The sequence below is a fragment of the Dipodomys merriami genome, unplaced genomic scaffold (genome assembly GCF_024711535.1).
Source record: "Dipodomys merriami isolate MVZ:Mamm:240054 unplaced genomic scaffold, mDipMer1.0.p SCAF_6, whole genome shotgun sequence".
Classification (NCBI taxonomy): Eukaryota; Metazoa; Chordata; class Mammalia; order Rodentia; family Heteromyidae; genus Dipodomys; species Dipodomys merriami.
Genome location: NW_027206179.1, coordinates 9,115,856 through 9,221,620, shown reverse-complemented (window position 1 = coordinate 9,221,620; position 105,765 = coordinate 9,115,856). Strand labels below are relative to the sequence as shown.

Sequence of the window (105,765 nt, the reverse complement as noted above, 5' to 3'; positions counted from 1 at the left end):
AATGAGGCCCAAGAGACAGTTATCTTGGATGTATTTGGTCCATGGTCTGTGTCAAGAAACTATTTTCATGAAAGCCATATGATGCAACTGGACTCCCTCAGAGGATTCCATGTCCTGTGCATGGTGAAGTGTCCACACAAAGTCTATGCCTGTGAGATGTCAATGAAAGTTATAAGGGCATCACACTCAGAGGATTGATTCACACACACACACACACACACACACACACACACACACACACAAACACACACACACTATACACATACATATATATATATGGAGAGACAGAGAGAGAGAGAGACAGAGAGAGAGAGAAAGAGAGAGAGAGAGAGAGAGAGAGAGAGAGAGAGAGAGAGAGAGAGAGAGAGAGAGAGAGAGAGAGAGAGAGAGAGAGAGAGAGAGAGATATGTAGATATATAGATATATGCCAGCCACAGAACATTGGTGGCATTGGTGGTTGATAACAGGGAGGTTTCAATAAGAATTCCATGTGCAGAGACCTCTAGAAATGCTGTTGCCCAAGGAATCAGTGATGCTGCTGAAAAAAGCAATGACAAGTGAATAACTCAAGGTCAATGGTGAAATTGAATTACACTTTTGCATTCTCAACTTTTACCTTCAAACAGGTAACTAATATGTATGTTGCTAACAGATCAAGACATTTTCAAGATGCAGTGGTCTGAGAACATATGATAATAGAGGAAATTATTTTCTGTCAGAAACCTAAATCAATATCAAAAGCAACTCTGTGTTTTCTACTTGTCAACATATGTTAGACCCAAATTCCATTCAGAGACTTCAGTGGCCCTGGAGAACAGAGCTACTTGAGGGCGGTGGACATACTCTACACAAGGCTGTAGTTTTGGATGCATATTTTGGTACACTTGTTCACAATCATGCATTAGGGTATCAGACAATATACATCACATATGTACTTTAAAATGTGGGAGGAAAAGAAAAAAATGTTTCTAATGAAATTGCCACTGGTCTTTTAAAGTTGTATAATCATTACATTTTAAAGGATCTGATCAGTTACTTTAAAAATTCTTAGTAGCATATGTTAGATGGATAAAGGATTAACTTTGTTGTGTACATGTATGCATGCAATGGGCCTCAGCCTCACAAGGTGGTGGCACTGGTTCATATCATAAATCTATTGTTTCTTGAGGATCCTACATATTGATTTCTATAGTGGTTGCATGAAATTACATTCCCATGTATAATATGTAAGTATCCCCTTTCACTATATTCTTACGAAAATTCCTCAGTTGTATTTTTGATGATAGACTGTGTCACTGAAGTGACATAAAATTTAGTGTTGTTTGGCTTTGCTTTTCCTTTATTAACCATTTATGCTTCTGGTTTTGAGAAGTGTGCTTAAGTTTGTTTGGCAATTTGTTAGTTGGATTTTTGATTCTTTAGGAGTTTAACTTTCTGAGTTTCCTTTATATTCTGTTATGAATCACTTGCCAGATGTTCAGTTGGCAAATTCTACAGGCCATCTATTTAGTCTTGTGACTGTTAACTTTGTTTAACCAAAGGCATTTAGTTTGATATACTCACATTTGTAAATTCTTGTTCTTATTTACTGAGTTATTTGAAATTTTAATTAGGAAGTGACTGCCTATACTAAATATTTTGTTGTTTTTGTTATCTGTTCCATACTGGGTTAAGTTTTAGTTTCTGAATTCATGGAGGGTAGGAAAATAAGGATCATTCATAAATTAGGTCATCCTGAGCTACCTGGCCCCAGGGTCCTGGAGAAGATGGCGGCAAGGTGGCATAGAGATAGAAGGTCTGTTTGTGGAAACATGTAATCAGCACACGTACTGCCATTGTGTGTATGCAAGTTGGACTTTTGCAACCATAGACAACCTCCCTGGATCGTAGATGAGAAGTCTTCCTGCATCCACAAGTTGCTTCCAAGATGCTGAGAAAGGAATCTTGTATGGTGAAGCATTTATCCATTTGGTATTTTTAAGAATTACACTGTTACATAGAACTAATGTTTCCAAATTTTCCCACTACTGTGTTAGGAAACCTAATGTATTTCTACTCATAACAAGGAATATATGAAGCATTTTACCTTTTACTTACTCAAGTAACAAGTGCAGCTTCTCTATTTCCCTAGAATGATTGTGTGTAGGGTTTGTCATTCCTGGTGCCACTTGTGTGCAAAACATTGGCGTTGTGACCTAGGTGCAGGTGAGTTTTTACAAGGTGTTTTAGACTTCACTTGTCAGAGTTTCTGAATTCTTCAAAATGTTCCACCCAGCATTTAAAAATATTCCATAGAATTTAGGTGGGGAATCCCCATCTAACAAAGCAGAGGATGTGGTCACTTTCTGGTCAGAACTGAGGAACCACTATGTGTGACTGCTGCCCAAAGGAACCAAATGTCTGAGCCCATTTCACTCACAGCGTCAGGAATCTTAAATGGGTCGAGGAGTCTGTTAAGTTACAATCTTCTAGGATGTATTCGGAAGAAAAATACCTTGGTACAAAAGCTAGAACAAGCCTTTGGAAGTGCAAGAATAGCATGACCCCAGAAAATACTAAGAATGGCTTGTTTTTCTGGAGACAAGTGTCTGTATGTGACTTGTGTTCAATGAACTGAAGATTTGGATCTTGAGAAATATTGAATAATGTACATGAATTTAATGATAATTGACGTGTAAGAGTATGTTTCCTGGTCACTGACAATTGAGCCACCGCATGAATTGTGACCTTAGTGTACACAAGGACTTCCTTATTTCTTTCTTTGTAGTTTTTTTTTACATTTTTATATGTTTCTATTGTAAAAATACTGTGCATACGGGTTACAGTAACATGAGCAAGATAATGAGGACATTTACTATCAAGCATTGTTTACTCCATCCTTTTTTCCCCACCATAATTTCCCTCCCACAACTAAACTCCCCTCCTCCTCCGCCTAAATAGTAAAGTTCATTTTATAACATGTTGTATTTTACATCTCATTGTTAACAATAAGTCAACTTGTATCCCTATTTAAGCATTTTTCCCTTCCACTCCCCAAATTAGAGAAGTGTATATACAAGATGCAGGGCACCGACATCCAATAGAGTGAAAAAAGGAGTTATACCAAGGGGGAGGAACACACAAAGAAAAAAATCATATGGTACATTATAAATGTTAGAAACAATAGTAAGAAAGAAAAAAAGCCACTTGTGTCCCTATCTTGGGGTTCACTTCACTTAACATCATCAATTCTGGTCAAATGTACGTAACTTTTGACCTTTTCTGCTTATCCTAACATATACTAGTTATTGCCAATAACAGAAACCATGGGACCTATGTTTTTTGGGTTGGCTTACTTCACTTAATATAATTTTTCCAAGTCTTTCTATTTCCTAACAAATGGGGTGGATCATTCTTTCTGGTGGACGGATAGAAATTTTGTATATGTATATATACCTCATTTTCTTGATCCATTCATCTACCAAGGGGCATCTGGGTTGTTTTTATATCTTAGCTAAGGTAAAGAATGTTGCAATAAATATAGTTGTGCTGATAGCTTTAGTATAGTCTTGTTTATGATCATTTGGGTAAATGCCCAAAAGTGGGCATTTTTTTTTCCGAAGTGGTTGAACAAGTAAAACTCTCTCCATTTTTGCAGATGACATGATCTTGTGTTTAAAGAATCCCATGGACTCCACTCCCAAATTACTCGAGCTGATTTGAAACTTTGGCAAAATAGCAGGGTATAAAAGTAACCCTCAAAAGTCTTTAGTTTCTTTTATTTTAAAGATTTAAATTTTTTTAGTACAAATAGACAAAAGAGATATTAATTTTCCAACTCTAAGTAGATTGATTTTCTTTTGTTGGTTTTGGGGCTTGAACTCTGGCCTGGATGCTGTCCCTGAGCTCTCCAGCTCAAGGGAAGCACCCTACCACTTGAGCCACAGCACTTCTTCTAGTTTTCTGGTGGTTAATTGGAGCTAAGAGTCAAATAGAGTTTCCTGCTTGGACTGGCTTTGAACTGCGATCCTCAGAACTAAGCCTCCTGAGTAGCTAGGATTGAAGGCGTGAGCCACCAACATCAAGCTAATGTATATAGTAAATATCGGTTTCATTATGATCATTTTATATGGACACAAGAGTTCTTTTCTCCAAATGTGCTTTTATATCTATTACTTTTTATTTCCTCTAAAAATTGAAATTACCTTAATGGCTTCCATTCCGTCATTTTCAATGATGAATTGAATCTGTAGTGCTTGATAGAATATATCTAAACCTTTTGAAAGCAACAAAAATCATATAAAATATGACATATGATCCCAATACCATACACACACACACACACACACACACACACACACACACACACACACACACAAGATAGGCAAATCATGATTCATGGGCCACCTCCAGCCTTCTTTTTATGAGTAAAGTTTTATTTTAACACAAACGAAAAAAGTTTATATGGCTACATTTTCCTTGTTCGTTTCTCCTTACGACTCTCCTATTTTTCCATGAACTATTCCTTTACAGTCCATTAACTTTTTCCTTGTCTTCCATCCATCCAATCTTAATTCAACACATCAAATCCATCATGTGTTCCTTTTGTTTCTTCATTTAAGAGAAAAAGTGTTTTGTAAGTTTACTGAAATTTTAAGAAAAATTAGCAAAGTCTATAAAATATTATGCAAAATCACTAAAATCATATGTTCTCACAACAATTTCACATTGTGTAATCCCTATTGTCACTGTATTTGATTCCAGTGTCCTGCATTTTGTATATACATTTTTCTAATTTGGGGAGGGGAAAGGAAGAAACAAAATGCTGAAATAAGGATATAGGATGACCCATTGTAACAAGGAGATGTACAAAAGGAACTTTACAATGTCAGGTGGGGAAGAGAAGCGTTAGGTGGGAAGGGAAGGATTGTAGGGGAAAAGCAAAGGAGGAGGTAACAGTGTTCAATAGGAAATGTACTCATTAACCTACTCATGTAACTGTAACCCATTTGTATGGTATTTTACAATAAAAATATATAAAAATGTGAAAAAAGAAAAGTTAGCAAGGACTACAAAATATTGTACAAAATCACTGAAATCACATGTTCTCTGAACAATTTCAAATCACACAATGAAGATTCAGTATTTTTTTAAATGTGAAAAAAGCGTACAGATGGCTTTCAATTACATGGGCAAGATAATGAGTACATTTCTTTATTTTTTTTATTTTAAATTTTATTTTATTTTATTTGAGAACATACTGTACAAAGGGGTTACAATTAAATTGGCCGGATAATGCATACATTTCTTACCAAGCATTGCAGCCTCCTCCTTTGTTTACCCTTCACCTCCCTTCCCAGCCTCCCCCCTCCCCCCCACCCAATCATACCCCCCTCCCCCCCCCCACACCGACATTGTAAAGCTTGCTTTGACATGACATTTTGTAATTCTCGTTGTTGCAACAGGTCCACCTGAATCCTTAAAGGACTTGTTTGTCCCCGTCTCCTCCACATGTTATACTGACATCAAATAAAGTGAAAGCGGGGTTACACTGTGGGGGAGGGAGATACAAAGCAACAAAGAAATAATCTTATAAATGCGTTAGAAACACATGCATGAAAGAAACGAAAACATTAAAATACATATTTAAGGGTTCGTTTTACTAACATCACATTATCTGACCTTTTCCGCTTGACTCATACCTATACTACATATTGCAAATAAGGGAAACCATGGGACCTATGTTTCTTTGGGCCTGGCTTACTTCACTTAATATAATTTTTTCCAAGCCTTTCCATTTCCTAACAAATGGGGAAATGTCATTCTTTCTGATAGAGGCATAGAATTCCATTGTGTATATATACCACATTTTCTTGATCCATTCATCTACTGAGGGGCTTTTGGGTTGGTTCCATATCTTAGCCATGGTAAATAATGCTGCACTAAACATAGTGGTGCTGGTAGCTTTAGTGTGGTCTTGTTTGTATACATTTGGGTAAATGCCCAAAAGTGGGATTGCTGGATCATAGGGGAGATCTATGTGAAGTCTTTTGAGGAACCTCCATACTGCTTTCCAAAGTGGTTGAACAAGTTTACATTCCCACCAACAATGAAGTAAGGTTCCTTTCTGTCCACATCCCCTCCAGCATCTGTTGCTGTTAGAGTTCTTGATTATTGCTGTTCTAACTGGAGTGAGGTGATATCTCAATGTTGTTTTGATTTGCATTTCTTTTTTTTTTTCCATTTTTTTATTGTAAAGATACTATACAGAGGGTTACAGTTACATGAGTGAGGTAATGAGTACACTTCCACTTCCTCTTGAACATTGTTACCCCCTCCATTGTTTTCCCCCTACCATCCCCTCCCTCCCTCCCTTACCCAAGGTTCTTTTTTTTTTTTTTTGATTGTGATTAAGTGATTACTTAATTTCCGGAAATTCACAGTATTGTGGAATAATGATGCTCATTTAAAGTCACAAGTTCATTCTAACTTTCCTGGAGCAAATTGTCTATCACAGTCTGTAATATATAACGGTGCTCATATGTTATATACCATATATGTGATCAGCAGCATGGGGATATTTAGTAGTGGTTCAACCAGATGAGTGGGAGTTCTTTGTTTCTTAAGTCCTGTTAGTTTTGTCATATCACCTAACATTTTGGATTCATCATCCACTTATCAGGGAGACCATGTACTGTTTGTCTCTTCGTTCTTGGCTTACCTCGCTCAACATGATTCCTTCTAGCTCCATCCATTTCCCTGCAAATGCCATTATTTTGTCATTTCTAATGGCTGCATAATATTCCATTGTGTATAGATACCACAATTTTTGGATCCATTCATCTGTGGTGGGGCATCTAGGTTGTTTCCATATCCTAGCTATTGTGAACAGTGCTGCAATAAACATGGAGGTGCACGTGTCCTTGTATATTGGTTCCTGTTGTTCAGGGTAGATGCCTAGAAGTGGTATGACTGGGTAGTAAGGGAGGTCAATCTTTAGCTTTCTAAGGACCCTCCAGACTGCTTTCCAAAGTGGTTGTATGAGTGTACATTCCCACCAGCAGTGTAATAGCGTTCCTCGTTCTCCACATCCCCTCCAGCATTTGTCGTTGGCTGATTTGTGGATGTGGGACATTCTGACTGGGGTAAGGTGGTATCTCAGGGTTGTCTTTATTTGCATTTCCTTCACCACCAGGGATGATGAACATTTCCTCATGTGTTTCTTTGCCATTTTTATTTCTTCATTTGAGAAGTCCCTCTTTAGTTCCCTTGCCCATTTAGTAATTGGTTTGTTGGGTTTGGGAGGGATTAGTTTCTTGAGTTCCCTGTATATACAGGATGTTAACCCCTTGTCTGATATATTGCTGGTAAATATTTTTTCCCAATTAGTTGGTTGTCTTTCTAGCTTGGTTGCGATAGCTTTATCTGTGCAGAAGCTTTTTATTTTAAGGTAGTCCCATTTGTCGAGTCTCTCTCCAATTTGTTGTGACCCTGGGACTCTGTTCAGGAAGTTCCTTCCTGTGCCTATTAGTTCAAGTGTCTCTCCTACTCTGTCCTGCAGTAGTTTCAGAGATTCAGGTTTAATGTTAAGGTCTTTAATCCATTTTGAGTTGATGTTGGTGCATGGTGATAGGCTGGGGTCCACTTTTAGTTTTCTGCATATGGCTGCCCAGTTTTCCCAGCACCAGCGGTTGAAGAGGCTGTGTTTCTTCCATTGTATGTCTTTGGCTCCTTTGTCGAATATCAGCTGGCTGTAGGCCTGTGGATTTATTTCTGGATCTTCTATTCTGTTCCATTGGTCTTCGGGTCTGTTTTTGTGCCAGTACCATGCTGTCTTTGTTATTATAGCTCTGTAGTAGAGTTTGAAGTTCGGCATGGATAGCCCTCCCATATTGTCTTTATCCCCTAGAATTGTTTTGGCTATTCTAGGTCTTTTGTTGTTCCATATGAATTTTTGGACTGTTTTCTGTATTTCAGTGATGTACGTCATTGGGATTTTAATAGGAATTGCGTTGAATTTGTATATTAGTTTTGGAAGTATTACCATCTTTACTATATTAAGTCGGCCTATCCAGGAGCATGGGAGGTCTTTCCATTTCCTAGTGTCTTCTGCAATTTCTTTCTTTAACTTTTTATAGTTCTCATTAAATAGTTCTTTTACATCTTTGGTTAGGTTAATTCCTAAATATTTTATTGTTCGGGAGGTTATTGTGAATGGGGTTGCTCCCTTTATTTCCCTCTCTTCCTGTACATTATCAGTGTATAGGAAGGCAACTGATTTTTGTGGGTTTATTTTGTATCCTGCTATTTTGCCGAAGTGATTTATGATTTCTAAGAGTTTGGGGATGGAGTTTTTGGGATCGTGGAGGTATAGTATCATGTCGTCTGCAAAAAGGGATAGTTTAACTTCTTCTTTCCCTATGCGGATCCCTTTAATGTCTTTTTCTTGCCTTATTGCCCTGGCTAAGGGTTCTAGGACTATATTGAAGAGGAGTGGAGACAGTGGGCATCCTTGCCTTGTTCCTGATTTTAGGAGAATTGGTTGCAGCTTTTTCCCATTAAGTATAATATTGGCTATTGGTCTGTCATAAATGGCTTTTATTGTTTTTAGAAATGTTCCTTCTATTCCTATTTTCTCCAGAGCTTTTAGCATGAATGAATGTTGAATTTTGTCAAAGGCCTTTTCTGCATCTGTAGCGATAATCATGTGATTCTTGACCTTGGCTCTGTTGATATGTTGGATTACATTTATTGACTTACGTATGTTAAACCATCCCTGTGTCTCTGGGATGAAGCCTACCTGGTCATAATGAATTATTTTTTTTATGTGTTTCTGGATTCTGTTAGCTAGAATCTTGTTAAGGATCTTTGCATCTGTGTTCATCAAGGAGATTGGCCTGTAATTCTCCTTTTTGGTTGGGTCTTTGCCTGGTTTGGGGATGAGTGTGATATTGGCTTCGTAGAATGAGTTTGGGATAGCTCCTTCCTTCTCTGTTTCTCTGAAGAGCTTGAGGAGTATGGGTATTAGTTCTTGTTTAAAGGTCTTATAGAATTCTGCTGTGAATCCATCTGGTCCTGGGCTTTTTTTTGTTGGAAGACTTTTGATAGCTTCCTGTATCTCATTATAGGATATTGGCTTATTTAATTGGTTAACTTCTTCTTTGCTCAGTTTGGGCAACTTGTATTTCTCTAAAAATGCATCCATTTCTGCCCGATTTTCTTCCTTTAGAGAGTATAGCTTTTGAAAGTAGTCTGTTAGAATTGTTTGGATATCTTGGGTACGTGTGGTGATGTTTCCCGTGGCATCCCTAATCCTATTAATATGGGTTTCCTCTCTTCTTTTTTTAATTAATCTAGCCAATGGGCCATCAATTTTGTTTATTTTTTCAAAGAACCAGCTTTTTGTTTGGTTTATTTTGGTTATGGTTTTCTGATTTTCTAATTGGTTAATCTCTGCTTTTAATTTGGTTATCTGGCTTCTTCTAGTAGCTTTAGGTCCCATTTTTTCCTGTTTTTCTAGCTGTTTTAATTGCAACATGAGATTATTTACTTGGTCTGTCTCCATTCTCTTGATGTGGGCACTGAGGGCAATAAATTTGCCCCTCAGGACTGCTTTTGCTGTGTCCCACAAGTTTCTTTGTGAGGTGTTTTCATTTTCATTGAGTTGTAGGAAATGCTTTATTTCTTCTCTGATCTCTTCTGTTATCCAGGCATTGTTAAGGAGTGTGCTGTTCAATTTCCATGTATTGGAGAAATTTCTGCGGTATGCTTTGTTATTGAGAGCTAGCTTGATTCCACTGTGGTCAGATAGGATACAGGGGATTATGTCGATCCCTTTGTATTTGCTTAAGTTCCTTGCATGAACTATGATATGGTCTATTTTGGAGAAAGTTCCATGAGCTGCTGAGAAGAATGTGTACTGTGTTGTTTTAGGGTGAAATACTCGGTAGATGTCAGTTAATTCCGCTTGCAGTATGGCCTCTCTTAATTCGGTAGCTTCTTTGCCAATCCTCTGGTTGGTAGACCTGTCCTTTGGTGAGAGTGGTGTGTTAAAGTCTCCTAGTATTATCGTATTGGGATCTATTTTATTCTGTAAGTTTGAGAGCATTTGTTTGACATATCTGGGTGCACCAATATTTGGGGCATATAAGTTGATGATGGTTATATCCTGATTTGCATTTCTTTTATGGCTAGGGATGTTGAACATTTCTTCATGTTTCTATTGGCCATCCTTCTTTCTTCTTCAGAGAAGCTTCTCTTTAAGTCTTTCGCCCACTTATTTATGGGGCAGTTGTTTCTTTGAGGATTTGTTGTTGGGGGAGTTAATTTTTTGAGTTCCAAGTATATTTTAGATATGAGACCCTTGTCCGTTGTATGGCTAGTAAAGATCTTCTCCCAATCAGTGGGCTTTCTATTGATCTTGGTAGCTATGTCATTTGCCCTGCAGAATCTCTGCAACCATATGCAATCCCATTTGTCCAACCTTTCTTTGATTTGTTTTGCTTCCGGGTCTCTATTCAGAAAATTTCGGCTTGAGCCAAGGAGATCTAGGGTTTCTCCTATTCCATCCTGTAATGTTTTCAGAGTGTCTGCTTTGAGTTCAAGGTCTTTGATCCATTTGGAGTTGATTCTGGTGCAGGGTGATATATAAGGATCTAGCTTTAGTTTTCTACATGTAGTTAACCAATTTTGCCAGCACCATTTACTGAAGAGGCTGTCTTTCTTCTATTCTATTGTTTTAGCTTCCTTATCGAAGATTAGATGGCTATAGGTCTCTAGGTTCATTTCTGGGTTTTCAATTCTATTCCATTGGTCCTGAGGTCTGTTCTTGTGCCAATACCAAGCTGTTTTGATTACTATAGCTTCATAGTAGAGTTTGAAATTTGGTATTGATATTCCTCCAGCAGTGTTCTTTCCGTTGAGCAGTGTTTTTACTATTCGGGGTCCTTTATTGTTCCATATGAATTTTTGGATTGCCTCTTCTATTTCCTTGAACAATGAGGGTGGAATTTTGATAGGTATCGCGTTGAATTTGTAGATAGCCTTGGGAAGTATTGCCATTTTCACGATGTTAATCTTTCCAATCCAGGAGCATGGGAGGTTTTGCCATTTTTTAAGTTCTGTGTTGATTTCCTTTTTTAAGATTTTAAAGTTTTCATCATTGAGGTCCTTCACGTCTTTAGTTAAGTTAATTCCTAGGTATTTTATTTTTTTGTGGGGCTATTACAAATGGAGTTGCTTTCCTAATTTCAGCCACACTTTTCTCATTGTTGGCATACAGAAAAGCCATTGATTTTGGGGGGTTAATTTTATAACCTGCTACTTTGCCAAAGTTTTGAATCAGCTTGAGTAATTTGGGAGTGGAGTCTATGGGATTCTTTAAATACAAGATCATGTCATCTGCAAAGAGGGAGAGTTTTATTTCTTCTTTCCCTTTTTGGATCCCCTTTATGTCTGCATCTTGTCTTATTGCTGTAGCTAGGCATTCTAATACTAGATTGAAGAGAAGTGGAGAGAGTGGGCATCCTTGTCTTGTTCCTGAGTTAAGAGGAAATGGCTTTAGTGTTTCACCATTGAGTATAATGCTGGCTGTAGGTTTGTCATATACAGCCTTTATTGTATTGAGGAATGTTCCATGGATTCCTAATTTTTCCAAAACCTTCATCATGAAGGGGTGTTGGATCTTGTCGAATGCTTTTTCTGCATCTATTGAGATAACCATGTGGTTATTATCCTTGCTCCTGTTGATGTAATGAATAATCTTAATTGATTTGCGTATATTGAACCAGCTTTGCATCCCTGAAATGAATCCTGTTTCATCGTGGTGTATGATTTTTTGGATGAATTGTTGAAGTCAATTGGCCAAAATTTTGTGGAGAAGTTTTGCATCAATATTCATCAAAGAAATGGGTCTATAGTTCTCTTTCTTTGATGAGTCCCTGCCTGGTTTTGGGATGAGGGTTATGATGGCTTCATAGAATGTGTTCGGTAGTGAGCTTTCTCTTTCAATTTCATTGAAGAGTTGGAGGAGAATTGGTGTGAGCTCTGCTTTAAAGGCCTTGTAAAATTCTGCTGTAAAACCATCTGGTCCTGGACTTTTCTTAGCTTGGAGGTCTCTTATTGCTGTTTCTATTTCAATGCTTGATATGGGCCTGTTAAGATAGTTTAACTCATCTTGGTTTGGTTTTGGCATGTCAATATTTGCTAGGAAAAGGTCCATTTCTGTCAAGTTCTCAAACTTATTAGCATAAAGTTTTGAGAAGTATTCCCTTATAATGTTCTGAATCTTGGTTGTTTCCGTGGTGATGTTTCCATTCTCATCTCTGAGTTTATTAATTTGGGTGTGTTCTCTTCTTTTTCTGAGAAGATTTGCTAAGGGTCTGTCAATTTTGTTAAGTTTTTCAAAGAACCAACTCTTTGTTTTGTTGATTCTTTCTATAGTTTTTTTGGATTCTAATTCATTTAATTCTGATTTAATTCTGATTATTTCTTTCTGTCTAATGGATTGGGGTTTATCTTGCTGCTCTTTTTCAAGGAGGTTTAGATGTGTCATTAAATTGCTAGTTTCAGATCTCTCCAATTTGTTGATGTAGGAGCTCAGAGCTATAAACTTGCCTCTGAGTACTGCTTTTGCTGTGTCCCAGAGGAGCTGGTAATTTGTGTGTTCATTTTTGTTGAATAGCATGAACATTTTAATTTCCTTTCTAATCTCTTCCATGATCCACTCTTGATTCAGCAGTGTGTTGTTTAGCCTTCATGTGATACCGGACTTTCTTTGGTGGCTTTTGGTGTTGAGTTCTAATTTTATTCCCTTGTGGTCAGAGAGAATGCAGGGTATAAGTTCAATGTTTCTGAATTTAGACAAGTTTGCTTTGTGCCCTAGAATGTGGTCTATTTTAGAAAACGTTCCATGTGCTGCTGAGAAGAACGTGTATTCTGATGCTGCTGGGTGAAATGTCGGTAAATGTCTGTTAAGTCTAGTTGATCTATGCAGCTGTTTAGATCTGCGGTTTCTCTGTTGAGTTTTTGCTGAATTGATCTGTCTAGTGGGGAGAGTGGTGTGTTAAGATCCCCAACAATTAATGTCTTTGGATCTATATGGGATTTGAGGGAAAGTAGTGTTTCTTTGATAAATTTGGGTGCTCCACTGTTTGGCGAATAGATATTTAGAATTGTAATATCCTCCTGAAGGAGAGATCCTTTAATTAGTGTGTAGCGACCTTCTTTATCTCTTCTCAGGATTTTTAATTTGAAGTCTATTTTATCTGATATTAGGATTGCAACTCCCGCCTGTTTATGAGGGCCGCTTGCTTGGTAGATTTTGTTGCAGCCTTTAACATTGAAAATGTGTTTGTTTTTACGGGCAAGATGTGACTCCTGCAGGCAGTAGATAGAAGGGTCTTGTTTTTTAATCCAACTAGACAGTGTGTGTCGCTTAATTGGAGAGTTCAGTCCGTTAACGTTAAGAGATAGGACTGAGAGGTATTTGGGAGTTCCTGCCATGTTATCTACCTTCTTGGGGGCTGCGAAAACTGGGTTCTTCCTATGGTTCTTGGATTCTCAGTTTGGGTGCAGTTTGTGGGCCTTTATTGTGGTCTTGTTGGTTTTCTATGTGTAGGACATCTTTAAGAATTTTTTGTAGGGCTGGTTTGGTGGAGATGTATTGTTTCAATTTTTCTTTGCTATGGAAGGTTTTTATTTGGCCTTCAGTTATGAAGGAGAGTTTAGCTGGGTACAGTATTCTTGGTTGATAGTTGTTTGTTTTTAGGGCATGGCATATATCATTCCAGGCTCTTCTTGCTTTGATTGTCTCTGCTGAGAAATCTGAGGTGATTCTAATTGGTTTCCCTTTATAGGTGATTACCCTTTTCTCCCTGACAGCTTTAAGGATCTTTTCCTTGTTCTGAGTTGATCCTGTGTGGATTATAATGTGACGGTGGGATGCCTATTCTGGTCTGGTCTATTTGGGGTTCTAAAGGCTTCCTGTATCTGAATAGGCCTATCTTTTTGCATGTTTGGGAAGTTCTCTGCTAGGATCCTGTTAAACAAGTTTCCTAGACCATTAACTTCTGTTTCTAGGTGCTCCTGTACACACATTATCCTTAAGTTAGGCCTTCTGATGGTGTCTTCCAGGTGTTGGATAGATCTATCATATTTCTTGGACTTGTCTTGGATGGTTGTATGTTCTTTCTCTATAATATCTAGGCTGTCTTCAATCCCTGAGATTCGATCTTCTGCATGGTCTAACCTGCTGTCAAGACTCTACTTTGTTTTTAATCTCTTTTCCTTCTAATTGGTCAGCTTTGATGGCTTCAAGTTCTTTGTTGAAGCTCTGTTTTAGGTCTTGTATGAATCTCTTTACTTCCTTAATTTGGTGTTCAGTGTTTGTCCTCAAATCACTTAGTTGATTGGATAGGGTTTCTTTGGACTCCCATTCCTTCTGTTGGGTTCCATTCAGCATTCCCTTTGTGGTCTCCCTGACTTCCTTCAGCTCTTTGTTAATGGATTCTATGGATGCCTTTAGTGATCTTTGTGTGTTCTCTACCTGGTCTCTCAATTCCTGTATTACTCTTTGTTTAGCTTCCTCACGTTCATGGGATTCCTGCAGTTCTCTTTGAGTGTTCTCTGCCTGCTCACGCCATTCCTCCCTTTCTCTTTGAGTATTCTCATGTTGTTCACCCAAATCCTGTATCAGTTTTTGAGTAGCTTCCTCACGCTTATGATATTCCTATATAAACTTCTGGGATGCCTCCTCTCTCTCCGTATCACGCTCATAGAGAGTCCTTTGTAAGTTGTCAAACTTCTCATTTATCATGTTTGCCACCAGTGTTTGTAGAGCTATTTGGGAACTCTCCTCTGGATTATGCATTATCTGTTCTGACCCCTGATTATCAAGATTGGGAATTGAGATATCCGGATTTGTCATTTTTCTTGTGTTTTTCCGGCTTACTCTTCCCATTTGAGATGAAGATAGTACCAGTTTTGTGCTAGAACACTATCTTAAGGCAACCATCAACCAGCGTTTGCATTTATACAGTCAATAGTCTACAGATACAATCTAGTTCAACAGATACATCTATTCAACATCAAACAACTATATTTTAAAGGACTTCGAACCGCAGAAAAGAATTTGGAAAACCAGAAATTATTTGGATTAGGGAGAGATGTGGGTGAAAAATAGGAATAGATTGGTGTGGGGAGGCACAGGGAGAGTGAACTATGTCCTAATCACAATGCAGGAAATGGGTTGGATAGGATGCAAGTAGAGAGAGAGAGAAAAAGAAGAAAGGGATAGGGCAATGAAAATAGACCAGAAAAAAAATAGAAACCTAAAAATTAATGTTATTGTAGAGATTAAAAGACCATCTATTTAGAGAGGAATGTGAATATGTTGTGAGAAAGGGATGGACATAGAAGAGATATGAAAAACTTTAAGGATGGGAAAGGGAGAAGAAAAGATCAGAAGTTCAGTAGAGCTAGACAAAAAAACAAAAAGATAATTATGAAAGAAAGAAAAAGAGAAAGAAGATAAGAAAAGAAAGGAAAACGCTCATTTACATATTCCTAAAATGAAAATTATAAGAGGAGAAAAAAAAAGTTACTGGAAATCAATTATTTTTTCAGAAGAGGCAAAAATTAAAGATTAATAAAAGTTTTAAAAGAAAAAAAATTTATACATATATAAGGTAACAAAAAACAAAAAACAAACAAAAATAAGAAAAGAAGAAGAAAAAAAAGAAAAAAAAAGTCCTTTGATTTTTTTGGGGGGGGGAAAAGGGTGGGAAGAATCCTGTATCTCCCTTTTGTCTGTAACCAGCCTTTTGTTGGAATCTCTGGTCAGCTTGAGGTCCTGTGGCTTGATTGGTTTCTTAAGTCGGTTTGTTGGAAGAGGCAGAAAAATGCTCTGCTTTGCCCAAGATTTTGAGATCCCCATCCCAGGTTAATTTTCTAGGAGGTTGATCTGCTTTGAGAATCACAAAAGTGGGGATGCAGTGGTGAGGCTAGGTTCTGGGTAGATTTGAGGCCTTTCAACAATCAGTAGCTTTTTCCTGGGGCTGTTTTGTGCAAAAAAAAAAAATGTCCCAAAGCCCAGCCTGGAGCCGTTCTCAGGGATTCTGTTTTTCAATTGATTGTTGAGGCTGCTAGAGGGAGGGGCAGCCTCTGGCTCTGGTTACCCACTGAGGGAAGCCACTCCAATGGCTGGCGCCTGAGCTGGGTGACTTTTCCCTGGATGGAGCCGAGTCTGGCAGGTCACTTTGCCGTTAAGTTCTTGTGACCTGCTAAATGACTCGTTTTATTCCAAGGCCTGGGTTGGAGCTGGCAGCTCCTCCAAGCTTTGTCCGTATCCAAGATGGAGATCACCGGTGCTGGGGGGGGAGGGGTGGCCTTCCCTCCTCTGCTCCCTGAGAAGGAGTGAGGACATTGGGCCTCTACTCCCGCCCTCTTGGATCCTGGGTCGTCTCTGGTCTGCAAGCTGCAGGATGAAGATGTCCGCTCTTTGTTGGTTCTTGCTGGTGTTGAGTAGAATCCTCTCGCCCGCTGCGTCTGGCTCCTTTGTCCCGGACTCTCTGTGTGAGTGCTCAGGTATGGCCCCCGGCTGCGGTCTCCCCTGCTTGCGACCCTGCCACCGCCGCCGCGGCGGCTGCTGGCGAGCACTCAGGTGTTTCTTTTTGGCTTGGCTTCCCTCTCTTGTCTAACTCTCTGTCCTGTGGTGGCACACTTGGTGTGATTCTCTGGCTTAGGACCATTCACTGGAACTCTAAAACTGCTTTCTATGCGAGAGCTTGTTCAGATTACAGCTTCTCCTCTGCCATCTTCCCGGAACTCCTCCGAGTACATTTCTTATCAAGCATTGTTGCCTCCTCCTTTGTTTACTCAATAATATAAACTCATCCCAATTTATGAAATTCCTAACACAAAAAAGGAAGATCGAAAAAACTGAATAGAAACTGATGAGTATTATTATTTATTTATTTATTTATTTGGGGTCCGGTCGTACATGGGGCCTGAACTTTGGTCCTGGGTACTATCCCTCATCTCTTCAGCTCAAGGTTAGCGCTCTACCACTTGAGCCATCATGCCACTTCTGGTTTTTTCTTTTTGCTTATATGGTGCTGAGGAATCGAACCCAGGGTCTCAGGCATGCAAGGCAAGCACTTTACCATTGAGCCACCTTCTCAGCCCTGATGAGTATTTTTATATATCTAATTATCATACTGAAGAAGTTGGAAATTATTACATTTTCATTTGTTAAACAGTATGCCCTCAAGCAAAACGATTCACATAATTTTTCCCAAATATTGTTATATTTGCAAAAAATTAATTTATAGAAAACTAGAGTCAGTTATACAGTCATTTCTTTATGAGAAATGTAACTGTGAGAAGAGGTTGGCCATCAGTTGGAGCAGGAAAGTCTATGTGGTCAGGAATGTCAATGAGAGACCAAAAGAGCTAGAAATGGAGCTGTGGCTCAAGTGGTAATACAGACATGACTGAAAAAGGTAAGGCACAGTATAGTTCAAGCATGAAAAATTTAATTAATTTAATGAATTTAATTAATGTAAGAAGAAACTTGTAATGAACACTAGAAGAGATGAGAAATGAGTACAATTGTGTCTATATGACTTGAATATGGGATTCTGTAGAAATAGTATAGAATCTACTAAGTCAACCTATTTGAAAGAATAAGTCATGCTTTCCTTATCAAATTGAGAGTTTTGAAATGTTCATATTTCAGCCAGGCACTGCTGGCTTATGCCTGTAACCCTAACTACTCAGGAGGCTGAGATCTGAGGATTTTGGTTCAAAACAAGCCTGGGCAATAAAGTCTGTGGGACTCTTATCTCCAACTAACCACCAGAAACCTGGAAATCGTGCTGTGGTTCAATGGTAGATTGCTCATCTTGAGCTGAAGAGCTCACGGAGAGCACACAGTCCCAGAGTTCAAGCCCCACAACCAACAAGAAAATTAAAAATTATTCATCTTTCAACAGATTGTAAGAAGTGCTACATTAAAAGAAATAATCATATATATTCATTACTTAAAATTTTATGTATTAAATGAGTAAAAATTCATTAATGAACAACAAATTAAAAAGTATATCTAGACATGGAGAGCAAGCTATGATGCATTACAGAATTTAATCTTAGAAGAGTCAAAAGATCTTCTACATTATAATTTAAAGTAAAGAATATTTTTGTAGCTTATCCAAGTCATTCCTAATGCCTCATTCCTAATGAGGAAAGCAGCATGAGAGGGAGGACTGCTGAGAGAGATGGAGATGGAGAATGGCAAAAAGAAGACAGACAAAGACACATCAAGAAAGGTGCCACCAAAGAGACTCAGCATACTTGCAAAAGGTGAATGTGTGAATAGAAATACAGAAGTAGTGACCAAAACAATCTCTAAGGATGATATTTAAAGAGGAAAATTTGTCAAAAGTAAAATACTAATGAAACATATTAGAGGACTCTCTATCATGGTGGTATGCAGAGAGGAAGCTAATATATTTAAAAATTTAGAAAAGTGATTTCGAAAATCATCAGTGAAAAAGACCCTAAGAAGAGGGTATGACAGAATAATGTTTAGATTGAATAGGAGGAAGCAAAAATATAGCAGAAAAACTCCACTTTAAATGGTGAATACTTGTGACTACTACGACTAGAAAATGCACAATAGATCCTTATTATCGAAGTAAAAATTTCATAATACTAAGCATTACAAGAAGAAAAATATTACTGTAAAAAAGTTAGTAATCAAAATGTGAGTATAGTCTTAAGAATGTTTGTTTCTCCTACTAAGTTTTTTATCACTGAAACCATGCAGAGAATTTTTATTTGGCACTAACAAGATGTTGTAACACTTTGGGGCAAATATGCAGCCTAGGAGTCCTGCACCAGAGGCCAAGATGGAGAAGACCTCCACAGCCACCATGACCTTCCCCGTGGCACTGTGGTAGACAGGCAGGAAGGTGACCCACACACTGCAAAACACCAGCATGCTGAAGGTCAGGAACTTGGCTTCATTGAAGGTGTCAGGCAGGTTCCTGGCCAGAAAAGCCACAGTGAAGCTGGCCAGAGCCAGAGAACCCAGGTATCCCAGGACACAGTAGAAGGCAGTGAGGGAGCCCTTGTTGCACAGGATGATGATATGGCCATGTTCAGATTGTGCATCTGTGTCCACAAAGGGAGGATAGGTCCCCAACCAGAGTCCACAGAGGGTCACCTGGATCAGAGCGCAGATGGGAATGATGAGGTTTGGAGCCCCTGATACCAGCAGCCACCTCATCTTTCTCCCTGGGGAATTGGCCTTGAAGGCCAGGACCACAGTCACTGTTTTAGCCAGCACTGTGGAAACAGCTACAGTGAACACTACTCCAAATGTAACCTGTTGCAAGATGCAGGTGACTGTGTTGGGATGGCCCAGAAAGAGCAAGGAACAGAGGAAACAGAAGATGAGGGAGATGAGCAAGATGTAGCTGAGAGTCCGGTTATTGGCCTTGACAATGGCAGTGTCTTGGTGTTTCACAAATATCCCAAGAACAGCAACAGTTAGCATAGAGAAGCAGATAGCCATGCAGGCCAGAGCCATGCCCAAGGGATCTCCAAAAGCCAGGAAACTTGCATCTCTCAGGAGGCACTGATTTCTCTGTGTGTTGACATACTGATGAGCTGCACATTTCACACACTGGCCCATATCTGGTGGGAAGGGTAAGCTACCATTAGTTCTTGTTGTGAATGTCTTTTACTTCAAAGAATTTAGGAAATTTTTCACTTAGAAGTTATCCTAACCTGTAAGCATTTACAATAAAAGTATTTTTTTTCTTTTCTAAACCTTGACCTGTTCCCATTATCATCTAGTTCTTTATTCAGGCTTTTACAGAAAAATTTGACTTGTTCCTTCGGTGATTATCACATATATTAACATCATGACAGTTGGGGTATTCTAATATCCTGACAATTTTCTGCACTTTTCCTCACTCTTATGAACTGAACTGTGCCCTATTTTCCAATCCTACTGAAAATTGTAATTGTACATGTCACAATTTCCTGCATGACACTGTAAAACAATTTCATTCCTGTGGCACACACTTGAATTCATCTAATTATGTTCATCTTGCCTATTTATCTGTGAAACAGTTGGAACAGAGAAAACCGTCTTGGAAACTCTATAGTAATGCTCACTTCTTCAACTGAATCTGCCTTTCTGCACGCTTGTCCTGTGCCAAGAAGAGTTGTGGGCACTGAAAAATAGCAATATGCATGAATCATCTTTTCTGTGTGGACAAAAATGTAACTTAAAACAATCACTGTGGAATCTGTAGGAAGATGGCAGAGGAGAACCTGGAAGCTAATCCAGCTCTTGCATAGAAATCAGTTTTAGTGTTCTAGTGAACAGTCCTAGGCTAGAAAATCACACCAAGTGTGCCATCACACTACAGAGAGTCTGGCCAGAGACGAAAAATCCTGGTTGCTTGGTCAAGGAGCACTTGCCAATTTCCCTGGTGGTGGCCATCATATCAACAGACAGAGCCCGAGACAAAGGCACCAGACATGGTGTATGAGTGGATTCTACCCATAAGGAGCCAGAATCTTCATCCTGCTGATCACAGAACATAGATGGCCCAGAAACCAAGAGGCTGATATGAATACCTCCAAGACATCTTTACTCCTTCTGAAGGAGCAGCAGTGGAAGGTAGCCCCTCCACCAACACTGGAGAAGAACCCCATCTTTCATACTGACAAATGCCTGTCCCAAGCAACTAGCTCCAACTCAGGTCTTGGAAGAAAACAATAGGAGCCATTCAACAGGTCACAGGAACCTGATCCAACATGCGAGGCTCAGCTCCACCCAGTGGAAAGTTGCCTTTCCCAGGCTGAGGGAGCTCTGCCACCAGAAGAATGACTTTCTTCACTGGGTAAAGAGAGGCAGAGGCTGTCCCTTCCCACTGCAGCCTAGACAGGACCCAGCAGCAGGAGGGATAAAAGACAAACAATTGAAACTCAGTAAACATAAATCCTGAGAATGGCTCCAGGCTGGGCAATGTGCTTGTCTCCAGAGCTAGCCACTCAAGGAAAAGCTACTGATTGCTGACAGGCCTCAACCCTACCCAGAACTTTGCCTCATCACAGCAACTCCAAGCTAGAAGAAACAGCCATCTGACTCTTTTGTGATACTCAGCAGATGTCCCTCCGACTGAACTAGCCTGGGAGGAGGATCACAAAGTTCTGGGTAAGGTAGACTTTTTCTGCCTGCTCAAACAAAGTGACTTAAGAAAACAATCAAGAAACAGGAAAACCAAACACCACAAGCAAACCAGAGACTCCACCATGAGACTGGTTACAGACAGATTGGATATACAAATCTTCCCCCTAGTACCCAAAAAAATCAAAGAACTCTTTTTCTACATATTTTTTAATAAAAAAGTTTCTCTTTTTTTCCTTCATAATTTTTATTTTAGGGTGCGTGTAAGTGTTTGTGTGTGTTCATGTTTTAAATCTCTTTTAACCTTTTGGTCCTTTTATTTTTTTCTTTATTTTTGCCTGACTTAATTGCTGTTCTGCTCATCCACAGATATATACCCGTCGTCGATTATTAGACTTTATCCTTCATTTTCAACGTACTTAATTCAGAAATTGATTACTTAATTCACAACATCTTAGTCTTAACTTCTTTAATAGTAGTATTATTTGGTTATACCTATATAGTTTTTAAGTATTCCATTATTAAATTTTTTATTTTTTATTCCTTTCCTTTTTCCTTTTTCTTTTTCCTTCTCTCATTCTATCCTTTTCTACTATCAGTATTATTTGTTTATACTTACATAGTTTTTAAGAGTTTCATTTCTAAAATTTAAACTTCTGTTTTTTTCAATTTTTTCTGGTTTATTTCTCTCTTTATTCAATCTATTCTACCCATTTCCTCTCTGAGATTAGGATTGGGTTAAGTTCAATCTTTCCTTTTACATCTCCACTACATAGTAATGTCTCTCCTTGAGGAGGATATTGCGATCCTTAAATATCTATTCACCAAACAGCAGAGCACCCAAATGTATCCAAGAAACACTACTTCCCTTGAAATCTCACATAGATCCAAAGACATTAATTTTTGGAGACTTTAACACACCACTATCCCCACTAGACAGATCAACTCGGCAAAAACTCAACAGAGATTCTGCAGATCTAAACAACTGCATAGATCAAATAGATTTAACAGACATCTACCTAATATTTCACCCAGAAGCATCAGAATACATGTTTTTCTCAGCAGCACATGGAACATTTTCCAAAATAGACCGCATTTTAGGTCACAAAGCAAACTTTTCCAAATTCAGAAACATTGTACTTATGCCCCCCATTCTCTCAGACCACAAAGGAACAAAATTAGAAGTCAACACCAAAAGCAACCAAAGAAAGTCCTGTAACTCATGGAGATTGAAAGCATGAGAAAGGAAATTCAAATGTTCATGATATCCAACAAAAATGAACACAGAAATTACCATCTCCTCTGGGACACAGCAAAGGCAGTACTCAGAGGCAAATTTATAGCTCTTGGTTCCTATAGCAACAAACTGGAAATATCTAAAACCAACCATTTAATGAGACATCTGAATCTCTTTGAAAATGAGCAGCAAGCTAAACCCCAATCCAGTAGACAGAAAGAAATGAATAAAATAAAATGAGAATTAAATTAATTAGAATCCAAAAAAAAAACATAGAAAGAATCAACAAAAAGAAGAGACCACAACCTAATAAACAAACTCAAAGTTGAGAATGGAAACTTCATAGCAGAACCAACTAAGATTCAGAATATTATAAGCAAATACTTTTCAATCCTTTATGCTAATAAGTTTGAGAATGTAGAAGAAATGGACTATTTCCTTGCAAATATCAAGATGCTGAAACTAAAACAAGTTGAGTTAAACCAACTTAACATATCAAGCCTTGAAACACAAAAAGCAATAAGAGGCCTCCCATCTAAGAAAAGCTCAGGACCGGATGGATTTACACCTGAATTGTACAAGGGCTTAAAAGCGGAACTCACCCCAATACTCCTCCAACTCGTCAATGAAACTGAAATTGAAATTTCACTACCGAATTCTATGAAGCCATCTTAACCCTCATCCCCAAACCAGGCAAGGACTCATTAAAGAAAGAGAACTATAGACCCATTTCTTTGATGAATATTGATGCAAAACTTCTTAACAAAATTTTGGCCAGCCAACTTCAACAATTCATCCAAAAAAATCATACATCACGATCAAACAGGATTCATGTCAAGGATGCAAAACTGGTTCAATATACACAAATCTATTAATATGATTCATCAAATCAACAGAAGCAAGGATAAGAACCACATGGTTATCTCAATAGATGCAGAAAAAGCATTTGACAAGATCCAACACCCCTTTATGATGAAGGCTCTGGAAAAACTAGGAATTCATGGAACATTGCTCAATACAATAAGGGCTGTATACCACAAGCCTACAGCCAGTATTATACTTAATGGCAAAAAACTGAAGCCATTTCTTCTAAACTCACAAATGAGAAAAGGATGTCCAATTTCTTCACTTCTCTTCAATTTAGTATTAGAATGCCTAGCTATAGCAATAAGACAAGATACAAACATAAAAGGGGTCCAAACAGGAAAAGATCAAGTAAAACTCTCCCTCTTTACAGATGACATGATATTGTATTTAAAGAATCCCATAGACTCCACTCCCAAATTACTCTACCTGATGTGAAACTTTGGCAAAGTAGTGGGGTATAAAATTAACAGTCAAAAATTAATGGCTTTTCTGTATGACAACAATGAGAAGAGGGCACCTGAAATCAGGAAAGCAACTCCTTTTGTAGTAGCTCACAAAAAATAAAATACCTAAGAATTAACAACTAAAGTGAAGGACCTCTATGATGAAAACTTTAAAAACCTGAAAAAGGAAATCAAAGCAGAACTTAGGAAGAGGAAAAATCTCCCATGCTCCTGGATTGGAAGGATCAAAATCATGAAAATGGCAATAATTCCCAAGGGTATCTACAAATTCAATGTGATACCTATCAATATTCTAACCTCATTCTTCAAGGAAATAAAGAGGCAATCTAAAAATTCATATGGAACAATAAAAGACCCTGAATAGCAAAAACAACCTTTTATAGAAAGAACAATGCTGGAGGAATATCAATGGCAAATTTCAAACTCTACTACAAAGCCAGAGTAATCAAAATAGCTTGGTACTGGCACGAAAACAGACCTCAGGACCAATGGAATAGAATTGAAATTCCAGAAATGAACCCACAGACATAGAGCTAAATATTTTTCAATAACAGGACTAAAAATAGAATGGAAGAAAGACAGCCTCTTCAGTAAATGGTGGTGGCAGAATTAGTTAATCACCTGTAGAAAACTTAAGCTAGATCTTTATATTATCACCCTGAACCAGAATCAACTCCAAATGGATCAACGACCTCGGAGGCAAAGCAGACTCCATGAAAACATTAGGGGAAGGAATTGGAGAAACCCTAGTTATCCTTGGCATAGGCTGAAAGTTTTCTAATAGAGCCCCAGAAACACAACAAATCAAAAAAAGTTTGGATAAATGGGATTGCATGAAGCTGCAGAACTTCTGTATGGCAAGGCACATAGCTAACAAGACCAATAGAAAGTCCATAGCCTGGGATAAGATCTTCACTAGCTATACAATGGACAAGGGTCTCATATCTAAAATTTAGTTGGAATTCAAAAAAAGAAATCCCCCAACAACAAATCTCAAAGAAACAACTGTCCAATAAGTTGGCTAAAGACTTAAAGAGAAACTTCTCTGAGGAGGAAATAAGAATGGCCAATAGACACATGAATGGCTCAACCTATATAGCCAAAAAAGAAATGCAAATCAAAACAACATTGAGATTGCAGCTCACTCCTGTTAGAATAATCAGCGGGGCGATGGTGGCTCACGCCTGTAATCCTAGCTACTCAGGAGGCTGAGATGTGAGGATCATGGTTCAAAGCCAGCCCGGGCAGGAAAGTCCGTGAGACTCTTATCTTCAATAAACCACTAGAAAACCAAAAGTGGTGTCGTGGCTGAAGCAGTAGAGTGCTCGCCTTGAGCCAAAGAGTGCATGGACAGCGTCCAAGCCTATGGTTCAAGCACCAAGACCGACCAAAAAAAAAAAAAAAAAAAGAATGGCTATAATCAAGAACTCTAACAACTATAGATGCTGGAGGGGATGTGGCCAGACTGGAACCCTACTTCTCTGTTGGTTGGGGTGCAAACTCGTTCAATCACTCTGGAAAACAGTGTGGAGGTTCCTCAAAAGACTCCACATAGACCTCCCTGTTTCTCAGCAATCCCACTTTTTGGCATGTACCCAAATGATCACAAACAAGACCATACCAAAGCTAACAGCACAACTATGTTTATTGCAGAATTATTTACTATAGCTAAGATATGGAACCAACTCAGATGCTCCTCAATAGATGAATGGATCAAGAAAATGTGATACACACACACACACACACACACACACACACACACACACACACACACACACACACACACACACACATACACTGGAATTCTATGCCTCCATCAGAAAGAATGCCATTGCCCCATCTGTTAGAAAATGGAAAGACTTGGGAAAAATTATATTAAGTTTAGTAAATCAGGCCCAAAGAAACATGGGTCCCATGATTTACCTTATTTGCAGTAACTTATATGTCTGGGACAAGCAGAAAGATGATTATGTACATATGACCAAATAAGATCATGTTAAGTGAAATGAACCCCAAGATAGGGACACACGTGGTTTGTTTTTTCTTGCTATTGTTTCTAACCTAGTTATAACTACCATGTGATTTTTTTCTTTGTATGTTCCTCCTCCACGGTATAACCCCTCATTTCACAGTATTTGATGTTGGTGCCCTACATATTGTATATAACTTTCTCTAAATTGGGGAGAGGAGGTGAAAAACATAATGCTTAAATAGGGATTCAGGTTGACCCATTGTAACAATGAGATGTAGAAGACATTATGTTGAAAAATGAACTTCACAATTTAGGTGGCGGTGTGGGGGGCAGTGTAGTTGTGGATGTGGGTGGGTAGGATAGTAGGGTAAAAACAAAGGTGGAGGCAACTATGCTTGATAGGAAATGTAGTCATTACCTTGCTCATATAACTGTATCCCTTCTGTACAGTATTTTTACAATAAAAACAGTATCAACATAAAAAAGATCACTCTCCTTAATAAAACTTACATTTAATGTATTTCAGTTCACCTTTGTCCAATGATTCATGATAAGAGGCATTCTTGCAAATAACTTTGCCTGCAGTATATCAAAAATATTACTAATATGTAATTCAAAACAATGATGCATTATATTTCACTAGCAATACCACCATACCAGAGAAAAGACAAATCGGCTGGGAAACCCTAATATACAACTTTTGCATTGAGTTTGTTTGACTGAGGAAAACTAGAGCGAAATGAAGAATTCCTAACTATGACATGGACTTACCTGTCCCATTAGTGATCTCATTCTGTTGGCAAGGGTTACAAGAAAAGCAACAGGCAGCCTTTCCCTCCTGAGGAGATTTCCTGAATCCTGGAACACAACTCTCACTGCAGACTGAGTGAGGAGTCTGAGGAAAGTCAGAGGTGTGTCAGTAACTGTTTAGACTCATACCCCACACTCCAAAAGTCCATTGTTTTTTTTTTAAAAATCAGATTATTAAGGATTATGTTTCTATGTGGGTAAATGTAGTCAATTATTTGAATTCTGTTATAGATTCTAAATGCCATTATTCTCAAAGGCTTATGAGATGCAACCTTGATTAGTAGCCTGTTGAACTAGTGAAAAGTATGGGAAACTCATTGTGAGAAAGTAAGTCCCTGTGGAGAGCCTAATAAACTGGCTTGAGTTCATGTCATTATGTGTTGTCCCCTCCTCATGTGTAAAATGGAGAAGAGCCTGGAGAAAAACCTCCTTTTTTATAGTTTTGTGAACCCCAGAATCATCTTTCTCTTGGTTTTCTAGTGACCATGAAGTGAGACTCTTTTCCCAGGCATCTTCAATGATTCCTCTTCCCAAAGATGCCTATGTAGCAGGTCTACTTTCTATTGAATGAAAACACCGCAGAATAAACCATTCATCTAAATACAGTGATTCATCAGGTACTTTATCACCGTGTGAGAAACTTACTAAATATATATTATTTATTTTTATGAAGGTATTCAAAATCAACATTTAGGAAAACATTAAAAATTTTTTTGATGGTAGTCAGACCTGGGGCTTGAACTCAAGGTCTAAGCAGTGGCCTTGAGCATTTTTGCTCAAGTTTAGCACTCTACTACTTGAATTACAGCTCCACTTCTGGATTTTTGGTGGTTAATTGGCGATAAGAGTCTCACAGATGTTCATGTGTGGGCTAATTTTAAATTGTGATATTCAGATCTCAGCTATCTGAATAATTAAGTTACAGGTGAAAGTTGATGATAGTCAGACAGGTGTAAAGTAGAATGATGACTTTTACTTACATAGGTGTCCTTAAAATCATTATGATTTTAGTGATATGGGGGAGGGCAGGAATAGTGGGAGAAAAACTAGGGAAAGGGAAACAATGCTCGATAAGAATTTTACTCATTGCCTTAGTCATGTGACTGTAACCCCTCTATATAGCATCTTTAGAATAATATGAAATTTAAAAAATCATTATGATTAGAGCCAACCCACCTCTGTAGTTCCTATGGCCCAATCTACCATATCTTCAGATAAAGACAGTTGATTACCATGGAGAGCATATGGAGAAAATTTTCCTACTTTCACCTCCAGTTGAAGACCTTCTGGAAAATTCCAAATGTTCAGAATGTCATACTCTGGCTCCAATTTCCTTTTCTCATCCAAAGTCACTTGTTCTCCAGCAGGGTTGTAAAATTGGATGTTTTTCAGAAAAGGGTGCAGCTAAAAGAGATACATCATTTTCTGGTGAAGTATAGCCGAGTTAAGACAGAAAACCTGAAGTAAGAAAAGCTCCTGATTGCCTTCAAGCTCTCAATCCAAGCATAGCATAGCCACCTAATGAAGTATAGCAGAAGAAATTCTATGGAGGAATGAAATAATCTCTCTGAATCCTGATCTGTCAGAAAACGATCAGAAGGCTTTTTGTTTAAATAAGAGAAACCAATTCCAAACAAACAGCCAGGAATGAGATAATACTCAGTTGCTTAGCTACAGTTTTTACCAACTATCATTTTTTTAATGAATGCCTATACTTGGAGTTTGCTAAACTTTTAATATGGAAGTTGAATGAAACTAGATCACATATGAAAAATATGGATAATTCTGTTGAACAGATGATCCTTTGCTATTACTCAAGAAACTCATAGAAAGAAGCTGAATTTACAGTTTTCAAAACATTAACTATGAGCATGTTGAGGTTATTTGTAATGAAACCAACTCATAAGCCAATATCTGGTGGCTCATGCCTATAATTTTAGGTACTGAGGAGGATGAGATCTGAAGATCATGGTTGGAAACCATCCCAGGCAGAAAAGCCCATAAGACTCTTAAAAAACTACTCAATAAAAGCTGGAAGTGGTGGCATGGCTCAAGTGGCAGAGCACTAGGTATGAGTACAAAGTGATCTTGGAACAGCATCCAGTCCCTGATGTCAAGCCCTAGGAGCAGCAAAAATCAAATGAATACAAAAAACCAACAAAAGAAAAAATGCATTATAAAAATATGAATTATATTTAATTTTGTTACTGACCTCTTTATTTGTAAGAAAATTTGCACATATATCTAGAGTATCTCTAAGACATGTAAACAAAAATAATTTCCTGGTGTAGCACTGGTGGCTCATGCTTATAATCCTAGCTACTTAGGAGGCTGAGATCTGAGGATCGTGGTTCAAAGCCAGCCCAGGTGGGAAGTCTGTGTGACTCTTATCTCCAATAAACCACCAGAAAACTGAGAATTGTGCTTTGGCTCAAGTGGTAGAGAGCTAGCCTTGAGCTGAAGAGCTGAGGGACAGCGCCCAGGCCCAGAGTTCAAGCCCCATGATAGATAAAAAAGTAATTTCCTGGGTTTTGGAAAAACAATCCAAATATTTAATTTCATCCAGTACATTCTCCAGGAAGTGCTTTTGCTCATGATGTGTGCCAACCAGTAAAGAGAAAGTACCTGTACAGGGGAATGCACTGTCCCTTTTCTATTTCCCATTGTTTGAACTTCTGTTTGATGAAGAAGCATCTCATGGAGAGCCTGGGCCACAGCATACACAGCATTATATATATTGTAACTATCTCTAGACATGGTAATGTCAAAAATGTGCCTAGGCAACCAATCCAAGGAGGCATCACGAGGACAACTGTCCCATGTTACACAGTCAGAGTCAGCATCTGAGCAATTATAAGAGAGAAACCACAGCTTTGCAAGGAAAAAGTCTTCTGGGTATTTGGAAGGGTGAACTGCTTTGACAAAATCTGTGAATCCAGAAACATCTGCATGATGGTGTGAGAAAATAAGAGGTACATGGAATGAGCCTAGCATGAAATATCTCCTCGTTTTTAAATCCCACTGTGAGTTCATGATACAAACTTTGCCTTTTATTAAAAATTGCTCAACAAATAGCATTAAATCTAGCAGTGATTCATTATCACCATAAATGATGAGGACATTGGCTGAAGATTTATTTATCTCGTTATAAACGGCCATAATTCTGATTATATGTTCAGTGCCTTTGCTTGATATTGGTAGCTCATAGGCTACACAAACTCTATTCTTGGCCATTTCTTTTTTAAGCTCAGGAAGCATCCACAAGCCATTCTCATCTTGTGAAGTGAACAGTCCAACCCAGCTCCAGGTGAAGTGGAGCAGTAATGACACCATGGCAGTGGCTATTGATGTGTCCTTTGGGGCCACCTGATAGAGAGCAGGAAACTTGTGATGGTCACTCAGGGAATGATCAAAAGGCCCAAATGTAAGCTAAACGGAAAGAAAATTGGATGCTCCATGAATGAGAAGATTGCCATGCATCATAATCGCAGTCTTGAAATATGTTAAGAAGCACTTGAAGTAGGTGAAAGCTAGGGTTTTGGTTTAATTTTTGAAAGAAATATTTGAATTATTTAATAGTTGTATAACCTATCCAATTACTTATAAAATGTCTCTTAATCTTTGTCACTATTTCTATCAACTTCTCCCATCTATATCAACCCTAACCATACCTTGAGTTTTCTTTTCTATTTTCAAATATGTACATTGAATACTGTCTTGTTTTCCTTTCCAATCCATTCCCTATTCTCTACCTTTTCCCCTTAACATTTACCCTCCTCGCAGAAGATATGCTTCATCTTTCTGGAATTCCAGAAATTTTACCATGGTGTTCCACCTTTATGTATACCATACTTTAGTTGGATTGATCATGTATATATATAAATGGCTATGTATGTGTCCTATATATTTTAATATGGCATGCTCACATTTTAGATCTAACTTTTACATATGAGTTAAAACATTTCCACTTCTCATTCTGAGCCAGAATTGTCACACTCAACGTAATATCTTGTGTGTGTGTGTGTGTGTGTGTGTGTGTGTGTGTGTGTGTATGTGTGTGTGTGTGTGTGTATGTGTTTATGTGCTTGTGTTTGTGTGAATGTGAAGGCTAGTACAGGGGCACAAACTCAAGGTGTCAGACACTTGCTTGGCTTTTTATTTCAAGGCTTGCACTTCACTGTTTGAGCCACACATTCACATCTTGCTTTTTGCTGGTTAATTGGAAATGTTTCCTGAGTAGCTAAGATTTCAGGTACAAATCACCAGTACTCTGCTCATCATATCTTCACACCACAAGGAAATTATTGGTAAGACTTGAAATAATAAATAATGCATTGGTTAGTCTAATTCTTCTATTTTCCCAAACAGAAGGAATATACATATCCCACTAGCTTGGAGTACTTACTTTTGATACCATAAAACTTGATAGGCACATAAATTCAGGTTCTTCCTATCATTATCTTCTAACACCGAAAATGCCACCAATTAGACATTTTTGTATCCCTCCAACCCTCACCTGTGGAAATCTGTAGAGTTGTAGCAATGTCCCAATGAGGGCAGATGTTATTCCTAATGGTCCTGTTAGTACTGCTCTAGACCTGTTTTCTCTCTGACAAGAGTAGTTTGGAATCTTGTACTTCCCAAAAAGCCAAATGAAGGGATTCTTAAATATTCTCCAAGTTCCAAATTGGACATCATAGACATCAAATCCCAGAGTCAAGTTATGTAAGAGTTCAGGGTTTTTGTTGATCTCCTCAATAGCAAAAGCCAAGGCCAAAACAAACTGATAGTTCTTGAAGACAAACCTGCATAATGAACATAGAAATTGTGGAGCATTTCAAGACTTATGACTTTGCTGCATTGAATGCTTGCTTCTTTGATAATGAATATGTTAAAACATTATCTTCATTTGGGATGGAATAGGAATGTAGTGTTTTATGGTTGTATACAGAATCAGGTAATGACATGAAGAGAGTATGTCATGAATGTGATTCAGAAACGAATTTAAGTTGAAAAGAGCATGCTTTTTCCTCACTATCATATGCACCACAACAAAAAGCTGTTGCCTGTTAAACATGGATTAGGCTTTCGTGATCATCAAATATTCCATTTCCTTTATCATAGTAAAACTAGTTCTATCTGTGTGAAAAATAAATCTTGTTTTTAAGCACCCAATTTATGTTTTGTAGCTGGCCAGGCTAACTAACCAATGTTTACTTTAAGAGCAACTTTCAGAAGCAAAGTCTTATTTGTGAAAGTTTCTATACCAAGTTGTGTTCACAAACCCAACATATTGAACAGCTCTTCCAGCAATACCATTCAGAAGAAGAGCTCAAGTATCAGGTGAGGGAATTTCTAAAAACAACTGCCCAATAAATAAGTGGGCTAAAGACTTAAAGAGAAACTTCTCTGAAGAAGAAAGAAGGATGGCCAATAGACACATGAAGAAATGCTCAAAATCCCTAGCCATAAAAGAAATGCAAATCAAAACAACATTGAGATAGCACCTCACTCCAGTTACAATTGCAAAAATCAAGAACTCTAACAACAGATGCTGGAGGGAATGTGGACAGAAGGGAACCTTACTTCATTGTTGGTGGGAATGTAAACTTGTTCAACCACTTTGGAAAGCAGTATGAACGCTCCTCAAAAGACTTCACATAGACCTCCCCTATGACCCAGCAATCCCACTTTTGGGCATTTACCCAAATGTTTACAAATAAGACCACACTAAAGCTACCAGCACAACTATGTTTATTGCAGCATTATTAACCAAAGCTAAGAGATGGAACCAACCCAGATGCCCCTAAGTAGATGAATGGATCAAGAAAATGTGGTATATATACAAAATGTAATTCTATGCCTCCATCAGAAAGAATGACATTGCCCCATATGTTAGGAAATGGAAAGGCTTGGAAAAAATTATATTCAGTGAAGTAAGCCAGGCCCAAATAAACATAAGTCCCCTGGTTTCCCTTATTTGCAATACCTAGTATATGTATGAGTCAAGCGGAAAAGGTCAGATAATGTGATGTTAGGAAAATGAACCCTTAGATATGTATATTAATGTTTTTTCTTTCATGCACGTGTTTCTAATGCATTTATAAGATGATTTCTTTGTTGCTTTGTATGTTCCTCCCCCACAATATAACCCCTGCTTTCACTATATTTGATGTCAGTATAACTTGTGGAGGAGAGGGGGAAAAACAAGTCATTTAAGGATACAGGTGGACCTGTTGCAACAATGAGAAGTACAAGTTGTCATGTCCAAAACTAGCTTTACAACGTTGGTGGGGCTTGGGGGGGTGGGGGTGGGGAAAGGATTAGGATGGAGGGTGAGGGGAGAGGCTGGGAAGGGATGTGAAGGGTAAACAAAGGAGGAGGCTGCAATGCTTGGTAAGAAATGTATGCATTATCCTGCCCATGTAATTGTAAGCCCTCTGTACAGTATGTTCACAAATAAAATAAAATATGTATTAAAAAATGTATGCATCCAACTCCAATGAACTCATTATGGAGAGAGGAACCTCAAACATAGTGGATGAGGAGAGAATTTTAAGCAAGCTTTACATTGAAATCCCAGTACCAAAGCCAATATTGTAAAGTACAGTGATCACTACCCTCTTCCCAATATATTTAGATTGAAATAGTGAAAAGAAAAGAATAGAGAGGAATAAAGAGGATCAAAGTACTCTTTTTCCTTTCTCTGTGTCCTGTCTGTGTGTACAAGTGTGTCTTTGTGTATGTATGTACATTTTAAAGAAATTAATATCATGAAATCAACACCCATTTTTAAAAGGAAACAATATGTTTGACATATACAGTCATATGTGAAATCATCCGCATGGATGCCTATCATGTGGGTGATATCTTCTAAACAGAAGAAAATAGTTAGATTGAAGAAAAGCTGATTGATCATACACATATGGACGAGCAAACTGGAAGCAAGAGTGAAGGGTGAATAAAAGTTTCATCATTGGGCACTGGTGGCTCATGCTTGTATTCCTAAATACTCAGGAGGCTAAGATCTGAAGATTGCAGTTCAAAACCAACTTGGGCAAGAAAGTCTATGAAACTCTTGTCTCCAATAAACCAGCAGAGCTGTGTGGTTCAAATAGTAGAGTACTAGCCTTGAGCTGAAGAGCTGAGCAACAGCGCCCAGGCCCAGAGTTCAGGCCCCATGACCAGACCTCCCCCCCAGAAAATAGTGAAGGAAGAGGAGGTGTAGGAGGCGTAGGTGAGAATGTTAAAAGGGGTGACATTGATCAAGACTCAGTGTATTCATAAATTCTTATGTTAAATATTAATTCGTGTATACTAGTATCTAAAGAAAATGAGATTAAAAATTATATAAAACCTATTGGTAAGAGTGAAAATACAGGCTGGGAATGTGGCTCAGTGGTAAAGTGCTTCCCTGTATGCATGAGGCCCTGGGTTCGATTCCTCAGCACCACATAAGCAGAAAAAAAAGCTGGAAGTGGCACTGTGGCTCAAGTGGTAGAGCGCTAGCCTTGAGCTAAAGAGCTGAGGGACAGTGCCCAGGCCAAGCATTCAGGCTCATGACCGGACCCCCCCCCCAAAAAAAAAGAGTGACAAGACAACTGATCTAAGAATGTTCTAACCTAGTAAATATTCTAGACAAATTGTAAGGATAATTCTTCTGAAGAGTGAAAATTATTAATATATGTATTGATTACTATAGAACAACCTAAATTTGGATGTCTAATATTACAATTGATGGGAGGAATACAGGCAGTTACAGTTTTCATTTGTATTTCATTATTATTGTATCTTAAAATATTAAATGAAAGTTGGGTGGTGGTGGCTCATGTCTGTAATCCTAGCTACTGAGGAGGCTGAGATCAGAGGATCATAGTTCAAAGCCAGATAGGGCAGGAAAGACTGTGGGATTCTTATCTCCAATAAATGACCAGAAAACTGGACGTAATCTTATGACTCAAGAGGTAGTGTGCTAGCCTTGAACTGAATAGATGAGAGACAGCACCCAGGCGCAGAGTTCAAGCCCCATGACAGACTATGTATCTATCTATCTATCTACCATCTATCTATCTATCTATCTATCTGAAACTTTTATTACATATATAATATATAATATATAATACTATATAATATACATAATATGTAATATATTATATACATAATTTATATTATGTATATTATATGTAATATATAATATACATTATATATGTAATAATATGATAATATATATTGATAATATACATAATATATAATAAAAATCATAAAAATTTAATGAAAAATTTCATTACAACATTTCTGCACATTTACATGGATTTGATCATAACCCTCTACTATTTGTGTGTATTTTCTCTTTTTATTTCATCCTCATCATCATGGATTGTTGTCATCCTTCTAAAAGAACTTGTTGTAACCTATTTTAATACCTCTAAGTACCACAAAATCCAAAACAGACAAGTGGAAATTCCTAATCTGGAAATCCATGTTCTCTACTATTGAACGCAATAGCCATTGAAGTTTCTAAGAAGAGAGAAAGTGTAGAAGTTTTAAGAAACCTGGAGAACAAGGTACATAATGGCAGTAGTGAGATGTGATCTGTCAATAATGACTGGGATGGAAATGCAGGAAAATCTATCAATAGAATGGCTCAATGAATGAAAATTTGAGGCCAAATGATTTGTTGGTTCCAAGAAACTCAGTTCACCATCAATGTCCCTCAATGACTGGAAGAAAGAAATGTAAGCCATACCCAGGGAAAAGAATGTGCATACAGAGTGTTCACATAAATCTGCAAGTAAATAAACTAAATATAAAAACACCCCACTGAGACATGATATATTTTACAACTGCCTAGACATTCTGCACAATGACACTAAGGGAGGATAATCTTAGGAGAGAAATGCAAAGGCTCAATACCTATGTGCATCTGATCATATAAAATAATATTCATTGAAATGAACTCCAGGAAATGGAAACTAGAGGTTCTTTTTCTTTGTTGTTGTTTTGATTTATCTTGATTTGTTCATTCATATGTTTTTTTGGGATGGAATGGGGACACAGAAACAATGAGACAAAGCATGAACAAGTTCAACAGTAGTACTCACTAGACAGCATATTTAAAATGAACTATATAACTTGTGGGTGAGGATGGGCGGGAAAGACAGAGCGGGATGGAAGGAGTAATAATGGTCAGAAAGCAAAGTACTCTTTATCTGACTCATGTACATGTAACCAGGCTATACATCACCTTTATAATAACAATATACAATTCGTGAAAAAGGAATGGAATAAGGCAGTCCATGTAAATGAAAAACAAAAGAAAACTGAAGTACCCATCACATATCAGATCAAATAGACTTCAATGAAATCACCAAAATGTGACACGTTTGTAAAGAAATGATGAAGGATAAAATCAACAAGATGACTTAGCAATTCTGAATGAATATTAACAGAATATCAAAGCATTTAACTATATTTAAGCAGACTTTAAAATAATCAACACAATAAAAGCTGAAGATTTTATGGAGCGTTCATCGTGAAAATAAACAGGGAGGTACTGGAATTCAGTTTCACCCTTGACAAGATGAGCTTCACGTTCACCTATTGAACAGTTCATCCAAAGTCTGAATAAATCATCTTTCATGAACATACTAAGAATTTTCCAGGAAAGATCATGGGATAGGACACAAAACTAACCAGATTTTTAAAATATTGAGTCTATCATGCACACATACAGATCACACAAGAAAAAACAGAAAATATATGCACATAACCATAGAAATGAATTTTTTTTCAACCATGAGTAAATAATCAAATTAAATTACTCAATTTAATTAAATGATTACCACAAAATTAAATGAACTGTTTTTCAAAACAAATGTCCTTGCAAAAGAGAGAATATCAGAATCTGTAGGTACAGAACAGGGAGGGAAAAAAATGAAAGGGTAACAATCTTTGCTTAAATCAGGAGTGGAGAAACTGTTCTAAAGGCCCTAAAATGCATCTCAAGAAACTAGAAAAATAAATCCCAACTCAGTAGAAGGAATTGAAATAATCAGTAGAATAAAAAGTATCATAAAATAATAACACAATATTAATATTCAATAACGCAAAGAGGTGGTTCTACATAAATAACAGTATGATCAGACTGAAGTCAAAATCATGAACAATCAGAGGGTAAAGCAACAAAATTACACATACCAACACAAACACTCCATTATTCTGGATGTGAGAGTCAGTCTGGTGAAAATAATCATTTTTATTGAAAAATCATTGCAGATTCAGTGCAGTCTCCATCAAAATTCCCCATCACTTCCTTTATAGAAATAGAACAAGGAAGACTAAATTTTATGAAAAAGTAAATCCTCTATTAGCAAGAGCTATCTTAAGGCACAAGAACAATTCTGAATTATACTTATATCTGTTTTTCTCTTATACTGTTTTGCCATGATAGCAGAAAAAAATCAATAAAGCAGACACATGGATCAAAGAAATATAAAACCAACAAGTAGGGCTGGGAAGGTGGCTCAGTGGTAGTGTGCTTGCCTTGCATGCATGAGGCCCTGGGTTCGATTCCTCAGCACCACATAAGCATAAAGAAAAAAGCCTTAAGTGGTGCTGTGGCTCAAGTGGTAGAGCGCTAGCCTTGAGCTGAAGAGCTGAGGGACAGAGCCCAGGCCCAGAGTTCAGGCCCCACAACTGGACCAAAAAAAAAAAAAAACAAGTAATTGCAAACAACTACAGATATCTGATTCTTGGAGAAGTTGTGAAATAATACACAGCCTAAAGATGGCACTCTTATTATGGGGTGGCATTGTAAAATTGAGTTTCCACACAAAAACTAGTTTCTATTTTCACCTTGTTTTTTTTTTAACTAAAAATTGGTCAGTTCTTAATAGAGCCTGGAACTTTGAAAGTAATAGAGAAAGTGAGAGGAAATGTACATACAGAGGTAACTTAAACAGAACTCAAATAGCTCATAAAATGACAGCAATATTTAAGTTGTGGGTTGAACTTTATCTCATTCCCAAGGCACTAAATTGCACTTATACTGTGTTGTCATAATAGTAGAAAAAAATAAATAAAACAGACACATGGATCAAAGAAATATAAGACCAAGAAGTAATTGCAAACAACTACAGATATCTGATTCTTGGATAGGGAAAGAAGCTGTGGTTGTACCCAATTGAAATCTTTGGTACAATGAAAGAGATGCTAGGGCAGCCAAATGCATTGTTAAATATCTTGCTAGCTATTCATTTCATAGAAGAATAATAGCATAGTGGAAAACAGCTCCAAAACTTATATACCAGTAGGATAATTCAATAAAGGAACAGACAATTTAAAAATGGAAAAGTACAAATGGAAAACCAATGAAGAAAAAAAGGCTCAACCATTTGAGCAATTAGGAAAATACAAATCAGTGATTATGTGTTGCCTATCAACCCAGACACAGATTGCAGTTTTGGTGATGGTACATAAAGCTTAAAGACTGGTGATTTCTCAAGAAATTAAAACTACCTCCACTGGTGGTTCATGCTTGAAAACCTAGCTGAACAGGAGGCTAAGAGGCAAGGGTCTTGAGCCAAGGCCAGCAGTGGCAGAACAGTCCATGACACTCTTCATCTCCAGTTAACCAACAAGAAGCTAGAAGTGGAGGTGTAGCTCAAGTGATAGAGCATCAGCCTTGAGAGAAAAAGCCAATCAATAGTGCAAAGCAAGCCAGTCACCATGGCTCCTGCCTCTAATCCTAACTACTTTCAGGACTCTGAAAATGAGCAGAAGAAATGATAGATATGACAGAGTGAAAAAGGACGTGGGAAAAGATATAAAAATGATCATAAATATAATGAATGTCTCTACTCAATGTATGAGGCATGCATGGTGCAACTACAATATGGACCAGATAATTGGCACAAGCACCACATTGTGTAAAAATTGGGAAACATTTCTGTAACATCAGTGGGTATAGAGTTCAGTTAAATCTCTCCCCTACTGATGTCTAGTTGCCATGCTACATTTATCTTCAAGAAAGTCTTATTGAATAAATACTGCTATCTATAGCCAATACCACACATAAAATTTTACTATCCCAGACCAGACTTCATTTCATATCTATGTGTAGATAAGAATCATCAATTGGCTAAAACAATAATACTTAATGCGGTTATATTAGCACATGATAAAAAGTACTCAAAAATTTTAGGAAATTAAAAGAATGAAAATCAAGTAAACTTGGTAAAATAGTGGATAATAAAAATAAACTAAGCCAGGCACTAGTGATTCACCCCTGTATTCTTATACACTTAAGAAGCTGGGATCTGAGAACAGTGTTTTGAAGCCAGCTTGGGCAGGGATGTCTGTGAGACTCTTATCTCTATTTAACCACCAGAAAGTGCCAGAAGTGGAGATGTGGCTGAAATGCTAGAGCACTAGCCTTCAGCAAAACAGTTCAGGGCCAGTTCCCAGTACCAAAATAAAAGAAAGAAAGTTACCCACATCAGTGACATATAAGACAAGGGTATACATCTTCTATAGCAGGGAAAAGAGTAATTCCTGTCCTGTGATCTCTGCTCTCATCTTCGGGCAGCTACATTAGGTTATACTTGTCATAGAGGTACTTGAAAAGAAGTGTAAATGATGAAAACAATGACAGTAGAAACAATGCAGTAGGAATCAGATCATTTGCCAGAATTCTTTGAAGTTCTTCATGGTCATTTTCCTTTTTTCTTTATTGGCTTTTACTTAATGAGACCCTGGTACCAAATAAAAGCCAAGAATATGCATTTGCACAAGTAAAGCAGAACTCATCAGGGCATATAAAATTTTCCCAGAAGGGAAAATTTACCATTGAGCTGCCTGGTCATGCTTGGATTGTGGAGCATTTCTGACATGAAATAATGACACAAGGCTTAGTTTGCAACAGTATCTACTTGTCTTTAGTAATAAGTGTGTGTGTGTTTGTGTGTGGCAATTCCAGGGCTTGAAATCAGTGCATCAGAAACTGTCTTTGAGTTTTTTTACTGAAAGCTAGCACTCTGTCACTTGAGAAATATCTCCACTGACAGCTTTTGGCTTGTTAATTGGAGATAAAAAGTCTTGAAGATTTTTGTGCCTTGACAGGCTTCAAATCTCCATCCTCAGACATCAGCCACCTGAGTAGTTAGGATTACAGGCGTGAGTCACCCAGCCTTCAATAAGAATTTTTATCCATGTCTTCAAAATATAGGTGTTAATAAGGAAAAGTTCTCAGATTACTGGCCCAGGGGTCAGAATATGTAGCTGCATCCTTTGAGTCCCAGACTCATTCCAGGGACTCATCTTGATTGTAATAACATTCCTTCATTTTCTGTGATGGCACCTGGGATAGAGAAGTGATAAGAGTTTCTGGACTAACGTGAAGACCCTACCAACCTGGAAAGTAGAAGATACCTGGAACAAGATAGAGTCCTTTCCTACTAGCTGAAGATATAAGACTAAATTCAGAAATTGAGCTGTTCCTGGTACAATACGGACAGGAGGTCCGTGGAGAGGAGACAGAACACTGAGCTCCCTCATTACTGCCCATCCTCAGAACAAAATAGTAAGGATGAGTTACTTACGGTGTGTGGTCTTCTTTCCCGGAAGAATCGCTATTACTACGATCAGTTCCCAAAGTGTAGAGAGGGAACAATCCAGTGATCATCACATCTCCATCCATGTGTGCTCGGTGCTTCATAGTGGAGAAGCAGCTAGTGCCAGCCAAGGACCTGACAGGGAGGGGAAGCTGGAGAAGAAGGAGTGTGAAAAACAAAAGGTACATTCCTGAAGCCTCTGCCACTCTGAAATTCTGTCTAGAAGTGAGGACCCCAAGACAGATATGTTTTTATGTGCATATGTGTCCTTTTATTGGTAGGAATCTATACTATAGCTCACCTTTCATCAATGCCTCCTGTGAGTCCCCAGAAGTCATGTGTAAAAGTATTCCCTGGGGCTCTACATCTGTGGCCTTTATTCAGGAGAAAACCATGAGTTGGGAAACATGTTTGTGGAATTACCCCAGGTGCTATGATTTCATCCAAGACCACAAAATGTGAGGCCCAAGAGATGGAGTTACCCTGGGTGGTTTTTTTGGTCAACATCTGTGTCAAGTAGCTGTTTTCATGAAAGCCATTTGGGATGATGCAACTGGATTTCCTCAGAGGATGCCATTTGATGTGCATGGTGAAATGTCCACAAAAAGTCTATACCTCTGAGTTGTCAAGTAAAGCTACAAGGGTATCATACCAAGAAGGTTGATTCCCACCCACAATGTCCATAATAGCCACAGAACATTGGTGGTTGATACAGGGATGTTCTCACAAGAATTCCATATGCAGTGGCCTCTAGATATGTACCCATTTATTGTTGCCTGAGGAAGCAATGATGCTGCTGAAACTAGCAATTACATGTGAATAAATAACTCAAAGTCAGTGTTGAGATTGAGTTCCACTTCTGCATTCTGAACTTTCCCTTTCAAACAGATAATGACTACTAAATATGCTAACACACATCAAGACATTTTCAGGATGTAGTAGTCTGAGAATACACAATAATAGAGGAAAATGTTTCTATCACAAACTTAAGTCAATATCAAAAGCAATTCTATGTTTTCAAGTTGTCAACATATTTTAGATACAAATTCCATGTAGACTTCAGTGGCCCTGGAGAACAGAGATACTTCAGCATAATGAACAGTCTGTACAAGGCTGAAGTGTTGGATGCACATTGTGGGACACTTACCCATTATCATGCACTGGGTGTCAGAAAATATATCATATATGTACTTTAAAACTGTGGGAGGAAAAAACCTTTTCTAATGATATTACCAAGGGTCATTTACATTTGTTTATTTATTACATTGATAGGATTTTATCACTTACTTTTAAAATTCTTAGTTGCATATGGTAGCTGGGCAGAGGATTCATTTAGACCCAGGGGGTAGAACCTGAGATGGTCTAGATCCAGAGAGGGGCGAGATCCTGACACCCTCCTTTTGGCCCAGCCTGAAACTGTCCTCAAATTTTATGACCTGTCCATTTTTTTTTTCAGTGAGACTTTGCTGACTTTTTGTTTTATAATTCCAAGATGCCTGGCTAGCTGCAGGTTGAGCTGCAATATTCCTGGAATGCTGAGCTTGTTTTTGTTTATGTTAGAGATTTGTGGCCTTCTCTCCCTGACCCTGCTTCCCCCTGAGTGGAGCTGCCCCCCTTCCCCTGGAGTCAGACTTTTTTCTGCTAGAGAAGGGAGATGCAAGGATAACAGTGTCATTTGTCCTTTTTAAAAAATGTCACTATTTCTCCAGCAAGTGTTACTGTCCAGTTGCTCTGGAAGGCTCCATGCCACTATTAAAGATGACATTCTTCTCTGGTAGGGGGAAGAATTTCCTTATAGGTGTTGTTCTTTGGAAGGAAGGGATTATGTTCTTGGTGGGGTGTTCACATTTTCTTGTGGTGTTTCAGACCATCCACAATGCGGTGAGGTCTATCTGCATGTGTCTGTGGCCAGCTGGGTTGTGGATTTCCTTTCTTGGTCTTTGAGTTCATGGTGAAGGTAAAGTGGAAAGTCCAAGTGCATGCTGTCTCTGCTGCCATCACAGTATGTCATGGCTCCCCCAGCCACCATCTTTGCCACTGCTGACACCGGCAGGTACTTAAATATGTCTTGGTATGCAGACTGCTTATAATTTTCTTCTTTTGTATTAATCCCTGTGTAATTGCAGCTTACATCATGTAACCATCCAGACTCTAAAACTCTGCTCTTCAGAGAGAGTTCTGTTGGTCCCCTGTTACTTTTCCACCATCTTCTGGAACTCCTTCCATTCCTAGAATTTTAAAGACAATGTGGAGATAGGGAGAGATTGAACCGAATAGCCTCAAGAATATTGTAGAATGAAAATATATGAATAGACTATTGAACCAAACATACTCCATGAGCACTTTAAAATTTAGAACATTGAAGTAGCCGGGCGCTGGTGGCTCACGCCTGTAATCCTAGCTACTCACGAGGCTGAGATCTGAGGATCGCTGTTCAAAGCCAGCCCGGGCAGGAGAGACCGTGAGACTCCTATCTCCAATAAACCACCAGAAAACCGGAAGTGGCACTGCAGCTCAAGTGGTAGAGCGCTCACCTTGAGCTGAAGAGCTGAGGGACAGTGCCCAGGCCCAGAGTTCAAGCCCCACGGCCGACAAAAAAAAAAAATTAGAACATTGATAAGGGGGAAATATCTTAGAGAACTAAGCAATATAATGATAGAAGGGCAGAACTTTACATATTTAGGAAAGCAATTAGAGAAGACACAAAAAAAGGGGTAATATATTAATCAAAAAGGGTAGTATTAAATGCAGACTAAGGCTAATATTGCAGTACAAATTAAGATTTTTCTCATGGGAAGAGCAACCTGTGTCCAGAGCAGCAAGGATCAGCAATATGAAATCACAGCAACCAGATGCAGAAAACTTTCACAATATCAGGACCCCAACCAGCACACAGCGACACAGGTTAAGGTGTGACCACAGTATCCAGATGCAGAAAAAGTTCATGGTGCTAGGAATTTGACCAGCACACCCAAGGACACAGATCAAGTAGATGAGAGTCCAGCATCCAGGGGCAGGATACTTTCATGTGCAGCCGGTCAGCCCAGTACGATCATGCGGAACTGTGAATACCCACGTGAGGACCAGTCACATGAGAGGCCTGCACTGCTAATGACCCAGAGTGCTAGGCCCAGACCTCTCCCTCCCAGGACACCATACTCGAAGAGGATAAAGAGGCCAGAAACCATCTTCATCCCTCTCATTTGTCTGCTTCCAGCAAGAGACCACTGGAACTAATACTGGTTCAGAAATAAGACCAAACACCTTATGTAATCCTGGCTGCCTGTGGAAACCTGATTTGCTAAAAAGGCAGCGGAGGCAATTTCCCTCTCACCTGTTGGGAGCATGCCCCTTCCAAAGCTCACGATCACCCCTGAGGTCTGAATTTAGACTCCCTCAGACCTTACTTCAAGCCACCCAGATATCCCACCAGTCTGAGAAGAGCTTGCCAGCCTGGGGGCCAAGCACGTGCTAGTGCACCAGCATGAGTTAGCCCAGGGCTATGCACGGGCCACTTGCCAGGCTTAGGCCAGGGCGGGACTAAGCACTTACTGCCAACCAGGTGCAAGCCAGCCAGCCCAGGGCCAAGAGCCTGCCAGTCCGATGCCTCACACCCACTCTCCGAAGGAAGTAGAAACCAACCCGGGGTCAGGAAGATGTCAGCCTAGGATACAAGTGAAAACAATTTCCTGAACCAGAATGTGGGAGCCCGCACCCTACAAGACCCACATCTGTCTCAATCCAAGACTTTGTGTGGGAACAATTTCCTGTGAAAGCAAAGTCGAAACAAGTGCCCTCCCTCCTACATCTCAAATGAGATCTGAGTGCTGGAACGCTGCTACTGGCCCCTCTGGAAATAATGTGATCCATGACTAGGGCCATAATGAGTTGCCATCTCCCTCCTCCCCTTCCCAGTATGACTAGCAGGAATTTACTTATCTGAGACACAAACGGCCAAGACAGTGGTCTACTGTGTGCCACAAACCGTGAACAAGACACGGGGCTTAAATGTAGGCCAGAAATTCAGTCCTTTCGCACATTCCATCATAGGAATGATTACAGGTGTGCACTAGTATTGACACTAACATCTGTACAGGACTGCACTGGAGATCTGATTCTCTCAAGCTCCACCACTTACAGAGCTGAGAGGACAGACATCTGCTATCCACACAGCAAGAAATCCCATAAACTGTTTTTTTAATTGTCAAGGTGATATACGGAGGGAATTCAGTTACACACGTAAGGTAATGCTTCCCATTTTCTGGTTCTTATCCAGTTTCTTACTTCAAAGCTTTACTTTTCATCATAGAAGTCTATTATGTCTTTTATTAGATTTTGGATCCGAGTTTTATTTACTGTTTGTAAAGCCATCATTTGAAGTTAATATGACATCAATTGTGTGTTTGTTCAGTTTAGTTTATCTTAATGGAGTAAAAATTCAATTGGGCCAAACAGACAAAAAGAAGTTATTTTACCAACTTTAAGTAGATTGACCTTTAAATTTAGTTTGTGTATTACTTTAAATTTTCTAGTGTATATGACAAAATGGATTTCTTTATGATATGGGCACATGAAGTTTTTGATCTGATGTGCTCATATCCATTACTGTTTATTTATTTCCTTTAAAAATTTAAATTATCTTAATGCCCTACAGTGTTTTATTTTCATTCATGCATGTGAAATCCCTAATGTTTTAATAGAATATATCTAAGCCCTTGAAAGCAACAAAAATTAGATAATTTTTTTCATATAGCATTTGATTGTTAATACCACATACACACACACATACACACACACACACACACACACACACACACACACACACACACACACACACACACACACACACACCACACCACACCAAGATAGGCAAAACATAATTTAGGAGCCAAATCCAGCCTACTTTTCATTAATAAAGTTTTATTGTAACACAAAAGAAAAGTAACTTCATATTGCTACATTTTCCTTGTTCCATTCTTCATGTTTCTGTCCTTTTTTTACTCTATAAGCTTCTTTTTTATGTGCCATTAGCTTTCTCCAGTCCTGCCATCCATACACTCTTGCTTGAGCACATTAATCCATCCATGTATACATTCTCTTTAGTCCTTCATTTAAGAAGACAGAGAGGATGATGCAACTTTACTGAAATCAACTAGTAAGAAATGAGCAGGTTCAAAATATTAGGCAAAAGCACTAAAATCAAATATTCTCCCAACCATTTCATTTCACACCATGAGGATTCAGTATTTTACACATTAATATAGCCTCAATTTGCTTAACATCATCTTATGTGGACATATGTACATAGCTTTAGACCTTTTCTGCTTGTCCTAGACATATACTAGTTATTGCAAATAAGGAAAACCATGGGACCTATGTTTCTGAGGGTCTGGCTTACTTCACTTAATATAATTTTTACAAATCTTTCCATTTCCTAACAAATGGGACAATGTCATTTTTTCTTATAGAGGCATAGAATTCCATTGTGTGTGTGTGTGTATGTGTACATACATATATATGTGTGTATACATATGTCACATTTTCTTGATCCATTCATCTACTGAGGGGCATCTGGGTTGGTTCCATATCTCAGCTATGGTAAATAATGCTGTGATAAACATAGTTGTGCTGGTAGATTTAGTGTACCCTTGTTTGTGATCATCTAAGTATATCCCCAAATGTGGGATTGCTATGACCATATAAGATGATGATAAGTGAAATGAACCCCAAGATAGAGACACAAATGGTTTTTCCTTTCTTCCTATTGTTTTTAACATATTTCTAATGTACTATTTGAATTTTTTGTTTCTTTGGTATGTTCCTCCCCCATGGTATAACCCCTGTTTTCACCGTATTTGATTTTGGTGCTATGCATCTTGCATATACACTTTTCTAATTTGGGGAGGGAAAGGGATAAAACAAAATGCTTTTGTTGGGGGAGGGTGCCTGCTATCCATAGTCCCACTCTCAGGCCTGGTGAGAGGGAGTTCTGGGGGTTTCAGGTTTGTAGACTGTTAACATAGGCCTGGAGCTCTGTACCCAGTTTTCCCAGGTAGTCACAAGCTCCTTAGGAACTAAGCTTATGTCACTGTTTTGTTCTGGTACGATCCCTCCCTTTTGGAAGGGGGCTGGGGTCAGAGAGCATTGGGATCCCACAGGGATTGCCACCCAGGGAGTGGACTCAGTTGGGTTACTCATGAGGTCTGAAGCTGGTGCTTGCTGGACCGGAGAGCCTGTGCTCTGGCGGGTAGGATGGAGTTGGCAGGTTCTCAGTCAGAAGGTCTGGGTGTTGGCAGGTACAGGTGTGGGGGGGTGGCTCTGCTGATGCTGAAGGGTCTCCTCTGTGGTGGCATGGGGAGTCTTGGTGCTGAGGTCCCAGGTGGAGGTTGGTGCAGCAGGCTGATGTGGGCTGCAGGAGTACATGCTGGTTTGCAGCAGAGGCAGAGGGAGGTGGCAGGCCGGCAGCCAGGGCAGCCTTGGTGCTGTCTGCCTGCAGCTGCTAGGTGTTTCTGTGGAGATGCCTATAGAATCTTGGTGGTGCTGAGGCTGTGAGAGCCAGGGTGGCAGCAGGGAGGGAGCCGGTCCCAGCAGAGTGCCAAGTCTTCAGGGGAGTTGGCCCAAAGAGCTTAGAGCAATGGATTGATTGGCTGTGGCTATGGTTTCCTGGGAACCTTGTGTGGGGTTGGCAGGGGCCCAAGGGAATCCTGTCAGCACTACAGTCTTGGGCTGAGTTTGGGGACTTACACAGTGGTGCGAATTTCTGGCGATTGTAATGGCAGTATTGCTGAGTTCACTCCTTTCCCATAGCCGCCCCAGGGGAGGAGGTGGGTTGAGGTGGGGGATTCACTTGCTTGGAGGTCTTCAGCAGATTCCCTCTTAACTTTCTGTGGGTCTAGTGTTGAGCACTTTCTTCAGTTTTTGGGTGCTCCTCTGCTTAAAGTCTGCAGACAGTCCCAGAGCAGGTTGGAGGGGTTGGGGGTGGAGGGGGGCGGGGGTCAGGGGGAGCCTCCTGGTGCAGCTGCTCTGCAGGGGTCCCATTCACTGTTTCTCTTTTCTCTTTCCTTATTTGCCTGCCAGGATAGTCCTCTTGTAGTAGAAAAAGTGTTTAGGAGTTTAGAGTTTGATTGGCATGGATCTCTTGAGGTAAAGTGTGGCTGTGCCCCTAGATCTTCTTTTGGTCCAAGACACATAGTGGGGGCTACCTGTAAGAGCATTGTCATGATGCTGGAAGGGATGTGGTCAAAGGGAACGCTACTGCATTGTTGGTGGGAGTGTAAACTTGTTCAAACGCTCTGGAAAGCAGTATGGAGTTTCCTCAAAAGACTCCACATAGAGCTCTTTTATGACCTAGCAATCCCACTTTTGGGAATTTAACCAATTGATCAAAAACAAGGTCATATCAAAGCTACCAGCACAACCATGTTTATAGTAGCAGCATTATTTACCATTGCTAAGATATGAAACCAACCCAGTTACCTCTCAGTAAATTCATGGATCAAGAAAATGTGAAATATATATATATATACATGCATATGTACATATGTATATATATATATATATATATATATCAATAATGGAATTCTATGCCTCTGTGAGAAAAAGATGACTGCCTCTTTCGTTAGGAAATGGAAAGAGTTGGAAAAAATTATATTAACTGAAGTAAGCCAGGTGCAAAGAAACATAGGTCCCATGGTTTCCCTTGTTTGCATTGACTAGTACATGTCCAGGACAAGCAGAGAATGTCAAAGGCTATGTATATATGAGCACATGAGATAATGCTAAGCCAAGTGTACCCCAGGATAGGGACACAAGAGGTTTTTTATTATTTATTTTTCTTTCTTGCTTGCTAGTGTTTTTAATGTACTTACAATACACTATGTGATTCTTTTGTTTGTATTGTATGTTCTTCCCCCATGGTATAAGCCCTATTTTCACTGGATTTGATACTGGTGTTCTGCACCTTGCATATACATATATGTAATTTGGGGAGGGGAATGGATATTGCAGAATGCTTAATTGGGGATGCAGGCTGACCTATTGTGATAACGAGATGTACAGGACCCTATATTGAAAATGAACGTTACAATGTTGGGGTGGGGGGGTGGAGGGGACGAGTTGGGGTGTGGGGAGGGAAGTGATGGTAGGGAGAAAATAAAGGAGGAGGTAATAAAGCTCACTATGAAATGTGCTCATTACCTTACTCATGTAACTGTAACCCCCCTGTAAAGCATTTTTTATAATGAAAGAGGAAAGAAAAAAAAAACAAAAAAATGTTAAATAGGGATACAGGTTGGCCCATTGTAACAATGAGATGTACAGAACACTATGTTGAAAACAAACTTTACAACTTCAGCAGGGTGTGGGGGGAGTAGTTGGGGAGGTGGGGAAGGAAAGGATGGTAGGGGAAAAACAAAGAAGGAGGCAACAATGCTCGATAGGAAATGTTCTTATTACCTTACTCAAGTAACTGTAACCCCTCTGTACAGTATTTTTACAATAGAAATATAGAAAAATAATATAGACTTAACTCTAAAAGGAATTGTAACATCTATATGAAAAATAGATGAAAACTCAATAGAAACTGGTAAGTATTTTGATCATATCTTGATTACCATGCTGAGGAAGTTGGAAATAAAACACACATACATTTTTCAATTGTTAAAAAACATGCCCTTAAGAAGAGAGCATGCACAAAACATTTTTGTCAATATATTGTTTTATTGTCAACTAAAAATTTAATTAATAGAAATTAATAGTCACTTACATAGTCATTTCTTTGTCAGAAATATAAATGTGAGAAGAGAGTTAAAGTCATCCTGATCAGGAAAATCCATGAGACTCTTATTTCCAATTAAAGATGAAAAAGCTAGAAATGAAGCTGAGGTACAAGGTAGCCTTGAGTGAAAATGGTAAAGACAGTCTAGGCCTAGAGTTCAATCGTGTAAAAATTTACTTAATATCAGAAGAAACATGTAATGAGAATTAGAAGAGACAAAAAACAAATGTGATTGTGTTCTTATGTCTTAAATATATGATTTGGTAAAAAATAGTACAGAACCCACTAAGTCAACCTAATTGAAACAATAACTAATGCTTTCCTTATCAAATTAAGAGTTTTTGAATATGACAAAAATGTTCATGTGTCAATAGAGTGTAAGAAGTGATGCCATTATAAGAAATAATTTTCTGTATATTTAATGCAGAAATTTCTATTTACCAAATTAATAAAGGGTTATTAAACAACAATAATTAGAAAGTTATATACAGCCATGTGGAGCAAACTATGATGCATTACAGACATTAATTTTAAGACAAAATCCAAAAGGTTCTTCTACATTGTAATTTTAAATTGAAGAGTAGTTTAGTGCTTATACAAGTCATTTCTTTCACCACCTGAGGAAAGCAGAGTGAGAGGGAAGAAAAAGAGATAGAAGGATATAGAGATAGACAAAGAGAAAAAGAGAAAGATAGATATATAGATAATGGTCCCACGAAAGAGACTCGGGATTATTGTAAAAGGAAAATAAGTGAGTAGAAATTTACAAGTACTGAACTAAACAATCTCTACTGATCATATTAAAAGATGAAACTCTGTGAAGAGAAAAATACTAATGAAATGCATTAAAGGACTATGCAACATGGTAGAGTGTCGAAAAGAAGTTAATGTACTTGAAAATTTAGAAAAATGATTCAGAAGGACAAGAGTGAACATAAACTGAGAAGAGGGGATAATATGATTAAATGCAGATTAAATAGGAGGAACCAAACTATACCAGGAACATTTAAATTTAAATAAGTGAGCACCACCACTTATGGCTGCTACTAGTAGAAAAATGAGCAAAAGACCCTTATTCATTGAAATAAAAATTTCACAATACAAACTAGTATAACAATGGGAAATTACTGTAGATTTAGACCAGACATATATACTAATCAAGCATATGAGTTTAAACATAAGAAAATTAATTTTTTCTACTATATAGTCTTTTATCCCTGAAGCCATGTAGAGAATCTCTATTGAGCATTAAGAAGATATTGTAGCACCTTGGGGCAAAAATGCAGCCTAGGAGTCCTGCCCCAGATGCCAAAATGGAGAAGACCTCCACTGCCACCATGGCCTTCCCCTTGGCACTGTGGTAGACAGGCAGGAAGGTGAGCCACACACTGCAGAACACCAGCATGCTGAAGGTCAGGAACTTGGCTTCATTGAAGGTGTCAGGCAGGTTCCTGGCCAGAAAAGCCACAGTGAAACTGGCCATGGCCAGGGATCCCAGGTAACCCAGGACACAGTAGAAGGCAGTGAGGGATCCCTTGTTGCACAGGATGATGATGTGGCCATGTTCAGAGTGTGCATCTGTGTCCACAAAGGGAGGATAGGTCCCCAACCAGAGTCCACAGAGGGTCACCTGGATCAGGCTGCAGATGGGAATGATGAGGTTTGGAGCCCCTGATACCAGCAGCCACCTCATTTTTCTCCCTGGAGAAGTGGCCTTGAAGGCCAGGACCACAGTCACTGTTTTGGCCAAAACAGTGGAAACAGACACAGTGAATGCAACCCCAAATGTGATCTGTTGCAGAATGCAGGTGACTGTGTTAGGACGTCCAAGAAAGAGCAAGGAACAGAGGAAACAGAAGATGAGGGAAATGAGCAAGATGTAGCTGAGAGCCCTGTTATTGGCCTTGACAATGGCAGTATCTTGGTGTTTCACAAATATCCCAAGAACAGCAGCAGTGAGCATAGAGAAGCAGAGAGCCATGCAGGCCAGAGCCATGCCCAAGGGATCTCCAAAGGCCAGGAAACTTTCAGCTCTTAGGAGGCAGTGGTCTCTCTGTGTGTTGGCATACTGATGATCTGGACACTTCATACACTGTTCCATATCTGGTAAGAAGTTTAAGCTGCCATTATCATTAGTTCTTGTTGTGAAGCCCCTTTCTTCAAAGAAATTAGGGTATTGTTCATTTGGATATAATTCTAACATTAAGTATCATAAGCCTACTTTTATGTATTTTCTAAACCATAACGTTCTCTCATTTGCATCTTTTTTATTTTGGCTTTCGTATTCAACTTGTTTTTTCTTTTAGTGATTATCACATCTGTTGATAATGTGCCATTTGGGACATTCTAATGTACCAGTGACTTCCTACACCTTTTTTCTAATGTTTGTTAACAGAACTATACCATGTTCTGCAATCCAATTGAAAATTGTAAATAATATGGTTTACATTTTCCTACATGTCACTGTAAAACCTTAATTTTATCCTGTGGCACATCCTTGATTCATCTCATTCTATTTTTCTCTCCAACTCATCTGTGAAGTAGTAGGAACAGAGTAACCACTCCTGGACACATATTCATGCTCACTTCTTAAAATGAATCCACCTTTCTAAATACTTGCTTAATGATATGAGCAGTTCTGGGCAGAGGGAAATATATTTGCAACATCCATGTGTTCTTTGTGAACAAAATGTAAATTTTAAGATGACTGTGTTTACTTTCATATTAGAGTTTATAGTTGTGTTAACCCTAGGTGATAAGAGAGATTAATGACTTGGCCTGCAGTAGACTAGAAAATACCATTAAAATATGTAACTCAAGCTCATGACCTACCATATATCAATTAGCAATACTACCACTTGTGAAAATGAAATTATTAACAGAAAGAAGTAAAATGATGTACAACATTTGCATTGACTTCATTAAACTGAGGAAAACGGGGGAGAGATGAACAATTTTTTAGTTAGTTTCAGACATACCTGTCTCATTAGAAATCTCATTCTCTGGGCAAAGGGTACAATCAAAACAACAGTCAGCCTTTCCTTCTTGATGAGATTTCCTGAATCCAGGACAACATTTCTCACTGCAGACAGAGTGAGGAGTCTGAGAAAAATCAGGTATATGTCAGTAACTCTTCAAACTTTCTTAACTAGTTCTTCAAAAATCCATTGTTTTAAAGAATCAGATTATTAAGCATAATGTTTCTATGCAATTAAGTCCAGTCAATTAATTGAATTCGGTTATAAATTCTATATCCCATTATTCTCAAAGACTTTTATGTTCCACCAGAATTTCTAGCTTGTTGAACTATTGAACAGTATGGACTCTTTAAAAGTTGGAAACTAATGGTGAAGAAAAAGTCCTAATATACAGTGCCATGGAGCTTTTGAGAATTCATGTCATTATATTTTGTCTTCTACTCATCTGTGACATGTGGCAAACCAAGGAGAAGGAAGTAGCTTTTTTTTAAAATTTTATTTTATTTTATTTGTGAACATACTGTACAGAGGGGTTACAATTACATGGGCAGGATAATGCGTACATTTCTTACCAATCATTGCACCTTCCTCCTTTGGTTTACCCTTCACATCCCTTCCCAGCCTTCCCCCTCTCCCCCAATCCCAATCCTTCTCCTTCCCCCCACTTCCCCGGTCCCCGCACCAACGTTTTAAAGCTCGTTTTGGACATGACAACTTGTACTTCTCATTGTTGCAACAGGTCCACCTGTAAGGACGTAGATTTTATAAGGTTATGTGAACCCCAGGCCTAAATTTCTGGTGGTTCTGAAGAATAAATCTTATCACAGACACCTTCAAAGTTTCCTCTCATAAAAGCTGCCTAAGTAGCATCCACAGAAGGGAACAAACTAAAAGGTTCCACTACATAAAGTGATTCCTCAGGTATTTTATCACAAGTGTAGGGAACCTACCAAAAAGATATAATTTATATTTTATGAAAATATTCTAAATCAATATTTAAAACATTTAATTTTTTGTTGCTGATCCTGGGGTTTGAACTCAAGATCTAGGCAGTGGCCTTGAGTTTTTTTACTCAAGGTTATAACTCCACTACTTGAGTCACAGCTCTACTTCCAGATTTTTGGTGGTTAATTGGCAGTAACAGTCTCATAAACTTTCCTGCTTGGGCTGACTTCAAACCATGATATTCAAATCACAGCTATCCAAGTAGCTAGGAATAAAGAGGAAAGTGGCTGGCACTCAGTCAGGTATAAATTTAAAGGATGACATTTGCTTCTCTATTTGTCCTTAAAATCATTATGATTAGATCCAACCCACCTCTGCAGTTCCTATGGTCCACTCTACCATATCTTCTGATATGGACAGTTGATTATCATGGAGAGCATATGGAGAAAACTTTCCTAATTTCACTGTAAATTGAAGACCTTCTGGAAAATTCCAAATGTTCAGAATGTCATACTCTGGCTCCAATTTCCTTTTCTCATCCAAAATCACTTGGTCTCCCACAGGATTGTAAAACTGGATGTTTTTCAGAAAAGGGTGCAGCTAAAATAGATACATCATCTTATGGTGAAGTATATCCCAGAGTTAAGACAGAAAACCTGAACTAAGAAAAGTTCCTGATTGCCTTTAATCCCTGATTCTGAATTGAAGAATAGGAGAGATACCTAATGAAATATCACAGAATAAAACCTATGGAGGAATAAAAATAATCTTTTTGAATTCTGGTCACTTATAAAAGGAATAGAAGATCTTTTATCCCAAAGAGAAACCAAGGTGAACCATACTAAAGCTACCAGCACACAAATATGTTTATTGCAGCATTGTTTACCGTAACTAAGACATGGAACCAACTTAGATGCCCCTCAGTATATGAATGGATCAAGAAAATGTGATGCGCACACACACACACACACACACACACACACACACACACACACACACTGGAATTTTATGCCTCTATGAGAAAGAAATTATATTAAGTAAAGTAAGCCAGGCCCAAAGAAACATAGGTCCCATGGTTTCCCTTATGTGCAATTACAGAAAAGGTCAAAAGCTATGTACATATGACCAGATAAGATGATGTTAAGCAAAATGAAGCCTAAGATAGGGACACAAGTGATTTTTCTTTCTTGCTATTGTTTCTAAAGTATTTGTAATGTAACGTGTGAATTTTTTGTTTCTTTGTATGTTCCTCCACAGTATAATTCCTGTTTTCACTGTGTTTGATGTTGGTGCCCTGCATCTCGTATATACTACACTTGTCTAATTTTGGGTGAGGAAGGCAAAAAACAAAATGCTTAAATAAGGATACAGGTTGACCCATTGTAACAATGAGATGCACAAGACATTATGTTGAAAATGAACATTACAACTTTGGAGTGGGGGAGAGCAGTTGTGGAGGTGGAAAGGAAGGGGTGGTAGGGGAAAAACAAAGGAGGACTTAACAGTGCTTGATAGGAAATGTACTCATCACCTTTCTCATGTAACTGTAACCCTTCTGTACAGTATTTTTACAATAAAATTGTATTAAAAAAAGAAACCAATGTGATGTAAGTAGTTATGAATGAGACAATTCTCCATTGTGTAGGTACAGCTTAGCATAAGCACTATTTTTATGAAGGTCTAAACTTTGAGCTTGCTAAATTTTTAATACCAAAGTTGAATGAAAATGGATGATTTATGAAATATATGCAAAATTCTTTCAGTAGGTCTTCCTTTGCTATTATTGAAAAACTCATAAGGGAAAACTGCATTTACAGTTTTCACAACATTTGCTATGAGCATATTGAAGTTATCTGTAACTAAATGATTTCATAAGCCAGGTGGTTAACAACTCTACACTCAGCTATTCAGGAGGCTGAGATTTGAGGATTGCCGCTAAAATCCAGAATGGGCTGAAAGTCCATGAGACTTGTCTCCAATAAACTTCGCAGAAAAAAAGAGAAGTACTGGTATGGCTCAAGTGATAGAGTGCTAGCCTAAGGCAAAGGGACCCAGGTAAAACATTCATGCTTCTGAACCAACAAAATAAAAATAATATACAGAATCATGGAATACATTTTATTCTTGTTACTGGCCAGTTGATTTCTGAAGAGCATTTGAACATATGTCTGTAACCCCTCATTATATTTAAACAAAAGTTATTTCCTGGCTGGGTGCCAGTGGCTCATGCCTGTAATCCTAGCTACTCAGGAGGCTGAGATCTCAGGATCACGGTTCAAAGCCAGCCTGGGCAGGAAAGTCCGTGAGACTCTCATCTCCAATAAAAACCACTAGAAAACTAGAAGTGGTGCTGTGGCTCAAGTGGTAGAGTGTTCGCCTTGAGCTGAGTAGAGCCCAAGCTGAGAGTTCAAGCCCCAAAACTGACAAAAAAGTTATTTCCTGGGTTTGGGAAAACACCTGGAATATTCAATTTTATAGAATAAGACACATTCTGGGAAGTGCCTTTGTTCATGGTGTATGCCATTGAACAAAGGTGAAATTACCTGTGCAGGGGAAGGCACTGTTCCTTTTCTATTTCCCATTGTGTGATCTTCTGTTTGATGAAGAAGCATCTCATGGAGAGCCTGGGCCACAGCATAAACAGCATTGTATATATTGTAACTGTCTCCAGACATAGTCATGACAGAAATATACCCTGACAACCAATCCAAAGAGGCTTCATGAGGACAATTGTCCCATGTTACACAGTCAGAGTCAGCATCTGAGCAATTAAATGACAGAAACCACATCCTAGCAAGAAAAATGTCTTCTGGGTATTTGGAAGGGTTTACTGCCTTCACAAAATCTGTGAATCCAGAAAGATCTGTATGATGATGTGAAAAAATAAGAGGAACATGCAATGAGCCTAGAATGAAATATTTCCTTCTCATGGTTGTATCCCACTGTGAGTTCATGATACAAACTTTGCCTTTGATTAAAAGTTGCTCAATACACACCATTAAATCTAGTAGTGATTCATTATCACCATATATGATGAGGACATTTGCTGAAGATTTATTTATCTCATTATAAACTTCCATTAATTTGAATATATGAGACACACCTTTGCTTGAGATCAGTAGCTCATAGGCCACACAAACTCTGTTCTTGGTCATCTCTTCTTTCAATTCAGCAAGAACCCATGAACCATTCTCATCCTGTGAGGTCAATAGACCCACCCAGCTCCAGCTGAAGTAAAGCAGTAAGGAGACCATGGCAGTGGCTATTGATGTGTCCTTTGGGGCCAGCTGATAGAGAGCAGGAAAATTGTGATGGTCACTCAGGGCATGATCAAAAGGCCCCATGGTAAGCTAAAGAGAAAGAAAATTGGATGCTTCATGAATGAGAAGATTACCAGTAGGTAAAGTAGGTGGAAGGTAGGTTTTGTTTTAGTTTTGAAAAAAATATTTTAATTGTTTTTGAATAGTTGTAGAACATGTGAATTTATTTGTAAAATGTCTCCTGATTTGTCACTACTTTTATCAGCTTTTCCCATCAATGTCAACCCCACCCACTCCCTGCCTTTCTTAATTCCATTTTCACACATGTGTATTGAATATTACATTGTTTATTTCCACCCATCCATTCCATGTTCCTCTGCCTTTTCTGTCAACACCTACCTGACTCAGAGAAGATATTCAATCTAGTGTTTATTTTTTATTAAAAAAGTCACAGCATGGACTTTCACCCCTATGTATACCATACTTTCACCAGATTGATCATATATATACATATATAAATATATATATGTAAGAGGCTATGTGTATGTGCCATATTAATTTCATATTACATAGTTCATATTTTAGATCTAACTTTCACACATGAGAGAACACATTTCACATTTCTCAATCTGAGCCTGACTTACTTCGTTCAACATAATTTCTTGCAAGTCTCTGTGTGCAAGTGTGCAGTTGCAAACCATTAGAGGGGTAAAAACTCATGTCCTCATGCATTTCCTTGTTTTTTCCCCTCAAGACTGGTCAATCACTTGATCCACACATTTACTTTCTGCTTGTTGCTGGTTAACTGCAGATCCAAGTTTCTTGATTAGTTAGCATACAGGTGTGGGTCATCAGTACCCTGCTCAACATATATTCACACTACTAAGTCATTTTCCATTTCCTGATTGTATTAAAGAAAATTATTGATAAGGCTTGAAACAATAAATTATTTGTCTGCTCTAACTCTCCATTTCTCCTTTCTTGAACAGTGAATACACACACACACATCCCACTTCATATATAAGTTTGAATACTTACTTTTTGATGCCACAAAATTTGATAGGCTCATAAGTCTCTTCCTTCATTCTCTTCTAGTACATGAAATATTAGTCATTTTTATATCCTTCTACATCTTCCACCCTCACCTGTGGAAATCTGTAGAGTCCCAGCAACGTCCCAATTTGGTCAGATGTTATTCCTGATGGTCCTGTAAGTACTGCTATAGACCTCCTTTCTCTCATACAGGAGTAGTTTGGAATCTTGTACTTCCCAAAGAGCCAAGTGAAGGGATTCTTGAACATTGTCCAAGCTCTGAAGTGAATATTATACATATCAAATCCCAGAGAGAAGTTGTGTAAAAGATCAGAGTTTTTGTTGATCTCCTCAATAGCAAAAGCCAAGGCCAAAACAAACTGATAGTTTTTGAAGATAAGCCTGTATAATAATTATAGAAATTTAGGAGGATTTCTACAAAACTTAGGATTTTCATAGATTGAATTCTCAATTCTCTGCTTATGACTGTTAAAATATTATCCTAATTGGAATAGAATGTGAATGCAATGTCTTATGTTTGTATATAGAATAAGTTAAGTACATGAAAGGAACATGCCATGAATGAGATTCAGAAACTTAATTAAACTGAGAGACAGCTTCCTTTTCCCTCACTATTGCATGCACCACAGCAAAAAGCTGTTATCCATTGCATTAGGTTTTCATGAGGCAGAAAATATTCTGGAAATCTTGTGTTTGAGTCACCCAGTTAAGTTATGGGTTTGTATGGCAGGTCAGACTAATGAATGTTCAAATTAAGAGCAACTTTGAGAAGCAGTGTTATTTATGAAATATGATATAGCAAACTGTTGTAACAGACTCAACTTGTTGAAAAGTTCTTCCTGGAATATCAACCAGAACAAGAGCTAAAATATAAGGTGAGAGAATTTTATTTTTATTTATGCAATAAAACAAAAGGGTTGCATCCAACTCCAATGAACTAATTATGGAGAGGGGAGCATCCAATATGGAGGTTGAGAAGAGAATTGTAAGGAAGAATTACAATGCAATCCCAATTCCAAGACCACCATGGCAAAATGCTGTGCTCACTATTCTCTTCCAAATATATATAGATTGAAAAACTGAAAAGGAACAAACAGAGAGAAATAAAAAGTTTCAGAGTGGGCTGGGAAGGTGGCTCAGTGGTAGAGTGCTTGCCTTGCATACATGAGGTCTTGGTTTCGATTCCTCAGCACCACATAAGCAGAAATAAAAGCTGGAAGTTGTGCTGTGGCTCAAATGGTAGAGCGCTAGCATTGAGCTGAAGAGTTGAGGGATAGCGCCCAGGCCCAGAGTTCAGGCCCCATGACTGGACCCCCCCCCCAAAAAAAAAGTTTCAAAGTACTTTTCTTTTTTTCTGTGTTTCATGTCTGTGAGTGCCAGTGTGTGTGTATGTGTACACACACGTGCACGTGCACATGTGCACACACATGCACATGTACGCACTTGCCCACATGTGCATATGGTATGCACACTCTAAAGAAATTTATATAATGAAATCAACAGACATTCTAATCTAGAGAATGTGGCAAGAAATCTTTACAGTCATAATGCAGATAAAATATATGTAAATTATCTACAAAGAATATTGAGCCTACAAAAGATATCCTTTAGAAATGAAAAAAGGATAAAGATGTTCTCAGAAAAGCACAGTTAAGAGTATCTGAGTAAATGATGAGCTAATGACTTCAGAGAGACTTCTCAGAAGAAGAAATAAGAATGGCAAGATAATAATAATTACAACAACTTGATAAAGACACTGTTTGAGCTTGGCTCTGATGCCTGGTCAGAAGTTTCTACCTTATTTTCAAACTAGATTCTCATCTATCTGCCCCGTGCCATTAAAACAGCCTGTCCTGGAGTTCCGGGAAGATGGCGGAGGAGAAGCTGGAATCTGAACAAGCTCTCCCATAGAAAGCAGTTTTAGAGTTCCAGTGAACAGTCCTAAGCCAGTCCTGTGCCATCACAGGACAGAGAGTTAGACAAGAGAGGGGAAGCCAAGACAAGGAGACACATCTGAGCGCCTGCCAGCGGCTGCCGCGGCGGCGACAGGGTCACAGCGGCGACCGCAGCCACGGCCATACCTGAGCACTCACACAGAGAGTCCGGGACAAAGGAGCCAGACGCAGCGGGCGAGAGGATTCTACTCAACACCAGCAAGAACCGAAAAGGAGGGGACATCTTCATTCTGCAGTTTGCAGACCAGAGACGACCCAGGATCCAAGACTCATCGTGAGTAGAAGCCGGACGTCCTCACTCCTTCTCAGGGAGCAGAGGAGGGAAGGCCACCCCTCCCCCCCAGCACCGGTGATCTCCATCTTGGATACCGACAAAGCTCAGAGGAGCTGCTAGCTCCAACTCAGGCCTTGGAATAAAATGAGTCATTTAGAAGGTCACAAGAACTTAACGGCGAAGTGACCTGCCAGACTCAGCTCCATCCAGGGAAAAGTCCCCCAGCTCAGGCACCAGCCATTGGAGTGGCTTTCCTCACTGGGTAACCAGAGCCAGAGTCTGCCCCTCCCTCTAGCAGCCTCCACAATCAATTGAAAAACAGAAACCCTGAGAATGGCTCCAGGCTGGGCTCTGTGAGTTTTTCACAAAATAGCCCCAGGGAAAAGCTACTGTTTGTTGAAAGGCCTCAACTCTACCAGAACCTAGGCTCATAACCCCTCTTTTGTGATTCTCAGAGCAGATCACCCTCCCATTAAACTAACCTGGGAAGGGGATCACAAAACTTGGGTAAAGCAGAGCATTTTTCTGCCTGTTCGAACAAACTGACTTAAGAAACCAATCAAGCCACAGGACCTCAAGCTGACCAGAGACTCCAACAAGAGGCTGGTTACAGACAAAAGGGAGATACAGGATTCTTCCCACCCCTCCCTAAAAAATCAAAAAAAAAATCAAAGAACTTTTTTTTTCTTTTTCTTCTTTTCTTTTTTCTTTCTTTTTTTTTGGTACCTTATATATATATATATAAATTTTTTTCCTTTTCTAAAACTTTTATTAATCTTTAATTTTTGCCTTTTTTGAAAAAATAATTGTTTTCCAGTAACTTTTTTTTCCTCTTATAATTTTTATTTTAGGAATACATGAATGTGCGTTTTCCTTTCTTTTCTTGTCTTCTTTCTCTTTTTCTTTCTTTCTTAATTATCTTTTTGTTTTTTGTCTCGCTCTACTGAACTTCTGATGTTTTTTTTTCCCTTTCTCATCCTTTTCATCTTTTCATCTGTTTTGTTCTTCTGTATGTGACTTAACCCTTTTCCTGCACATCCTAAGATAAACCCATAGTTAACTAGTAGACCCTATCCCCCATTGTGTACACACTTAATCCACAAATTTATTTCTGAAGACAAAACCTCTGAGACTTAAATTCCTTAATAGCAGTACTACCTCTTTATACCTATATAATATTTTAAGCATTTTTTTAAGTTTTTCACATCTCCTCTATCTCCCTCCTGTTTTCTCAACATATTCACTTTCCTCTCTAAATAGATGGTCTTTCAATCTCCATAACTATATTAATTTTTACGTTTCTATTTTTTTTCTGGTCTCTTTTCATTTCCCTTTCCCTTTCTTCTTTTTCACTCTCTCTCTACTTCCATCCTACCCAACCTATTTCCTGAATTGGGATTAGGACATAGTCCACTCTCCCTGTGCCTCCCCACACCAATCTATTCCTATTTTTTACCCACATCTCTCCCTAACCCTAAAAATTTCTGGTTTTCCAAATTCTTCTCTGCGGTTCAAAGCTCATTAACATATAGTTGTTTGATGTTGAATAGATGTATCTGTTGAACTAGATTGTATCTGTAGACTATTGACTGTATAAATGCAAATGCTGGTTGATGGTTGCCTTAACATAGTGTTCTAGCACAAAACTGGTGCTATTTTCATCTCAAATGGGCAGAGTAAGCCAGAAAAACAGAAGAAAAATGGCAAATCCAGGTATCTCAATTCCCAATCTTGATAATCAGGGGTCAGATCAGATAATGAACAATCCAGAGGAGAGTTCCCAAATAGCTCTACAAACACTGGTGGCAAACATGATAAATGAGAAGTTTGACAACTTACAAAGGACTCTCTATGAGCGTGATAGGGAGAGAGAGGAGGCATCCCAAAAGTTTATACAGGAATATCATAAGCGTGAGGAAGCTACTCAAAAACTGATACAGGATTTGCGTGAACAACTTGAGAATACTCAAAGAGAAAGGGAGGAATGGCGCAAGCAGGCTGAGAAAACTCAACGAGAACTGTAGGAATCCCAAGAACGGGAGGAAAGAGAACTGCAGGAATCCCACAAATGGGAGAAATCTAATCAAAGAGTAATTCAGGAATTGAGAGACCAGGTAGAGAATACACAAAGATCACTAAAGGCATTCATCGAATCCATTAACAAAGAGCTGAAGGAAGTCAGGGAGACCACAAAGGGAATGCTGAATGGAACCCAACAGAAGGAATGGGAGTCCAAAGAAACCATAACCAATCAACTAAGTGATTTGAGAACAAACACTGAACACCAAATTAAGGAAGTAAAGAAATTCATACAAGACCTAAAACAGAGCTTCAACAAAGAACTTGAAGCCATCAAAGCTGACCAATTAGAAGGAAAAGAGATTAAAAACAAAGTAGAGAGTCTTGACAGCAGGTTAGACCATGCAGAAGATCGAATCTCAGGGATTGAAGACAGCCTAGATATTATAGAGAAAGAACATACAGACATCCAAGACAAGTCCAAGAAATATGATAGATCTATCCAACACCTGGAAGACACCAAAAGAAGGCCTAATCTAAGGATAATGTGTGTGGAGGAGCACCTAGAAACAGAAGTTAATGGTCTAGGAAATTTGTTTAACAGGATCCTAGCAGAGAACTTCCCAAACATGCAAAAAGATAGGCCTATTCAAATACAAGAAGCTTTTAGAACCCTAAATAGACCAGACAAGAATAGGACATCCCACTGTCACATTATAATCCACACAGGATCAACTCAGAACAAGGAAAAGATCCTTAAAGCTGTCAAGGAGAAAAGATTAATCACCTATAAAGGGAAACCAATTAGAATCACCTCAGATTTCTCAGCAGAGACAATCAAAGCAAGAAGAGCCTGGAATGATGTATGCCATGCCCTAAAAACAAACAACTATCAACCACGAATACTGTACCCAGCTAAACTCTCCTTCATAACTGAAGGCCAAATAAAAACCTTCCATAGCAAAGAAAAATTGAAACAATACATCTCCACCAAAACAGCCCTACAAAAGATTCTTAAAGATGTCTTACACATAGAAAACCATGAAGACCGCAATAAAGGCCAAAAAACTGCACCCAAACTGAGAATCCAAGAAACTTAGGAAGAACCCAGTTTTTGCAGCCCCCAATAAGGTGGATAACATGGCAGGAACTCCCAAATACCTCTCAGTCCTATCTCTTAACGTTAACGGACTGAACTCTCCAATTAAGCAACATAGACTCTCTAGTTGGTTTAAAAAACAAGACCATTATATCTGCTGCCTGCAGGAGTCACATCTTGCCCGTAAAAACTAAAACATTTTCAATGTTAAAGGCTGGAACAAAATCAACCAAGCAAACTGCCCCCATAAACAGGCGGGAGTCGCAATCCTAATATCAGATAAGAGAGACTTCAAATTAAAATTCGTGAGAAGGGATAAAGAAGGTCGCTACATACTAATTAAAGGATCTCTTTCAGGAGGATATTACAATTCTAAATATCTATTCGCCAAACAATGGAACATCCGAAGTTATCAAAGAAACACTACTTTCCCTCAAATCCCATATAGATCCAAAGACATTAATTGTTGGGAATCTTAACACACCACTCTCCCCACTAGATATATCAACTCGGCAAAAACTCAACAGAGAAACCGCAGATCTAAACAGCTGCATAGATCAACTAGACTTAACAGACATCTACCGAACATTTCACCCAGCAGCATCAGAATACACGTTTTTCTCAACAGCACATGGAACGTTTTGTAAAATAGACCACATTTTAGGCCACAAAGCAAACTTGTCTAAATTCAGAAACATTGAAGTTATACCTTGAATTCTCTCTGACCACAAGGGAATAAAATTAGAACTCAACACCAAAAGCCACCAAAGAAAGGCCGGTATCACATGGAGGCTGAACAACACACTGCTGAATCAAGAGTGGGTCATGGAAGAGTTTAGAAAGGAAATTCAAATGTTCATGCTATTCAACAAAAATGAACACACAAATTACCAGCTCCTCTGGGACAGAACAAAGGCAGGACTCAGAGGCAAATTTATAGCTCTGAGCTCCTACATCAACAAATTGGAGAGATCTGAAAGTAGCAATATAATGACATATCTAAACCCCCTTGAAAAAGAGCAGCAAGATAAACCCCAATCCAATAGACGGAAAGAAATAATCAAAATTAAATTAGAATTAAATGAATTAGAATCCAAAAAAACTATAGAAAGAATCAACAAAACAAAGAGTTGGTTCCTCGAAAAACTTAACAAAACTGACAGACCCTTAGCAAATCTTATCAGAAAAAGAAGAGAACACACCCAAATTAATAAACTCAGACATGAGAATGGAAATATCACCTCGGAATCACCCAAGATTCAGAACATTATAAGGGAATACTTCTCAAAACTTTATGCTAAAAAGTTTGAGAACTTGACAGAAATCGACTTTTCCTAACAAATATTGACATGCCAAAACTAAACCAAGATGAGTTAAACCATCTTAACAGGCCCATATCAATCATTGAAATAGAAACAGCAATAAGAGACCGCCCTGCTAAGAAAAGTCCAGGACCAGATGGTTTTACAGCGGAATTTTACAAGGCCTTCAAAGCAGAGCTCACACCAATACTCCTCCAATTCTTCAATGAAATTGAAAGAGAAAGCTCACTACCGAACACATTCTATGAAGCCATCATTACACTCATCCCAAAACCAGGCAGGGACTCATCAAAGAAAGAGAACTATAGACCCATTACTCTGATGAACATTGATGCAAAACTTCTCAACAAAATTTTGGCCAATCGACTTCAACAATTCATCCAAAAAATCATACACCACGATCAAACAGGATTCATTTCAGGGATGCAAAGCTGGTTCAATATATGCAAATCAATTAATATTATTCATCACATCAACAGGAGCAAGAATAAGAACCACATGGTTATCTCAATAGATGCAGAAAAAGCATTTGACAAGATCCAACACCCCTTTATGATGAAGGTTTTGGAAAAATTAGGAATCCATGGAACATTCCTCAATACAATAAAGGCTGTATATGACAAACCTACAGCCAGCATTATACTCAATGGTGAAACACTAAAGCCATTTCCTCTTAACTCAGTAACAAGACAAGGATGCCCAATCTCTCCACTTCTCTTCAATCTAGTATTAGAATGCTTAGCTACAGCAATAAGACAAGATGCAGACATAAAGGGGATCCAAATAGGGAAAGAAGAAATAAAACTCTCCCTCTTTGCAGATGACATGATCTTGTATTTAAACAATCCCATAGACTCCACTCCCAAATTACTCAAGCTGATTCAAAACTTTGGCAAAGTAGCAGGTTATAAAATTAACCCCCCAAAATCAATGGCTTTTCTGTATGCCAACAATGAGAAAAGTGTGGCTGAAATTAGGAAAGCAACTCCATTTGTAATAGCCCCATAAAAAATAAAATACCTAGGAATTAACTTAACTAAAGAAGTGAAGGACCTCTATGATGAAAACTTTAAAATCGTGAAAAAGGAAATCAACACAGATCTTAAAAAATGGCAAAACCTCCCATGCTCCTGGATTGGAAAGATTAACATCGTGAAAATGGCAATACTTCCCAAGGCTATCTACAAATTCAACGCAATACCTATCAAAATTCCACCCTCATTCTTCAAGGAAATAGAAGAGGCAATCCAATAATTCATATGGAACAATAAAGGACCCCGAATAGCGAAAATGCTCCTCAATGGAAAGAACACTGCTGGAGGAATATCAATACCAAACTTCAAACTCTACTATACAGCCATAGTAATCAAAACAGCTTGGTAATGGCATAAGAACAGACCTCAGGACCAATGGAATAGAATTGAAAACCCAGAAATGAACCTACAGACCTATAGCCATCTAATCTTCCATAAGGGAGCTAAAAAAATAGAATGGAAGAAAGACAGCCTCTTCAGTAAATGGTGCTGGCAAAATTGGTGAACTACATGTAGAAAACTAAAGCTAGATCCTTATATATCACCCTGCACCAGAATCAACTCCAAATGGATCAAAGACCTTGAACTCAAAGCAGACACTCTGAAAACATTACAGGATGGAATAGGAGAAACCCTAGGTCTCCTTGGCTCAGGCTGAAATTTTCTGAATAGAGACCCGGAAACATAACAAATCAAAGAAAGGTTGGAGAAATGGGATTGCATAAAGTTGCAGAGCTTCTGCAGGGCAAAGGACATAGCTAGCAAGATCAAAAGAAAGCCCAGGGATTGGGAGAAGATCTTTACTAGCCTTACAACGGACAAGGGTCTCATATCTAAAATATACTTGGAACTCAAAAAATTGAACCCCCCAACAACAAATCCTCAAAGAAACAACTGTCCAATAAATAAGTGTGCGAAAGACTTAAAGAGAAGCTTCTCTGAAGAAGAAAGAAGGATGGCCAATAGACACATGAAGAAATGTTCAACATCCCTAGCCATAAAAGAAATGCAAATCAAAACAACATTGACATATCACCTCACTCCAGTTAGAACGGCAAAAGTCAAGAACTCTAAGAACAATAGATGCTGGAGGGGATGTGGACAGAAAGGAACCTTACATCATTGTTGGTGGGAGTGTAAACTTGTTCAACCACTTTGGAAAGCAGTTTGGAGGTTCCTCAAAAGACTTCACATAGAACTCCCTTATGACCCAGCAATCGCACTTTTGGGCATTTACCCAAATGTTTACAAACAAGACCACACTAAAGCTACCAGCACAACTATGTTTATTGCAGCATTATTAACCATAACTAAGATATGGAACCAACCCAGATGCCCCTCAGTAGATGAATGGTCCAAGAAAATGTGGTATATATACACAATGGAATTCTATGCCTCCATCAGAAAGAATGACTTTGCCCCATTTGTTAGGAAATGGAAAAACTTGGAAAAAATTATATTAAGTGAAGTAAGCCAGGCCGAAAGAAACATAGGTCCCATGGTTTCCCTTATTTGTAATATCTAATAGATGTATGAGTCAAGTGGAAAAGGTCAGATAATGTGATGTCAGGAAAATGAACCCTTAGATATGTATTTTAATATTTTTTTCTTTTATGCATGTGTTTCTAACGCATTTATAAGATTATCTCTTTGTTGCTTTGTATGTCCCTCCCTCACAGTATAACCCCTGCTTTCACTATATTTGATGTCAGTATAACTTGTGGAGGAGATGGGGAAAAACCAGTTGTTTAAGGATACAGGTGGACCTGTTGCAACAATGAGAAGTAGAAGTTGTCATGTCCAAAACGAGCTTTACAACGTTGGTGGGGGGGGGGGAAGGAGAAGGATTGGGATTGGGATTGGGGGGGAGGGGGGAGGCTGGGAAGGGATGTGAAGGGTAAACAAAGGAGGAGGCTGCAATGCTTGGTAAGAAATGTACGCATTATCCTGCCCATGTAATTGTAACTCCCCTGTACAGTATGTTCACAAATAAAATGAATTAAATTAAAAAAAAAGAATGGCAAATATACACATTAAAAAAATGTTGAACATCTCTTTCCATAAAGAAATGCAAATGAAGACCAAACTGGGATTGTGTCTCAACTCAGAATGGCCATTATCAAGAAAACAAGAAGAAATGTTGGTAATGATGTGGCCCAAAGAGACTCTATTACACTGTTGGTGGGAATAGAAATTTGTTCAACTAGTTTGGAAAGTAGTATGCAGGGTCCGCAAACACTAAACATAAAACTACCCTAGGAGCCAACAACTCCACTTCTGAGCATATATCCAATATTGAACAAACAAAGACACATTAAAGCTATCACCACAACCATGTTTATTGCAGCTTTATTTAATATAGCCAAGGTATTGAATTAGCCCAGATACATCTATATACACAATGGAAATTCTGCTTATTCATGATAAAGAATGGCATTGAACCATTAATAAACAAATGGAAGCCAGGTGCCGGTGGCTCACACCTGTAATCCTAGATTTTCAGGAGGCTGAGATCTGAGGATCACAGTTCAAAGCCAGCCTGGGCAGGATTGTCCCTGAAACCCTTATCACCAATAAACCACCAGAAAACTGGAAGTGGCACTGTAGCTCAAATGGTAGAGTGCTCATCTTGAGCTGAAGAGCTGAGAGACAGCGCTTAGTCTCAGAGTTCAAACCCCATGGCTGACCAAAAAAAAAAAAAAAAATTAAAAAGATAAAGAAATGGAAAGATTTGGAGAGGATTATGAAATGTGAAGTAAGTCAGACCCAGAGAGAAACACAGATTGTATGATTTCTCTCTTTAATGGAAACTAGAATGTGTCTATAAATCTGAAAGTAAGCACACTGAGCGGTATCCAAGCCATTTTAAATGAATTAACTGAAGTATAATAGAATCTATGGAGACCCCAAGATAAATATTCAAATGTTTTTTTTCTTTCATGCAATTGTTTCTAACATATTTATAAGATGATTTCTATGTTGCTTTGTAGGTCCCTCCCCAAGGTATAACCCTTACTTTCACTATATTTGATGTTTGTATAATTTCTGGAGCGTAAGGGCAAAAACAAATCGTTTAACTAGGGATACAGGTAGACCCATTTGCAACAATGAGATGTACAAGTAGTTATGTCGAAAAACGAACTTTACAACTATGGGGGTGGGGGAAGGATCGAGTGGGGGAAGAAGGGAGATTATGGGAAGGGATGGGAAGGGGAAACAAAGAAGAGGCAACAATGCTTGATAAGAAATGTACTCCTTATCTTGCCCATGTAATTGTAACTCCTCTGTACAATATTTTCACAAAAAAAATTTTTTTAAAAAAGAATCTATGGAGAGCAAAAATAATGTAATTACTAAGAAAAATAAAGTCTAAGCCCAACAAAATGAGTATTAGGAATAGCTGCAGGGTGTAGGAGGTCGAATGTACAGGAATAGAAGCATGAATATGGGAGATGAGTAGAATGCAGGCAAGAAAGCATTGCATATGCCACAAAATTAGGACAAATAAGGGAAGGGTTGGGTGAAACATATTGAAGGGATGACACAGATCAAGATGCATTGTATACATGAATTGCTTTGATAAATGGCAAAAAATCAAGACCTAATCTAAAATTAAGAAAATGAAATATGGGGTTCAGGTGGGAGTGATATTGAGGCACTGAATTCATCAAGTGCTCTGTGGAATCGCAGCTCCTTTATACAACTGCATAAAGCAAATAAAATTTTAAAAATCGATTAAACTTACTAGTAAGAGTGACTATACCATTGAGCTGAGAATGTTCCAACAATGCTATCACTACAACCATGCTTATTGCAGCTTTATTTACTATAGGCAAGATATGGAAGCAGTCTAGATGTTCCTCAGTGGAGGAAAATGTAGTTTGTATACACAATGGAGTTATGTTCATCCATTACAAAGAATGACATCAAACCATTCATAAAGAAATGGAAAGACTAGGAGAGGATTGTGTTAAGTGAAGTAAACCAGACTCAGAGAAGCACAGGTTGTATGATTGTTGGGAACTAAAATGTGCTTGGGGCACACAAGCATTTATAAATGAATTAACTGAGTTGTAATGGAATCTAAGGAGAACACAAATAGTGTAATTCTTTAGAAAGATAGAGTCCAAGTCCAAAAAATGAGTGCCAGGATGGGGGTATATATACATCAGTATACATAAAGTGCACATACATTGTTTGTTAAATGGCAAAAAAACAATTCAATACATAACCTACAATTAAGAAAAGAAGGGAGTGATGTGGGAGGTGTGGGTGAGAATGTTGAAAGGGGTGACACTGATCAAGAGGCACTGTATTCATAAACTGTTCTATTGAATGGCAATTTGTTGTACTTCTACCAAAAGAGAATAAAAATCTAAAACTGTATAAAACTTACTGGTAAGAGTGACTATACAAAGTGACCTGTGAATGTTCTAACATTGTAAATGTGGTAGACAAATCTTACATATAATTCTTATGAAGAGGGAAAAATTGGTAATATATCTAGTAATTACCATAGATCAATGTAAAATTGAATATCCAATTTACAAATGATGGGAGGAATACAATGCAGTTGCAGTTTACATTTGTATGTCTTTAATATTTTATCTTAAAATATCAAATGAAAAAGTTTCACTAACAGTTAAATGAAAAGATTTCATTATAACCTTTCTGTAATTCATTTATGGATTTGATCACAGTCCTCTACTATTTGTGTGTGTATATTCTGTTTCTGTTTTATCCTCATTGTCATGGATAGTTGTCATCATTCCTAAATAGTTTGTTGTAATCTATTTTACCCCCAAAAGCACCACAGAATGAATAACTGACAAATGAAAACTCATATTCCAAAAGTCAAAAGTCACTACTATTGAACTCAATAGAAGATTCTAGATGGAGAGGAAGGGTGGAAGAAGTTGCAATAAACCTGGAGAAGAAGTCACATATTGGAAGTAGTGACAAGTGATCTGTCAATAATGACTGGGAATGGAAACACAAGAAACTACCAATAAGAGTTAGAATGTCTGAATGAATAAAACCTCCAATCCAAATGATAGTGTGATTCCAAGAAACACAATTCACTGTCAGTGGCCCTCAATAAGTGTAAGAAAGGAATGTATGGGAGACCCAGAGAAACATCGTTTGCATGGTTTTTCTGGGTGTAGTAGCTAGAATGTACTTCTAAATCTACAAATAAACAAGCCAAATGATAAAAAAACAAAACAATAAAAAAAAGACACTTGGGATGGGTGCTGGTGGTGCATGCCTGTAATCCTAGCTACTCAGAAGACTTAGATATGAGGATCATGATTCAAAGGGAGCCCAAGCAGGAAAGTCCTTGAAACTCTTAACTCCAAAGAACCACTAGAAAACCAGAAGTGGTGCTTTGTCAAGCAGTAGAGTGCTTGTCTTGAGCTGAAGAGCTCAGGGACAGCACCAGAGTTCAAGCCCCATGACCAACAACAACAACAATAAAAGTCACTTGAACAGGATAAATTGTACAGGTCTCTAGGTATTCCACACAGTGTGAATAAAGATTATATTTAGGAGAGGAACACAAAGGTGAAATAACGATGTCCATCTGATCATACAAAATTATATTTGTCGAAATGAAGTCCAGTAAATGGTCATAAGAGGTTTTTGTTTGTTTATTTGTTTATATTACTGATTTTGCTATTTTATCTACCTTTGGTTTGTTCATGCATGTGTTTTTGTGAGAGCATGGGGGCACAGAAATGGTGGAACAAAGTGTAAACAAATGAGGCAGTGCTACTCACTAGACACTATGTTGAAAATAAACTATTGAAGTTGTGGTTGAGAATGGGAAGCAAACATAGCAAGGGAAGAGGTGATGTTGTTCCAAAAGAAATGTACTCTTTCACTTATGCAACTGTAACCCCCTCTGTACATCAGCTTTATAACAGAAATAAACAATAAGTGAAAGGACAAAAAAGCAGTGGAATAAGGCGGCTCATGCACATAAAAGTCAAAAGAAAGCAGAAGCATCCATCGTATATCACAAACAGACTTTAATCAAAGCAACCAAATGTGACAAGTTTGTAATGTAATGATGGATGGATCAAATCAACAAGATGACATAACAATTGTAAATGTATATTAACACACCATCCGTTCACTTAACTCTATTTAAGCAGCCTTTGAAATAGTCCTCGATATATTAATAGTTGAAGATTTTCTGGAGAGATCATCCAGAGAAAATCAACAGGGAATTATCAGGATTAAATATCACCTTTGATTAGATGTGTCTCACATCCACTTATAGAACATTTCACCCAACGCCGGAACAAACCATTTTTCATCAACATACTGAGCATTTGATCTCCAGAAGAGATCGTATGATAACACACAGATCCAGCCAGATTTAAAAAGTATTGAAAGTATATCAAGCACACCTGCAGACCACACTGTAGTAAGACTAGAAATTAACCAGGAAAACACCGAAAATATGCCCATAACATGGAAATGAAATGAATTATTTTTCAGGTAAAAAAATAAATTTAATTTAAAATATTCAATTTCATTCAGTGATTAATGCATCATTTAATGATTTGTTTCAAGCCAAACTTCAAGAAGATAACTGCATTTCGGAACAAAAAAATGAAAACAATTATCAGAATCTACAGATACAGAAAAAGAGGAATGAAATGGCACTTTAACAACCTTTGCTGAAATCAGGAGTACAGACACTATACTAAAGAATCTATGCTGCATCTCATGGAACTAGAATAATAAACCCAAGATAAGTAGAAATAATGAAATAATCAAGTATAAGGAAAAGAATTAGAGAATAAAGAACACAATAGCAATAATCAATAAAGCAAAGAGGAGGCTTTACAAAAACAACAGGGGGATAAGACTGAAGTAAAAATCGTGCACTATCAAAGGAAAAAGCAACAAAATTACACATATCAACACATTATCCCTGCCCCTTAGTTTGGATCCCACTATTAGTATGGTGAAAATAGCGGTATTACTGAAAAACCAGCTACAGATTTAGTGGAGTCTACATCAAAATTCCTATCAGTTCCCTCACAAAAATTAAAAAGGCACAACTAAATTTTATAAAAAAGGAAATCCTCAATTAGCCTGAGCTACCTTAAGGGAGAAGAACAACATGACAGTATCTCTATATCTGTTTTTCTCTTATACTTCAGAGCTATAATAGCAGAAAAAATTCTGATTAAAACAGATACATGGATCAAGGAAATAAAAGACCAAAAAGTAATTGCAAACAATAGATATCTGATTCTTGGAGAAGGTGCCAAATAATACATGGCTTAAACCTGACACCCATAGGAAGGGATGACATTGTGAAACTGGGAATTTATGCGTGAAACACCATATATTTTTTAATGTCAAAATTGATTAGTTCTTTGCACTAAGCACTTGGGTTATTGAGAACCTCTGTTAAGAATATCATATACATATTCTAATTCTTAAAAATGAGGGAAATCATGTGACAAGCTTTTCTTTGGGTCTGGCTTATTTCACTTAATATAAATTTTTACAAGTCTTTCCATTTCCTTATGAATGGAACAAATTTATTCTTTCTGATGGAAGCCTAGAATTCCATTGTGTGTATATACCACATTTTCTTGATCCATTCATCTACTGAGGGGCATTTGGTTTGATAATGAAGCATAAGAACATGAACTACAACTTGCGGAAACAAGAGATTCTCATTAGACCCTGCATATAGGTTTTTTTTTTTTACCTTCGTCATTTTTTTTCTTTATTCATTTCTATTAGTTTTTTTGTACCTTGTGTTTTGCATAATAGACAATGCAATATGTGGAGGGGAAAGGGAATCACAGAAGCAGCAGAACAATGGATGAACCATAGCAACGTTCATATTCATTTGACACTATGTAGGATATGAACATTTCAACTTTTTGGGGGAGAGGGAAGTGTTAAGTTAGATGTAAAGAGGGATGGGGAAACAATGATTAAAAACAAATTTACTTATAGTCTTACCTATGTAATTGTAACCCCCAGCTCATCACCTTTTCAATTAAAAAATAGATTAGTTCTTAATAGAGACCTAAATTTGCAAGTAATAGAGAAAATGAGGGGACCATACACACACAGGTAACTTAAATACAATTCAAATAGCTCATAAAACAACAGCAAGAATTAATCTCTGCTTTTGACTATGTGCTAGAATCAATTGTCTCATATACAAGGCCTTAAATTCCACCTGCAGCAGTGGAAGTTAAAGCAGCTGTGTTGGTATTCAATTGAAAATATACACCATAATGAAAGAAACTTTGAAACAGATAATTGAATAGTTAAAAATCTTGCTAGCTATTCATTTCAGAGAGGACTGGAAACAATTATATTAAGTGAAGTAAGTCAGGCCCAAAGAAACATAGGTTTCATAGTTTCCCTTAATTGCAGTAACTAATATATGTCTAAGACAAGCGGAAAAGATAAAAAGCTATGTACATATGACCATATAAGATGATGCTAAGTGAATTGAACCCCAAGATAGGGATACAAAATTTGGGGAGGGGAAGGGAAAAAACAAAATGCAGGTTGATACAGGTTGACCCATGGTAACAATGAGATGTACAAGACATTATGTTGAAAACGAACTTTACAACTTTTGGGGAGGTGGGATGGAGCAGTTAGGGAGGTAGGGAGGGAAGGGATGGTAGAGGAAAAATAAAGGAGGTGGTAAGAATGCTATTGTTTCAAACATACTTATAAGATTTATATATATATATATATATATATATATATATATATATATATATATAAGTATAACCCCTGTTTTCACTATATTTGATGTTAGTAAAATTTGTGGAGGGGAAGGGAAAAATTGTTTAAATAGTGATACATGTGGACCCATTGCAACAATGAGTTGTACAAAATGTTATGTCAAAAATGAACTTTACAACTTTGACGTGGGGGGTAGAAGTGAAGGGGGAGAGAGGAGAGGACGGGGTGGGGGGGAGATGGAAATGGATGGTAAGGGGAAACAAAGGAGGAGGCAATAATGCTTGATAAGAAATGCATTCATTATCTTGCCCATCTAATTGTAATCCCTGTGTATGATATTTTCACAATAAAAAATTAGAAATAGAAAATCACATCAGAAAAAATCTTTAATCATTTGAGCAATCAGGATATACATCAGTTATATATCAATCCAGACAAAAATTGCAATTTTGGTAAAGGTATATAAGAAGTAAAGCTTGGAGATTCTTCAAGAAATTGAAGCTATCTCTAATGGTGGCTTATGTCTGCAATCCTAGCTAAACAGGAAGCAAAGGGCTAAGAATTCTGAGTCAAAGCAAGGTGGTACAGAAAAGACCACGAAACACTTTATCTCTAGTTAACTAACAAAAAGCTATAAGTGGAATTGTAGCTCAAGTGGTAGAGTATCAGTTTTGAGAGGAAAAGACAATCAAGAATGTAAAGCAAGCCAATGATCAGTGGCTCACTCCTAGCTACCTCAGAAAAATGAAAATGAGTAAAAGAAATTGGAAATATTGTAGAGAAAAAAAGAAGTGTGACACAACAAAATGGTTATAAAAGAATGCGTGAATATAATCAAAATATGTTACATGCATGGTGGAACTACAATATGAATCAGGTACTTGGCATAAGCTCTATATTTTATCAAAATTGATAAGCATCACCCCAAATCAATGGGTGTAGACCTGAGTCAAATCTGTCACCTACTCATGTCTAATTTCAGTGTGCTATTTGTCTACAAGAATGACTTAGTCAATAATTATTACTATCTGTAGTCAATAGCACATATAAAATTTTCCTAATCCAGGTAAGACTTTACTTCATATCTATGGGTAGCTAAGAAACATCATCGGCTGAAACCATACTACTCAATGTGTCTATATCAATGCCTTAACAAAAGCACTCAAATATATTTTGGGAAATTAAGAGAATAAAAATCAGCCACACGTGTGTAAATAGTGGGTAATATAAAGAATAAGTTAAGCCAGACACTAGTGTGTCGTGCCTGTAGTCTTAACTACTCATGAGGCTGAGATATGAGGATTGTGTTTTGAAGCTAGCTTAGGCAGGAATATCTGTGAGACTCTTATTTCCATTTAACCACCAAAAATGCTGGAAGTGGAGCTGTGGCTTAAGTGCTAGAGCACTAGCCTTCAGCAAAATGTTCAAGGACAGCACAGTGCCGGGCCCTGAGTTCCCAGCACTAAAAAAAGATGAATGTACTAGTGACAAATATGGGAAAATATATTCTATTGCAGGGAAGAGAGCAATTCCTATCCTGGGATCTCTGCTCTTAATTGTGGGAAGCTACCTCAGTCTATACTTGTCACACCAGTACTTGAAAAGGAGTGAAAATGATAGACACAATGACATTTTCTTTTGCAGTAGTAATCACTTTGCTAGAACTTATTGAAGTTCTGTGCAGTTATTTTCTTTTCTTTTTTACATGTTTTTATTGTTCAAAATATTGTGTATAGAAGGGTTACAGTTTCATGAGTAAGGTAATGAGTACATTTCCTATAGAGCATTGTTACCTCCTCCTTTGTTTTGCCCCTATCATCCCTTCCCTCCCCACCTCCCCAACTACTTCTTTTCTTTTTTAAGTACAGCTATTTATTGCTGAGACCTTATGTTACAGACCCAAATTTAAGAATATGAATGTGCAAAAGTAAAACAGAACTTACCGTGGCAGATAAAATTCTCCATTAAGTGATCCTTATCACACTAACCTGCCTGGTAAGGCATGGGTTGTGCATCATATTTGACATAAAATAATGATACAATGTTTAGTTTGGAAGAGCAACTACTTGTCTATAGTAAGAATATGTGTGTGGACCTGTGTGAGAGACAGAGAGCAAGACACAGAGAACAGACAGAGAAAACGGAGAGAGCCAAGGAGGAGACACAGTCCTAGAGCGTGAAATCAGTGTCTGGACACTGTCCTTGAGCTTTTTATGTTCAAGGCTAGCACACTGTCACTTGAGCCACACTTCTAGCTTTGGGTTGGTTAATTGGAGATAAAAGTCACACAGATTTTTGTGCCTGGGCCAGCTTCAAATTTCCATTCTTAATTATCTGCCCCATGAGTACTTATGACTACAGGCATGAGCCTCCAGCCTACCATACGACACTTTATCAACATTCTCAAAATATAGATGTTCCTAGAGAAAAGTTCACAAAACTACTGGCTTAGGGGGCCAGGAAATGTAGCTACAGCCCTTTAGTACAGATGTCATGCCAGTGATTCAGGTTGATTGTAATAACATCACTTCACTTTCTGCAATGACAGCTGAAGTGTAGGAGATACAGACATGCAGAAGAAAGTGAAGAATTTACTGGCCTGCAAAGGAGAAGCTGTATGGAAATAGATTCCTGTCCTAATAGCAGGCAGAAAATCACTCAACAATAGATGCAAGATAAAACAATGAAACTGAGCTGTTCCTGCTTCAATAGAGATGATAGTCAGTGTAGAAAATACAGACATTGATGTGTGTACCTAGAGTTCCCTCAGCCATCACCCATCCTCAGAACAGAACAGTACCTGGGAATAAAATATTGAATTACTTACAGTGTGTTCTCTTCTTGTCTGGAAGCATCAAAGTTACTATGAGCTTTTTCCAGAGCATAGAGAGGGAAAAACCCAGTGATCATCACATCTCCATCCATGTGTGCTCGTTGCTTCATCGTAGAAAAGCAGGTAGTGCCAGCTAACGACCTGATAAAGAGGGGAAACTGGAAAAGGAGTGTTAAAGTCATAGGCCACATCCCTGAATCATATTTCAAGCTGAAATTCTGGCTGGAAGTTAGGCCCACAGTTTCAGGTATGTATCTTCATATATCTTTATATATGTACATATGTGTCTTTATATTGACAGAGGTATACACTATAGCTCACCTTTCATCAAAGCCTCTTGTGTTTCACCAGAAGTAATTTGTAAAACTCTTCCCTGAGGCCTGGCCTCGGTGGCCTTCATCCAGGAGAAAAACATGAGTTGGAAAACATGTTTGCAGATTTACTTTCTTCACTCCAGGTGCTATGATTTCATCCAAGTCTGCAGAGAATGAGGCCTAAGAGACAGTTATCTTGGATGTATTTGTTCCATGGTCTGTGTCAAGAAACTATTTTCATGAAACCATGTGAGTCAACTGGACTCCCTCAGAGGATTCCATGTCCTGTGCATGGTGAAGTGTCCACACAAAGTCTATGCCTGTGAGATGTCAATGAAAGTTATACGGGCATCACAGTCAGAGGATTGATTCACACACACACACACACACACACACACACACACACACACACACACACACACACACACACCATATACATACATATATATACATATACATATATATATATATAGAGAGAGAGAGAGACAGAGAGAGAGAGACACACAGAGAGAGAGAGGTAGATATATAGATATATGCCAGCCACAGAACATTGGTGGCATTGGTGGTTGATAACAGGGAGGTTTCAATAAGAATTCCATGTGTAGATGCCTCTAGAAATGCTGTTGCCCAAGGAATCAGTGATGCTGCTGAAACAAGCAATGACAAGTGAATAACTGAAGGTCAATGGTGAAATTGAGTTACACTTTTGCATTCTCAACCTTTACCTTCAAACAGGTAACTATTACGTATGTTGCTAACATAGATCAAGACATTTTCAGGATGCAGTGGTCTGAGAACATGTGATAATAGAGGAAATTCTTTTCTGTCAGAAACCTAAATCAATATCAAAAGCAACTCTATGTTTTCTACTTGTCAACATGTTAGACCCAAATTCCATTCAGAGACTTCAGTGGTCCTGGAGAACAGAGCTACTTGAGGGCGGTGGACATACTCTACACAAGGCTGTAGTTTTGGATGCATATTTTGGTACACTTGTTCACAATCATGCATTAGGGTATCAGAAAATATACATCACATATGTACTTTAAAATGTGGGAGGAAAAGAAAAAAATGTTTCTAATGAAATTGCCACTGGTCTTTTAAAGTTGTATAATCATTACATTTTAAAGGATCTGATCAGTTACTTTAAAAATTCTTAGTAGCATATGTTAGATGGATAGAGGATTAACTTTGTTGTGTACATGTATGCATTCAATGGGCCTCAGCAAGGTGGTGGCACTGGTTCATATCATAAATCTATAGTTTCTCGAGGATCCTATGTATTGATTTCTATAGTGGTTGCATGAAATTATATTCCCATGTATAATATGTAAGTGTCCCCTTTCACTATATTCTTAGGAAAATTCCTCAGTTGTATTTTTGATGATAGACTGTGTCACTGAAGTGACATAAAATTTAGTGTTGTTTTACTTTGCTTTTCCTTTATTATATATTTCTGGTTTTGAGAAGTGTGCTTAAGTTTGTTTGGCAATTTGTTAGTTGGATTTTTGATTCTTTAGGAGTTTAACTTTCTGAGTTTCCTTTATATTCTGGTTATGAATCACTTGCCAGATGTTCAGTTGGCAAATTCTACAGGCCATCTATTTAGTCTTGTGACTGTTAACTTTGTTTAACCAAAGGCATTTAGTTTGATATACTCACATTTGTAAATTCTTGTTCTTATTTACTGAGTTATTTGAAATTTTAATTAGGAAGTGACTGCCTATACTAAATATTTTGTTGTTTTTGTTATCTGTTACATACTGGGTTAAGTTTTAGTTTCTGAATTCATGGAGGGTAGGAAAATAAGGATCCTTCATAAATTAGGACACCCTGAGCTACCTGGCCTCAGGGTCCTGGAGAAGATGGCGGCAAGGTGGCATAGAGATAGAAGGTCTGTTAGTGGAAACATGTAATCAGCACATGTACTGCCATTGTGTGTATGCAAGTTGGACTTTTGCAACCATAGACAACCTGCTTGGATCGTAGATGAGAAGTCTTCCTGCATCCAGAAGTTGCTTCCAAGATGCTGAGAAAGGAATCTTGTATGGTGAAGCATTTATCCATTTGGTATTTTTAAGAATTACACTGTTACATAGAACTAATGTTTCCAAATTTTCCCACTACTGTGTTAGGAAACCTAATGTATTTCTACTCATAACAAGGAATATATGAAGCATTTTACCTTTTACTTACTCAAGTAACAAGTGCAGCTTCTCTATTTCCCTAGAATGATTGTGTGTAGGGTTTGTCATTCCTGGTGCCACTTGTGTGCAAAACATTGGCGTTGTGACCTAGGTGCAGGTGAGTTTTTACAAGGTGTTTTAGACTTCACTTGTCAGAGTTTCTGAATTCTTCAAAATGTTCCACCCAGCATTTAAAAATATTCCATAGAATTTAGGTGGGGAATCCCCATCTAACAAAGCAGAGGATGTGGTCACTTTCTGGTCAGAACTGAGGAACCACTATGTGTGACTGCTGCCCAAAGGAACCAAATGTCTGAGCCCATTTCACTCACAGCGTCAGGAATCTTAAATGGGTCGAGGAGTCTGTTAAGTTACAATCTTCTAGGATGTATTCGGAAGAAAAATACCTTGGTACAAAAGCTAGAACAAGCCTTTGGAAGTGCAAGAATAGCATCACCTCAGAAAATACTGATAATGGCTTGTTTTTCTGGAGGCAAGTGTCTGTATGTGACTTGTGTTCAGTGATCTGAAGATTTGGATCTTGAGAAATATTGAATAATGTACATGAATTTAATGATAATTGACGTGTAAGAGTATGTTTTCTGGTCACTGACAATTGAGCCACCACATGAATTGTGACCTTAAGGTACACAAGGACTTCCTTGTTTCTTTCTTTGTAGTTTTATTTTACAATTTTATATATTTTTATTGTAAAATTACTGTGCATAGGTGTTATAGTTACATGAGCAAGGTAATGAGGACATTTACTATCAAGCATTGTTTACTCCATCCTTTTTTCCCCACCATAATTTCCCTCCCACAACTAAACACCCTTCCTCCTCCGCCTAAAGAGTAAAGTTCATTTTATAACCTGGTGTATTTTACATCTCATTGTTAACAATGAGTCAACTTGTATCCCTATTTAAGCATTTTTCCCTTCCACTCCCCAAATTAGAGAAGTGTATATACAGGATGCAGGGCACCGACATCCAATAGAGTGAAAAAAGGGGTTATACCATGGGGGAGGAACACACACACAAAAAAATCATATGGTACAATATAAATGTTAGAAACAATAGTAAGAAAGAAAAAAAACACTTGTGTCCCTCTCTTGGGGTTCACTTCACTTAACATCATCAAATCTGGTCGTATATAAGTAACTTTTGACCTTTTCTGCTTATCCTAACATATACTTGTTATTGCCAATAACAGAAACCATGGGACCTATGTTTTTTGGGTTGGCTTACTTCACTTAATATAATTTTTTCCAAGTCTTTCTATTTCCTAACAAATGGGGTGGATCATTCTTTCTGGTGGACGGATAGAAATTTTGTATATGTATATATACCTCATTTTTTTGGCCATTCATCTACCAAGGGGCATCTGGGTTGTTTTCATATCTTAGCTAAGGTAAAGAATGTTGCAATTAACATAGTTGTGCTGATAGCTTTAGTATAGTCTTGTTTATGATCATTTGGGTAAATGCCCAAAAGTGGGATTGCTGGGTCATAGCGGAGCTCTATGTGGAGTCTTTTGAAGAATCTGCATACTTTTTTCCGAAGTTGTTGAACAAGTAAAACTCTCTCCATTTTTGCAGATGACATGATCTTGTGTTTAAAGAATCCCATGGACTCCACTCCCAAATTACTCGAGCTGATTTGAAACTTTGGCAAAATAGCAGGGTATAAAAGTAACCCTCAAAAATCAATGGTTTCTCTGTATGCCAACAATGAGAAAAGCGTGCCTGACATCAGGAAAGCAACTCCATTCGTAATAGTCCCACAAAAAACAAAATACCTAGGAATTAACTAAAGAGGTGAATGACCACTCTGATGAAAACTTTAAAAACTTGAAAAAGGAAATCAAAGCAGAACTTAGGAAGTGGGAAACCTCCCATGCTCCTGGATTGGAAGGATCAACATCGTGAAAATGGCAATTCTTCCCAAGGCTATCTACAAATTCAATGTGATACCTATCAATATTCCAACCTCATTCTTCAATTAAATAGAAGAAGCAATCCAAAAATTCATAATGAACAATAAAAGACCCAAATAGTGAAAACAGAAAGAACTGAAGGAATATAATTACCCGAATGGTGAATGGAAAGAATAGAGCTGAAGGAATATAAATACCAAATCTCAAACTCAACTACATGGCCATAGTAATCAAAACAGCTTGGTATTGACACAAGAACAGACATAAGGACCAATAGAATAGAACTGAAAACCCAGAAATGAACCCACAGACTTGCAGCCACCTAATTTTCAATAAGGGAGTTAAACATAGAATGGAAGAATGACATCCTCTTCAGTAAATGGTGCTGGCAAAATTTGTTAATCACCTGTAGAAACTAAATTTAGATCCTTATATTTCACCCTGCACCAGAATCAACTCCAAATCGATTAAAGTCCTCCGAGTCAAATCAGACACCCTGAAAACATTACAGGATGGAATAGGAGAAACCCTAGGTCTCCTTGGCACAGGCCAAAATTTTCTCAGTAGAGACTCAGAAACACAACAAATCAAAGAAAGGTTGGACAAATGGGATTGTATGAATCTGCAGAGCTTCTGCATGGCAAATGACATAGTTAGCAAGATCAATAGAAAGCCCACAGATTGGGAGAAGATCTTCACTAGCCATACAATGGATAAGGGTCTCTTATCTAAAATATACTTGGGACACAAAAAATTAAATCCCCAACAACATATCCTCAAAGAAATAACTGCCTGATAAATAAGTGGGCTAAAGACTTAAAGAAAAACTTCTCTGAAGAGGAAAGAAGAATGGCCAATAGACACATGAAGAAAAGCTCAACCTCTCTAACCATAAAAGAAATGCAAATGAAAACCATATTGAGATTCCTTGTTTCTTAGTGCACTCTTCCTGTGTATCTGGTTGAGATTAGGGGACCCATGACAGAAAGTTTCAGTCATTCACACTGGTATTTCTGGTTAAGGTGAATTCCCTCTCCTTGTTAAATTCAGCCTTGTTATTGCTCAATAGCTTTGTAAGTGAGTAGAGAAGATGTCGGTGGAGAAGTACATATTGACAGTGAAAGCCCTCATTGAGGGTAGTTTTCTGTCCTGAAACAAAATCTCTTTCCACTAATGGGACAAGTTTCTCCTCTTGATCTGAATCTTACAGGACAGGTAAATTATTTTAAGAGATTGACCCCAAAGCCTCTAGAAGTTAGTATGCTAAGAAAGTTTTTTACATTCATGCCATTTATTCCAGGCTATATTGAATTATGTATAAAAGGATGGAAAACATTTACCTTTCCTTCTGTAGAGCAAGTTTGATATGATAAATTCAATTGAATATTCAATGTAGTGACTGAAATAGAATAGAAGGCATTATAAATGTGGAAAACAGATGATTAAATAGGACCAAAGAAACAAAGGACCTCTTCTTAATTTGTCATGTAGTTTCTAGATGATTCTATGTTCTTGACCCATATATAGATGTACACATTTGAGGGAAACTAGTAGGAGGGCCCAGATCTAGAGGCAAACAGGTGAAAAAATACATCAGAGTGGCCCATCAGCTGCTCTGCACATTGATGAAAGTGAACTAAGCAACTCAAGGGTGGCGATGGGAGGGAAAGATGACAGTGAGAAAGGAAACAGCTGACACTAAGCAAAGAGAAAGAAATGTACAAATCACCTAGTTTGGAAGAAATGCTTTTATTGTTAAAGTCTGTAGAGTTCATAAACTTTGTAGATGAAGATAATGACAAGTTGCATTGTGAAGGTTAAAATGTGTTATTGACTTTAGCTAAGTATCACTACACCACATTACTGTGAAAGTTATATAATTAATCTCAATAAAGAAGAAAAAGAAAATAGAGATGAGAAAAAGTTCAAGTTTTAAGTAAGAAAGAATTTATTTCAGTCATTAGTCCTGGTGCTAGATTGAGGAATGAGGAAAGCTCTTTGTCCTCCAGTAACTGGGGCACGGAGAAAATATTGTTTAACTCTTCGAAGTTGAAGGACCTTAAATTTTCATTTTTATATTTTCATTTATTTTTATCAGTGTGTATTTGCAAAAATTGGATTTGCAATGACATTTTATACATGTTTGTGATTTTTATAACATTCACCTCATTCCTCATTTCAAAACTGTTTCAATGAACTCCGTTATTATTTTTTCATACATTAGACCTAATGTTTTGTTAGAATTTACAGAAACCTTTGAAAAAATCAGTAAAATTTTTACATTCTTTCCTTTCTTTGCATATGTCCTTCATCCATTTAATCACAAACTTCTCTCATTGACATTAATCTTCCATGCCTCCCATCCATCCATCCATCTTTCAATACATCCATTCATCCATGCCTATACATTTCAGAGTGTAAATATTGTGTAAGTTCACTTAAAATTGCAATGAAAATCTAGAAAGGAATACTATTGAGTACATCTTTAAAATATTATGTAAGAGCTGGTGGCTGGTGGCTCATACTGTAACTCTTAGCTACTCATGTGCCTGAGATTTGAGGATCAGGATTCAATCCCAGTCTTAGCAGAAAAGTCATGATGGTACTCCCTTTTTTATTTTTTATTTTTTTTTGTTGGTCATGGGGCTTGAACTCTGGGCCTGAGCACTGTCCCTCATCTCTTCAGCTCAAGGATAGCACTCTACCACTTGAGCTACAATGCCACTTCTGGTTTTCTGGTTTATTGGAGATGAGTTTCACTGACTTTCCTGCCTGGGCTGGCTTTGAATCACGATCCTCAGATCTCAGACTCCTGAGTAGCTAGGATTGCAGGACTTTTGCCACCGGTGCCTGGCACAGTGTAAGCCTTGAATTGAAGCATGCATAAATGAATTAATAATATCAAAAGAAACATGTAATGAACACTAGAAGAGGCAAGAAATGAGTGCAGTTGTGTTGATATGTCTTAATTATATAGAAATAGTATAGAACCCACTAAGTCAGAATATTTGCAACAGAAAGTAATGTTTCCTTATCAAATATAGACTTTTGAAATGTGAAATATAAAAATGTTCAAGTTTTAACAGATTATAAATGTGATAAACTTATAAAAGATAATGTTATGTATATTTAATGCACAAACTTCTACATACCAAAATTAATTAAAGAATGATTAAACACAAATAAATTGGAAGGTATATCCAACCATAGAGGAACAAACAATGATGTATTAAGTACATTTATCTTTATATATATATATATAGGTATATATATATTATTGTAAAGATACTGTACAGAGGGGTTACAGTTACATAAACAAAGTAATGAGTCCATTTCCTATTGAGCATTGTTACCCCCTCCTGTTTTTCCCCTACTCTCCCTTACCTCCCACCTCCTCAACTCCTCCCTCCCCTCCAAAGTTGTAAAGTTCATTTTCAACAGAATGTCTTGTACATCTCATTGTTACAGTGGGTCAACCTGTAACCTTATTTCAGCATTTGGTTATTTCACTTTCCCTCCCCAAATTACAAAAATGTATATACAAGATAAAGGACACCAGAATCAAATACAGTGACAACAGGGATTATATATTTGGGAAGAACATACAAAGAAACAAAAAATCACATAGTACATTATAAGTACAATAAAAACAACAGCAGGAAAGATAAAAAAAATCTTGTGTCCTATATTAGGGTTCATTTTGCTTAGCATCAGCTTATATGGTCATATGTACATAGCTTTTGACCTCTTCATCCTGTCATAGACATAAACTTCCAGTCAGGTGGGGTAGGGTGGGGTGGGAGGAGTGTGGGAGGTGGGGAGGGAAGAGATTGTGGGACAACAACAAGGGAAGGGGTAACAATGATTGACAAGTAATGTACTCATTCCATTACTCATGTAACGGTAACACCTCTGTACAGCATCTTTACAGTAAAATATAATTTGAAAAAAAGAAAGAAGCATGAGAGGGAGGAGGAAGATAGAGAAAGAGGTGGAGAGTGGCAAAGAGAAAGAGAGACAGAGACAATGAGAAGAGTGCCACAAAAGAGACTCAGGATTATTGAAAAGGGTGAATGTGTGAGTAGAAATATACAAGTATTGAACAAAACAATTTCTAAGGACCACATTAAAAGGTGAAACTTTATGAGAAGAAAAGCTCAATAAAAAGTATTAGAGGAGCCGGTCGCCGGTGGCTCATGCCTGTAATCCTAGCTACTCAGGAGGCTGAGATCTGAGAATCGCGGTTCAAAGCCAGCCCAGGCAGGAAAGACCGTGAGACTCCTATCTCCAATAAACCACTAGAAAACCGGAAGTGGTGCTGTAGCTCAAGTGGTAGAGAGCTTGCCTTGAGCTGAAGAGCTGAGGGACAGCGCCCAGGCCCAGAGTTCAAGCCCCATGACCACCACCACCAACAAAAAAAAAGTATTAGAGGATTATTCAACATATTAGTGTGAATAAACAAAGTCAGTATACTTGAAATTTGGGAACATGATTGCAAAACACAACAGTGAAAGAAACTGAGAAGAAGGGAGAAGGAGGAATCAAATATGAGGAATAGAAGGAATCAAAACTATACAAGAAAAATTCAAATTGAAATGGTGATCGCCACCATTTGTCACTTCCAGTAGTAGAAACATGAGGAATAGATCCTCATTCATTGAAGTAAAAATTCCACAATACACATTAATAGAACAATGGAAAATTACTGTAGATTTAGACCAGACCTCCTGTATACTAATGAAACAGGAGTTTAATCATAAGAAAGCTAATGTCTCCTACTATGTATTTTATCCCTGAAACCATGCAGAGAATTTCTACTGGGCACTAACAAGATGTAACATTTGGGGGCACAAATCCAGCCTAGAACCCCTGCCCCAGAGGCCAAGATGGAAAAGACCTCCACTGCCACCATGACCTTCCCCTGGGCACTGTGGTAGACAGTCAGGAAGGTGACCCACACACTGCAGAACACCAGCATGCTGAAGGTCAGGAACTTGGCTTCATTGAAGGTATCAGGCAGGTTCCTGGCCAGAAAAGCCACAGTGAAGCTGGCCATGGCCAGGGAGCCCAGGTATCCCAGAACACAGTAGAAGGCTTTGTTGCACAGGATGATGATGTGGCCATGTTCAGAGTGTGCATCTGTGTCCACAAAGGGAGGGGAGTTTGCCAGCCAGTGTACACAGAGAGTCACCTGGACAAAGGTGCAGATGGGGATGATGAAGTTAGGAGCCCCAGATACCAGCAGCCACCTCATCCTTCTCCCTGGAGAAGTGGCCTTGAAGGCCAGAACCACAGTCACTGTTTTGGCCAACACTGTGGATACAGCCACAGTGAATACAATCCCAAATGTGACCTGCTGCAGGATGCAGGTGACTGTTGGGATGGCCAAGAAAGAGCAAGGAACAGAGGAAAACAGAAGATGAGGGAGACGAGCAAAATGTAGCTGAGAGCCCGGTTATTGGCTCTGACAATGGCAGTGTCTTGATGTTTCACAAACATCCCAAGAACAACAGCAGTTAGCATAGACAAACAGGCCAGAGCCATGCCCAAGGGATCTCCAAAGGCCAGGAAACTTACAGCTCTCAGGAGGCATTGAATCCTGTGTGTGTTGGCATACATATGTTCTGGACACTTCATACATTGTTGCATTTCTGGTGGAAAGTATAGACTCCCATTAGTTGTTTTTGTGAACTTCTTTTTCTTCAAAGAATTTAGGAAATTATTTACTTAGGTATAATCCTAAGATGTCAGTACTTACCATCATAAAAGTATTTTTCTTTAGCAAACTATAACCACCTCCTATTTCTAACTTCTTCAGGCTTTTTTATTCAACTGTTTTCCTTCTGTGACTATCAAACATATTGATAATGTAATAGTTGAGGCATTGTAAAACCTAATATATTTTCTACAGTTTTGTTCACTCTCATTAACTGTTTTTCAATCATATTTAAATTTGTAATTATACAGGTGTATATAAAAACATTAATTTTATCCTATGGCATATTTGAATTCACCTCATTACGTTTGTGTGGCCTACTCACCTCTGCAACTGTAGGAATAGAGTGACCACTCTTGGGCACTCAATAGTCATGCTCACTTCTCATACTGAATCCACCTTTCTGAGCCCTTGCCCTGTGCTAATAACAGTTCTGGGAACTGTCAAACAATGGTATGCAAGATCCATATTTTTTGTGTGGGTTAAATGTAACTTTTAAGATCAAAACAGTCCTTAATAAGACTTTTTAAAATTTCATGTTAGAGTTTACTTGCCCTAATGTTCAGTGATAAGAAGGATTCCTAGAGAAAACTTTGACTGCAATAGACTAAAAATTACTAAATAGGTAATTCAAAGTCATGATCTATCCTATTGTAATTAGCAATACCTGTATTTTTCAATATTAATTTATTAATAGAAGGAAGAGGGGCTCTGTAATCCTAATAAACAACTTTTGCATTGCTTGTTTGGGTTGAAGACAACGAGGGTGGGTTGAAAAATTTCTTCATTAGTCACAGAATTACCTGTCCCATTAGCAATCTCATTCTCTGGGCCAGGGATACAATCAAAACAACAGGCAGCCTTTCCTTCCTGAGGAGATTTCCTGAATCCAGTCCCACAATTCTCACTGCAGATAGAGTGAGGAGTCTGAGGAAAATCAGAGATGTTTAGTAACTCTTCAGACTTATAGCTAACAGTCCAAAAAGACCATTGCTTTAAATAATGGCTTATTAAGCATAATGTTTCTATGTAGATGAGTGCAGTGGAGTAATTGAATTTTGTTTCAGCTTCCATATGCCATGATTTCCAAAGCCTTATATGCTACAACCTTGGTTTCTAGCCTGTTCAGTTATTGAAATGTATGAAATCTTTAAAAGGTAGAAACTAGTGGTGAGAAAGTAATTCCTAGTGTACAGCCCTATGGGATTTACTTTAATGTTGTCTTATACATATCTTCTGTTACATGGGAAAGGGTAAGGAGGAAAACCTCCACTTTATAGGGTTATGTAAACCACAGGACTATTGTATCTTTCTGTTCCCTTTCCAGTGTCCATGATGTGAGAATCTTCTCACAGGTGCCTTCAAAGATTCCTTTCACCATAGCCTGTTAAGTAGCAGGTCAATTAACCATTGAATGAATTTCTATAGAAGGGAGCAACTCATCAGGTACTTTATTACAGTGTTAGAAATCTACTGAGAAATATATAGTTTATATCTTATGACAATATTCTAAATCAATATTTAGAAACATATTTACTTATTTCAGACCTGATCTTTGGGTTATAACTCAAGATCTGGGCACTGGAATTGGTGTTTTTACTCAAGTTTAGCACAGTACTACTTGAGTCAGAGCTTTACTTCCAGATTTTTGGTGGTTAATTGGAGATAAGTGTCTCAGAGACTTTCCTGGGTGAACTTATTTTAAACTATGATATTCAGAACTCAGCTCACTGAGTAACTAGGATTATGAGAAAACGTTGCTGACACTCAGCCAGGTATGCATTTAAAGGGTCACTTTTGCTGACTTGTGTGTCTTCAAAATTATTAGGATTAGATCCAACCCACGTCTGTAGTTCGAATGACCCACTCTATCAAATCTTCAGATAAAGACAGTCGATTGCCATGTGGAGCATATGGAGAAAACATTCCTATTTTCACTGCAAGTTCAAGACCTGATGGAAAATCCCAAATGTTCAGAATATCATACTCTGGCTCCAATTTCCTTTTCTTATCCCAAATCACTTGGTCTCCAGTAGAACTGTAAAACTGGATGTTCTTCAGAAAAGGGTGCAGCTATAAGGGAGATATTTTCTTATGGTGAGGTACACTCCCAGATTTAAGACAGAAAATGTGAAGTAAGAAAAGCTTCTGATTGCCTTTAATCTCTAAATCTGAATTCAAGAATATCACAGACACCTAATGAAATATCCCAGAAGAAAATCTATGGCAGAATAAAAATAATCTTTCTGAAAAATAACCTTATCTGTCAGAAAAGGAGTAGAAGGCCTTTTTTCAAGAGAAACCATTTTGCTACAGCTTGCCAAATCACTTTTTCATGAATGTAAATAGTTGACTTACTAAATTTTAATACCAAAAGTTGAATGAACCCAGGTCACTTATGAAAAATATGGACAATTCTGTTCAGTAGGTCATATCTTGCTATGATTGAAGAAAAGCTGAATTTACAGTTTTCAAAATATTAGCTATGAACATGTTGAAGTTATTGGAAACTAATGAAATTCATAAGCAAGGTGCCGGTGACTCATGAATGTATTCTTATCTATTCCGGAGGTCCAGATCAGGGGATCATGCTTCAAAACCAGGCTGGGAAGAAAAGTCTGTGAGAGTTTTGTTTCCAATAAACTACTCAGAAAAATCTAGAAGCAGTGCTGTGCTTAAGTGGTTGAATGCAATCCTTGAGCGCAAAGAGACTCAGCCCAGGTCCTGAGTTTAAGCCCCTGAACTTGCAAAAACATAACTTACAGAAACATGGAATATATTGTATCCCTGTTACTACCTGGTGTTTACTTAAGAGCATATGCACTTGGTCTAGAGTACCTCACAGACACTGCAACATAAAGAATTTTTGGGGCCTCAAAAGCACCTGATATATTTAATTTTTAAGCATTAATCTATGTTTACTCAATTTTGTATTTACAGTAGGTTTTGTTAATATTAAAGATAGAGCTTCACATTTGAGAAAATTACTTCATATACTGAAATATAATTCATTAATATCAGAATCCAAGGTATGTATGACCTTTGAATACAGTTATATAAATGTGTGTACATATACATATGTGTATATATACATAAACATACATGCATACATCCAGAAATATTGAAATTCATACAATAAGAAACCCCTCTAGCAAATGCCTTTGCTCATTGTGTGGGCTCTCCAACATAGAAGAAATTACCTTTCTAGGGGAAAGCACTGTTCCTTTCCTATTTCCCACTGTTTGAACTTCTGTTTGTTGAAGAAGCTTCTCATGGAGAGCCTGGGCCACAGCATACACAGCATTGTATATATTGTAACTGTGTCCAGACATAGTCATGTCAAAAATATGCCTAGGCAACCAATCCAAAGAGGCGTCATGAGGACAGTTGTCCCATGTTACACAGTCAGATTCAGACCTGAACAATTAAAAGACAGAAACCACAGCCTAGCAAGAAAAATGTCTTCTGGGTATTTGGAAGGGTTTACTGCCTTGATAAAACCTGTGAATCTAGAAACATATACATGATGCTGTGTAAAAATAAGAGGTACATTCAGTGAGCCTAGAGTGAAATATCTCGTTCTCATGGTGAAATTCCACTGTGAATTCATGACACAAACTTTGCCTTGTATTAAAATTTGCTCAAGACACACTATTAGAGTTATTAATGAATCATTGTCACCATATATGATGAGGACATTTGCTGAAGATTTGTTGATCTTGTTATAAACTGCCATGAGTTTGAATATATGTGAATTGGATTGGCTTGAGATCACTATCTCATAGTCTACACAAACTCTTTTCTTGACCTTCTCTTCTTTTAATTCAGCAAGAACCCATGCATCATTCTCATCTTGTGAGGTCAACAGTCCCACCCAATTCCAGCTGAAATGAAACAGTAAAGAGACCATGGCATTGGCTATTGATGTGTCCTTTGGAGCCATCTGATAGAGAGCAGGAAATTTGTTATGATCATTCAGGGCATGATCAAAAGGCTCAAAGGTAAACTAAAGGGAAAAAAATTGGATGCTCCATGAATGAGAAGATTGCCATCAATCACAATCTGACTCTTTTGTTTTTCCTGGCTTTTTAATTTTTAATTTTATTGTATAGAGGGGTACAACTGCATAAGTCACAATCTCACTCTTGAAGTATGTTAAGAACCAGCTGAAGTAGGTGGAAGGTAAGTTTTTATTTTTGAAATGATATTTTAATCATTTTCAAATAGTTGTACAACATGTTGATTTATTTGTAAAATGTGTCTTGCTCTTTGTCACTATTTCCAAGAATTCTTCCCATTTATATCAACTCTACCCACTCCATAGTTTTCCTAATTCCATTTTCACATATGTACATTGAATATTATGTTGTTTTCCCCACCTGTTCATTTGGTATTCATCTGCCATTTCCCCTAAATATCTACTCCAGTCAGACAAGGCATGCTTCAGCCTTCTGGTGTTCTTTTTTATACTGTGAGTAGATCAGAAAAGTTAAACAATGGAGTTCCACACCTCATTATACCATATTGATCATGTATTTATGTAAATAACTATGTGTCTTCCATATTTATTTCATATTACATATTCATATTGTAGATCTAACTTTCACATATGAGAGAACTCATTTATCCTTTCTTGTTCTGATGCTGACTTTCTTCATTTAACACATTTTCCATGTGTGTGTGTGTGTGTGTGTGTGTGTGTGTGTTTGTATGTGTGTGTGTGTGTGTGTTTGTACATACAAGTACAGGTGCATAAACTCATGGCCTTTTGCAATTCCTTGGCTTTTTCCCCAAAGACTGCTGCTCTACTATTTGAGTCACACATTCACTTTGTGTTTTTACTGGTTAATTGGAGATACTAGCTTTCTGAGCAGCCTGTATTACAAGTGTGAGCCATCAGTACACTGCTCAACATATCTTCACACTGCAAAATCATTTTCCATTTTGTAATTTATTAAAGAAAATTATTGATAAGGCTTGAATCAATAAATTATCCATTTATCTGCTTGAACTTTTCCATCTCCTTTTCCAAACAGTGGAATATATATTCTACCATCTTTAAGTACTTACTCTTCAGTACCACAACATTTGATAGGTTTATAAATCCAGTCTCTTCCTACCATTCTCTTCTTTTTTTTATTCTCTTCTAACATCTGAAATGCCACCAAATTAGACATTTTTGTATACTTCCACACCTCCTACCATCACCTGTGGAAATCTGTAGAGTCCCAGCAATGTCCCAATCTGGTCAGATGTTATTCCTGATGGTCTTGTAAGTACTGCCATAGACCTCCTGTCTCTCATTCAGGAGTAGTTTGGAATCTTGTATTTTCCAAAGAGCCAAATGAAGGGATTCTTAAGCATTGTCCAAGCTCTGAAGTGAACATCATAGATATCAAGTCCGAGAGTCAAGTTATGCAAAAGATCAGGGTTTTTGTTGATCTCAATAGCAAAAGCCACGGCCAAAACAAACTGATAGTTCTTGAAGATCCTACATAATGAGGATAGAAATTGAGAAGGAGTATTTCAAAACTTATGATTTTTCTGGATTGAATCCTTATTTCTTTGTCCATAAATATGTTAAACATTATCAATTGTGATGGAATATGAATGTATTGTCATATGCTTGTATATAGAAATAAGAAAGAACATGAAGGGAATTTGTCATGAATGAGATTCAGAAACTTATTTAAGATGAGAGAGAGAGACAGAAAAAGAAAGACCTAGGAGTCAAAGCAGACACTCTGAAAACATTACAGGATGGAATAGGAGAAACCCTAGGTCTCCTTGGCTCAGGTCGAAATTTTCTGAATAGAGACCCAGAAACACAACAAATCAAAGAAAGGTTGGACAAATGGGATTACATGAAATTGCAGAGCTTCTACATGGCAAAGGACAAAGCTAGCAAGATCAATAGAAAGCCCACGGATTGGGAGAAGATCTTCACTAGCTATACAATGGACAGGGGTCTCATATCTAAAATATACCTGGAACTCAAAAAATTAACTCCCCCAACAACAAATCCTCAAAGAAACAACTGCCCAATAAATAAGTGGGCTAAAGACATAAAGAGAAACTTCTCTGAAGAGGAAAAAAGGATGGCCAATAGACACATGAAGAAATGTTCAACCTACTTCGAGATAAAAAAAATGCAAATCAAAACAACATTGAGATACCACCTCACCCCAGTTAGAATGGCTAAAATAACGAAAGCTAACAACAATAGATGCTGGAGGGAATGTGGACAGAAGGGAACCTTACTTCATTGTTGGTGGGAGTGTAAACTTGTTCAACCACTTTGGAAAGCAGTATGGAGGTTCCTCAGAAGACTCCACATAGAGTTCCCCTATGACCCAGCAATCCCACTTTTGGGCATTTACCCAAATGTTTACAAACAAGACCATACTAAAGCTACCAGCAGGACTATGCTTATTGCAGCATTATTTACTATAGCTAAGATATGGAACCAACCCAGATGCCCCTCAGTAGATGAATGGATCAAGAAAATGTGGTATATATACACAATGGAATTCTATGCCTCCATCAGAAAGAATGACATTGCCACATTTGTTAGGAAATGGAAAGGCTTGGAAAAATTATATTAAGTGAAGTAAGCCAGGCCCAAAGAAACATAGGTCCCAGGGTTTCCCTTATTTGCAATATCTAGTATATGTCTGAGTCAAGCAGAAAAGGTCAGATAAGGTGATGTTAGGGAAATGAACCTTAAGATATGTATTCAAATGTTTTTTTTCTTTCATGCGATTGTTTCTAACACATTTATAAGAATATTTCTTTGTTGCTTTGTTTGTCCCTCCCCCATAGTATAACCCCTGCTTTCACTGTATTTGATGTCGGTATAATTTTTGGAGAGGAAGGGGAAAAACAAATCGCTTAAATAGGGATACAGTTGGACCCATTGCAACAATGAGATGTACAAGTCGTTATGTCAAAAACAAACTTTACAACTTTTGTGCGGTGGGGGGCAGGGAGGATTGGGTGTGGGGGTGGGAGGGAGGATGGGAAGAGATGGGAGGGGGAAACAAAGGAGGAGACTACAATGCTTGATAAGAAATGTACTCATTATCTTGCACATGTAATTATAACCCCTCTGTACAGTATTTTCACAATAAGAAAAAGAAAGAGAGAAAGTGAGAGAGAGAGCGATTTTCCCCACTACCACATGCACCTCAGGAAATAGCTGTTGACCATTGTTTTAGGTTTTCATCAGACAGCAAATATTCTCTTGCCTTTATCTTAAGGTAACTAAGTTCATCTGTGTAAAAAATAAGTCTACTTTAGTCACCTAGTTTATATTATGTGCTTGTGTGGCAGGCCAGTCTAACTAACAAATGTTCAATTTATGAGCAACTTTCAGAAACAAAGTGTTAATTATGAAAGATTCTACAGCAATCGCTGCTCACAGACCTAACATATTGAACATCTCTTCCTGCAATATCAACCAGAAGAAGAGCTCAAATATAAGGTGAAGCAATTTTATTTTTATTTATGTACCAAAATTAAAGAGATGCATCCAACTCCAATAAAGTCATTATGGAGAAAGGAACCACAAATACAATGGATGAGAAGAGAAATGTAAGGAACGCTTTACATTGAAATCCCAGTTCCATTTTACCATGGTAAAATATTAGTTTTTTTGGGGGGGGGGAGAGGAGTGGGAAGAATCCTGTATCTCCCTTTTGTCTGCAACCAGTCTCTTGTTGGAGTCTCTGGTCAGCTTGAGGTCCTGTGGCTTGATTGGTTTCTTAAGTCGGTTGGTTGGAAGAGGCAGAAAAATGCTCTGCTTTACCCAAGATTTTGAGATCCCCCTCCCAGGTTAGTTTTCTGGGAGGGTGGTCTGCTTTGAGAGTCACAAAAGAGGGGGATGTGGTGATGAGGCTAGGTTCTGGGTAGAGTTGAGGCCTTTCAACAAACAGTAGCTTTTCCCTGGGGCTATTTTGTGATAAAGCTCACAGCGCCCAGCCTGGAGCCATTCTCAGGGTTTCTGTTTTTCAATTGATTGTGGTGGCTGCTAGAGGGAGGGGCAGCCTCTGGCTCTGGTTACCCAGTGAGGCTAGGCTGGCGCCTGAGCTGGGTGACTTTTCCCTGGATGGAGCTGAGTCTGGCAGGTCACTTCGCCGTTAAGTTCTTGTGACCTGCTAAATGACTCATTTTATTCCAAGGCCTGAGCTGGAGCTAGCAGCAACTCCGAGCTTTGTCGGTATCCAAGATGGAGATCACCGGTGCTGGGGGGGGAGGGGTGGCCTTCCTTCCTCTGCTCCCTGAGGAGTGAGGATGTCGGGCTTGTACTCACGCCGAGTCTTGGATCCTGGGTCGTCTCTGGTGCCGAGTCTTGGATCCTGGGTCGTCTCTGGTCTGCAAGCTGCAGGGTGAAGATGTCCGCTCTTTGTTGGTTCTTGCTGGTGTTGAGTAGAATCCGCTCGCCCACTGCGTCTGGCTCCTTCGTCCCGGACTCTCTGTGTGAGCGCTCAGGTATGGCCCCCGGCTGTGGTCTCTGCTGCTTGCGACCTTGCGACCCTGCCGCCGCCGCCGCCGCCATGGCGGCGGCTGGCGACCACTCGGGTGCTTCTTTTTGCCTTGGCTTCCCCTCTCTTGTCTAACTCTCTGTCCTGTGATGGCACACTTGGTGTGATTCTCTGGCTTAGGACTGTTCACTGGAACTCTAAAGCTGCTTTCTATGCGAGAGCTTTGTTCAGATTCCAGCTTCTCCTCCGCCATCTTCCCGGAACTCCCCAATCAATTTTTCTTCATGCTCACTATTTTCTTCTGCTTAGAAGACTTCACTAAATTTGATAGGCTTTCATTGTCATTGTTTCTCATATACTTACACCATATGTTGAACAAATTAATCCTTTTATTTGTGTTTCCATCATGCCTTCATTGTTTTACTTTAAAACAATGCCTGTTTATTTCATTATATGAATTTCTTTAGAATAGGCACATGCACAAACACATCATTGCACACAGACAGGACAGAGAGAAAGAAACTAAAATACTTTGATCCTCTGTCTTCCATTGTATTGGTTTATTTTTCATATCTCAAACTAATATATATGTATATAAATTTTTTTCCCTTCTAAAACTTTTATTAATCTTTAAGTTTTGCCTCTTCTGAAAAAATAATTGTTTTCCAGTAACTTTTTTTTCTCATCTTATAATTTTTGTTTCAGAATTACGTGAATGAGAGTTTTCCTTTCTTTTCTTGTCTTCTTTCTCTTTTTCTTTCTTTCTTAATTATCTTTTAGTTTTTTATCTAGCTCTACTAAACTTCTGATCTTTTCTTCTCCCTTAAAGCTTTTCACATCTCCTCTATGTCCCTCCCCTTCTCTGAACATATTCACATTCCTCTCTAAATAGACGGTCTTTTAACCTCTATAATAACATTAATTTTTACGTTTCTATTCTTTTTCTGGTCTCTCTTTATTCCCCTTTCCGTCTCTTCTTTTTCTCTCTCTCTCTACTTGCATCCTACCCAACCCATTTCCTGCACTGTGATTAGGACATAGTTAACTCTCCCTGTGCCTCCCCACACCAATCTATTCCTATTTTTTACCCACATCTCTCACTAATCCTAATAATTTCTGGTTTTCCAAATTCTTTTCTGCGGTTCAAAGTCCTTTAACATATAGTCGTTTGATGTTGAATAGATGTATCTGATGAACTAGATTGTATCTGTAGACTATTGACTGTACAAATGCAAACTTTGGTTGATGGTTGCCTTAAGATAGTGTTCTAGCACAAAACTGGTGCAATCTTTATCTCAAATGGGCCGAGTAAGCCGGAAAAACACAAGAAAAATGGCAAATTCGGGTATCTCAATTCCCAACCTTGATAATCAGGGATTAGAACAGATAAAGAATAATCCAGAGGAGAGTTCCCAAATAGCTCTACAAACACTAATAGCAAACATGATAAATGAGAAGTTTGACAATGTACAAAGGACTCTGTATGAGCGTGATAGGGAGAGAGAGGAGGCATCCCAGAAATTTATACAGGAATATCATAAGTGTGAGGAAGCTTCTCAAAAACTGATACAGGATTTGCGTGAACAACTTGAGAATACTCAAAGAGAAAGGGAGGAATGGCGTGAGCAGGCAGAGAACACTCAAAGAGAACTGCAGGAATCCCACAGAAGGGAGGAAACTAATCAAAGAGTAATTCACGAATTAAGAGACCAGGTAGAGAATACACAAAGATCACTAAAGACATTCATGGAATCCATTAACAAAGAGCTGAAGGAAGTCAGGGAGACCACAAAGGGAATGCTGAATGGAACCCAACAGAAGGAATGGGAGTCCAAAGAAACCATAACCAATCAACTAAGTGATTTGAGAACAAACACTGAACACCAAATTAAGGAAGTAAAGAAATTCATACAAGACCTAAAACAGAGCTTCAACAAAGAACTTGAAGCCATCAAAGCTGACCAATTAGAAGGAAAAGAGATTAAAAACAAAGTAGAGAGTCTTGACAGCAGGTTAGACCATGCAGAAGATCGAATCTCAGGGATTGAAGACAGCCTAGATATTATAGAGAAAGAACATACAACCATCCAAGACAAGTCCAAGAAATATGATAGGTCTATCCAACACCTGGAGGACACCATCAGAAGGCCCAATCTAAGGATAATGGGTGTAGAGGAGCACCTAGAAACAGAAGTTAATGGTCTAGGAAATTTGTTTAACAGGATCCTAGCAGAGAACTTCCCAAACATACAAAAAGATAGGCCTATTCAGATACAAGAAGCTTTTAGAACCCCAAATAGACCAGACCAGAATAGGACATCCCACTGTCACATTATAATCCACACAGGATCAACCCAGAACAAGGAAAAGATCCTTAAAGCTGTCAAGGAGAAAAGGTTAATCACCTATAAAGGGAAACCAATTAGAATTACCTCAGATTTCTCAGCAGAGACAATCAAAGCAAGAAGAGCCTGGAATGACGTATGCCATGCCATAAAAACAAACAACTATCAACCAAGAATACTGTACCCAGCTAAACTCTCCTTCATAACTGAAGGCCAAATAAAAACCTTCCATAGCAAAGAAAAATTGAAACAATACATCTCCACCAAACCAGCCCTACAAAAGATTCTTAAAGATGTCCTACACATAGAAAACCAACAAGAACGCAACAAAGGCCAAGAAACTGCACCCAAACTGAGAATCCAAGAACCTTAGGAAGAACCCAGTTTTCACAGCCCCCCAGAAGGTGGATAACATGGCAGGAACTCCCAAATACATCTCAGTCCTATCCCTTAACGTTAACGGACTGAACTCTCCAATTAAGCGACATAGACTGTCTAGTTGGATTAAAAAACAAGACCCTTCTATCTGCTGCCTGCAGGAGTCACATCTTGCCCGTAAAAACAAACATATTTTCAAGGTTAAAGGCTGGAACAAAATCTACCAAGCAAACGGCCCTCATAAACAGGCGGGAGTTGCAATCCTAATATCAGATAAAATAGACTTCAAATTAAAATTCGTGAGAAGAGATAAAGAAGGTCGCTACATACTAATTAAAGGATCTCTCCTTCAGGAGGATATTACAATTCTAAATATCTATTCGCCAAACAATGGAGCACCCAAATTTATCAAAGAAACACTACTTTCCCTCAAATCCCAGATAGATCCAAAGACATTAATCGTTGGGGATTTTAACACACCACTCTCCCCACTAGATAGATCAACTCGGCAAAAACTCAACAGAGAAACCGCAGATCTAAACAGCTGCATAGATCAACTAGACTTAACAGACATTTACCGAACATTTCACCCAGCAGCATCAGAATACACGTTCTTCTCAGCAGCACATGGAACGTTTTCTAAAATAGACCACATTTTAGGCCACAAAGCAAACTTGTCTAAATTCAGAAACATTGAAGTTATACCTTGCATTCTCTCTGACCACAAGGGAATAAAATTAGAACTCAACACCAAAAGCCACCAAAGAAAGTCCGGTATCACATGGAGGCTGAACAACACACTGCTGAATCATGAGTGGGTCATGGAAGAGATTAGAAAGGAAATTCAAATGTTCATGCTATTCAACAAAAATGAACACACAAATTACCAGCTCCTCTGGGACACAGCAAAGGCAGTACTCAGAGGAAAGTTTATAGCTCTGAGCTCCTACATCAACAAATTGGAGAGATCGGAAAGTTACAATTTAATGACACATCTAAACCTCCTTGAAAAAGAGCAGCAAGATAAACCCCAATCCAGTAGACAGAAAGAAATAATCAAAATTAAATCAGAATTAAATAAATTAGAATCCAAAAAAACTATAGAAAGAATCAACAAAACAAAGAGTTGGTTCTTCGAAAAACTTAACAAAATTGACAGACCCTTAGCAAACCTTATCAGAAAAAGGAGAGAGCACACCCAAATTAATAAACTCAGAGATGAGAATGGAAACATCACCACGGAAACAACCAAGATTCAGAACATTATAAGGGAATATTTCTCAAAACTTTATGCTAATAAGTTTGAGAACTTGACAGAAAAGGACCTTTTCCTAGCAAATATTGACATGCCAAAACTAAACCAAGATGAGTTAAACCAGCTTAACAGGCCCATATCAAGCATTGAAATAGAAACAGCAATAAGAGTCCTCCCAGCTAAGAAAAGTCCAGGACCAGATGGTTTTACAGCGGAATTTTACAAGGCCTTCAAAGCAGAGCTCACACCAATACTCCTCCAACTCTTCAATGAAATTGAAAGAGAAAGCTCACTACCGAACACATTCTATGAAGCCATCATAACCCTCATCCCAAAACCAGGCAGGGACTCATCAAAGAAAGAAAACTATAGACCCATTTCTTTGATTAACATTGATGCAAAACTTCTCAACAAAATTTTGGCCAATCGACTTCAACAATTCATCCAAAAAATCATACACCATGATCAAACAGGATTCATTTCAGGGATGCAAAGCTGGTTCAATATACGCAAATCAATTAATATTATTCATCACATCAACAGGAGCAAGAATAAGAACCACATGGTTATCTCAATAGATGCAGAAAAAGCATTTGACAAGATCCAACACCCCTTTATGATGAAGGTTCTGGAAAAATTAGGAATCCATGGAACATTCCTCAATACAATAAAGGCTGTATATGACAAACCTACAGCCAGCATTATACTCAATGGTGAAAAACTAAAGCCATTTCCTCTTAACTCAGGAACAAGACAAGGATGCCCACTCTCTCCACTTCTCTTCAATCTAGTATTAGAATGCCTAGCTACAGCAATAAGACAAGATGCAGACATAAAGGGGATCCAAATAGGGAAAGAAGAAATAACACTCTCCCTCTTTGCAGATGACATGATCTTGTATTTAAAGAATCCCATAGACTCCACTCCCAAATTACTCAAGCTGATTCAAAACTTTGGCAAAGTAGCAGGGTATAAAATTAACCCCCCAAAATCAATGGCTTTTCTATATGCCAACAATGAGAAAAGTGTGGCTGAAATTAGGAAAGCAACTCCATTTGTAATAGCCCCACAAAAAATAAAATACCTAGGAATTAACTTAACCAAAGAAGTGAAGGACCTCTATGATGAAAACTTTAAAATCTTGAAAAAGGAAATCAACACAGAACTTAAAAAATGGCAAAACCTTCCATGCTCCTGGATTGGCAAGATTAACATCGTGAAAATGGCAATACTTCCCAAGGCTATCTACAAATTCAACGAGATACCTATCAAAATTCCACCCTCATTCTTCAAGGAAATAGAGGAGGAAATCCAAAAATTCATATGGAACAATAAAAGACCCCGAATAGCAAAAACGCTCCTCAACGGAAAGAACACTGCTGGAGGAATATCAATACCAAATTTCAAACTCTACTATGAAGCCATAGTAATGAAAACAGCTTGGTATTGGCATAAGAACAGACCTCAGGACCAATGGAATAGAATTGAAAACCCAGAAATGAACCTACAGACCTATAGCCATCTAATCTTCGATAAGGAAGCTAAAACAATAGAATGGAAGAAAGACAGCCTCTTCAGTAAATGGTGCTGGCAAAATTGGTTAACTACATGTAGAAAACTAAAGCTAGATCCTTATATATCACCCTGCACCAGAATCAACTCCAAATGGATCAAAGACCTTGAACTCAAAGCAGACACTCTGAAAACATTACAGGATGGAATAGGAGAAACCCTAGGTCTCCTTGGCTCAGATCGAAATTTTCTGAATAGAGACCCGGAAGCACAACAAATCAAAGAAAGGTTGGACAAATGGGATTGCATAAGATTGCAGAGCTTCTGCAGGGCAAATGACATAGCTGGCAAGATCAATAGAAAGCCCACCGATTGGGAGAAGATCTTTACTAGCCATACAACGGACAAGGGTCTCATATCTAAAATATACTTGGAACTCAAAAAATTAAACCACCCAACAACAAATCCTCAAAGAAACAACTGCCCAATAAATAAATGGGTCAAAGACTTAAAGAGAAGCTTCTCTGAAGAAGAAAGAAGGATGGCCAATAGACACATGAAGAAATGTTCAATATCCCTAGCCATAAAAGAAATGCAAATCAAAACAACATTGAGATATCACCTCACTCCTGTTAGAACAGCAAAAATCAAGAACTCTAATAACAACAGATGTTGGAGGGGATGTGGACAGAAAGGAACCTTACTTCATTGTTGGTGGGAATGTAAACTTGTTCAACCACTTTGGAAAGCAGTATGGAGGTTCCTCAAAAGACTTCACATAGATCTCCCCTATGATCCAGCAATCCCACTTTTGGGCATTTACCCAAATGTTTACAAACAAGACCACACTAAAGCTACCACCACAACTATGTTTATTGCAGCATTATTTACCATAGCTAAGATATGGAACCAACCCAGATGCCCCTCAGTAGATGAATGGATCAAGAAAATGTGGTATATATACACAATGGAATTCTATGCCTCCATCAGAAAGAATGACATTTCCCCATTTGTTAGGAAATGGAAAGGTTTGGAAAAAATTATATTAAGTGAAGTAAGCCAGGCCCAAAGAAGCATAGGTCCCATGGTTTCCCTTATTTGCAATATCTAGTATAGGTATGAGTCAAGCGGAAAAGGCCAGATAATGTGATGTTAGGAAAATGAACCCTTAAATATGTATTTTAATGTTTTCATTTCTTTCATGCATGTGTTTCTAATGCATTTATAAGATTATTTCTTTGTTGCTTTGTATGTCCCTCCCCCACAGTGTAACCCCCGCTTTCACTATATTTGATGTCAGTATAACATGTGGAGGAGATGGGGACAAACAAGTCGTTTAAGGATTCAGGTGGACCTGTTGCAACAATGAGAAGTACAAAATGTCATGTCAAAACCAGCTTTACAATTTCGGTGTGGGGGGGGAGGGGGGTATAATAGGGTGGGGGGAGGGGGGTAAAATTGGGTGGGGGGAGGGGGATGCGGGGAAGGGAAGTGAAGTGTAAACAAAGGAGGAGGCTGCAATGCTTGGTAAGAAATGTATGCATTATCCTGCCCATGTAATTGTAGCCCCTCTGTACAGTATGTTCTCAAATAAAATAAAATACAATTTAAAAAAAAAAAAGAAAAATTGATTGAATATACACATACATATAGAGATGTAAACTATAAGAGCGAAAATGTGAAAAAGTGTTGTAAAAGTTGACAAAGCATTTTCCAAAAAGCAAATAATAGTGTTTTTGGCATTCAGCAAATGGTTGGGAAGGCCCATAGTTTTAAATGCCTGTTCTAATAAGTAGTGACAGAATTTAAAATTCCTAGCATAGACAAGGATAGGATGTAAGTTACCTAAAAATTAAAGGATAAACAAATTTCTGACCATGACATCTACATCAAACTGTTTTATGATCAAGCTCTCACAAGTGAAATACATATACTGGGTAGATTCTCTAGTCTAGAAGAGAATTTAGACCCATAACACATAGCTATGTCCCTGTTTCCTGAACCACAGACTTCTCAGTAGAATCCACAAGAGTCAGGAGAAGATGTCAGGGTATCTTTACAATATTGACTATAACAATATCAAAATTATCCACCAGGAGTATTTTAGGGAGAAAGATATCCTTTAGAAATAAAGGTGGAATAATAATCTCCCCAGACAAGCATAGTTAAGAGAATATATTTCCAGCAGACAACTCCTACAAGTAATATTTAAGTAATTTTCCAGTCCAAAAGGCAGAACTGTTAATGAGCAAGAAAAAGATACAAGAATGTGTGTGTGTAGATATGTGTGTGTGTATTTATTGGATTTACAATAAATAACACACACACACACACACACACACACACACACACACACATATATACATATATATCATGTATCCTGGCAATACAATAAAAGTAGAGTTTAACAGGAAAACCCTTCACAGAAAATACTCAAACTCATAGAAAGTGAACAATTCATTACTGAGTAATCAGTAAGTCTTTGAAGAAATTAGATAGGATATTTGATCATTTCTAGGATTCAATGTAAATAAAAACATGAAATACCAACTGGATGGGGACCAAAAATGCAGTACTCAGAGAACAGTTCATGTTCATCATTGCTTCAACAAATTAGAAAACCCTCAGGTCAATACCCTAATGATGCATATCAAAAACAGACCTGATACTTATAATAAGATGGTGGCATCATCAAAGGTAAACTCCTTAGATATCACTGACCAAACAGAGATTTAAGGTCCTACCACACATTTTTCCACAAGAGATCCACACCAATCAAACTTTAAACAGAAAGTAATTCTAATGCAATATCTCACTGCATAAATGCAAAAGCAGAAGACAGCAAGCTAGTACGCATACTCATTCTTAGCAGACAGTCCAGGCCCCATGCCACTCCAGGCAGCTCAGGGTGACTCAGAAGAGGAGAGACACACCACAGGACTGGAGAGAGGGGAGGAAACCAGAAAGAGGAGTTTGACATGGACACATCCAGACAAAGAAGTCCCTCACCCAAGACTTCCCTAGCCCACTCAGCACAGGCTCCAGAATCTGTGAGTACCCAACCCATAACCTTGCCTTGAAGGACCAGCTTCCTTTGGTGACCCAAAGTGCCCTGACTGAACCCCCCGCTGAAGAGGGCAGCAACATATTTGAAGAGGAAAAAGATCCACATCATCTGGAGCTACAGTGACAAGTCTCAAGAGATAGAGCTCTCCTCCTCTGCCAGCAAAGTAAAACTCCCAACTCTCCTCCATACTCCCACTGGCTGACATCAATACCACACATAGCCAAGGGAGCACCTGGGAAGACAAACCAGGACCCACCCATGTGCCAGCAAAGGACAATTCCCAACTCTCCCCAAACTCCACCATGAGGACAGCAACACCCTAAGGAACACATGCATCCAGGGAGACACCACAAAAACAGCATCAGGACTCACCACAACACAGGAAAAATGGTGACAACAATGATATCTCCCACTACATTTCCCATCCAAGCATCTCTTATTGGAAGAGCTGCATAGAGTTCTAGGAGCAACTAGAGTCAAGTTACCACTGGGAACTCAGCATCTTCCACCAAAGGTGTCCTAACTCAGCCATTCCTATAGAAACTGCAATGCAGAACCGCCCTTATCTCTGAGCAGAGAATGTTTTTCTTTTTCCCTCTTTCCCTTCCTCACTCTTCAGAGAACATGAATATCCAACTTGAATGCTTTGGGTCTACAGATGTGATGATTTGAAATATGTGTTTTCACAAGTTATGGTCTGTCGTTTGCAAAGTACACCTATATAATAACCTATTCTTCCTTATATGGCCCTTCTCTCTTTATAAGAAGAGCTGAACTATGACAGGAGACAGCAATGACCTTGGGCCTTTTAGAGAAGGCAGCATTAGGCTTCAGAGAGCTTAATCCAACTTTTCTTTACCTGACTTCTTCCTCAATATGTTTGTTTCTTCTTTTCTATTTCCCTTCCATTTCTTCTTCTCTTCCTTCCTTTCCCTCACTTATATCCTTCACCACACTCATTCCCTGTCTCCTGCTTATTTTCTCCTCTAATTCCTTTAAAAAGTGTGCCCATCTCAATCAAATATTCTCCTGAAATCTAACCTTCTCCATTCTAACCTTAACCTCACCAGCTTAATACATTTATCTGACAGTCAAAATTAAATAGTACAATTGCACAGTGCATCAGAACCCACATTAACCCTCAATGATCTCTACAAACCCTGAACCAAGATAAGTAAAGGAGATTAAGGAAAATACAAACAAATTTGTGATGTAAAGAGGTCTTTACATAGCCTAAAACCAGAATTCTAGTAAGAGATAGAAACCCTCAGAAATGACCAAACAGAAAACAGAGAATTAAACTAGAAAGGGGAAAGATTCTGTACCAGAATAGATAAAACAAAAGACAGAGTCTCAGATCTGGAAGATAGAACAGATTAAATGGCATGCCAGGAAGTTATTATGCAGAAAAAAATCTAAGAAACAAGCCATTTTCAGGAATAACAATACACAATACAAGGGGAAAGAGCAGATAGACAAGGGGATAGGAAACATAGTTCACAGAATCTTAGCAGAGAACTTCCCAAATATCCAAAAAGAAAGGCCTATTCAGATACAAGAAACATTTAGGACACCCAAAAGGCTGGATTGGAATAGAATAAAAAATAGCCACATTACAATTCATACAGGATCAGTAGAGACCCAAGAAAGGATCCTAAAATGTGTCAGTGAGAGATGGTTGATTACTTATAAAGGAAAACCTATCTGAATAAGTACAAACTTCTCAGCTGGGAACACAGAAACAAGAAGAGTAAGGAATGTTGTGTTCCAAACCATAAAATCAAGCAATTATCAACCAAGAATAGTAAACTTAGCAAAGTTCTCCTTCATAATTCAAGGACAAATTGATATATTCCATAACACAGAAAACATGTAACAATTTATGTCCAACAAACTAGCCCTCTAAAAAAATATTAAAAGCTGTCCTTCATACAGACAAGGATAACTTGTAGGCAGAGAAATTGCCCCTTACCAGAGAACCAGATAAACGTAGCAGGAAAAGAGGAGTCACGACCACTAAAGATGGAAATAAGCTGGTAGGTATTACCAGACACCTCTCAGTCCTAACCCCCAATATCAATGGACTTAACTCTCCAATTAAAATACAGACTGACTTCTTGGATCCAAAAGCAAGATCTGT

General features: G+C 38.1%; 2 protein-coding genes across 2 annotated transcripts; both read right to left on the bottom strand.

Annotated features, from left to right (window-relative positions):
* Positions 1 to 18,754: 18,754 nt before the first annotated feature.
* Positions 18,755 to 40,732, bottom strand: LOC138814266 (vomeronasal type-2 receptor 116-like). The gene is made up of 7 exons (XM_070003271.1): positions 40,446 to 40,732; positions 40,133 to 40,279; positions 31,051 to 31,339; positions 29,160 to 29,963; positions 27,711 to 27,938; positions 26,496 to 26,619; positions 18,755 to 19,677 (listed from the first exon to the last, which is right to left on the bottom strand). Exons 1-7 carry the CDS (start codon positions 40,730 to 40,732, stop codon positions 18,755 to 18,757), a joined length of 2,802 nt encoding a protein of 933 aa, XP_069859372.1.
* Positions 40,733 to 47,078: 6,346 nt separating this feature from the next.
* On the bottom strand, positions 47,079 to 95,142 carry LOC138814265 (vomeronasal type-2 receptor 116-like). The gene is made up of 14 exons (XM_070003270.1): positions 95,032 to 95,142; positions 90,382 to 90,591; positions 88,431 to 88,658; positions 87,389 to 87,512; positions 85,699 to 86,242; positions 76,429 to 76,575; positions 59,182 to 59,296; positions 58,901 to 58,953; positions 57,249 to 57,537; positions 55,387 to 56,193; positions 53,216 to 53,443; positions 51,899 to 52,022; positions 50,121 to 51,023; positions 47,079 to 47,230 (listed from the first exon to the last, which is right to left on the bottom strand). The coding sequence occupies exons 1-14, from the start codon at positions 95,140 to 95,142 to the stop codon at positions 47,079 to 47,081; spliced, it is 4,035 nt and encodes a 1,344-aa protein (XP_069859371.1).
* Positions 95,143 to 105,765: the final 10,623 nt, after the last annotated feature.

Coding starts and splice junctions, on each gene's coding strand:
- LOC138814266 (XM_070003271.1), bottom strand. CDS start 40,732: ATGCACATCAAATGGCATCCTCTGAGGAAATCCAGTTGCATCATCCCA. Junction 27,939..29,159: donor CAGTGCATTCCCCTGTACAG/GTACTTTCTCTT, acceptor TATCTCTTTTAG/CTGCACCCTTTTCTGAAAAA. Junction 19,678..26,495: donor TGAGATCACTAATGGGACAG/GTAAGTCCATGT, acceptor CCTTCCCACCAG/ATATGGGCCAGTGTGTGAAA.
- LOC138814265 (XM_070003270.1), bottom strand. CDS start 95,142: ATGGCGGCGGCGGCGGCGGCAGGGTCGCAAGGTCGCAAGCAGCAGAGA. Junction 88,659..90,381: donor AAGAGAAGGTCAAGAAAAGA/GTTTGTGTAGAC, acceptor TCTCCCTTATAG/CTGCACCCTTTTCTGAAGAA. Junction 53,444..55,386: donor CAGTGCCTTCCCCTGCACAG/GTAATTTCACCT, acceptor TATCTATTTTAG/CTGCACCCTTTTCTGAAAAA.